At 40.9% G+C, this 130,579-nt stretch overlaps 2 protein-coding genes across 2 annotated transcripts; one reads left to right on the top strand and one right to left on the bottom strand.

Annotated features, from left to right (window-relative positions):
* Window positions 1-34,101: 34,101 nt before the first annotated feature.
* SAYSD1 (SAYSVFN motif domain containing 1) lies at window positions 34,102-34,806 on the top strand. Its single transcript, XM_054280257.1, has 2 exons — window positions 34,102-34,260; window positions 34,339-34,806. Exons 1-2 carry the CDS (start codon window positions 34,102-34,104, stop codon window positions 34,627-34,629), a joined length of 450 nt encoding a protein of 149 aa, XP_054136232.1. The 3' UTR covers window positions 34,630-34,806.
* A 2,955-nt stretch (window positions 34,807-37,761) lies between these two features.
* GLP1R (glucagon like peptide 1 receptor) lies at window positions 37,762-121,004 on the bottom strand. Its single transcript, XM_054280506.1, is given in 15 exon segments — window positions 37,762-39,443; window positions 44,464-44,505; window positions 45,351-45,489; window positions 47,990-48,078; window positions 48,781-48,850; window positions 53,008-53,068; window positions 61,456-61,615; window positions 63,052-63,205; window positions 66,594-66,700; window positions 69,240-69,349; window positions 91,089-91,199; window positions 92,438-92,534; window positions 119,451-119,778; window positions 119,780-119,890; window positions 120,823-121,004. Coding segments are annotated over 15 exon segments (1,929 nt in total). The 3' UTR covers window positions 37,762-39,275.
* Window positions 121,005-130,579: the final 9,575 nt, after the last annotated feature.

The raw sequence follows: 130,579 nt of genomic DNA on the forward strand, positions 1-130,579 counted from the left end.
TTCCCAGAGGAAAGATTTTTTAAACATAGCAACCACAAAATGACAGAAGTAGGGATTTTCTAGTCTGCATTTTAAAGAACTCTCCAGAAGTTAATGGTCACATTTAAAACTAATGTTATTGGAAATGACTAAATATTGTATGCATGAGCTTGGATGAATGTAAAGACTTGCTTGAAGAAAAATGGATGCTCTGTGGTGTGAGGTTGGGTTAATACAGGAGAATTACTTCAATGTATTTATCAAATAACAGGTTATTTGTTCATTTGTTTTTACTTTCATTGGAATTTTGTGACACTCTAGTGAGAGGTGCATGGACTGCTACAAGCTCTTCCAAAAAGCTCTGATGTTCACCTGAGGGAGGTGGGCTAGGATGCTGTGAGAATTATGCAGCATCTGCAATTAAGCTGTGATCTAAAATATTTCTCTTGCAGCCGTCTTGTCATTCCCCCATTCTGCAAAATGAAAGCAACTTTATGTAATTCCCCATTTCGTAAGGGACTTTGATTCAGGGAAATCAGGACGTAGGACTTGCCTTTCCTTAACAGCAGTTTTAGAATTGCTTTGGCCACTGTGATAAATTATGTGTCCCTGCAGAGACATAAAGGCACAGGAGTGTGGAGTGAAACAGCTTTGCAAAGTTACTACAACAAGCCTGACTTCCTTTTCTGTGTGGTAACAATTCTGCATATATCACAAACTTAAACATATTTTAAGCAACCTGTAGATCCCATAGGCTACAGGTGAAATATCTTTGGGTCAGTGGTGAATTAATTATTAAATTTTATTTTTATGGTCCTCTGGGGTTTCTCTACTTTTCAGGGAGGCTTTGGTGTTGCTGGTTGTTGCTGTTGTTCCTACTTGGGGTTTTTTTTTGTCTTTATTCCCCTCCTCCATAGTACCTCTCCTTCCTTAACAGAAAAAACAAGACTGTTTACTAAATGCACTGACTTCTCATCATGACAACTCTTGTTATTGTTTTAAATCACTTAAAACATTCTCAAACTAGATCAGACAATATATTTGACAAAACTCAGGACAGGTAGTGCTCTTGCACTTTTCCAAAAGAAAAGAACTAGATGGTATTGAGGTACTTTGTGAAGCGTGATAAAAGTGTTGTGTATACACAACAAATGCATCCCAGTAGGGTTGCAAAGTAGCAAAAAGGAGGCTGAAGGCAGCTACGTCAGAAGGGTATGCATACATTTTTAAAAGAGACAAATTGGACTTCTGTTCTGCCAGAAAAATCAGCAGCTGAAATTATTTTCGTCTCTTGTCCTGAACTTTTCAGCTGTATTTTGAGTCTTTTCACTGTTTCCTTCTTGAGCAGGCATTTTTTGTTCCTGCTTTCTTTCTATTCAAGTCCAAGCAATCTGTACTCCAGGTCACATCTGTATTAGCAACTTTCATGAAGACTCACATTTAATAACAAATGACCCAATGCAGAGTAGAAGTGGTAAAAATGTTTTAATTCCCTGATTCTTATACGGTGCTATTCCTGGAGCTCCGGCTAATGGATGGTATGGAAACACCTCGTATTTGTAGACTACTATTCTTAGCTGACTTTTGGAATATGAGTATAGTTTTTAAAATAAACTTTCGGCTAAGCACATGTGCCTATTACAACAGGACAGAGCAAGATAACCTTGCATGGAGTTGCTATGTCACCCTGCTCTTAAGCTGTAAATTCTTTTGATATGATCAGTTATTTCTCCCAGTCATCATGAGGACTTATTTATTAATGGTATTTCCTAATAGGGGTTATTTATGTGTGATACTGTGGATTGAGAATAAATAATTGCATCTTTTCCAAATCTCTCAATTTATTTCTGGTGTGAGATTAACAATTTCAAGGCACATTCAAAGGTTACAGAGCAGTTCTTGGCTTTACAAGAACAAAATGTCACGGAAATGCCACCTCTCAGCTCCCTCTCCATCAGCAATAGCAAATATTTGATCAGTGTGTACTTTCCATTCAGCTCAGCATCCTTGGGCTGGTTTGGCACATCTGCTCTTTTGGAGAAGTCTTACATTTGTGATAACATGATCACTGAAGAGTCAAGGGGACCGTCCCTTAGTATTTCAGTGAGATTGGTTTGGATAACAAAACAAGGGGAAGACATGGGTAGACTTCAATGGAACACATAAAGACAAGAGGCCATTGTTATTTAATAAAAGTTAAAATAATTATTTTTAAAGAAGTTTTTTACAGTGAGAGTGATAAAACACTGAAACAGGTTGCCCATCCCTGGAAACATCCAAGGCCAGGCCTTGAAGATGTCCCTGGTCACTGCAGGGAGGCTGGACAAGATGACCTTCAAATGTCCTGTCAAATGCTATAGTCGTCTTCACTCACTCCACCCTAAGGTGGGGCAAGTCATCCTTGCTTTCTGTGATTTCTTCTGGATTTGTATAAAAATACAAAGTGAGTTCTGATCCTCATTTCCCCCCAGGTTTTTACGTCACTTTATCTTTGGAGCAGCCAAGCCACATCTCTTGTGGCTCATGTTGGTGCTGTCCCCACGTCGGTGCTCTGGCATCTGACCAGCCAAGGGGTGCCAGAGGGCTGTAGAGCTGAGGGCTCTGCAGGTCCTCAGCTGTGAGGTATGGCTCAGCAAGAACCACTGGAGCTGAATTTGCCCATTTGCTCTTGCACACAGCTGCTCAAGACCCATCAGGAAACCCCATCACCTTCTGCCTCTGAACTACCCTGAGCTCCCTTCCACCAGCTCCCAAAGATGCAGGGCATGCATCTAATGGCTCCCCACTGAAACCTGCACAGAACAAGAGAAGAAAAAATACTTTGTGGGAGGCCTTCTGTAGGAGTTCTGCAGGCTCTTCTTGCTGGAAAGCCAAAGGAAACCAGAGCATAAGCGAAAATTAAGCCAATTGCTGTTCACCCCAAATATGGGCAAAAACAGGAGCAGCTCTATTACATGCTATTGCCTTGAAGGAAGAGAAAAAGACTTATTCTTTTAAATCTGCGCAGAGAAACTGAATTCCAGGGGGAAAGCACTGATAACGATCTGCTGCAAATCCAAGATTAGAGTCCAGACAAAGTAGACTTGTTCTCTAACAAGAAATTTATTATCTCACACGGCCCATTCAAAAGAGCTTCTGACCAGGTAATTAGAGTCCAAAATTCCACTTTCAAGGTTTTGTCATATATTACTCCCTGTTTGTTTTTTATCGTGCAAGCTCAGACACTCCAGTGATAAACTGTTTGCTCTGTGGCCTTGCTGTGGTACATGGAAAACTTTCCATGACTGTATTGCTGCGGAACAGAAATAGCTAGGCATGTCTCAAGCAGCTTTTGAAACCCAGTTTGGATCCTGATGAAAAGAGGGATTGTTCAGAGGCTCATCACTGTCCCATACAACTTATTTGTTTCTCTTTAAATGTGTTATGTAAAAGAGCATGAAATGCTGGGAAGAGATTTTATTTTGCATTCTCTCAATAGCTTTTAGAGGTGCAGAAAGCTGTGCATTTCTTGAAAAACATTTCTTTCAGAATTTTTCTTTTTTTTTTATCCCAATGCAGTACTGTACTGGACAGAGATATCTTTCCCATTTTTCAGGAATTTTATTCATATTTCTCCATTAATTTTACCCTTATGTAGTAAGAAATTGAGTGTTTACCTGATTTTCTTTCTGGAGTTTTCCATTGGCAAAATTTTCTGCTGGTCCATAGTGAGTCTGGGTGGTGGTATTTCATACCATCTCCCCAGACAGATGAGGGGAGAAATCACTATTTCTGCCTCAGTTCCTAGTGCTGTAATGATCTGACATTATTCTTCCCTTCTGTTCAAAATTTCTCACTGCTTCATGCTTCTTTTCCTTCTTTGAAGGATTCCTTCAATTTCCACCATATCCCCTTTTTTTTTCACTGGGACAAGAACTGTAGTGCTAAAAAAATTAGCAAGTGGCTGCAGCTAATGGATAGCTGACTCTATCAGACTTACTTGAGATTGTATAAGGTTATGTAAGGTTGCCTTGTTCTCCAGGCAACTAAAATTGGCACTAAAACAGTTATTCTTGTGGGTTTTATCTTTAAGAAATAATACTTTGTGTTTTATATGGGAGGGCAAGAACAATTATTACTTAAATTTTCTTCGTCCAGATCATGTTGAAATTTCTCAGGCCTTTCTTGTCATTTGAAAAGGTTTAATAATCTTTCTTATTGGGCTGATTAATCCTAGCTGGGCCACTAAGCCATACAGGAAATTCTGTTTATCTTTGGAAGATTTTCCTAAATGGTTTTGTTTGATTTATTATTAAAGTTAGCAACTTAAATTTTTTCCCCTCTACAAATGCATCTTAGTGAATTTCAAGAAAATATTAATTTTAGAAATGAAATGTAGTCACTAAAAGGGCTTGGGGGAAAAACGGAACCATTCTCTGGTTGGTGCGAAAATGTGGAAATTTGCACTTTCAAGGAGTGGTCACAAAAATCCTGCTGGATTTGGGTTTCCACATGAGCTAGATGCTAGTTTTGTAGTAAATCTACTAATAGAAATATGGTCCCCACCAGCAGCCTCAGTAGGTACAAGACTATTTAGACAACAGGTTCCAGACAGTAGAAACTTCCTTCCCTGCAGATGACTTCACACAGCAGCATTTGCAGAAATTGTCTGCATTGTGCTTCAAGATTACCATCAGATAAATTTGAAGGCTTGACATTTGAGTCTTTAGGTCTATCCAAATTACTTCAGCATTATTCTTCTACCACTTCTTTTGTCTGTAACATCATAGAGATGTAAGAACATTGAATTCCATTCCAGGAAAAAGCCGAACGTAGGATATTCCTTTATAAGGGACCTCTTCCATGCATTTGTGTGTATGGCTGTGTCCTCTGCCTTGATGGACATTTTTTTCACATAGATTGCCTTCTCTTATTCTGCTGTGCATGCACAAATAATTCCGCATCTATTCCTTTACTTAGGCCTGGATGTATTTCTCATCCAGCTTGGGCTGTTTACCTGTATTTCATACAGTTCTGAAGCTTGCAGGTGCCTCACAGCAATGTAAGCCTGCCTTCAGGGCTGGAAGCACTCTTCCTCAGCTTCTGGCTCTGTGCTTTTCCAACACAGTGCTCTCACAGTCAGAGTTTCCAGAGATACCCTATCAATAGCTCAGTACCAAATCACAAATGAACCATGGAAAGCAGAGTCCTCAGCTAATACCCTTAGGGGGAAAAATACTTGAGTTCTCCAGAGCTTTTGAATTGGAAACTTGAAGGTCTTGTTATGATGGATTCAAGGTTTCCAGCTGTGACACTGTGACCTGCTGTTTCATTTTAGTGATGTCACTTCATAGGATATAAGCAACTTAAAAAGTTTCCCAGGACATCATTACGCTGTTTAATAAACAAATGAACTCTGTCTTAAGGCTGTGGCTCTGAAGTCAGAACAGTTAAAATTATTTTAACTGTGTACATATCCTGGTTCTGTGAGCCACTCAGTCAAATCTGAGAAAACATGAGGATGCTGGTCAGGTATCTTCCTCATTAGCTCCTGTGGGCTTTACCAGATGGTTAGAGAAGACACATCTGGGTGTTCAAACAAAACACTGAAGTTTAGCAGTAGTTGAAGCAGATTTGGGGACAACAGAGGGAAAAATGTACTGGAGGATACAAAGCCTCTGCAAGGATGAGGAGAAAATCTTGCCAGACAGATTCCAACAGAACTTCTGAGTTCTGCTTTGGGCAAACACTTTCCCTGCATAGGAGTTGCAGACACAAGTCTCCCTTTGAATCTGGTCGCGCCCAATATAGATAAATGAAGTAAAGCAGGAAATGGAGTGGATTTGAGATTGAAATAAGCTTTATGTACAGCTCTTGCCCTTGTCCAGAGGACATGTCACATGTTGCTTTTTGGAAGGTGGAGGGATTCCTAGGAAACCCAGGCAGGTGTGTCTCGGACAGGGTTCAGTCAATGGCACTGGTGGTCCCTCAGGAGCTGCTGGCTGCTGTTGTGCAGGTGTTTAGAATTAATGTAAACAGTACGGGTAGATGGCAATGATACCCAAAGTCATCTGTATACCCACAAATCTTTGCTGTTAGGACAGCAGTTAGGCTTGTTTTGAGTTTGTGTCTTCCACCTGTGCCCATGGTCATGCAGCTGATAGTAACATTCCATGGTCCAGCAGAGAAGCTGTGCTGAAGGAGAGAGGAAAGTGGGGCTGGAAAGAGATAGTGGTGCAAGGATTGGATGGGAAGAAAGACCTGAAATGGGGTGAGTTTGCTTTGCTTTCTTAAGAGCAAGTTGCATTTCTAGAGCATGTTAAAGGCTGGTGGGGGAAGAGAAAGGCAAGGATGGGGAGGACAAGGCTGCATGGTGAGACCCTCTGCCTAACAACAATTGCCCCTCACTTAGTTCACCATGTTGTATAGAATATTTTTCTTTTGCTCCCTACATGCAATCAAAGGCAGTGATTTTTGAGAAGAATTCAGCTGAATATGAAAAAAATATACTAGTGAGTGAAAGGATGCTATTTTAATAACTTATTAATAACTAGCTTCCTTGAAACAAATGAAACAAACAAATAGGGCTTATTTTCAGACATGACTTCCTCTGAGGAGGACAGAGTTTTAAGCATGGTGCATCATGGAGAAATGGATTGTCTGGTTAGAAAATCCTGATCCATGTAGCCAGGACACCTGACAAACCTCAGAGACTGTGCAGCACAGAGAGTGGAAAATCACCAGCGTGTTCCAGAGCAAGATCAGGTTTGGGGTGAGGAGGGGTGAGGGATGTTAGTTAACCTTGGATGAAATTATAACTGAACGTGCTGGAGACTTTCTGCAACAGAAACTGATTGTATCTTGTGTATAGATAAAAGGGGATGGTCAGAAATGTTTCTCTTCTGCTGAAGTTTTTGCCTGGAGCTGTAATTTACTGCAAATCAGGGGAGTAGCTTTTCACACCCCCCCCCCCCCCCCCGCCGCTAAAAATGTAAGAAGAAATACAGAGACGTTTTTATTGCAGGACAAATTTCCAGGGCTAACCATGGAGTCATGTGCTCTGGTGCTGTCATGATTTAAATTTTCACTGCTGTCAGAAAGCACATTGTACTCTGGCAACGTATTTCTCCTGACACTATTCCCTCTTTTAGGGATTACTGCTTTGGTTCTCTGTCACATTCATATGCTGAAAACCAGCTGGAGCATCCTGCAGGAAAATGTTCTGTACAAGGGCTTTTTTAAGGCCTGCTGTGACCACAGCTCATTGTGGAAAGAAAAAGTGATACCAGAAGAGACATCATAAATAATATGAACAAAAGTTTGGAGAGGTAATACACTTCATACTGCAGGATTTATACCAATCCCTAGAAGCTACAGATTGGATTATGATTTAAAGTATGTGGGATAAGAGATGAAGTTCTTTCATACTTGCATACTGTCAGTTTTATTTTTGGTTTTTTAAAATTTATTAATCCATAAAATTAATTCCTAAAGGAGAAGGATTTTCTTATCCAACACTTTTAAATGCCTTTTGATTCTCTGCTGTGTTCTTAAAGATTACCTGCTGTGAGATTCAGACAATGCTTTTGTTGATCCAGTTTGAGGTTTAACTTTGTTTTTAAATTCAGTGAAACAATAGATATGACCCAGAGACAGGCCTGTCTAAATGTGAACAAAACTTGGCCCATAAACTGCAAAATCTGCTACATTTATTTTCAGCTGCCTGTATTCTGAGGTACCCTGTATGGGAGCCTGTAGATGTATCAGCAAGCGAATGTGTCTTTTCTGAGAAAGTGAATGTCTCTCAGTGAATGGCTTCACATTCTTGCTTACAAAGCTCCTTTGCTGGAGTTGCTGTGAAAGAGTTGCTGAACTGAAAAAAAACATAGTTGCCCGGACTTTTATTTACTGATTGTCAGCTGATAGAATGCAGCTCATTCAATCCCAGGCTAATCAAGTCCTGAGGAAACACTGCTATGAACAAATTCTGACCCAAGAGTTTTCTCATTTCATTTAAGCTTTTATAAAATCCTGTTCAAAGGACATTCTAATGGAAATAAAGCTTAATCCCTAGTGGAAGTTACCCAAACAAAACATTTAGTAGAAGCAGACATTTCAAACTGCTTTCACTGATGGGCCAAGATCAGAGAACTTTTCAGTATTTCAGTTTCTCTTCACCCTGGGAATAACATTTTCTGATATCTAAAACAAAATATACTATAATAAAAACACAACAACTAGAAACACTCTGAAAAGAGAAGGAAATGCTTTTTCCTCCCTAATACTATTTCAGGGTAAATTCACCTGTGTTTTCCTTCCTGGCTTTCATGTAGAGTGAAAGGGCTTCTTCCAATCATGGTGTTTTGTAATTCCTAATGAGGCAGCAATCACTGTTATGCTGGCAGAGACATGCAGGGTGGATGAGAGCCCCTTTTGGCTCTCCATGACCATTTTGTAAAACACAGTCAGTAAATCCGATTAAAAGTAGCACTGGAATTGCAGAAGCGTCCAGTTACTGAAAATATTATAACATCTCCTGACTGCAGATCAAGTTTTCTGCTTGTAAGCACATTTTACTGTGGTGATTTGTTCAGACAAACAGCTGAGTTTTTATTTCCATGTAACATTTTTGCATTTGTCGAAGGTTGTGGGGCTTCTTTTGGTATTTATGGGTTTGGAAGAGCCTGGTCTCTTCTCCTGGTACTTGGCAGTACTGCCAGGGTTTACACTCAGTCTCATTTCTTATACCTCATCCTGAGTGAGGAAGGATTATAGCTGAAGTGGGTGATGCTGATGTGTTTGTTCTTTCAGAAAATACCAGCTTGCACCATCAAAACCTCAAATTGCATTTAGGCTCTCCTTATATTGGCCATTGCCCTTTGCTATACCTTTCTGATGTAACTGCAGACTGCAAAAAGCTTTCATCTGGAGCAACCTTGGCTTAAAAGAAGATCTGTGAGTCCACAGCTGATGCATACAGCTTGATCTGGAAGGTTCCTAAGAAAGATTTTCTCTTTTTGCATTTTTTCTTTCGTGGTGTTTAGTGGTAATGAAAGTAAGAATACAAGATGCTGTGATAAGTCTAGGGTTTTAGCTGCATATTGTAGGGTTTCTTGAATAAATTTAATTTTTAAAAGTTTCTCTCTAAAATACTGGTTTGGTTTCTTTTGGTCCTGAAGCTCTCAGAACATTCTGAAGAGATATTTCTTATTTAAACTTTTACATAGAAATTGTTTATACATAAAAATTGGTCTTTTTATATTGCTGGAGTTCAAACCTAATGCTGTGTGTCCATCAGTCATTTTATTTCAAAAAATAACTGTGCTTTTCATTTGATCTGAATTTCTGGGTGACTGGGTTTTTTCTGAGGCTGACTCTCTGAGTACAGCATGCCGTCATCTCACAGTGTATTATTCCACAGAAAGCTTGGGATGGAATTAAATGTTATGTTGGTCACTGAATTAACCAAGCTTTTCCCAACAATTATTTTCTTCCCCTGGTAATCACTAGTGACTTTAAAAAAACAAACTATGTTTGGATTCAAAAGACCAGCTCTCAGAGGAGTTAATGTAATGGCTGTGTTGTAGAAGGCCAAGTGTTCTTTCCTAGTTTAGTCCTTGCTTAAATGCTTTCTTCAAAGCTGAGTATGCTTGGACGTATTCTTTGGTATTTGAATGTTAGGAAATGGAAAATTAAAAATAATAATAGAGGAAATTCCCATCTGGGAAATCTGTTGTGTACTCAAAGCACCTTTAGTTGCAAGCTTGCACTTTGTGGCCTTGACACATATTGTACCTAAAGATCAAGCTTGGATCTTTTGAGCTTTCCCAAGGTTTTTAGTGAGGGGGTGGAAGGCCTGGGAGAGGATTAATTCAGCTTTGCCTAATTCCATTGCTCTCAGCATTTCTGGTGCCTGGTGCACGGCCCTTTTCAAAAGATGTTCCCTTTTCCAAAGGAACACAGAGCTTGTCCTGGCTCTAGATTCAGGCCCAAGACCACGACTGTCCCTTTGACTCCTGTGCAGAAATTAACATAGCACCGAGCAAAGGTGCAAAAGGGATGGTCCTCTGCCTTTTCTTCAAGAGCATCAGAAATGCTCAGTGTCTGGGGCAGGGAATGTGCAGTCTGTGCAAAAAGCAGTGGTAGAAGAGTTTGGTGAAACTTTCACAACAAGCATAAGAAAGTTATTTGTTTCTCTTCTGGCACAGATAAAATAATAATCTTCGTTGTTTAAAGTGCAAGTCTTACAGAAATCTCAATGATGTTGTGAGCTGTGTAGGCAGGATTTATGAGCAGCCAAACAAAACCCAAAGATCATGATGATCTTCCTATGGAAGTGTGGGTCTGGGACAGCAGCAGCCAAGGAAAGTTTGCAGAAACATCACACAGATTTATTTGAAGCATGAAGCCAAGAGGGAGCAGGAGCTCTCAGGGCTCAGCTACTGGCTGGAAGGAGACTTGGAATCATGAGCAAAGGAAGTGCTTCCTTGAATGCTCAGTAGCGCTTTGCTTATGTATTTTGTAAATAAATGCAAATGTCAGAAAGAGAGGAAATCAGTAGTTGATATAAAATTTGTAAACTTGTATTTTCCCTGAGAGCGCTGTGAGCATGTGCATGTGTTTGAAGCTAATTAATTAAAATGTTTTACAGGAAACATGTAATTTCAATCTCATTTATATGAAACTTGAAAAACAAATGGTGCAATTGGTCTTGTTCTTACATCCATAGTGTTGATCATGGCTGTGAAATGATAGATTCACAGATTTTTTCTGGTGGCATTCAGCAGCCACAAAAGGGCAGTGCAGCTGGGAGGCCAATTTGCAATATGAGTGCTTTGCTCTTTCTTGCTCATTCACTTGTGCTGCATTTGGCACTCATAAGCATCTTTTCTGGAAAATGTTCCTAGAGCTTTGCTTTCACATTTCTGTAAATTCCTGTGACACTTGGTGTTGCGGATTCTCCTGCTTTTCAGGTGCTCCATTGCTCTGAACATCCTTGTGGCCCCCCTCTGGACTCAGTCCAGCACATCTCTGCCATGCTGAGAGCTCCAGAGCTGGACTCAGCACTCCAGGTGGAGGCTCATTTATCTATATGAAAAGTTACACCCTGTTGGCTATTCTGCATTACAAACTACATTATTTTTTCCTTCTCAGTTTATATGTAACCACAAGTATCTGTTGATGCAGGAATATTGAAAAAGTTAATTCCTTATTGCAGAGGAGAACTATATTTCTGCAATACCTAAATCTTGCAAAATAATCCATATGCCTTGTGTGCTAATCCTGCCTCTGATTTAAGAAAGTGGCCCAGAATACAACATGTATTGCACAAACCCTGTGGCAGGGCAGAAGCAGCACAGCAGCCATCTCTAAACTGTCTTCCTTGTACTTGCTGCTGGGTCTTTAAAACAAATAAAAGCATAGAAGAAAAAAAACCTAGAATATGATGCTTGATCAAATTTGTGGGTGTATATGAGCCACCAGTGTGAAGCAGAGGTAAAGAGAATAATGTACTTTTTGGGCATGCTAAGCAAGGTGGTTTTGTAGAGATACTTAAGCCATTGTAAGTGACCATGATAAAGTGTTTTGTACAGCTGAGATCGCCTAGCTTTAACAAAGCCTAATTTGAATTTAGGCAGGTAGCAGCAACAAGGATTAGTAGGTTGGTTAGAAGAATGGAAAGGATTTCCCTGTTATTCTTTACAAAGACATAAAAATATATTGATTTCTATAGCCTGGTTGGCAAATGCTTATAAGGGGATAAGACAACTATTGTAAATGGATTGAAGGGTAATCTACCAGGGAGGAAAAAAAATTTATATAAAAGGCCAATATTAATCCCAGATTGAGTGTTTATTATGTAGTTAATTTAGGCCAGAAACTGGAAGGTTCCTGAGCACTCATAGAGTGAAGCTCTCAAACAGGACTGGAAGGAAAGAGGAGTTTAAATTGTTGGGAGATTGAGCATGATAAGCCCAGTGGAAGGGATTGTGTAACTAATTTAGAGAATTCCTGATGATAAGAATCCATGTGTAACAGCTGTGTTCAAAAGGAAACCAGATCAGTGCTTGCACTGTATTTATTTTTTGGTAATCCTGTGCTAAGACTTCTGCCCCTTTCTTGTAGGGATCAGCAGAGATTTGTCCCCTTAAACTATGTAACAAACTTTGTTAAAAAGTTTTCCTGCTTATTGAAGGGATCCAGGACAGCAGCAGTGCCTTCAGTCTCTCTTTTGCTGCCTTCTGTCTAAGGCTGTTTTGTCCTCAGCTGTTTCTTAGCTCCTTATCTGGTTATCAATATTGGGTGGGTATTGTGTGGAAAGTGGGCACCTGGGCATCTGTTGTGTGATCTCCTGGGACTGCAGGAAGCCTTGCTGCAGGATCTGTATCCCAGTTCTCCATTCCTGCCAAAGAGAGAGTTGCTGATTTCTTTTTCTATCAAAAGGTGTTGGTACTCGAGCAGCATTCCCCCATCCTCTGTTTATACAGACACTTTGTGTCTTTAAAGGCTATTTATTTTTTTGTTTTGAACATTTCACAGGCACATTGCTGTTTACTCAAGCAAAGGCCTGGAGTACAACTGAGTACTTGTCATGCTGTACTGACTGAATCCAAGTTTGTTTTCTGCCTGTTATTCCTCCTCTCTGGTGCATAAAAAAATGTCATGGGAGACACACACACTTTCTGGATTCCTTGAATATTCCTTGGCCGCTGTGTTATGGCAGAACTTTGTATGCAAGAGACATGACAGCAGGAGAGATCCTCCTGCTTAGGTTGTCTAGAAGTGCTGTTTACTTTTTTCCCTGATGGCTTTGGCACAGGTAAAATAGCAATGAAATTTCAAAGGGTAGCAGTCATACGTTTATCTATCAGTTTACCTTGCTCAACAGTGCATAGCTAATTCCTTTTTTTTCCTGTAGATTGCTGTTTGAAAGCACTCACTGTGTAGCCAGCTACTGTCTGTGCTTTAAGCTGAGAAAAAAAAACATGCTGCCAGCTACAAGGTCTTGTTGCTGTACTTTTCCTTGTGACCTTTAACAAATTCAAACCATTGTTATTGTGCACAGAATCCAGCAAGGCTATAATCACCATTAAAGAGGGTGGTTGGTTTATGTTTACTTTGGGTTTCACTATTTTAGGGCAGACGGGAAAAATATTTATGGTGAGGGGTTTTTTGGATTTTTTTCTTGTTGTTGTTTTTGGTTCGGTTTTTTTTTAGGACAGAAATAATCTTTCTGTTTACATTTGTGGAGTGAGCACAGCCAGGTCCATGCAGCAACTGGGACTCCTGTGCCACAGTACATGACTATTGTGTACTTTCTCATCCCACATCCAATTGACCAGTGGATCAGTGGATAAACAGGTTCCATCTGATTGAGTGAGATGTCTAAACAGTTGGTAACTATTGCTGTAGAAAAAAAATAAAATTTTCTTCTGAACTGCAGAAAGAGTTGTAGTTCACTCACATCTTGCACCCTACATCCAAACTTTCTGCTAGTAAAAATAAATAAATAAAATAAATTTTAAAAACCTCTCCAGATTTAACACTTGCATCTTTTCTGAAGCCTCCACCAGTAGTTATTCCCCCTCCCCTTTTGCTGTTTCCTGCCTTTATTTGCCCAGCACACACTGTCATCTTCCTGCAAACTTGTGCACGGACAAAAGGCATTGTGTGGGATGCCCAGTTCTGAGCACTGTGTCCTCCAAGACCCAACTCAGCAAGAAGCTCCTGAGTCCCTGTCACAGCCTTTGCCTTCACAGGCAAATTTCCTGGTGTCTTCTATCACTATGCAAATCTTGCTCTGTAGGAATTTCAAACCCTGACCCATCTGTCAAATGTGGCCAAAACTGCTCGTTGTGTTTGGAAACCATGAGGAAATGCAAAGCTGGACAGACCTACAGCACAACTGTATAAAGTCCATTTAATTAGCAAAGTAGCCTAAGAAGACTGGATTTTCAATTGTAATGCATACAGGCAGGTATTCATACCCAGCTCATAGAACATTGGCTCTGAAGATGTGCTGTTACATGCATTCTGCAAATAGGTAATTTGAAGAGGAGAGGGAGGAAGGAGAGGGATGTTTGTACCATTTCATGGCAGGTAACCATGTCATTCATACCACACCTGGGTGTTTCTGACTTTCTCACACAAGTGCTAATGAAATACTTTGTGGTTTAAAAAAAAAAAAAGGAAAGAAAAAAAAGAGCTTGGAAACCCAGTATCCAAAGGGTTTCAAAACTTTATTGTATGTGCCAAATATTTCCAGCTGTTATTGCCTTCCACTTATTTCCCACAGCATCTTGGCCTGGGTCTGCTAGTGATCTTTCTTCGTTGATGGCATGAGATGTTAGCTGAGCCAATGTTTATGCTGCTCAGAAAGATATTCTTCAAGCCTTACTTCAATAATGATTTTAAAGCTTGTTAACCTGTTTATCTTCAAAGGATAGAAGCTTTTAATGCTAAATAAAGTGGAAGGCATTTATATAGATTTTGATAATGAGTACAATTGGATATCAGGCTCCAGTCTGTGTAATAGACTAGAAGCCATCACACATTCTTCAGTTGCTTCTCCCTGAGAGGAGATTAGATTACAAACATGGGTGTCTGAAGCACCATTACATCTGCTCACTCCAACCCATTGAGAATTTCTAATGTACAGTTCCTTCAAAAGAAAACAGTTGCTAAGATATTCAGTAGGGGAGAATTTGGTGATGGCTTGCTATGTCTTCTGTGATCCTTCATGGATTGCCTTGTGTCATAGCATAATTTTGTGAGTGGCTTAATTTAATTAAATCTAGATCAGCAAAGGATATCTTGGATATTGTGGAATCAACTGCTTTCTATAATGAGATTTTAGAAAGTCTTATAGGCAAAGCAGTTGCAAAATCTGTTTAAATTTTCTTATATATCAGCCTACTGTGCTTTCTGAAAAACTTGATGTCAAGTTATTTAGGTTACTCAAAACCACTGCCTGGTTGATTGACTGCTCTTTGTTGTTTTGGCTTTGAAACATTCATTAGAATGGAAGGAAGCTTTTTCCACCATTCACATTGGTGCTGCTTGCATTTTATATTTCTTTCTGTTTTGGTGATGAAAGCATCCTGCTGGTTAATTGTTGTAAACATTTACCTAGCACTTTGCAGTCACTAATGAATTAATATCTGTAATGCTGGGTAAGTGTTATGTGTATTTTAAAGCTCAAGAGTGTTGATGATACATACCTAAGGCCCTAAAGTGTGTCAGTAGTGTAGATGAGGATTTAATTTGAGAGCATTACTGTGACTCACTGTAGTTAATGTGCAAGCAGTGTCAGTCTGTGGGTTTGTGTATGAGCCAGGATTTGCAGTATTACAGAGATTACATCTTTCTTATTGTTCTAAAGCAGCTCTTTCAGGTTGTGCTCATTTTCCTTTGAGAAGTGGATATTTTTAAAATTCTTGCTTTTATATCACAGAAATGTTACATTTAATGGAAAGGAAGTTTGATTTGCAGCTAAAGCAAACCATTAACAGCTTCAATATCAGTCCTAGAAGTTAGACTCCAAAAGGTGAAAATTCCCCCTCCTTCTCCCACTGATGGGACACAGAGACACAACCTGTTCTCTCTCCCACTTCCCTGTCTGCAGGGCCCTCCAGAACCAGCTTGTGCTGCTGAGCTTGGAGGGGGTCCCCAGTCTCACACAGCAGAAGCTACCAGGGCTATGGGTAGCACAGCCAGGAGGAGTCCCACATCCCATCCCGTGTGTGATAAAGAGAGTGAATGGACCAGGGGCTGAGCAGCACAGGCAGATTCTGCCCTAAAGGCCTCTTTGCATTCTAACTCACAAAGGTATCACCCCACTTTTTCTGGAAAGATGAGAAAACATCCTTGTTTTATTCCATGAATCACCATGCAGAAAAAGCTGGCACTTGCTTTGTTAGCAGCAGCTCAGAGCACAAGGCACCACTAAAAGCTCTGGTGTAGCAGAAAGAGCAGCTCATGGGGTATAAAGTTCTTTTATTTCATGTTTGCATTCAACAGTGGTGTTTCTGTTATTTAAGCTTCCTGACCCAGGAATACTACTGAGTCTACACTCACAGCCTGGACTGTACCAGCTTAGTGTGCATGACTATGGCTGTGGTTTGGTTTGGGGGTTTTTCCCTCCACAGATACACTTCATATTGCTTCACTTTTTCAGAATTTAAGGTAGAACTAAACATTTGCTGAAAGAGATACAGAGAGTGGGGAAGGGGAAATAATTTTCCAATCACATATTACTTGTTCCTTCCCTTTTCCCTCACCACCATGTCCAGATGTTGCACAATGAAACTTAGAGCTCAAAAATGTAGACGTTGGGGTTTGTAGCTCAACACCTCGTTTAAAGGCTATTTATTTGAGTGAAGTAACAATGCCAACTAGTGGTCAGATCCCTCACTGAGAAGAGATTTGGTATTCTAGCAAAGAAAAAAATAGTAAAAATGTTCGTAAATCACAACAGCTTTTGTGACAATTGCACTACTCTGCTAAGGAAAAGACTGTAAGTATTGATTTTTGTTGTATAGGACATTTCAATTAGTAACATAACACGTGTATAATTAGGTTAATGACATGCTGTCCTTGGACAATGCATTAATACACTGTTATGCTTTTCTTTTTTTCAAAACTAAATTCATCCCACTCATAATTTGATCACCTGCGCAAATGACACCAAAACCAAAGAAAGGAGTATGTATTCTTTCTGTCTTGTTTCAAAATAGTATCTGGGTTCTTCTTTTCTAAAACATAAATGTGCATTTGGGCTTGAATAACCCACTCCGGGTTTGAAAGTCCATGGTTATTCTCCTAACAAGGGATAATCTTCCAACATCACTGAAGGCTTTTTTCTTTCTCTTCTTCAGTCTTAAGTTTAAGTGTATATCAACATATCAACGTTGATGAAGTGCATAAGGGCTCCTTTTGCATCAAGATAATTAGGTTTTGGGATACATATGTAAATGTTACTAGCTGTAATCTGGATGCCAATATCTAAATTATCTTTATATATTAAAGACATAAAACTGTAAAGCAGCTATTTGGAATTTTCATTTCTTTTAGGTTTTTGGGGTGGTTGTTTGCCTGTGTTTTTTTCCCCTTTTAAAATGATGTCCTTCCTGTAGTGTTCACTCAGCCCTCAATTGTTTTAGAAAACTCATGTGCTGATTGACAAAATTTCAGTAGATGATGCAGGGAAAGGCACCAATTGGGAAGACAGCACTCTGGGATCTACACAGTGGTTAAAATTACAGTACCTTTTTACTCTGCCTTAGCTAGATATTTTCAGAGTCTGCAGAATGCAGGTGCTGTGTCTTCAGAATCTTCATCCTGCACATCTCTTAATGTGCTTGATGTTGAGGTGCACTGTTCTTTCAATATGCAGTGTTCTTTTAGACATTCCCTGGAGTTTCTCCTAGAAATTGGCCTACCTACCTGACTTTTGAAAAGCTGGATTTGCATGTGTTTTCAGGTACTTATAATTATTAATTTTGCATTCACAAAATTTTTGAGCATACCTATGCCATTCATCGTGTTTCATGGTTTCTTCAGATAGTAGTTACCTTGTATGTTGAGTGAAGTCAGCCAGTTTGTGTATAGTTATTAATCTCTTTAATACAGCACCTGTATTTCATTTTAAGCACCTGTATTTCATTTTATGCAAAGGCAAGCAAGGTTCATTTCTCTGATGCTTAGTGAACTTTGGATGGATTCCTTGATCTCATGTGTTTCACTGCAATGCTGAGATTAGAAGCTCTGATTCACTTTGAGCTGCAGAAAAGTGTGGATTACGCTTAAAGGAAATATTTGGGGGGCTAGTTTTGGTTTGTGCTAGAGCTCCAAATCCTTCTTCCCCTTCTGGCAGGCTTCTGTATGCACTGTCCTCTTTCATCACGGAATAAGCCAGGCAGAAATCTCCCTTCTCCTTCCTGCAGCATCAGGAGTTGAAGCCTGCTGCCTTTGTCTGTGACATTGTCCAGTGCCTGTTTATGGCACTGCTGAGTGTCAGATTTGTACGAGCATCCTTATCCAACATGGCACTTCACCTCTGCTTTCACCCCCCTAACAGATACCTACTGACCTTGGTCTTCAGAGCACCATGTACTCCACAGCAATTCTAAGTTTCCCATTTGTTTTGGAGGAGTGTGAGGATGAATCCCATTCTCTGGCTCCTCTCTATCCCTACAGAGGTTTTGAGTTTCTCAGTCACTGTTCTGGCTCCAGACCCTGGGGTCTTGGTTTTTTCCTCCTACCTTGCTTGTTCAGTGCTGGCAAACCCAGAGGGCACACGAATATAAGCCAAAGTTTGTTCATTTATTTTTTCATCTGGGACTACTTTGAAGATCATTTACTAACAAGCTTTGCAGAAACAGCTTTCTATCACTGCTGCTGAATTTGGAAGTCCTTCATGTTACTCAGTTATCTCAGACCTGTTTTTTGGCTTTTTCTCCATTTGACTCCAAGCTCCATGGTTTGCATATTGCTTTTATTTGCCACTTCAATTTTATTTAATTTCAGCTCAGAGACATCAAACACTGGCTGCATTTCTGGATATATGTATTTCCTGCTTTCTTGCCCTTTGTAGCCTGAAGGCAGCCTAAGTTCATAATTGAACTACAGGCGAGATGGGAAAAGAGAACTGTTTGTTCCATGAACTCAGCAGCATTAACCATTAACTATGCTTCTGTTTATTTTTAATGAAGGAAGAAGTGGAAAAAGTAATAGCATCTGTCTCTCACCTGTATTGATACATGGCTTTTAAGGAGGTGGGAGGCCTGAGAAGAGAGACAGAAAGAGGCAAGCATTGCTTTATGTGATCTTTTCCACTTCTATTCCTGGAGAAAGGATTTCAAAATTTATTTTCCCCACCCCAGTTTTTGTCTCTTTCTTTCTTCCCTTTCCCATTACCTTGAATTACCAGCAAGTTTTAAAAGAAGAAGAGGGAATAGAAGGATGAAGCAGTGTTCAATCCACCATTCTGCTCCCCACTGCAGCCTTTCCTCTTCCCTTCCTGGCAGAAGAATGATGCTTTCTTGCTTTTGGGGTTTTTCAGTTGCTAGGAATTCAAAATATTTGTGGCTTTTTGAAAAATAATTTTGGAAATTGCGTCAGTGCTGAGGCCCTGGGGCTGGGAATGCCAAGTGTTACCTAAGTGGAATAGTTGGCAGCCCAGCGTGGCACTGTGTGATAGGAGATGAACCTGGGGCAAGAGGAGCCAAGCACCGAGGGCAGAAGGTCCCCAGCTGTTTCTGAGTCACAGCCAGGCAGAGGAGCAGTGCCCTGATTGCAGAGGGCAGCTGGCCAAGCATGAGAAGCAGCCCACACACACATCTTGGTGGCACAGGGAAACCAGGCACTAAATGGAGAGGTGAGCAGATGAGGCTCAGAAACTTTTGACTGCCAGGAAGCAATGGGTCTTCTGAAGAGGGACCAGAATTCAAGGAGACCCAACCAGCCTTAACCTGTCATGCTTCCTCCTTCCAAATCTGCTGCTTGCCACAGGAGTCTGAGCAAATGGAATTACTTTTATTCCCCACCCTCTACAAAACAGTCCTACCTGGTAGATTCAAAAATGAATGATGAGCAAAGTCAGGAATCTGGAGAAAAAGAGCTCCTCAGTGTGAAGTTAGTGGAAAAAACCAGAGCAGACGCCCCTCCCTCCCTCTGGCTTAACATGCAGTTCTGTGGAGTAACACACAAACCAAGGCAATCCTGCCATCTCTAGGAAAGGCTTTAAGATGTTAAAATTCCCGTTTTCCTTGGCATGTGAGAAAATTTTGTTTGTTGTTTTAAAATGAATATTTCAATAGTTCCAGCAGAAGAATTTAAAAATCTCATGTACAATAATGAGGAGGGTAATGTCTGTGCAAGTGACATCTGTGAAAAAGAATCTGGAGGGTTCAAATATGTCCAGTTTGCTGGAAAAAATTAAGTTTGATAGTGTAGTGCTCTTTACAATACATTTTAAATATCTTTATGTATTTAAATACACAAAATATATTTTATATATGTAATATATAATTTATAATATATTTCACTGGTTTTTTTCTTGTTCAAAATTTGGAAGCCGATTATCAGTAGAAATGACCCTTCTTCCTTGAAAAGGCCCTTTGTTCTCTAAGAAAATAATTTTATATTGTCAAGAAATTTTACTCAAGCAGAAGAGAAACTGGGTTTTTAAATCTTTTTTTGCTGTGCCAGGTGTCCGTGCTAACAGCTTCACTGCATTTTGTGCAATGGTCCAGCTGCTGTGCTCCTTGGCACTGCCTGACATTCTGATAAACTTTTGGTAAATCTGCACATGATTAGTCAATTCCAGGATGAAAATACGTTCAAGAGTACACTCATAAATATTGCTCAGCACCATTTTGCAACAATATACATAAAGGAATTCTCCAGTTGCCATTACAATGTCCTACAACAAGCACTAGGCTACTGCAGTGCAGTTGTTCATACTTACCTCTGGGGAAATTTTTATGGCCTGTGTTGCAAACTTTTCAAAATCCAAACCAGAAATTTCCCCTTTTGGTTCAGTTAAGTCCCCAATGGCTTGCCTCATTCTGTTTCCAATGGTTTTGGGGTCCAGGGCCCCATTTCCTTCTGTTCAGAGATGGAACTCAAATGTGATGCATACAGGACAGTTGGTCTGTGTTTTTCCAGATGCCTTGGAGAACAGAAGTGTAAGGCAGACTTGAGGGAGATGGGAGACATACTCTGACCCCCTCCTACCTTTCCAGGGATTTGCAGACCTGGCTAAAATTTTCTGCCCTATTTCTTCTTCTAGGCAAAATCCCTTCTTCACTCTCCTCCTATGATGAATGAGAGACAGATATCTGGACTGCAGAGACTTTGATGGATAAATGTGGCTGTCCATACTATGTGGCTACATACTATTCCTCTACTATATTGCTATTTTCTTTTGACAACACTTTTTTCTTGTTGACATCTGGTAAGTGCAGACTGGACTTTTGAAATCCCGGATAAAGGAGGAGCTCTGATTCTTTCCTTTTATCCTGCAAGGACAGCCAAAAATAGAAAAGACTTTGGCTGACCACCTAGCTACAGGGAAGGAATATGGCAGATGGGAATATCACCCAAAGCAGAGCAGGTGGAACTAAAAAGGCACATCAGATTTGGTGATCTGAGGCAAGGTGGGAAAGGTTTGCAGGTAGGTGGATGCTCAAAGTAGGGGTCCTGGGAGCCCTGAAAAAACACTTCATGACGCCATATTCCTAAGCTCCTGAGAAACACCTGTCTGGATCTTTTGGGATAGTGGGTAGAAGTGAAAACCTGCATCACTAAGGTAATAAATATCTCTGCTCTAGTGAGAAATGTAGATTGGGAAAAACCTTCACTTCTTTTCATATTTCTATTTTTAAGGTTTTTGTTTTTCAAAGTAACACATGAAAAAACTGAAGCTTTTGATGCCAAATTCTGTCCTGTTATGCACAAACACAACTTTCATTGACCTTTTGAGGGAGGGCTATGGACTTCACTGAGTACAGAAGAAAATTGCATAGGCTTGGACTAGGAATGACAAGTAACTATGAGGGACTTGGTAAATTTGTTACCAAGCCAGAAGTGCCTGATGAGGAAAAATGATGAGCTATCTCAAGGTTGGGGTGTGGAATAAATAAAGACACAGTAAAAATATAAATCAATAGGATCAACACAACATCCCAGAGCCAAAGTAATAGCAAAATGCTGGAAAAAAAGTCAACAAAACCAGAAACATGAGAAGGGCAACAAAAGGTGTGAGAACAAAGGGCTGAATATTGTGAAGTCAAAGTAGGACATTTATAATTATGTCAGGGACAAAAGGTCTGTCAGAGACTGCTTTAGCCAAGGGGAAGTTGTCATGGATGCCCTAGATAGTGCTGGGAAACACTGCAGTTTCTTCACCTCAGCATGCACCAGGAAGAAAGGAAGAGACCTGCCAGAGCCAAAAGTGACTGTTTTGTAGCCCAAAAAATGGAAAATTCCTGAACACTGTGTCTACTCAGAGCAGCTGACAGAAAAGTATAATGGCTTACCAGGGCAGTGCCAGGGCAGCTGGAATCCTCCTTTACTCTCCCAAAAAGGCAAAGATGGGAAGCAACAAGAGGCGGACTGGCAAGAGCCAACTGCAATATCATTATTGTCCCAGCACAGCTTGCATAGTGTGCATGAGTTCTGGAGTTTTGGTTTCATATCTTTTTAATGTTAGTGAATTTAAGAAATTTTAGTTTCGCGTGTGTGTGTGTGTGTGTGTGTGTGTGTCTAAAACCTTTAGATTTGAGTTCTGCTTCTGCTTGCTCTCCTTATGGTCTCTCCAATGTTTACTCTTATGCTCTTATGCCTTACTAAGGCAGCACAGAGTGCTCAGAAAATGCTGAACTTTATGCTCAGCCCCAGCATCCCCATTTGTTCAGGCTCTGTGTTTACCCAAAATCTCTGGGGCTCAAATAAACAAGGTGATATTATATTTATAAATAAAACTGTGCATGACTAACTCATGCGTCTGATGGCAGAAAATAAGGTGACATTTGAGGTTGCAAAGCTCATAAGCACAAAATGAGAAAGGTTAATGAAATTGCACAGGGCAAGAGGGTTCATTACTACTGCCTCTCCTGGACCATCATCCGTGAAGAACATGATAAAAGAATACTCTGTTTAACCATGGGATAGGTATGGTTCAGGCATGCAAAAAAGAAATCTGTGGTTTTTTTGCTCGTACACAAGCCCTGGTTTGGGAAAGCACTGGTAGCACCAAACAGACATTAGGTGTGCTGGGGATGCTGCTGTCTCCAGAGCCTTCTTTATGGTGGAGGTAAAGCAAAGGCATTAAAGCTTCCATTAGCCATTACCATGGCAAGTACAGCACGAGTTTCTGCTCACTGGATACCCTCTCTCTGACCCTGAAGTCTGCTAAATCTGTAAGATACTTAATTGCATGACTTACTGAGAATGTTCACTTTATTTCATAACTGAGCTGGTCTAACTTTAGTTTCTGATTATTAACTCTTCAGTGAGCAAGGCCAGTCTCAGAAGAAAGGGACTTCTGTGCTTTCTGAACATCTTTTCCCTGGAAATGACATCAAGATTCTTCAAGTCTTGCAATCTAAATTGCTGCTCTTTGACACTTGTTTGGCAATTGAGAAGGGCAGGATTCAAAACAGCATCTTAGAGGTGAAAGGCTACATATCCTGTTAGTGGGAAAAATCATCTACAAAAGCAATGGTATTTGTCAAGAGCCTAGAGAAGATCTGACATCAGGAAAAGCCTTTGTGAAGTCCACCACAGTAACAGAAATGTATTCACCTTGATTTAAATCATTCTTTTTACGGTGAAATCTAAAAATGGAGCAAGACAGGGTTATAACTTAAATGCAGGAACTGTGACAAATAACAATTTATATGAGGAAATGGAAATGCTACAGGGATTGGGTTCCAGGGCAAGCTTGTCTTGTGAAGAGGATATGAAGTTAAGTAATGGTCAAATAAACCAGGGCTTTTGTTTTCTTTTGTTTTGTTTTGAATATTGCTTAAAAAAAAAGATACTGAAAAAATGAGAGCAGTAGTAAAGGTCTAACATTCAAGGAAGGCTTGCTTGTTGTTAATATACCACAGAAATTGCTGAACAGTTTATCCCTGTGAAATTATTTCCTCTGGCATGTTGTTAACATGATGAAAATATGCAAAATATTGATTACTTTGCCTCTGAATCAAATCTGCAGGAATGCAGGAATGAAAAGCTAATATAAATAATCCTGTTTGATGGGGAACATTTTCTGAATTTTTGCTCTTGAATCATTTCACTTTTAATAGTTACTGGCTTTGTTCTGTTTGTTTGTTTGTTTTTCTTTCCTTGCTCTGCTTTTCTCATAGAGAACAATAAGAACTCAATGCAATAAGAACTCCACTAAATTGCACTCTGGTGAGGATTTCTCCAAAGAAATCTGAACTGTTGCAGCTTAAACTCTGAGGAGTTGGGGAAGAGAAGCAAACTGCATCTTTCCCCAGTGGTACTTGGTTGGTACCAAATGACTCCACAGTCATTCTGCCACTCTTTTTACTAGGCTTCAGCAGCTGGGAAGTTGTATGTGCACGAGAGGTCAGGCTGTTTGCTGAGCTTGCTGGTTTTACTCTGAAATCATGGCCCTCCTGCTCCATGAACAAAGATGGTCAGGAGCTCCTGGAGCAATTTTCCAAATAAAAGATGCTTTTTTTGTTAGCCAAATATATTGCAACAATGTTTCAGCAGAAGATGTTTCCTGTAGTGTGGTAATTTAGATTAACATGCTGAGAGAGACCTGCAAAGAGGCAGAGGCTGGGTAGGCACAGACTGCATCACTGTGTCCCATGAACTAATGTAGAGACCCCAGTCTCTGGTAAAGCTGCCCTTTGAAATCAAGGCTTGCCTTGAATCAAGCAGAGCTATGATTTGAATGAGAGATTTTTCTTTGTTTATTTTCTTTTCTTCCACATGTAAATGCTCCAATTATTTTAAGTCATTTATTTTTTTCTTTTTTTTCCTTCACCAAAAATAATCTCATCTTCCATTCAAAAAATACTGAGTTAGTCCCCATATAGAAAAGGAAAACTATGAAATTAGAATAATATTTTTTAGAATTTTTTTACTAAGTTTTAGTGCTAGTTATGTTACAGATGTGGACCAGAAGGAGACCCATGTTTGGATCTTCAAGCTTCTACCTGAATTTTCATCCCAACAGACAGCTCAGTTAATTTATTAAATGTAGGTATTTTTAAATAAAGGAATAATGTCACCAGCATGACACGAACTGCTTTTACCTTGCTGCCCTCTTTGACCTCTAGCACTTTCCCTAGAGATAGAGATGCCTTTGCTATATGTAGCATATCCTGAGGGAATGAGCTGAACGTGGAAACCTCCACAGATTTGACAACGAGTGTGGGGGACAGCAATGCACGGGAACATTCCTTTGCAGGTTTTGGAAGTGCTTTCGAGGAGAAAATCCCCAAGAACTTTACTACCCGTTTTGTGGTTTTGACAAAGCAACTTGCCTTCCGTACACCTTCTCGAATTCGAGAAGGATTTACTCTTTATACATCCGAAGGTCTTCAGGGTTTTCCCCACCTGCCCAGCAGCAGCAGCAGCAGCAGGTCTGACTCCGGCTGTGCCCTGCAGATTCCCGGGATAAGGATGGAGGAGCCCTGCGAACCCCTCCGCTCGGACAGCGCCTTTCTGCTTCCACCTAGTGGGCACGGGGAGCTGTGAGAACACGGGCTCGTACAGAGGGGATGGCACCAACAGGGAAAGAACGGGGAGCGCTGCGGACAGTCAGACAGACAGACAGACAGACAGACAGACATTCCCCCTGATGTCGAGTTCCAGGGCCCTGAGCCCGCATGAAGAGACACAGTTATAATGAAGTTATAATGAAGCACTAAGCACTGTCAGGTGCAGGCGGCCTCGGAAGCCTTCTGGCCCTGCTGAATGCTGAGGAGGGGACGGGAGGAGCGAGGCTGTGGCCAGGGAACGTGGATTTCATTTTTCTTCAATCAGCCAAGACTGGAGAACAAGAAAACACAGGACAACAGGAAAAGGAATCCACTCACTTGTGAGGTGAGGCTGAGATGGCAACTAAAAACAGACCCAGATTGTGATATGTCTGGAGACAGGGCACGGGTTCATTTGGCTGTAAATCCTACAGGTAGCGATGCACAGTACATACAACTTTAGTGCAGAGGACATCCTGTTCAATCTCGTGGGAATTTTTCCTAGAAATAGACACAGACACTGAACTGAGCCAACCATATGAGACTTAGCATTGAGCCTGCACCTTCCCTGAGGAATCCTGGGCCACATCCTTGCTAATGTATGCACATGCAGCACTAGTGATTTTCATGTGCCAGCTGATGCCTACTGAGAACCTGATCAGTTCTGTCCTGCTGAATCCCCATTGGTTTTGCTGGTTTACCGCATGCTAAAAAAACTGGGAAATTACATGAAGCAAAAGTAATGCTGGGATAATAATCTCTTTGGTCTCCCCAACAAAATCCTAGCATTTCATGTACATTATCCATATTTACATCGCATTTCTCTCCTGAAAATCACTTTTATTCAAGAACATGAATGAATACTAATACCCAATATTTTAAAACCCCAGCCAGCAGATCAGTTTCTTTTAATTAATACAGAAGAATCTTTCCTAGCACTTCCATTTAAAATGTTGATACTAAGCATTAAAAAAAAGGAAGAAGGAAAGAAAGAGGACAGAATACTTACTAAACTTCGTCTGTAAAGAAAAAGCAGTAGCTGGAAAACCAGAAACTGAATTCTGAAGTCCATTTAATGAAACAGAGCTTACATATAAAGGAAGACTTAATCCCTTTTTGTCTTAATACCTCACATGAAGTTTTAAAGTAAAGAATTTTCTTGGAATTGATCCAGAGCTCCATTTTCAGTATCCCATAGGCTGGAAACACACATGCTTTTGTGTAAATCACAGTATTATAGATACAATATATTTCACTCTCTTCATGCATGTGAAGGAATTAAAAACAGCTATCAGATCAGGTCTATAGCAAATAAGTCAACTGCCATAAGTACATAAATAAAGTTCCTGAGATTTTACACTTATTTTAGAATTTGTTTAGCTCAGAACCAAAACCATATGTCCATCACAGAAGGGAAGTGGGAATTAGAGAGAGAGGGAGTATGTATTCATTTCATAGAATTCAATTTTACCTCAGTCCCTAATCAAAGAAATAAATCCCTTTAGGTCTCTGTATTCAATCCATTGCTACATTCTTGGAGCTCAGAATCACCCGTGTCTGCAGCAGGGAAAAGGGAGATGTAATCCTAATTGTGCAGCTCCCCAGTGCCAGCTGTATGAAGTGGAGATTAAACCTGTTGGGCACTTTGGCTCATCAATCAGAGACTGGGTTTTAGAAGACATATATTGAAATGCAGTGTAGATGTTATAAAAACCATGTTTATTGAAAGACAGGCTGTATTTTGAAAGGTGAATCTTATCTCACATAAGCAGAAGTCATAGATTTAAAATTTCAGCTCCTTTTAGATCCCAAAGGACAAATTAGTCTGAACTGCAGAATATAACATTTGCAAAGCAAAAAAAATAGAATTAAAGCACAAGGCAGTCACAGTCCTCCTAAAATGAAATAAAAATTATGAACCAAAGATTCTGTCAGCTTTTTCCCAGGAAAGATAAAACCAGTGAGATTAAAAGAGAAAAATCTATCAGGTAATAATCTAAAATGACAGCAGAGGGTGCTGTCATTTCTGCTTTGGTTCGTGATGTCAAGTGAATCCACAGCTTTCTTGCCCCTCCGAGTTGCTACTCTAAAGAATCTTTAAAAAAAAAACCAAACAAACAAAAAAAAAACCAACCAAACAACCTCGTTAATTTTGAAATTCAGTGGAATTTTTCTGCAAGGGAATTAAAGATCATGAATAGAGGAAGAAAATATACACTGGTACAGATTTAAGGCCAGAATTAAACTTTAAAATGTGAAGGCTGTCCTGCAAGTACTTTGTACAAAACTGTGGAAATGTTTTGCTGCTGTCTGCTTATATTTAATTTAGAAACACAAATTTTAGACCTTTTAATCTTTAAATATTTCTCTCTCACAAATTCATGCCTTGTCTGCTGCATATTATTGTCATCACTGGACTGCTAAAACAGAAATGATGAAATTATAGGATAGTATTGTTAAATGTTTGCAATATCCTGCCTATGAAAGCCACTTAGTCATCCTTTGGAAGAGCTGACAAAAGAATGTACTGCATCCTTTCCTCCCCCCCGAGATAAATAAATGATCCAGAAATGCTCCTCAGTCTTTGCTGCCATCTGAAATTTCTACTAAGCCACTACATACAAAGCATGCTTTTCTTGGTTTTTTCCCCTTCCTTTCATAGCTTGGTTGCTCAAATCATGGACTGTGAGGCCACAGTCAAGACAAAAACTGAAACTCTGGTCAAGTTTGACTGCAGAGAGAACCCAGGCAGGAGGTTTGATGCTGAACTCGCTGCAATGCTGAGAGTCCCTCAGGGTCAGCACAAAAATGGTGAAACACGGTTTAAGGTTTCTAAACCTACCAGAGGCAGGATGAACACTCCACTTTTCTTACTGCGCTGGAACAGCCAGAACCAGTTCTGAGCTTTACTTGCCATAAATTCAGAGACAGCCCCACTCCAGGTTGTCTTTACAATCTAATATATAAGAAGCTTATCTTGCTTAAGTATTAATTGTCCTCCTCATGCAATTTATATTATTTTAGAAAGCATAAGGTACAAGATTTAAGAGGCATGCGTGCAGCATAATAAATAGAATAAATTGGCTAGGTTTGTCATGGTTTAAAAAAAAAGTGGCAAAGTTTTTGTTGCTGTGCCAGTTTATTTTTAAGGGAAATAACATGGAGATCTTTTATATGAGGCCCACAGGTTTCATCAAGCAGATAGCAAGGTATGAGCTCAATTTGATCCATCAGGAATGCAGTACCAACCCCAGTATAACCCTGGCAGAGTCCTCACTGACTTCAGTGGGGTCAGGTTTGAGCCCTACAGGGTCACATCATTTCAGGAAAACTGAGGATCTGGTTCGGTGTCTCTGTTTCTTTCAGACACACCAAATTGTCTCCAGCCTCATCTCTGCTATTCTCACATGAGTTCTCTTGTTCTTATCTCCTCTCTGTATTCCTCCAGTCCCACCCACTGGGCTTCACACTCCTGATATTGTATCTTGGTCTCTAAGGACAGGAGGCTGCTGCTGACTCTCTGCTTGTTGTGGTGCTTGACATGTTTTTTCAGGTCTCACAGTCAGACCCAAGCCAGGAAAGTAAGTTCAAGACAAAGTGGTAACTAGTGGAAGACTAGGGATTTTCCACTTTTTGAGGATGTCAGAGGAAGGCAATATGTATTGGATTTTGGAGTATTGAACTTGTGATTTTTTTTGCAAGTCAGGGCTGGCAGTGTGTTTAAATCAAAGATTTATTAATCTGTTCCAAAAGGCCAAGTTACCATTTAATAGCTTTCAGCAGTTAGCAAAGGCTGTATTTCTGCAAGTCCTTTGTGGATTCAAGACTTTCTTACATCTTTCTTCTCTTTGCATTTTGTTTTACACAGGTTTTTCTTCCAGATCTTTATTCCATTTATTAGAAAAAATACTGGCCTGAAAAATACCCTCTCTGTGAATTACAGCCTATTAAATTTAACTTAAAAAGCATGGAACTCTGAACTACCAGCATGGAGATCTGAACTACTATTGCACTTTTTACACTGTTGTTATCCATTTGGATTCCTGTGTTTTCTTTACAATCATGAAGATGAATATGTTGGTATTTTCTTAATAAATTAAAAGTTATCATTTGAGGATAAGATCCAAAATAGCAGGTAATCACCTAGAGCAGAGCTGAAATTTAATTAGACCCTTACACACAGATCAGTTGCAGTCTGGAGTCTGACCCAATTCAAAATTACAGCTATTGGATGTGACATAAATAGAGCAGGTGCAATCACCTAAACAGGGGACTGGGACAGAATTTAGGTTGCAAGATTGCAATCCAAGACAGGCACACACAAAATCTTTGCTCCAGGGATTAGACAGTCTTTGTTCGTGGGTGCTTCTCTGTGTTACAGAAGTGCTGTCATACTAACTGAGCAGAGCATCCTCATGTCCTATTTTCTATGAAAGGCATTAGGGATTTGCAAACCACTCATCCCTAGGGGTGCTAGATTACTCTGGTACATGGCTGAGATATCTGATAACTCTGGATTTAGCACAGAGCATTAAAGAATAATGACCACTTCCATTAGAAAATGAAAGGGTGCTTGGGGAACTTTGTACTTGTGGTGATGCCCACGCTGTGTGATGCATCACCACAGGTGCACCTCCTCTGTGAACACCAGGATTTTCACAGGTGATTCTGGTAATGCCCCAGCCTTATTACATGAGTGTGATATAAAGCTTGCTGCTCCTGTCTGTCTCGCATGATTCTCAAACCCATAAAAATTCTTTCCATTACCGGAAGATGAATTTAGGGATTAAGTTAATTACCAGTGCACCCACTTTTATTTATGTGTGCCATCCACTAATTTTCAGGGGAGAGCCCCAGCACAACCTTTGTGTATTGCTGAAGGGAGCTTGGAGCTCAAAACCTCTGTTACAAATGACAATCAGTTATTTTTACTATTCTGTATGAGTTTGGAAAGAAACACTTGGTATATCATATGTTCAAATATCAATATTGGAAAAGCATTTTTCCCAGTCATGCTGAACAGCTCATTCTCCTGGTGGACTGGCCAGTTTACTCCTATTGTTGAAAGCATTAGGGAAGCCCTTATCCCTAAAGCTTGTCACCTATCACTCCTAAATAACATCATAAATATTCCAAAATCTAGTGTAGGTGTTAAGATAAAAAGGAGATAATGAAGAGGAGAAATTGCCAAAAAGAGCAAACTGATAATATTTCTACAGCTTGCCAGAAGTAATAGTTTGGACTTCTGTTTTGTAGATTATATGGAGATATACATAATCAAGTATTTTATTCTAGATAAGTTCATTTCTTTGATTTAGAGCCCAGGAGGAAGAGGAATGCCATGATATCTCCTTCCTTCATCTTGTAGTCTGCTGAATAATTTGTGGTAATTCAGAAACAGCTCCAAGCCCTTACACCTGGTATACCTATTGGAGGGGCACAGTTGAAGTCTACTTGTCTGAGAACTCTTTAGCATGCACTGCTGAATATACAAATGCACACGTTTCAAAACCACACAGACATGAAAATTTGCAATTAAGAAGCTAAACGAGTTCAATAAAAAGACAAAAAAATTCTTTATGTCTAATGGCAAAGTACCCTGATGCTGCTATTTTAGGAAGGAAAATTAATGACTATTTTTTACAAAGGAAGCACTTCTTCTCTGTAGTTTAGAACTGATTAGTAAATGGATATGCAGAAAGCTCTCTATGGAGTTAGAGAAATATGAATCTGTGCACTTCAATCTATTTTATACATGTTCTGCACGACCTCAACAACTAGATCTAATGCTCCCTCAGCTCCATTGAACTAATTACGCTAGGTCATTATATTAATAATGGGTTGCCCTTCTGTCTGCATTTGTGGCACTTAGAAAGTCAGTGTGAGCGTGAACACTTATCTCACAAAGGAGAGAGCTCCTGACAATGAATTAGATTAATCCATCAACAGAATTAATGTGACTTGATTACTGTTGATATCTGAAGAAGCTGGCATACACAAACAAGTATCTGCAGCTGTAGGAAGCAAGCAACCACTCTGCACACAACTGGGCAAGGCCCTGAGCCTGTACTATTGAGCAAGGAGGTGGCTGACACCAGGACTGATGTGGCACATGCAAAGGGTGCCACAGGACCTAAATGTTGCTATCAATGCTTTGGTTAACTCAGCTGGGTTGGTATTTTGCCACAAATAGTTCTAATGCCGTTTGTCATGTAAAAATACCTAATCTAATTAGTTTTCACTTCTCTTCCTTTCTTAAGGGGCATGAAACATATCTGAAAATTAATTAGGAAAAACTCTGCAGTCACCACCTCAAAAGTATAAACTCAACATGGCTTTGCCAGCTTTCTTGTTCTGTCAATTCTTTCACCTTTTTCAGTTCACTTGCTGATAGAGTGCCATAGACAAAGTTCCTAATGGCTTGGAACCTTAGCTCCTTAAGCTGATGATACTTGGCTGAGAACAGAATGCAATGATTCTTCTTTGTCATAAATATTAAAATATAACAAAAAGTTGATTGCTGGGATAGAGGAAAAGGTTTCAAAATCGCTGAAGTGGAAATTTATAAAGAAAAAAGGTTCTTTTCTTGGCAGAGGGAAATACGCATGTGAACTGCTTTATATTATGATTTAGTATGAAACAAGTTTAAAAAACAATTAAGTTTTTAAAGTGATCTTAATGCTGCCTCCTAGAAGTTGATGGGCAGTTCCAGAACTTCCTTCATAATGAATGCAGCTTTAGAGATCTATCAATAGCACCCAACATTTTTGATTCATCCTTGGCTGTGGCACAAGTGAAGAAAAATACTCAACTCGTAGTCTCACGCCTACAAACCCACTATATTCAATCTGCTTTTCTCATAAATAAGGGAAGGCATGAAGTGATTTAAGTCCCACAGAAGTGTTCTTCAGCCTTTCCATGTCCCCTCTGCCCTCCTAACCACAGGCTGAGGATCCAAAGATTAAGCTTGGTGAACTGCCAAGATCTGCAGGCACTAGAGGAGGGAACAAATTGTTTGTATGGTTTGTCAAACAAACAAACAAAATGAAATGTCTATACAAAATGAAATGAAATTAAGCTGTTTGTTTCAAACAGGATATATTGAATTAATTCAAGACTTTATGGATACAAATTTGTTTAGGTATTTATCCACAGTGTAACACTCATTTAGAGATGAAGTTACTGGAGTGCTCTTGGGCTTCAAAGGCATAATTCATGGCACTCTTCTGTTTCCTAACAACACATGGCAATATAGGCAGCCCTATAAAATAGCCATAAAATAGCTACTTGGATGCATAATAGCAAATACATACTAAGCCTGGTAAATCTTGAGTAAAATCTGACAACATAGGAATCACTGGATGCAGCTTGCAAAGGTGATATTTTATATATTACTCACATAAAACTATTACTTTGACTAATGAGGTCTATAGAACAAGGAGCTGTTTCCATGAAGAAGAGGAAGGAAAAAAAAAGTAGAGTAAAATAAAATAAAATAAAATAAAATAAAATAAAATAAAATAAAATAATGTCCTGTGCAGGATGCCTTAAAATATTTTTTACTGTTATTTCAAAATCAAATTTCCACAAATAAAGAGAAAAATTTTATTCATTGCGGCACTCTCTGCAAAGTCGGAAGGTTAAATGAAAGTCATTTTGTAACCAAGCATAAAATAGGCATTTGAAAAATTATTTAGCTGGGAAAAACACAATTTTTTCCACATTAAGATAACTTAAGAACACCCAAATTGATTTTTATTAGACTTCTCATATTCACTTCTGAGCTGACACATGCATGAGACATTCAGCCCCAAAGGTCACTTCTGAGAAGGCTATAAGTAACTGGAAACAGCACTGCAGGATGAAATGATGGCTCATTGCTGACTATTACTGCTGGAGAGTGATAGATATTTTACTCCTGAGGGTAAGAGACAGATTCTGTAAATAAATTTTTATTTCTTGGCAGCGCCGATAGCTGGAACATGATGTGATAGAGCTGGTTTTCCCAATATTATTTGACTTAAAGAGACTGCAGGATGGATGCTGGCAAGGCCCATGGGCCTGTGTTGGAGGGAGCCCACCACAGGGTTTTCTCCAGGGCCAGCAGAGAGGGGCACAGGGTGAGCCCTGGCTCCTGGCACCACATGGTGAGGGGCACAGCCCAGTGCGGTGCTCTCCTCCTCCTGCTCGCTGCCCTGCCCCAGCTGCTCCGCGCTCTGCTAAAACCTCTGCTCCAACACCCAACGCAAATGGCGCTGGACAGCCTGGCTGTGAACAGCTCCTTCCTCCTCCCCAGGCTTTGGTCACTCCATGCTTTATTCTCTCCACCCCCTCTTCTTTTTGGTGCCAGCATTAGTCACTGAGGTTGTTCAGCCCAGAGAAGAGCTGGCTTGCAGCAGGCTGTAGCCAAGATCAGCCTCTTCTCCCAGGCAACCAGCGACAGGGCAGGAGGCCACAGCCTCAGGCCGCATCAGAGGAGGTTTAGGCTGGCTGGGAGGAGGAATTTCTTCACAAACGGTCTGATTAGACGCTGGAATGGCCTGCCAGGGAGGTGGTGAAGTCACCATCTCTAGAGGTGTTCAAGAAATGGCTGGACGCGGCATTTAATGCCATCATCTATTTGATTTGGTGTTTGGACAAGGGTGGACTCTAATTCAGACGCCTTTTCCAAAATAATAATTGTGTGAAAACAAAACACGAGAGGTCTCTGGTGAATTACAGCTTTTCTCCAGAGAGACTCGCCCGCTCTGCAATCCATGCCGGACACCGACGAAGCGCTGACCGGCTGCCTGCAGCCCCCCACGCTGGGGCCGACCCCAGCCCCTTTCGCAGCGCCCCGTTCCGCGGCCCCGCCTCTGCCGGGCCGTCGCGGGCCTGGCGCAGGCGCGCCTCGGCCATGGCGGCCACCGTGGAGCGGCGTCTCGCCGAGTTCCGTGCCGCCCGCCGCAGCGCTGCCGCCGCTCCGCGCCCAGCCGAGCCGCCGGGAAAGGCCGCGGCTCCGGAGGCCCCCGAGGGACCACGGGCAGCCGCGGAGGGCCCGGGCGGCGGCGCCCAGGTGAGCGCCGAGGCGGGCGGGGCGGGGGATGCGGCGGCCGGCCGGTGCCTGACGCCGCTCTCCCCGCCGCCTCCGCAGGTCCGGCCCGGCGCGGCGGCCGCTCCGGTGTGGGCGCGCCCGCTGCTGCTGAAGGTGCTGCTGTGGGCCGTGCTGCTGGCGCTGTTCGTGGAGCTGGAGCTCGGGCTGCCCTACTTCGTCCTCTCCCTGCTCTACTGGATGTACGCCGGCACCCGCGGCCCCGCCGAGCGGCGGCCCGGCGAGCTCAGCGCCTACTCCGTCTTCAACCCCGACTGCGCCGCCATCGCCGGGACGCTGACGGCCGAGCAGCTGGAGCGGGAGCTGCACTACCGGCCCGCCGCGGGCAGCTAGCGCCGGGCCCGGCCGGGACTGCGCTCTGCTGGGCCGGGACTGCCGCCGCCGCCGCGCCGAGGAAGGGCCGGGGCTTGGGGGAATGAAATGGGGTTTGTTCCTATGCAGAAAAGCACTTGAGCCTTACTGCTGGCCCCGTGTCCCGCGGCGCCGGCCGGCCCCGAATAAAGCCGTAGCAAAGCCGTAGCAAAGCCTGCGCTCTAGTCTCGTTTCCTGGGGCCGGGCAGCTGTTCCGGGGCCCCGAGAGGCACGGCCTTGTCACAGCTGCGGCTGCCAGCGTGCCACCTGCAGGGCTTCAGCTCCCGAGAGCTTTGCCGCAGGTGACAGGCACAAAGGCTGGCGTTTGACGACACCTGCAGTAGAAGGGCCTGATGCTGCTCTCCCCTGCACCGGCTGGAAACCTCATGGTGAAGGAACGACGAGAAGCAATAGCCATATACCTAAAATAGGCTGCTGCTTTGGTTTGTAGTGGTGTCTTTCACCTGACACAACCATCAGATTATAATTCCCTTTTTGCTTTATATTACAGTTTTAGTAACTGTAAGCTGAAAAATACTTATTCTTGGCAGGTGTATTTGTATGATCCACTGCTGTTTTTAATATGTAGATCATTGCATCGAGCCAGACCTGCTCAGCAAAGTGGTAGTCACCTCTGCTTAAAGCACGGGAAAAAAACCATGGCATTTGAGAACATGTTTTAGTGGTCTAAAATGTGTTCTGTGGTGGTGATGCTACATTGCCAGTTGGACCTGATTATCTTTAAGGTCTTTACCAATCATAACAATTTTATGATTCATTAAGTCATCATTTTGAAGAGCAGCTGCTAGAACTTGTGTCTCTGAGGACAGAGTTAAGAAGAAAACTCACCAGTTGGTCTTTCAAGTCCTGTTCCACTATGTCTTTTCTAATTTAACAGTTAAAAACATTGTTAAGGCTTGATTCAACACAAGTTTCATCACTGGTTGTAGAAACAAAACAAAGTGGTGCTTTGAATTTAGCTGGACTAATAAGAGAGTAATAAAGCACATGTAATATGTTAACACTGATAAACATCTCTCAGTATCTCTCCACAGCACTCTCATAGTTTTTATCTTGGGCCGTTGTATAAATTTCAAGTCCTGCTATTTCAAGGCAAAACAATTTGTCATTTGCACTTATTCTGTCATTCTCCAGTAACTCCCCCCTTCCCCCGAGAGTTTTCATTATTCTTACTGATTCCTTTTGACTCTATAACATGCTGCATTTTGTATTTGATTAACATATGCTCAGCAGGATCAAACACCGCTAGGTAGTGGACACACAGTTGCACACATAAAGCACTGTTTCCCTGAAAGAACCACAGAATCTTTCCATTCTTAAAAAGTATTCTAGTAACAGGGTAAAAAGTAGTTAGATGATACTCAAAACACCTGTAAGCAATAGAATTTTGTGAGTTGAAACTTTATTCACAACAATAAAAATAAACATCAGCATAGTGTTTATGGGGAGTTGATAATCTGACAGTTCAGTTCTGTGGGTATTTTTTAAAACAAGAAAATACATGCAAATAAATATTAAATATAAGGTAAGATCAATGAAATTATAAAAATTCATAGCAGCAATGCTGGAAATAAAGTTTTCACTTGCTATACATTCTAGCTGCATTATGTCCAGGTGGATTTATAGACTCTTGTATTTAATGCTTCATGAAACAAATTACCACAATAAGTGAGCATGAAGCCAAAAGGCACAAGAAATAAAAACTGACACAGTTCATCTCTTCCAGTGCTTTGTGTTGGTTTGCTTATTTCATGCTACTCAAATAAATGTACCTTACACATTGTGAAATGGAGATGGCATGAATAACAAAGGCTTGTGAAAGGTTTTACTAAAGTAGATAAAGTATGATGGAGAAATTGGCACTGTGGCCTTGCTCGGTCTTTAAATACACAAATACTGTAATTCTGCTTGGTGTTAATTACTTCCACTGAGTTGTTTTGAGAGGGGATTTAAAAAGGTTTGAACTAATGAGAGCTTAATTGGAGGGGGGGAAAATTTCCTCTGCAGCCTTCTGCTTGGCTAAGACCCCACTTTGTTACCTTACTTTTCTCTTATATTCTAACAAAGCAGAAGCCACCAAGTTAACTCGAGTTATTCCTGTGGGCCCAAAGCCCTCAGTTCACAAATGAGTAGGAGGGACAAGAACAGCTTACTAACTCTAAAGCACATCAAGCTGTTGAATCTTGCTCGTGACAGCAACTAAGTACAGGTTTGTTACCACACATGGAAATGCTCCCTATTCCTATGTCTGTCCTCTTTCATTTGTTACACACCCTTGTTTGTCTAGCACTTCAGTGAGTTAGAACACTTCTGTAACTTCCTGTTGTCACAGCAAAACTATCATCTTGCCAACAGCTGTGCAAGCAGCAGGAACTTTTTTCCCAGGTTTGCACACAACTAAGCAGGACCAGCATCCACTCTTGAATATTAATGAGTGAAATTATTCCCACCAGTGTGCCTTAAACCACAGCTGTAAAGTGCATCTGTCACCATGCTGCCCTTCCACCTGCCAGTGACAATCTTTAGTACATTTTTCCTATTCTTAGCACTTCAGGATAGACATCAGATAGAAACATCAAGCATACTCTGTAGATACAGGAAGCTAATTAATTAACTTGCAGGACAGCAGTTAACACCTGCACGTAGTAGACAAGTATTGTACTGATGGTCACACAGCACAGAAGCTAGTTATTAAATATACAGAAGAACCTGAAGTGCTTCATTCCAAAGTCAGCTTTGCAACCAACGTTAGGAGAGGGAAGGCCTGGAAGCAGCCTGCAGAGAAGCCAGCATGCTGGAGACACATAAACCAGCCTGAGAACTGTGGTGGATTTCTGCAAACGTGTGTTTCTCCCTGGAGCTCAATTACTAGCATTAGAGCAGAAGGTGGCAACACATCCTCTTTAATTCAATTCTAACCTCATGATTGCAGAACTAATCCATGCTGTTGGCAATTAGGATTCTAATACAATGATTAAATAATCCCATGCAAAGCAATCTAGCTTCAGGCAGGAAAGATGCTGAGTTACATCCCAGAATATCCAGTCCACTTCCCTGGTAATAGGGACAAGTCCAAAAAGACTTGAGAATAGGGAGGGTTATTTCTGCTGAGTCGTTGTAACTGCTTTGTCATGGAAGTTACTTATTTATTACAAAAAATCTGTGAGCAGGGAGGTTCTCAGAGCTTGTCTTTGGCACTTCGCCTCTTTGTTGTAAAGGGAGCCCAAGTACGAGTAAAGATGTGCAAAGCTTTTTATTAAAGCTTTTATTATCACATCGGGCTTGTAGAGGTACTTCTGCCCGTCCCCAGCAACTCTTGTCAAGGTCAGGGAGCAAACGCACTACACAGTGCAGATGCAGTCACTGCACGAGCCCTTGTTGCTTTAAACAGACAGAAAAAAGCTCATGGAGTTCAGGATTTTTTGTTTGGAGCTGTTGGTTTTGTTTGGGTTTTTTTTTTTTCCTTTTTGGAATGCCGCTGATGGGAAGCTGGCAGGCGCTGGAGGATGGCAGCCCACCCCGGGAAGGGGGATGGGAGCTCTCCTTGGTCCTGAACCCGCGCCCTGCGCCAGGGCCACCTCCCGCTCTGCGCGAGGGTGCCGTGTGTCACAGGAGAGAAGGACCGAGGCCGGAGGGGAAACAAAAGTGAGCACACACTGCCAACTACCGAATCTCTGCAATGAGGAGAGGTCTGCTGAGACCAGCAGTGGCCGCAAGCTGACTTCTTTCTGTGTGCTTGCACCCCCAAGGAGCAGCGTAAAGCCCAGACAAGGAAAGGTTCTCTTGAAACACAAGCCATCACCCCCCATCCCTGTGAACACCTGTGTACCCACCAGGTGGGCAGCCTAGCACTGACAAAGCACACAGGGTACATTTCCATCCATGTCAACAGAAATAATGTGCACCTATTCCCAGCAGGGAAGGTACCTCACAGATACTGCATTTTTGTTTTGTTTGGGTTTTTATACTTTTTGAAGCGAAGCTTGAAGACAGCATTCAGAAGTGTTCACTACATTACCTGCTGTATATTGACAGACCTTCAGGATGCTGTTCTTCACGTACCCAGAAAACAGATTAGCATATTTTCAACTTTAACGTTGGGAAACCCCTGCTACAAAACTGATTCTTCCCTGAAACACAAGTTGTGTCCCACTAAATTATTTTTTTCTAAAAATGGCGATGGCACCGTACCCTATCGCCAGAAAAGTCTAAATGTATTTTCTGGCAATAATCATATTCTATATCCCTGTAATTTAATCAGTCGATCACTCAGCTCACCCACTCAACAGTAATAAGCCATTGACCCTGTGGTTTCAGACTGGATCAATGCAACACTTAAGTTTTGGACCCCCGGAGGCCTTGTGTGCAAATAGGAAAAAACTCTTTTAACTTACTTTAGACATGACCAATTTTTCCTCTGATGTGTTCATTACATTAGTAGATTGCTTTCCCTAGAAACCTTTGTCCAACAGCCTGCAGGCGATGAGCAGCACATGCTTAAGTTTCTTGCTGGAGATGCCAAACTTAAGCCACTTGCTTGGGTATTTAAGGGTTTTCAGGTAGATTATGCAGTTCATTGTTCTCCATCTGATTCACCTGCAGAAATCTCAGCTGAATGTGGCCTGACAAGTGGCAGCATAGACACTGCTGCCTACTGTGCCCCCACTGCTGATGCTGTTGGCTGGACACTTCAGAGGTTTCATACTGCTGTCTCTCTGGACATACAAGTGTTCCAACCTCCAGCGCTCCCAGCTTTTCCGAAACTCCATCTGAACCTAACAGAAACAAAGAAGGAAACAAAAGGAATGAATGTAGAACTAATCAGCTCTTTAAATTACTCCATCAGAAAACAGCAAGGATACCACACTACCGAGAAAAACTGAAAGTGCTTTAAACCTGCAATATTATTGATTCCAATTATCCAATTATCTCATTAATCCATTATAGACCATTCCACATTTAAAATAATGATGACATTCATTTTTACTTGTAGAAAAAAAAGCTCTTCTATGCACCAGAAAATCTTACCTTCATTATTTTGCTCTAAATGTATTCACCTGCAATACTGATTGGACTCAATGCCCTACCAGGAATAACAATTAAACTGAATTTGCTTATCAGCAATGAAACAGCTGAAAAGACTGACTTTCTGCTCAATATTGCACCACAGGTATTCTTAGGAGTTCTAACTTTTGGTTTGATTTAAACATTATTATGTCCTGGATTATTTTTGTTCTTTGAATGTTTATGTGGGTTCTTTTTATTTCATACAAAAACCGTATGCCTATTCAGAATTGAAAACAAGAATTAAGCAAGTTAGAGACTGAATTTGTTCCCCTTTTAAACAGCAATTACAGTTTCTCATTCCAGACACTAGCTTTTCTTGAAGCTACGAAGTATGCTCATGTAGTCACAGGTTCTGGGTGAAACTGTGTAACCTCTGCACAGGTTTGGAAGTTTATCCAGGATTGTGTAACTGCTAAACAAGAACAGAATTAGATCTTCCTGTTCCACAGGCAAAGTTCTTGCCACTTGGCTGAAGTAAGAACCTCCATTAGCTTTTAACACATAAGGCAGAGGACATAAAATTTCACGCTTGTTACTCTAGATAAAGGCAGGAGTGCAACCACAGTAATAAGTTCATTATGGTGTGTACTTCAGCCCGGAAATAAGTTCACTCTAGGTGGGTCACTTAAGGGAGCATTCTCTGGAAAGATGCTTTTTCTTTTATTTTAGGGTCTCATACTGAGTACCAAGAGACTAAGTAGGTTGATGGCAGTTTCAGCACAGGTTTGTCATCATGCCCAGGCTGTTGAAACCTTCATATTCTGAGGGAAACCTCCTAGGGAACCAGCTGCTGTATGTCCGCTTTCCTTGCTTGAGAAAGACTGAATTTGAGAGGAACTCCTAAAAAAGGAGCAAAGCCTTACAAAACTAATTGTCTTCCCCTGGTGGGTGCCTCTATCAGGGCTTGTCAGCTCTGGCCTACAGCCCTTGTACTGAGTGTCCCGGTGGAACCAGCTGCATCTCTGTGTTTCTGACAATCTGTCAGAATTCAGAATCTAACCTCCACTGTCACAACCAGATGGGTCAGAAGGAAAGATGCTGAGACAGATGCTTGTATTCTACCATGGTAAGGGGGGTTTGTTGTGTCAAAAGGTGCACAAAGACACAAAGAAAGACAGTGTGTCTGGGAGAGCTTGATGAGGGAAAATGGTCAGATGAAGGCAGAAATGCAGGAACCACAGTGTCTGCAGGAAAATAATTGACCATACTACTGTTCCAGTACTTGGCATCTTTTGTGGGCATGGAAGCATAAGGCAGCACTGGAAAAAGCTGTTGTAGGCATTTACTGGCAAATCCTGAATGAAAGCACGACTGTAGTGACTGGCTGAGTAAGTAAATGAGCAATAGGTACCTTTAGGTCAGTCAAAGGGAGGAAATGAGTCTTTACTCCAGCTGGACATGACAGGCTTGAGCTATGATACAAACAGCCTGCAAAACTGAGATAAAGTGAATGGAAGACCTGAACAAAAGACTGTAGGAATGGGTCTGTCTTAGGAACAGATATGACTGGCATAATACCAGTTATCAGGAGTTTTCTCTCCAGGGGTTAGGAAGAGGGTAGGGAGCAGGTCTGCTGCCTGTGTGGAATTGAGTTTTTGCCTAAATGGCTTTGAATGTATAAGCAAGGGAATTAATTAAGACTGATTTTGCAGAGGCAGTTTCTGAGCACAGGAGTAGATCTACAGATCTTTCAGCAAAATGCTTATCCTACTAACTTTCCTGTGTTGATAAGATTCCCCAGAAATAAGCTATACAGGAAAATGATACCAAGAACAAAGCCCCCATGATGTGCTGACATTGGCTGGGGTAGAGTTAATTTTCTTCACAGCAGCCAGTATGGGGCTGTGTTTTGTATTCGTGCTGGAAACAGTGTTGGCAATTATAGAGATGCTTTTGTTATTGCTGAGCAGGACTTGCCCAGTGCCAAGGCCTTTTCAGCATCTCATCCCACCCTGACAGCAGGCAGGCTGGAGGTGTGCAGGAATTTGGGAGGACATCTGCTTGCCAGTGGGAAGTAGTAAATGAATTCCACATTTTGCTTTGCTTTACCTATTAAATTGTCTTTATCTCGACCCAAGAGTTTTCTCACTTTTATTCCTTCAATTCTCTTCCCCATCCCACCAAACTGGAACGAGCAAGTGGCTGCACAGTGCGTAGCTGCTGGAGGTTAAACCATGACATGTGAGACAGGGGAATAAAAATTTTTACGTAGGGTATTTTAAAAGAAAAAGGAAAGAGGGGGGCAACTTGAAAAAGATGGTCATGGAGGTTAAGGCTGGAGAAGATCTCTCACAGAGAGCTCTTGATTGAGCTTTATGTAGCTAATGGGGAAGGAAGTTCACAGTGTAGCAATGAATCTGGAATCTAATTATAAAAAAATCCCTAAATTTTGGCAAAAAAAAATCTCAGAAAGTGATAGTGAAAGGAAAGCAGATCTAAAATGGGATGGAACTAAGCTGATGGAAGAGTTTAATTAATAGTCTGTATAGAGAATGAAAAGAAATTAAAAGCAAAAGGAAGGACTGGCCAGTATTTAAAGAGCCCAGAAGTCCTGGCACCAGGACAGATTCTTTAAAGTAGAAGAGACTGAATTGTACTTCCACCGCGACAAGAAGGCAAAAAGGAGAACCAAGGCTACAGAGAATGAAATCTGAACCATCTTCAACTAAGTGGCGGAAAAAGGCAACACCTCTGTGGTTTAAAGTATTTCTTATAGAAAGCAGCACTAGCAGCAGAAAAACTGGTCATATTAAGCCTAGCTCATTTTGCAAAGAACATTGGTGGCAACAGGCAATCTCATGAGACCCTACTGTTGGCTTCAGAGCAAGTTCAGGGAAAATCCAGAATCTTTCAGGCAAAATAAGACTGAAATATGAGCAAATTCTATTTTTTTTCCTGAGGTAGATATTAGAAAAGGACATTATTATCACTTCTATCTTCATTTCTACTATTGATCTGTGCATTAAGACTTGCAAGAAACTTTCATTCTGTATGGTTAAAGAAAAAGGAGTCAATGAGTCACAAAAAAATAAAATGCAGACCACATTGCAAACAAGGATTGTCTTTGGACAAATACAGTGTGTCAGAAAACTGCTTCTCATTTAGCCGAGGAAAAGAATTCTCATCTAATTTAGAACAGACTTTACTTAATCAAATTCCTTTACAAAAATTTTTTTTTTTATGGACACTGATGACCAGGCTTCACAAAATCCTACTCCCACTCTTTGAACAAGAGTTGAAACAAGCAAAATAATTTGTACTGGATTGTCAGTGAAGCTGAACTCATTGTGTTTAGGCTTTATGAACTACATTACAAAGGCAAGAGAATTATAGTAACAAGAGATTTGGAGCATTTCTTAGAAGCACAGGTAAGCTATTACACAGTAAGCTCCCTCAAATGAAACAAGGGTGCCTGTTTGAGAGCTTGTAATAAAGTCTGGATTATGATGTAACTTTGCTGTTATTTCATGTGAAGGAAGTTACTGAGCATTACACATGAGAGGCTTGGCTGCAGCTGCACAAGGGATGTGTGAGCAAACACCAAGGTGAATCACAAGAAATACACGATCCACCAGCAGACAGTGCTGCATCTCAAGATTGAAGCATGCCTGTAAAGCCATACAAGGAATCTGAAACAAATATTCTCTAATTCATGACACACAGCAAATGACATTCATTCCCAACACCAAAGCCTGCTGCTACTCACCTCTGATTTTGGTAAGCAGTACAATTTATAGATTATTCACTTCGATAAAATCTTCCTCACAACTTAGAAAACTGAGCAGACTCCTGAAAGGCTTAATTCAGAATGCCTGTTGCTTTCCTGTTGACTCCAGCCTGGCCATAATGATAGAAATAGCACATTCTTCTACTGATTCCAATTCCCTGATGAGGCCTGTCTCTCAGTAAGTGATCTTGAATAGCCATGTCATAGTTAAAAGTAGATTTATTGTGAGTGTAAAACATATTGATGTGCATTTAATTTAGTAATGTAGTGACTAAATGAGTAGTGTTTACTTCCCTTACAAACCTGGCTGCTAAATGAATGAATAATAATCACTTAAAAGGTAACACGAGACTCCTGCAATACTGAAACAGAACAATACCCTTTCCCACTACAGGGGTGGGATTCAGCAGAAACCACAGAAGATGGTACTTGCAATCAATTAACTCAAAGCTAAAGGTTCACTTCTTCTGGCTCTGTGAGTTTACCACTCTGTGAGGTTCAGTTTTAAAGAGAGAGTGATGATGCATTCAAGCAGCCGGGCCACAGGGAAACCAAATGAAACCAAACTGTACAGCAATAGCCACGAGGATTCTCCAACTTCGCCAGCAAGCTGAGCTGAGTTCATAGAATAAAATGGGCTCCACTCCCCCATTCACAAAAACAAGCAAATAAAAAGCAAGTAAAAGCAAAACAAGCAATTAAAATAAGACAGATTAAGAGCAGTTGTAATTCTTAATTAAAGAATGCACCAGTGCAAACTACACAACTATAAGAAAGACTGTGAGATTCCAAATCTACAAATAGTGACTGTAAATTATACTGCCTGAATTCCTTCCAAACACATTTGTCTGATGAGTTATCCCACAGAGCTGTGCAGGGAAGTTCTGTAAAACAAAAAGTCCTGAACAAGGACAATTTAGCAGTTCAAGACCATTTTCAATTTCCTTTACCTATACTGTATGCTGATAAGGCAAATTGGAACAAAATAGTATCTCTCTTACCTCATTATTGATGAAACAGTAAAGAATTGCAACCATCAGCCCCTGAAATCAACAAAAACCAGAACAGTGAGCAGAGCAGTTTCCTCACTTTGCCAAACTCAGTGGCAAAGGGCTAGAGGCTCCAAACTGACATGTCTAGGGTAAGACTGAAAGGTGGAGAACCCTTGGTCCCTGTCAACTCTGATGGCAGAGCAGAGGTTTGACCAAACTATGTCTCAAAGCACATGATCTTAGGAGAAAGGAGTTGTTGTTTTCTTCAATCTGTTATTTTTGCCTAGTGATTTCTTTCCCCTTCTTCCTTACAAAGCAAAGGTTTAAGTCTTAAACACTTCATAAGTGAGTAATTCACAGTGGCCTTAAATATAGCTCTGTGCTTGATAAACAGGGAATGAGTGAGTGCGCAGGAAAACAGAATAATGATTTCCTTACACAGGATACTCATTTGAAATGGCTTTACCTGAGGGAACAGTTAAATAAAGATCACAATAAGCCTATGCCCTCCTCACACGCAGTTACAGCTGGAGACAGCTACCTCTCCCGGCACAGATTTTCCAAGGAGCATCAGAAACACTGGAGAAAGCACAAAATGTGCTTTCAGCAACACCAGTGTACAATTACAGGAAATCACAGACAATTTTGTTATTGCCCTGAGGTGAACCATAGGAAATAAATATTCATATGTGGACAGGAATACCAGCTTACTGTAGTAAAATTGGCTGTTAAAAATTAGTCCTTACACTTTCCCTTCCACTGTCACAATCCTATAACATCCAGTGCTAAACTGAGAAATATAAGGAACATAAGCATGCAATGAATGAAAGAGAAAGCAGCTTCTCAAATAGCAGTTAAAAAAGATCTTATGCCCATGGGCACACGGTGAGTGCTACCTGGAAGGAAGCAAAGGAGAGCTCAGTAAAAAGCTTCACGAAGCGCAGCATCCCTCTGGCATGCTCGTCAGTAATGAAGGCAAAGATGACCTCATGGGTCCCCAGCAGTGGGATCAGAGTCAGCGTAGACTTGGCCAACCTAAGATCACAAGGAAATTAAAGATTCATCAGTGCCACTGAATTGCTGATCCAAATAATCCCTGGGAGTCACCCCTTCTGCATTGTTTCTGACAGAGTTTCAACCTTCTTAAGTCACTGCACCACTTTGTGATGCAGGGTCCTCTACCAGAGGCTGCAGGATAAAAACCTCCTCAAAATAACCTTAGTAAGTTCCTACAAGTTTTAACCTCCCCTACCACTTCACTGCAGACCATTTATTGGTGACAGCAAAGCTCTGTATCCAGTTACTGGCTGTATTTCGCCTGAAAAATCTTTCAAACTGAGTAAGAAGCTGTGTGCTTTCTTGTACCTGTGATGTCTTTCTTTTGTATTCTTTTCTCCACCTTTAATTGGGAAAGACGACCAAAACCTACTTTCTTGATGACATGAAAGACATAATCTATCAATAACTGGAATCTTTTAAAAATATCTTGGCAAAGGGAGGAGTACTTGGTATTCCTTCCCACCTCTGTGGGTGTGTTAAATCTTCTAAACATTGTAACTATCTGTAACTGCAGAACACTTTGTCAAAGCAATCAAACTGTCTTAAAATGAGTGATGGCAAGTTCAAAGACACAGCTAGCAAAGGATGAAAGACAAACCAATCTGAAAAAAATGATTCTTCACTTGTGAGAGAGTTCAAGATACACAACCACAGGAAAAAATACACAAGAATGATCCTTAACTCTCTTTTGACGGACATACATGTCAGCCACCCAAAAGGATAGTGAAAGATGCCTGGGGATCACGTGGGAGTTTCCTGGGCCACAAAACTCACCAACATCTCACAACAACCTGTCTTGAGACAAGTCAGTACATACAAAATCACTCAATCAGCAGGGCTGTCAGACCTTTGTATCTCTTGTGTGCCTGAGGGCCACTGGCTGCTATTCTGAATTATGTCAGCATTCAGGTTGGAAGGCACCTCTGGAAGACTCTAGCCCAACTCCAGTTCACAGCAGGTTACTCAAAGCTGTGTCCAGCCAAGTTTTGAGTATCTCCAAGGTCCTCCAAAGCCCCTCTGGACCTCTCTTTCAGCATCAGACCACTCTGACTGTGAATTTATTTTCACCTGACATGCAAGGGGAATTTATCTTTCTATAACTTGTGACCTTGCCCTTGTCCTTTCACTGTGACCCTCTGAAAATACTCCATTTTCTGTACAAGTGGGCTTGGAATCAAAGCCTCCAGCTCAAACAAGTCCTCATCTTTGATTTGAATTCTCAAGACACATTAAGATTTCCAAAATTTCATGTGAGGTAAAGGAGGTAGGTAACACACACATCAACTCTACACTGATAAGAAATCACCAAAATATATGCTGTGTCTTGTCTAGAAGACTGCAGCATTGAAATACTCAATGTAACAGCAGCAGTCCAGATACCCCAGCATGTAGCTCCGCACTTCAAAAGCTAACTTTTTATTCTTACATTGTTTTCCAGACTGCAATACAAATGTCAAGAGGGACAAATGAAGGATGCAACCATGAATCTTAGCAAGGGGATTAAATAACAGGGAGAATACAGACAGGGATAGACTGACTACAAACCAAAAATTGAATTTATATGTGATAGCCCTGACATTTCTCTTGAAATATCTCATGCATTCAAGATTGAAAGTTTTCCCAATAACAACTGGCAAGGAGCAAAACTCAAAATGATCCCATCTTATCTTACTGGAAGTGAAAGCTTTTATTTCTATCAGCTCATATTTTTATGTTCAAATTAGAATAAAATAGGATATTTCAGCTGGGAGGAACCTATGACAACCACCTGTTCAGAACTTAAAGCGAGTTCTTAAGGGCACTGTCCAAATGCCTCTTAAGCACTGACAGGTTTGGGGCATTGATCACCTCTCTAGGAAGCCTGTTCCAGGTTTTGAGCATCCTCTCAGTAAAAAAATGCTTCCTGATGCCAATCTGAACCTCCCTTGGTGCAGCTGTGAACCATTCCCACATGTCCTATCACTGGATATCCTGGAGAAGAGCTCAGCACCTCCCTCTCTACTTCGACTTCTCAAAGCGCTGTAGAAGGGAACAAGGTCATCCCTCAGAGCCCTTTCCTCCAAACCAGGCAAGTCAGAAGTCCTCAGCCACTCCTCACAGGACACTCCTTCCAGCCCTTAGACCAGCTTTGCTGCCCTCCTCTGGGTGATTTCAAGGACTCTAACATTCAGCACTTGCATGTGCTGCAGGTATTTTAAAAATAACTGCTTACTTAATATTCCTTCAGTTTAATGGAAGACTGTAGAGTGACAGTCATCTAGCCTTCTGTTTATAGCACAGGTGAAATTCCTGCCCTGGTTTCCCTGAGACTTTTCTGTGGGCTGACTGTCCAAGCAGTTACACTAATGCATGACAACGTACCTGTGCATTACTCAAGGGTCTTTAACTACCTTGGTCAACCCACTCCTTTCACATTTGTCCTTGTCTGCTTCTATTCTGATGAGCACGAAAAGCATCAGACCACCTTAAGACATACCTGCATTTTATGTCAGTTTTGCACATCAAATTAGCCTGAAGTTTAGAGATGATGATGCATATAACTCTGATGAAGATGAGGAAATTCACCTGGAAAAATGGAAGAAGAATTTATATCACCATCAATAAACCCATGTGCATAAGTACTCAAAAAGGCTGGTTTGTGTATACATGTGTAGCTCTCTGTGCATCCTGCTATGAAGCAGCTGCAGAATTTGCCACAGAACTCAACTCCTTGCCAAGGAATTGTGGTCTAAATGTGAATGCACAAGCCACCCTTAAAAACACAGGTACTTCATTACACAAAGCAGGGAACCCCAGTTACTCTCTGGGGAGTGAGACACAGTAAAGGTGTGGCCCATTTGCCTTGGCTGGAGTTGTGAGCCTGACACAGTATTGTGCCTGCAGAACATTTCTACACAATGCCACACATTTTGCAGCTCTTTTGTAGCTCACTATTTGAAATAGTATCTTTGGTCTCCCTGAACTACCTTCCACACCTCCTGCTCACAGGGGAGTTAATGGGGCTGCCGCAGCATGCTGTTGTGTTATCATGTCCTGCCACTACACCACGGCAGCTTGTGGCCAAATTAAAGAAACAAAATGCTAGTCTGAAATTTCAGTGACAGAAACCAACTTGGCTTCATAAAATCACATTTCCGAATGAAAATGTCAACAGCCTCAAAGGTTATTAGCCTTTGGAGATGCACACTGGCCACATGAGCATCTTTGTACCATATTGTGCTGTTCTCAGGAAAAGGCACCATCTCACAGCACACGTCTCAGACTCACCCCAATGGCGATGAGAATGGGCAGTCTGATGATCAGCCAGTAATTCATGTTATAGTTTCTAGTCCAGCAACTAAGAGGACAGAAAAAAAAAGGAGATGAAGGAAAAGTTTCAGTACATTACTAAAGTATCTTTATTTTCACTCTGTTCCAGCAATGCAGATGGAAAACAATATTAAGGACTAGATACCAGGAAAGCACATCATGCTGACATGGAAACAGATGCAGCTGCTTCTCAGAAACACTGAATGCTCTGTACTATTGCAGCTATCATAATCCAGCTGGATACTACTCACTGGCCTTTCTTACCCACTAATGGCTAGCTCTCCTCCACAATTTGCTATGAATTATCATCCATTAATTGTGAAGATTTACTCCATTAAAACCAAGGTCAAATTTGTCATTTGGCTGAAAGAAGAGGTGGGGGGAATCTGTTTGAGTCTGAGCTTTCCACTGTCATTCTTAGCTTCCTCGTCCTGCACTATTTTTTATTATTCTTCAGTCTCCAATGTCAGATCATCTTATTTAATTGCTTGTTAGTTTTTATCCCATTACTTACCATCATTATTGTCATAACAATATTGAGATCAGTCATCTATTTTATCTGTCCTTATTTTCAAAAAGGAGTTACTAATTTCAACCATGGGAAAGCAATTGCAGCTGCAAACTCCAGCTCTTTTGGTGCATATGCACAAGGTTTCAGGCCCACCAGGAGCCTTAAAAATTATAAACAAGTAAAATCAAAAATGGGAGCAACAGTTCCTAACTTTTGCTGACCTGAGCCCTCTGCCAAGTAAGTAGCATGCTGCAGCAATATAATACTTCATTTACTGCATGAGTCTCATTTAAGCTTTCAAAATTCCTGTCTCCCTAAGCAACATGGGAGAAAAATGACAAGAAGAGTCACGGCAGCCACAGTTTGGGATCACTGGTCTGAAGTGAACCTTAAACTGAGGGTTTGTACATCTAGTTCCTTTCCTCTGCCCTCAGCCAGCCACCCCCACTGCTTGGTGGGCCATGTCTGTGTAGGACGGCCCAGGTGTTAGGGCAGTGCCCATGTCTCATTTGGCTTGCTCCTGCAGTGACAGCATTCTTAATATTTCTGTGAAATTACTTTGCTAGCCCCTTGCTCAGCATTACCCAGAAGCAACAGACACCAGTAAAGACAGCAGTTTACTGAGCTACCTAGACTGGGAAACAGACCAGGAAACAGCACTACATAAAACATAGATTCCTTCCCAGAAAAAGTTTCTCTTCAGCTCCAAATCTGTTCTGCCAAGACATACATCTACACAATTTTCCCTAAGGCTTCTTAAAAGACCTGTGAACGTTCACCTTGAGTGATGCTGGTGGAGCTGAAACCCTCCCCAGCCTTGTAGTGGGACAGTCTAAGAGCAAAGAGCAAACCATGCGGCACTGGGAGGGATCCATGCTACAAGCATGCACCCACACGTGCTCACTTACTAGAGAGGAAAGCACAACAGCTCGGCTGTGGCAAGTCCACATTCCCTTGCAGGGACTGCAAGTCCAAGAAGGGCTTGAGATATTATTTTTCCTTCAATTTCAGTTTAACGTGTACAAAAAGCATATTATTGCCACCAGCAGCTCTACAGCCTCCAATTCAATTGCATTTTAGGTATTGGGCAAAAAAGGTGCGCAGACTGTGTGCAGTGTACCTGAGCCAGAATCTCAGCTACAGAACTTCTTAATTGGTACACGAGTGGGAGTCAGCTTCATGGAGCCTTTGAAATTAATTTTATCTGAACACCTCAAGACTGATGGGATAATAGGCATAGCTGGAAGTTGAGCTCCAATTTTCTCACTAGCTGCAGTAGATGCCGAGGTAATTAAAAAAATTCTTTATAATAACAGAGGCTGAGAACAATTCTTTACATTAACTCTGCTACGTTTCTGTGTTAATTTGCTTCCTGTGGCACACATCAATTTTAGCTACCTTTAAATTTATACAAACATGTGCAATAAAAAAATCATTACAGGTCAATTAAGGTGTCATGGCTATTAAAGCATCCACAAAATAAAACTGGTAGATCTCTACATGACTTCTGGCCCATCTGTGCTTTGTGTGATTGCCACACTGATAAATACACCAATATCTATTGTGCTTGGGATCTATCCCTACAGTTTGCTCAGCACCTCTCAGAAGATGCTTGGCAACTAATAGCCTCAGACTCATGAATGGAGAATTTGTCCAATGAAAAAAATGCTGGTGAGATGTTTCTGCCTTTGCTTACCAATCCAGTATTCTCCTTCTAGAAGTGAAAACACTGAATTTTAACCTTGAATTGCAACAGGTGAATGGGAAAAAAAAAAGATTGAAGGCTGACTGTTTTGCTCCCATACTTAATTTCAGACAGAAGCAAAAATGTGTAAGTATCAGCTTTTTAGGCACAGTCTAATAACTAAGAACAACAGCTTGCTTTTAATTGTATTTGTAATCTAGACAAAATATTTTTAATAGTTCACTTTTTAAAACACTAATTGTGTTCTAAAGGAGTTTATACTTGCACATGTAAGGAAAGAAGGCAGTGTGCAACCAACCAAGTCTTGCAGGCTTCAGTCCTTTACTCAAAGGCTACATTCACAGGACTGCCTCAGATTCCTAGCCCTGACCACATTTATTTCCTGTTATTCTTCATAGCCAGGGAAGTAGTTAAATCACAAATGAAATTTACAGCCCACTGCATGGTGACAGAGCTATGGCAAACAGCATGAAAGATATCCCTGGCTAATCCAGCAAATGCCTGCCTAAGGCACAGAACGCTTGCCTTTCAGAGCAGCTGCTGCACGTAGTTATTTATTGCTGTATTTTACAAATATTTAGACAACATTTAGAAAATTCAATAATGTGCAAAATTGCCCCTTTTAAGGTCTGCTGAAGGCAGTGAGTGACAGTTTTCCTTAATAGAAAAAATAAATCAGCTCTGAGCACCACATAATGTGGGAGGCTCAGCATGAGCACTTTGAATACATTTTCTACATCAATGGGAAGATATGCCCGTGGAATACTGCCTGTTCAGAGGCTGCATGGTCTCTACACCTATTCTGATAATTTCAACAAAACTTAAAGTACATCAGTGCAGCCACAATTCTTGCTAAGACTATCATCACGTCAACACTGAAAAGGAAAGTCAAAAAATCCTAGCATTGCTTAAACCAGAAAAGGCAGATTTGACTGAACTGGTGCAGTACTATGAGGAACACACACACAAAAAAATGTTGATTCTTAATAATCAGAAACACCAGAAAACAGTTTGGGGGTGGCTCTGACTAAACTGAATTTTCACATTGCAGCAACTCTTCAATAATAATTGTGTCTGGGAATTAAAAAAAAAAAAAAGAAAAAAAATAAAAGGATCCTCTACAAAAGTCTTGGCTGAGTAGTGTGGAAACTAAGTAAGAGGAAAACCCATTAAATTAAAAAAATTAAAATAAAAATGAAAGAACACAAATTTATTTCTTTTCACAAAGAAAACCACCCAAATATTTCTAGGCAGCCACTATCTCTAAAAAGAAGCCACTTTCCTCACTTAAAAAAACAAACTAACAAACAAACAAAAAATCCAACAAATAACAGTGTTATTTATAAAACAGCTATTTATAAAGCATATACAAAGGTAATTTTTTCCAGAACAGCCATCATGGTAAAAAAGCACAAAAAGTATTTTGTGTTTTACAGCAGTCTTGTGCATGACATAGTTGACTTCAGCAAGACTAATGTAAGCAGACAGAGAATGTATCTTTATTTTAGGAAAACCTAAATAATGGGAGCTTAAACAAGAAAAGGCAATCACTTCTCTGCTGCTAGGCATAGGCTAATCACTACAAATTGCAGGCAGAATCCTGTGGGAGGTTGCTGTCTTCTTCTGAAACAACTGTAAAGGCTACTGCCAAAGGCACAGTATCAGGAGTGGTCTTGGTTAGGTAGGATGACTGCTACTGTTGATACTATAAGTACAGAAAAACAAAACATACCTTTCCTTGACCTGAAAAAGAATAGATTCATTCAGACATACACAAAATTCTGATCAGAAAAAAACATATTCTCCTTTCTGAAATGTTATGCAAGACCTTCAGACAAAACAGAAGCAATTATGTGAGTTTTCAGCACATTGCCAAAGCAAACCACGCTGAACAGAAAGCAAACAGTGACCTGCTGGTGCACACATACAGCACAAATGAGATAGCTATAAAAATCAGAACTAAACCAACCCCTCATCTTCATAAAGGTACTTGACAGTTCCCCAGAGGATAACAAACAGCATTGGCACACCTGAAAAGAGAGGAGACAAGGCCGACATTGACATTGAGACTGGGAAAAAAGTGAGAGAAGGACAACTCCCTCTGCCTCCCCCCAGCATGATTAACTGGTGTCAGGATTGCAGCTCCCATCCAATACAGATTGCCATGAACAGCGGGCTCCCACCTAGCTCTCAACAGGCATGAAAAATGAACAACGTAAGTGCCCCATAACAGGCATTCACCACTTTTTCTGTGGATATTTTCACAGACACGTCAAGGGAATTAAATTTTTGGAAGCTCTACTAGCCTCTGCACTCATGGTAGAGAAGGGTGCAGTGTGCTATAACCAAAACCTTTGCGTCTAAATTTCTGCTTGTGGGTCACGGTACTCAAGCAGGACCAAGTTCAGGCTGTGTACTGGTGTCGAGGCTGGAGCACACCCAGCCCCAGATGCTCCCCATGGCAGAGGGAGGGTGGGCACCCCCAGCAAGTGTCCTGCCCCACAGAGAAGTGCCAGTTCTGGCTGTGCACTGGTGTGCACTCGAGTGGCTGCAGCAAAGCCAGCAGAGGAAGCTGGCAGGGAGGAGAGGCTTGGCCCTGCCCTCACCTGACAGCGCATCTGGGCTGGAAAGGGCAGAGACAAGCCAGGTGGGCTGGCACTCATTACCTGCTTTACAGCATCAAAGGCTCTCTAATTAACTTCTCTCATTTATGAAGAGCCTAGGTCATTAAAAATAATTTTAAAGTGCACCTACCAACCAATACTCAGTACAGAGAATGATAAAAATGCACACAAGGAAGGAAAGCAGGTTGTGACTGAAAAGGCAGAATGAGAAATTTCTGCTTAAGGATAGATCAAGATTGTCTAATTCCTCCTTGGACAGTGTCTGATGCTGCATGTGCATTGTATAGAAAGAGCAGCATTTCGCATACTTTGTTACTTTATTCTTAAGAACCAGTAAAGTCAGGGATGGTAAGAAGACCAGGCTGTAGCATTAAGTTCTGCACAGGGCAAATCCACAGTTCGTGGCAGCAGAAGTCATAGGGAAATTGGTCATCCCCCACAGTTTGAGCACCTCAAGCAGTAACTTTATTGGGTATTTTCAGTAAAAAGCCCTCACTTTTGTTGTACTGTAGAATTTCTCTGCTATCAGAACAGCTAAACACTACAGACACAGAATAATAATATTCTCCTTAATCAGTTACTTAAAAAAAAAGAAAAGAGGGAGAACAAAGAGCAGCATGGAAAAAATACCAATAATTAGAATAATAGCAAAGATAATGAACTGAGTAGAGATTATTTGGGCAAATAGCTATCATGTTCCATGGATTTACTTGATATTGAGAATACACAGTATTTTGGGAGCAAAGTTACCAAAAACTGTATGCTGCCTTGATAGTCACATAGAGAGATTAAGAACAGGCTCACTGCACATCACTTCAAAATCAAATGAGACTTTGATTCACTGAAATGAATTATAGTTTGAATTATTTTTCTTGACTTTGCTGAGCATTAAGACATCTTAATATGAAACTTACAGGATAAGACACAAACACCGACAGCACAAAGGCTGTATGTCAGTGGATATATCATTTGATAGATCAAGAGATAACAATAATGATTTATGGGTATCTCAGTCTCCTAGATACATCAGAAATCTCTCCATGTTTAATCAAATCACTTGACATTTAAATTGAGAACCTATTATTAATACTATATTTCAAAAGAGCCTAACTAGAGTGAGGCTGATATAAGAGAATTGCATCAGCTATGCAAATATTATACAAATTAATAGGCAGCAAGTACAAAGCAACTTGTTCAACATTCTCTGCCCACTCCCACTTGTGATGCACACCACTGGTGTCTTGGTATTGCAGCACCATCAGTCACTATTTTCCATGCTGGCAATGCACATTTTAGTCTGAGACACCAAGACTTGACAGTGCACACATGAATTTGCACTAATGTCCAAACCTTACTGCATGGATACTACCTGACATCTGCCAAATTCACAAAGCCTTGTCCTGAGAAATTGACTGCTCTGGAAACTGGGACACAGCCTCAGCAGATGGGAACACATGCAGTTTTCCAAAGCCCTAGTGAAGATCTAAAGAGGAGACTGCCCCAAGAACATTCCCTGTAGAAGTTATTCCAACACAGCAAAAGAGCAAATCTGAAGCATCTCTGCAGTAGCTGCCGTTTGCAAGGATCACTGAGACTCTCCGAAGACTAATTAACAGTCTTGATATTCAGTTAGCCTGCATTAAGTGGCAAAAACCCATATATTATTCTGGTCACAGTCAAGAGAACTCTATCTGGTTTGAGCAGAGAGTGGAAGTAAACTGAATACAACTCACTGAATAAACATCACAGACACTACATTGCATTAACAGCATCAGTGGTGTATTCCACTCCTGGGCTTCCAACATAACACTTGATGCATTTGAGTTTCAGTCTCACACTTCTTCCTCTTGTTGCTGCTATTCAAAGTATATCAGATACCCAAGAAAAAAACTGCACTCATTTATTTAAGGTGTTGGCTGAACTCTTTCTGGTTTTGCTTTTTTTTTGTCATACAGAAAGTTCTGAGATGGATCTTTTCTGAGATAACTGGCCAGAGAAAAGTTTCTGAATTCTGGAAATGGCAATGTCTACTTTTTCTTCTGTACTGCATCACTGCTGAAGACGCCAGAAACTGCAACAGCCTGATCATGATAAACTGTGACCTTAATTCTTGCAGGTTGATAGCTGACCCAAAATCTTTGAACACTACATGGTAATTATGAAATCTGTCAAGTGTATTAGAAAATAAGCCTGCTGACAGCTCAGCTAATAATGTTCAACTTCAAATGACTGGGCATCTGAATTACAGGCTGCAATAATAATATATATTATGGATGATGAGAACGTAATGCAATTGCCAAATCATCATCTTAACATCCCACTGCATAAATAAGCAGCACAATCTACTTAGTTTCACTCTAGCTTAAATATTCTACACCTGGCCAGGTGCCTGCATAGTAAGAAAAGCAAAAAAAAAATTGGAAAAACAGTCATTTTTCAGAATGGCAAAAGGATGGGGTAGGTAAGAGCAAATAATGTTGAGAAACCCTGTACAGGTTGGCATCTTCAGAATGCTCCGCTATCCCTAATGAGAGAGGCAAGAAATTCCTGCAGCTGCTAATGAAGTTACCATGTCGTGACAGCAGCATTCAAAAATCAGTCTCTTCATTTAACAGGTCTGAGATATTTTGGTAAGAGAACAGAAAAGCCCAGGTTTGTTCTGGAACCCAGAACATTCGCAAGAGAGGTGTCAGCAGGTGGTGCTATTCCATGCCATCATCCTTCCCTTACCTCCACGTGCAAGGAGGTTTCCATTCTTACACCGTATTTGTAGCTTTGTATTGTACCTCACTTTACACAGAGGAAATTTCAGGAAAGACATACGAGGAGCAATGAGGCTCCCCTCATCTTCACATGCTGATTAGAGATTCTTCCTGAAGTAGATTTTTCTCTGAAGGACCAGAGCACTGCTATCCTGCTGAAACCCTTACAGAAGGACACATGCTGAATACAGCATTTTAGGGCTGTTTTCAGTATTTTAGTTGTAACCTGACATCCCACGTGTGATAAGTTCAGCCTCTGAGAAAATCAGGCACATAAATCAGAAGGACACTACTGCTGTCAGAACAAGTCCATTCTTCTTTCTCTCAGAAAGCATCCAAGATGCTCTGACTTGATCAACTGATAGGTGAAGGAATTCAACAATGATGCCACGAGGAACTGAAAGAAATTATAAACAAATATGACTACATGTAAAAAGAGTAAAAGCACTGATGATGTGAGAAGACTAATTTTTTTTCTTCCTAAAAAAGGAAAAACATAAAAAAGTTTAATTTGGAAACAGAGAGTGCAGAGGATTAAGAGGAATTCCTGAAATGCATTTCTTACCAAGATCAGTCTGGACACAAAATCTACTTTTACATCCTTGTCTGAAGCAGAGTTTTCATTTGAAAATAGAAAAAAAGTGGTCAGTGCTATGAATGCCTCCTGTTGCTACAGTGAGTTCATACTGGGCTTCTGAAGGAAGGTTTCTTACTGGTTCTGTTCCAGTCATATATTCCTTGCAATCAGGATGTAGATTTTGATGCCCCAGCCAGGCTTCTTGCTTTTAATAGCTTCATTCCTCATAGTGCTCTTCCTTAGAGTAAGTTTGGATTGCCAAGGCTTGGAAGGAAGCAGATTATTTATTTTTTATGGTGATTTTCCTGCTGCAAGTGCAACTGGGTGTAAAATTACCACAGAAGCTCAGAGAATATTTAGCTGTTTAGTAACATTTTCTTCTTAGCCTTTAGTGCTGAAAATGGTCTCCTGTCTGGTCGTTGCTCGGAGTCACAGTGGGGTGCTTCTGTTGTTTCCCCATTCTTCCCTGCTCTCTACTCTTAGATGTGAACAGGTCTCTTTGCCGCTAAAATCTGCTGATACAGCAGCTTTACAAGTATAAACTGCCCTTCTCCAGAGACTACTCAGTACAGTACTGATAGCTGAAACTCAATGTCAGGCTCAGCAGCTCCTGCCTTGGGCTCAGACATGATGAACACTGGGTTGGTGTCCTGGACAATGATTCAGACCAGTCTGCACATACTGAGAAAAAAACAAAACAAATAAGTAATGATCTTGATCTCTGTAGTTAGGTTGGGGTTTTTTTTTTCACCCCATTCTTATGTTTTTTTCTTCTCTCTAGAAAGTGAGATCCATGGGCAAGGATTTCTCCAGGAAGCACCAGGTACCAGCAGTGCATAGCAACAGATTTTCTTCTCTGCAAGTGCAAATGACTGTGTGAATCAACAGCTGTTTTGGCTGCTGTTGTGCTGACCTCCAGAGGGAAGGAAACCTCTCACCTACCTGCTCTTACATTGGCCTATTAAAATTTTGGAGTTTTGATGCTACAAAGTGTTTCTGCCTTCTTTTTCTCCATCGGCATTGAAAATAGAATGTACAATTGTTTTTGCAGTAAGGTATGTGGAACTTAAGGCTGACATAAATGTATGGAATTCTGCTTTGACAAAGAAATAGAAGACATAAGCAAGACGTATTCCACATTAAATGAAATAGGAAAAATTTAACACTGCCATCTCAAAGCCTAGTATGACATGAAATCTCAGCAGTGAAGTTGCCATTAGGAATACAGTTACCTCAAAAATAATAGGGAAGGTTTATAGAATCCTATCAATACACATGATGTTAGCATAAATTACTCCCAATTTATGAAACTACATTAATTTTCATAGGTCTATCAAGATTTTATGACTTTTCTAGTTTTTTTTTAAGTACAATAATGCAAGACAGACTTTCCCCTTTATAAATAATTCAACAGCAAAGGATAATTTGTCATTTGAACTGATAATAAATGGACTACTGTCTAATAACTGACTTTAGAACTGACCTGATGTTATTATATAACAAAAACTGGAATATCTTGGAACAACTGGTCTACTATGGGCTGAATCTGACAGAGAAGGGAAAGAAAATCTTTGGTCAAAGGCTTGCCAAGCCTGAGAAGAGGGCTTTAAACTGAAGTTACTGGGGAACAGGATCCTTAATCCATCCACTCCTACCAGCAGGATGCCAGTGGCAGTACCTGCAGGGCTATGATCTCACTGGCATCACAGAGACATGGTGGGATGGCTCCTCACTGGAGTGCTGGAGCAGAATGCCACAGGCTCTTCAGGAAGGCCAGGCAGGAGAGCAGGAGGGGGTGTCACCACATCAGTGACACTGGAGTGCATGGAGTTCCACCTGGGGATGGGTGAGGAGCTGACTGGGAGCTTGTAGGTCAGGTTCAAGGGAGGACAGGGATAAGTGACATTACTTGAGTCTGCTGTAGGCTGCCTGGCCAGGAAGCCCTTCTGCAAACAGGAGCAGCCTCACAGTCACAAACCCTGGTCCTCCTGGGGGCTTCAACCACTCCCATATCTGCTGGAGGGAACAGCAGAGCAGAGCATAAGCGATGCAGGAGCTTCCTGGATCACACTGATAAATTCCTGCTCCAAGTGACAGAGGAGCCAATGAGGAGAGGTGCCATGCTGGACATTGCTCTCACCAACAAGGAGAAGCTGATGGGGAATGTGAAGCTCAAGGGCAGCCTTGGCTGCAGTGCCCATGAAATGGGGGAATTCAAGGACCTTAGGGCAGTGAGGAGGGTGCGCATCAAGCTCAGTACCCTGGGCTCCAGGACAGCAGACTCCAGCACATCTGAGAGTGATCACAATCTTCAGTTACAATTGTAAGAAATAACAACTTGAAGTGACTATGTTCTTGAGGAACAGAAACATGAAATTTTCATTCATAAATATAAATCAAATGATAAGAAATGAAAAAGTTAAAAAGATATCCTGTAAGAGGACAATTCATTAATGGAACAAATGGTCAGAGAATCAAACTAGCGCTGGCAATCAAATAAATATTTAATTTTTTGTTCCAGCTTTATTTTTACAGCTGATTGACTACTTCAAAGAGCAGGACAACAGTTCAAACAGGAACCTACTGTCTCTCTCTCTGAAGCCTCAGCATTACACTGAGGCTATCAGGCAGCTCAAAAATCAAATTAAATAAAAATCTCCTGAATGCTGCATACAGCAGAAAGTCACCTGGCGAGGGACTTGAGCACCCAAAAAATGCAATCACCAATGAAGAAGCAGAAAGATCAGGAAAAATTATTATGTCTTTCCACTGGTTAGAGATGAAACTGCTATCTGGTATAACTAATCTGGGAGCATTGAAACAGCAGATGTTTCTTATTTGAAGGTGGAGAATCATTGGCAAGGTTTGCACATGCAGACATATATGGAAGAGCAAGAAATTGTACAGATAACAATTGAATGGCACAGACAGAGCTTTTCTAGAAAGCTTGGATGAAACCCATGTATCTAGTGCCAAATTCTTGCATTGCTGCTCATTTCCAAAAACTCATCTAGAAATTCAACATACAATGGCAAAACCATCCTTGTAAAAAAAGAGCAAAACCAAAATAACATCATCTATTTCTGCCTTCTGCCTTTGCAGGAGACAAACTCTAAATAGAAGTGATTCAGACCAAAAGCAGCCTAACTCTTTCTTATAAGTAAACACAGTCCCCTTAGGATTTGACTAGATATAATTTTGTTCTAATTTCTTTTCCATTTCCTTTCATGACCTCAGTCATTGCTTCAGGATAGCTCCCTCTCCCCCCTTTTTTTTTTAATTAAATTGAGTGTCTAATTAAAACATATAGTTCAAATGTTAAACAAAAATGTGCTGCTTTTGCTGCATGCCTGACATGAAAGAATACGGAAGACAGAGAACTTTAAATAAAACCCTCCTGCAGGAAACTGCTATTATTTGCATTAATTTATTCCTATCAATATAACTTTTCTCATTATATATCAAGTTTTTGTAGAATTAGGTAATTCACAATAATATGCTATTTATATGCATTTTCCCAGAGAACTAATTTGCTAAAATATTCACAGTTGTAGTCCAAAGAGAGAGGAGGAAAGTCAAAGCAATTTAAATGTTCAAAGTAGCATCTGTGAAAGCACTTGTAGTATTTATTTGTATTTACTTTCATCTTTCCAAAAGTGGCGTGATTCCACCAAAAGGGGAGGGTAGAGAAGAGGGAAGGAGAGAATGCAATAGAGGTGGGAAACATGCAAAGATCACTCTAAAAACAGGATTGATCCCAAACTGTAATGTATTTTCAGGTGAACTATACAGTGAAAGAATCAAAGCTTTACCCTTTCTGCAGAAGGTGACCCTTAGTCAACCAGTTGATTTCAAGGCATCAAAACCCCTGATTTCAGGCACACACATGCCCACGGCACATGCACCCCTGACCCTTTTTTTCCAGACAATCCCCATCTGACCTGCTCTGCCCACTTGGCCAACCCGACACCCCCTGCCCCTTTGCATCATCCCCTCCCATGCTGTCACCATTTCTCTACTGTTGTCCTCACCCAGATGCAAAGCAGCTTTGCTATTTTACACCACAAGCAGCTCACATGTCTTTAAATACAATGGGAACCTTTCAGGAGGATGAAGCAGGGCAGTCTAGAAAAGCCCATATCCAGCTGGAACCACCCACAAGCTGGAACCACCCACAAGCTGGAACCACCCACACACAATCTGTCCTGGGAGCTAATGTCCTGCAGTTTGCCACTGGTTTGGTGAGTTTCTGCAGTGTCCCACAGCCTCTGTGCCATGAGCATCCAGGGGCTGTGACCACACCTTCCAGCCCAAACAAGGTAAGGGATCAGGAACAAAAAGAGAATGCAGAGTGCAGGACTTGAACTGGGCAGCACTAGAACAGACACACAAGTTCTCCTGTCATCCCCTCTGCCAGTGCAGCCACAGGACGACAAATGGAAAATCCAACTCACCCCAGCCAATGCAGAGATAGAGGCGGAAAATCCTCTGCTCAGAGAAGACAGAGAGCACCAGCAGTGTGTACAGGTACATGCCTTCTACCAGGAGCCAGTAGTAGTTTGCAGCCACACAATACTGCATCATCACAAAGACCAAACGGCAGCTGAGTGATTCCTGCGATGGAAAAAAGCACAGCCCAAAGTAACCCAACAGGGACTGAGAATAAAAGCATATTAACTCAAAAGACCGGTTCTCTTTACTACTCTTGCTCCTCAAAAAGGGAGCTTGCTACACTAACCACATGTTTTATTGCTGAATGGACAGAAGCCAGGAATAGGTTCTATGCACAGCAGACAGATGCTTTCAACAACACCACTCCTTAAAAAACTCCTCCTATTCTGTATTTTTCCCTCAATAAGCAATTGATTTTATTTTGAAAAGCCTGAATAAAGATGAAAAGAACAAGTGAAAGGTACTATATCAACCACAGTCAGTGAATCTTTCACTTTCCTGGATACTCTATTTTGCAGTTGAGAACTTCTCTATTAAAAAGAAAAGAGTGGATGGCATAAGGTTGACTATTTGCCAAAGCAAAGAATATTTTCATACAAAAGCAATGTTGCCCAGTGCATCCCATTTAAGTGCAAATTCTCTCATAGTTGGTAAAATACAGAGCTGATCAGAAAGGTTTTAGATAAGTATGATTACCTAATTAATATATCCATCAGACTTGATGAAACCACTATTGAGTAAATTGTGTGTAAAATCAAAGTCAAGGCTTTTTGGAAAGTGAAAATGACTGACAATCCAATATGAACTTTTCCAAACCATTTAAGACGCGATGTTATTTTCTGGTAACTGATAAATTGCAGATGAGAAAAAAAATCAACGATCACATGAGATTCACTAAGTTGTTGTAGCACTTCTGCCTTAGGCAATGTCAGAAAAGGATGGGCACTAAGGATGCATCAGGAGAGTTTCCCCTTACCACTCCAACCCTGTACTGCAGCAGCAAATGCTGTACCCATGTTTTAGAGTCACAAGAGCTATACAGATCATAAAGCTACTTCTCTTTGAGGTTTCAAGTACATTTTGCATTCCAAATCCAAATGGGGAAGGGCACACTTTCATCATTATTTACAAAAGAGTTGTCATCCTCTCTCATCAGTTAGAAGTATTTAATCAGCCTATTCTTCCAAAGCTTTTCTAAATGCTTTCAAATTTGCGTTTTAATCAGATGCTTCCTTTTTTTCCTGCTATCAAGAGATTATATAGAGATGACCAAGAACAACAAACTTATCTGGTAGACAACCAACTGACCAGATGGCCAGTTCTATCACAAAAAGTGCTGGCTTAGGAGAATAAATGCCCTCTTGTCACTGTTAGAAAGAAATGAAACTGCAGCATAGAAAGAAGATAAGGGCATTGGTGTATGCATTCATATACATGTATGCAAAAAGATCTGCTTCTTGTTCCTCTGTCTTGTGGGGGCAAACTTCCCCCAGGTAGAGAAATATGCAATGCCACCAACTAAAAAATTAAACTACGTGCTGTGATGCAGACACACCACAGTGATGACTCCAATATCCTAGGAATGACCACAGCCTTACCTGGAAGGCTATAAGTCCTTCCCACTGGTACTCCTGTGTGGCTGTGCTGTACATCCACTTCACCACTGAGTCTTTAATGAAAACAGATATAGCCCGGAGGATAAAAGAGGTGAAGAGGTTCAGGTGAATGTAATTCCTCGTGCAATGCAGATGTCTGTAAAAAGAAAAATCCAGTCATGATCCACTACCCACATAAAAGATGCAACATCAGACACAGGACTGAGAAAGGGAACAACGAGCCCCGTAAGAAATCAGGAGGCACCAGACGAAACCCCATAACTTGGGAATGGCTGTAGGGATTTCAAACTGTCTTTGGGAAGAAAATACTATCAAGGAAAACACACAATTCAAAACTTTAGCCCTTAGAGACAATATTTGGGGAAAGGAAGAAGATAGGTGTGTTTAGGAAAAAAACATTTCTAAAGCTTAAAAAGTGTAAAAATAAAGTCATTTTCAGAAGCCTTATCTGAAAGGACGGAAAAAGTCAAGTTCGACATAATGCTGAAGCTAATTGCTTTGAATTGACCCCAATGTCACTGCGCAAGTTTACCTTGGCAAAGCTCAGGACTGGTGTGCAGTGCAGCTCAAACCCACCATGAAAAATAATCCACCTGCAAATCACCCTTTGACAGCAAGAAAAAAAATCTATATTCAAATTGCCTTCTGGGAGAATTGTAAATACTTTCTGTAGAAGTAAAAGGAACAGATTTTTCATCTCTGCATTCAGAATTGAAAACAAAAAAAACAAAGGAAAAATCCTCTTGAGTTTCAGCAGCCTTCTGCAAAGACAATAAAATTGCTACTTGTCAAAAAAAAAGGCACATTAAGGGAGAGCAAAGAAACTGCAGTCACGGAAACGGCATCCAATTGCAGACTACTGCCAGTATTTTACCAGCCTTATTCACATTTTTCTCCCAGCTCTGCAAGGGTACACCCTTTACCAAAAGGAAGTTACACTGGGTATGATTTGTAAGATGCTAAAAGACAGATGTAACATATGGTAATCAGCAATTATTCCAGCAAAACTTCCAGTGAACTTATGCTTCATATGTCTGGGTTTTACAGCTCTGTAAATTTTGGTAGAAAAACTGACTTGGTCTGAAAGTTAGAGGTTTGCACTGAAGAACAACTTGTTTGTCATAGGTCAGGTAGAATTTTTGTATCACTTTTAAGTCACAATTTATTTCAAAACTTACCTATTATTAATATTTATGTTCCTTAAACTCAAAATTCATTTGTTGCTACCCTTCAGAACTGCTACACATTTCAATCCGATTGAAAAAGTTATGTAAATTAGGCAATTGAAGAAAATAGGTTGCAAGTAGTTACTGAGTATTTTTGCTACAGGCAAAAAGTTATTCAAATTGTTTCAGTCATGAAGTCATGGGCCTAATTCAGCTTCCACCACTGAAATTACAGACTTTCCTTCCATTTTTTTCGGGATCCAAAATAGGACTCAAGAGAGATATTGTTTCCTCTGCTGTATCACCTTTAAAGACAAATATAAAGGTTATTTTGTAGTCTAAGAACTCTAAGAGGCCCATCAGTATTTGCATGTCATTGAATTAGCTTTTGATCCCCATTTGTTGAGGCTGAGCAGCTTCAGGGAAACGGGCAGAGATTCCTGTCAGAACACAGAAACTGCAATTCGCATACGGTAGATCTCACATTTCATGAGGTCCAGGACCAAGTTGTCTCCTGGTAAAAAAACTTAAGATAGGAGAACACAAAGTGGATTGATTGCACAGTTTTAACAAGGCTCTTGGTATCTCTGATGTCCCTAGAATCTCACTTTCAAAATGAGAAGCACACACTTGTGTACAGTTCTCCAGTCCCTGCTTTTTCCCTAGTTGAAGAAAAAAACGCTAAAGCATCACTCCACAAACGTCAGGACATCAAAATTCCCTCTCTCCTACCAGTCCTTGGTGACAAACTTGCTCTTTGTTGCCTGCCAGAAAACATCCTTTCTCCCTTCCTTCAAAAAGTACGTGGTTGTGCTCTGCGACCTTTACATTTGGGCTGCTAAGAATACTCAAGGAGTGCCACTGATAGGTGAAATGAGGAGAAAACAGTTATCCTGGGAGAGATTCGGAGACTGCAAGACCATCTGGTGCTTTATCAGAAAGGTCCCAAAGTTGCACAGGTACAACACATACAAATCATAATTATCACATGGCATTCGCACAGGGTGAGCATGTCTCTGGATTTCAGCAGTCATTTTAAAACTTCCTTGATATTGCCCACCTATGCTTCTCCACTGGGAGGAGAAGGGATAATATATTGCTAAAAAAGTATGGTTCAATGTGAGAAGGCTTGCATCATTTTAGTTTTGGAAATTAGAAGTTAAAAGATATGACTGACCTTGTTAAATACATAAGAGAAGAAAGGAAAGGGACTGCCTTGCTAAAAGTGTAGTGCAGGCACCAGAGGAAATGACCAATAACTGGCAATGGTAATTCTTCAGTCAGGGAAGGAGGCTTCTTAAGGATCAGAGGATCACTGAAGGTTCCTGACTTGACTTCAAATAAGAGAACCAGGACACGGAACATTATACTTGTTTGGGAGGCAGCCTCATCAGGACATAAGAGGGATGGGACCTGGCTGTAGGGATCAGCTTCACAGCAGAGAGATTTCCTTCCCACAACAGAACAGGATCTCATCTCTGTATCAGTCTCCTGTGCTCAGCATCCCCAAACTGAAGGAAAGTCCGGCTGGAATCAAAACATCTCTTGCATTTACAGAAGGGAGAAAAAGAAAAAGGATCCCTATTAGAATCCAAAGCTGTGTTTTGGTTTGGTGGGGGTTTTTGGCTTTTATTTATTTTCTAACCAAACACACAGAGTGTATGTTTGGCATGGACAACCAAGACAGTCTAAATTTTTATATGGTCTGTTGAATTTGCAGGTGCAAATCTGGATGAACTCAGTATACCACTGTGGCCAGATGTCTGCAATTTATTTCAAAAACTTTTCAAGTTTCCAATTAGACTCTCTTCCATATTGTGAAAGAAACAAGAATTTCTGAAAGTTCTCCAAAATTATAAATTTTGTCAAAAAATTCATTTCTGCACATCTTGCATGTGAAGACTGGGATATAGGCCAGACTGAGATTTGTGCTCTGGGTAACTCCAAGCAAAGCAAGACAAAAATTTTTCTCCTAAATGTCCTTGCCTATCTCAGACTTGTGCCTCATCTGCAAGGTGAGACCATGAAGGAATGCTTGCATCTCTCTCTTTTGCCACCTCTTCCAATGGAAATTTCATTGAAATAAAAACTTACCTAACAAAATATTCCAACTGATAAAAAGTACCTGTTCTACATGTTCATAGGGGTAACTGCAAAAATTTGGCAATTTTACTTGCATTTTGAGAAGAAATTATTTTAGGAAGGAACGCAGAAGTAACAAAAGATAGAGAAATAATGAGGTGATGGAAGGAAGGAAGGAAGTAAAAAAATAATCAAATGTTTCTGTCAAAGTCTGATATTGTCATATAGAAAAACATAAAACCTTTAGCGTACTCTCTTCAAAGCTTCGCCAGTTACCTGAATCCAAGAAGAATGGCAGTCGCTATTACAAGGGCAGAGAAGGAAAGAGCATATCCAATGGTGTATATGATGGACAAATTCAGGAGCTGTTCTTCTGGTGCATCCTGAGAGCATATAAAGAAGAAAAGAAAAACAAAAAAGTGGAGGCGGAAAAGAGAGAGCTCATGGCCTTCAGTTCTTTTCTCCCAGCTACTTTCTAGCTTTCTTAATGATAAACAAAAATCATTCTCCTACTTTCAAGTTTAAATGCACATGTCATATCAGTCTTCCTCTTTCCATATGTTCTAAAGAAATAAAAATTTAATCTTAATTCCTCAGCTGCTCCCAGGTATTCGCTCAAATAGTTGGGTTTTGCAGCCTGGCTAGAAAAATAAATAATGTGATATTATTTCATAATAAAGTTGGAGAGACATGAATTACCACACAAGCAAGTCTTAAAACTGATGGCAGGAAGCACAGACACAACTCAGACCTGCAGTAAAAATGGAAGATCTCACCTTTTCAGACTTGAGCACTTCAAGCAAGTTTCCTTTCTGTGATAATGAGGGGGATCCTCATCTACACTTCAGAGTCCAACAAGCCACATCCTATTTGATGACTTGGAGGCAAATCACGCCTTGAATTCACATAGCTAAACCCTTTTTGCTCCCAAATAATCTGTGTTCTGCCTCAACTATGCAACCTCCTGGTAACAAACCAGAGCCCAACAGCATCTCATGACCTGGATGTTACCACACAGATTGAGAGGGAGCAACCTGCTGCAGACCAGAGCACTGGGGGCTCTCTTCAGATTCAATGAAAACATGATTATTGAGACCCTTGCTTGAAAATTCTGGCCAAAATCCTTATATAGGACAGAATTATTTGAAAAGGTACAGGCAGCTCTGAATTTTAACACAGTCTTATTGCTCAGCCTCCAAGGCACATTCATATTCACAGTTCTAGTTCATCTCTAAGCACTTATCTTTGTCTAAATAGAGTCAGGGATTTTATTTCCCTTCTTCAAGCTGCTAACTCTGCAATTGACTTCTGAGACCTGTGCTCTACAAAGGAATACATTCCTTGTACTTCATAAATTAGGTACAGTTATTCAGATATATTTTGCACAGCCAGGAGGATTTAAGGCTGTACCTCAGACTTGCTAGCTTAATGCTTTAAAGTAAATGCTATGAAAGCTGCCTTTTGAAAAGAAAAACCTCTTCAGTATCACAGCTTAAGCAAGCAACTGAAACCTAACAATTTAAAACACGTATATAGATGAAAATTACATCATACACCAAAATTTATAAAGATTCACTAACACTTGGGAATTTGTTTTAGCTACATTTGTAATATAACATATGACAAACTCATAAAAACAACTTGTTCCCACAAGATACATAAACCAAAGATACATAAACCTAAGTTACTATGGGGCTCTATATAAATTAGCTGGAAAACCAAACATGGCTGTTCGCATTTCAGGGAGTGACACCACCTACAAAGGGTTTCAGAATCCAGATCAGTTCATGAAAAATTGGAGGCAGGTGCCAAATGAACAAGTGTTACCATTAGGTATCTCAGTCATTGGCATGTCCCAACACAGCTCTGGAAGAAATCATAATGGCCAACAAGGAAAAGTGAAACAACCAGGCTTATACATAGCATTAAGACAAATCTGTTCTGCTGGTACAGCACAGAACACAAAAGGGACAAGGAGTAAGGCTGCAAGTCAAAGGAAAAGGTTAAAATTCACATATTTGGAGAAGAGAAACTCTCTCTTTTCCAATCTCCTCCTAGTCTGTAGCCATTTATTCATTCTGAAGAATGAGGCACTGAGCAATGGAAACCACAGAAGGTATAGATCCTGCAGCTCTTGGGACTTTCATAAACTCAAACTGTTTTGACTAGGTAATGCACTGGCTCCCAGTACTCCAGGCTAGAGAGAGTGCACTCAATTTCTGTGAGGAAAAGCATCACCCTGGGAGGTTCACAGTAGTAGTGGTATCACGTGTCATGGGAACGCACACAGCACACTGGCTGACGCCAATGGCTGTCAAAAATCCTCTGAAAATCCCTGTGCTCTCCTTCATTTAGTGCCAGGCATCTCAGCTCCCTGCAGAGTAAAAAGCATGAGGGCAAGAAAATAACACTGACAAGCCTAATTCCATCGCCCACAGAAAATGAAGGTATAAAGACAAAAAAAACCTTTAACAAAAAAAGGCAGGTATTGCCCCATGCCCAAAGGTGAAAACGCAAATATCCTTCAGTTCAGTTCGTCTTAATCACCTTAATAGCTGCTAACAAGACAGACAGAACAAATGGTCACTATTACAATGACGTGACAATGGAAAAAAGGCAAAGGAATAACAGGTCACTCCTGCAGTTGAGCTCCTTGCTCAACTTGCACCACAGCTGGGATGACCTGAGTCACTTCTCTTGGCTCTCACACACATTTGAAAGTGCTCTCATCTGCCCTTCATGTTCCCTTTGTTAAAGGGGAGAGACCTGATGTCCCTCAGCATTAGGCTCACTGAGGTGAGTCAGTCAAGATTACTCTGACAGGAGAAAAACCAGCGGGCATCAACAACTATTTTTTTCCTCTCTCCTGCTTTGGTCCTAAACAACAGCAGCAAGAGGGGGGGGAAAAGGAAAAACTCTTACCTGGTCAGAGGGCTCACACTCAGACAGGTTCCTCCAGGGCAGGGTCGAATTCTCCTTGAGCAGCCAGGTCCCCTCCGAGGTGCAGAAGCGGTACACCTGCCCGTGCAGCACTGCAGGAGCAAAGCCAGCCACAGGGTCAGTGGGGACAGAGCCCACTGGACTGAGGGGCAAGGCTCACAGAGCATCTCCATGCAGCCCTCCTTGCCCACCCACCGCTCTCCTGGCCGGAGGGGGAAGCTGTAGCATGGCAAGGGAAGTGCTGCATCCACACCCTGCCTGCCCCCAACACACTGCTGCTTGTCCTCAGGGCCCCAGAGCAGCTGCCAAGGTATCAGGTGGCACCAGGACACGTTCTAGGACCATTCCACAGTAACAAGAAACTGAAATAATTGCTGCCATCATTGTGTGGATTTTACAATATGCATGAATTCCAGCTCACTAAAATATTAGATTCTGAAACATACAAATTCTAGGAATCTTAAGCTTCAGCTACAGATTCTACATGGAAAAGGTGGTGCAAAAAGACTAAATGTGCTTTTTCTTTTCTGAAAGCATGCACACCCAGAGAAATCTCAGAACAGGTACACTAACACAAGCTTCCCAAAACGTAAATGCTTATACAAACATCTGTGCTACAATAAATCTTTTCCTAAACTACCTGCGTACTCTTTCTATTCCCTCCATCTACCTCTCTGAATAACAAAATTAGCAATAAATTAAACACCTTTCTCAAGCAGTAAGCTGCTTGATCTTGTAAAACCAAGTAAATTGCAATGGCTCCTAATAAAATTTTGTCAGATGGAAGCACCAAAAGTGCAAAGGGAAAGCAGCATTCAGACATAGTGTATGAAATGAAACTCCCTCTCTAGTATCTGGAGTACTGGGGAAATCTAACAACTTAGCCCTACACATAAGCAACTGGAAGTGCCCTTGTATGAGCTGCTTTGCAAATAAAGTTTCTCACTAATCACATTTTTGACCCAGTAAACCAACCTATTCTGTATAACAAAGCTACTCCTCAAAAGGAATGCTGGGTCAATTCCTCAGTCACGGTTAGCCTCTACCCAGACAATGTTTGGAAAAATGCACTTACAATACTCTGGGGGCATAAGAAGATGAGTTAGGAGGGTTCAGTTCTACATTTGATGTAATAATTCCAATTACAATTTTTGCTCAAATCCAGCATTGCCTGCTGCAACCTCATTCTGTTGTCAGCTCCCTCATTACTGCAAACTAGAATCATTAGAATTTGGCATTTCTGTTCAATGGGTAAATTTTAAAACCTATTTAAAATTATAACAACCCAGTAGGTTGTTTGCATGTAGGCTGACAACTGGTAATCTGTTTGATAATTGTCAGCAGCAGACAACTAGCAGGTACTATATGTATTAAATGTTTAAAAAAATATAGACATTAATATTCTAATAAGCCATTTTAAATTAGTATTCTAAATTGTAGCTGATAATGGTTGTGGTAGGCATAGTCTATTTGGTTTTGTAATTGCTATACTGAATATACCAATAAGAGGTAATATAAAGGTGATATAAAAATTAAGCTATGTTTGTGGAGGTTTTTTCTTACTATTAAGGGTATCTGTTCTTGTGAAAACAGGAGAGATTAGGTACAGCTTCTGCAACACATTCAGAGCCACTAACTGCACCTGCTCTCATTATCTACTGCCAGTGCCAACCACGTCTTTAGGTCAGCACGTGGCTGTGATGTTGCTCAAGGGTAATAAAAATGCTCATTTAGGAGCATCAGGAATAGAAGAAAGACTAGGGAAAACATGGGTCCTCTCAGGAAGGACGGGAGACCTGGCTGCAAAGGACATGCAGAGGGCTGTGTGGTACTCAATGCCTTTTTTGCTTCAGCCTGGAGAAGAAAAGGCTCCAGGGAAACCTTACAGCAGCCTTCCACTTCCTGAAGGGGGCTACAGGAAAGCTCAAGATTTTATCTAAATCTAGATTATCTAAATTTAGATTAGATATTAGGAAGAAATTCTTTACCAAAAAGGTGGTGAGTCCCTCCAACAGGTTACGCTGAGAGGCCGAGGATGCCACATCCCTGGAAGAGTTCAAGACCAGGCTGGATGGGACTTGGAGCAACCTGGCCTAGTGGAAGACATCCCAGTCCAGGGCATGGTGGTTGGAACTAGATGATCTTTCAGGTCTCTCCCAACCCAACCATTCTATGAATATATTAAGGAACTCACACATGATTCCCCCTCTCACCCAACCCCCTTAGGATTAGCAGTCAGCAACTTGAAGGAAGCCATTCAAAACACCTGTGCAAAAGCAGCCCTAGGAATCAGTAAATATTGTATATTTGGAGCAAATGTTTGTGAAATCCAGGACGTTTAAGTCCAGAGGACCATAGGACTAGGAAATTTTGTCTGACTACCATTAGATGAGCTATAATCAAGCATTACAAGACAAAATTATTATGAGGAATAATCCCAGAAAACAAGAAATTTTACTATATTCCTGGGAAAAAACCCCACAAGGATAAAAAAAACCCCCACCCTGTTAAAGGAGAATTAATTAAAAACAAGCAAGCAAAAAAAACCCAAACCCCAACATTATTTCACATTTTCTAAAACTCTTTGTGAATGCCCCCCCTCTGCCAGTATTTCTTAGTGAAAAGGTCTTCTAATTGGAATGGATTCTTAGCTTCAATATATTTATTTTCTCTCCCAATCATCATGACACACTTTAATTTTCTTTTTATTGATAACACTTTTTAAATAATGAAGAGGAAAATCTGGTGTATCCTGAAGGCTGGCAAATATTAGCAAATTGAAAGGTTTACTGTAAATGAAACATGCAATTTGCTATCAGACAGAAAGACAAGGCAATTCATTTAGATATGAAGAAAAAATAATGTAAAGCTATTACACTGGACAGAAACATTCCTGCCACACCTAGGGGTCACAAACTCTCAAAGTGGATGGCTCTCACAAACTTTTAGGCAGTGACATGCCAGCTGTGTCAGGTTGCCATAGACTCACTGATTGCCAAAACAGGGGTGACCAGTGCAGGACTCAGAGGCAACTGAAGACCAGCTGGGCTATCTGTACCCAGGAAAAGCCTTAAAATGTAAAAGAATAAATCAAACAAATCCCAAATAGATGAGACTGCACATCACAAAGTGAGAGCCTAAACACCTGGTCTACAGAATAATTTATTAACCAAAATGCTTATGAGATAGCAAAATGTTGCAAAAAAGAATGTTTTAATGTTTGCTTTAATGTTTTAAAGAGCATTTTTAATGTCATAAAAATTTCCACTTTGAGGCACCATTGAGATGCTAGTCGATAGACGGGACAATGCTCACAAAAGAGCTGGGGGAGTGCAGAATGCAGGACATGAGAATAACACGGGGCTGATGCACTGCAGGCAGGCAGTGACTCTCAGAAATGTGCAAACAAGTCTCACTGTTGTGGAAATGGAATGCTCTCGGTAATGTGTCAGACTCCCCATTACCCACACAGCACCACTCCGTGGAGCTGAGAAGGGCTCAGAAATTAATAAACACAACACACACATGAGGCCTTGCACGCCTTGCAGCTTGGCCCATCCAGCACCAGCACCATGCAGGGTCTCCAGGCAAACCCAGCCCAGGGTGCGGCCACCTTCGAGCGCCTGTGATGGGTCAGGGAAGCTGCCCAGAGCCCAGACTTCCCTCAGCATGCCCACAGAAAGGTGTGCCTCTGAAACAGAACCCTCCCAAATTGCATCAGCCCACAGTCATTCCCACCTCCTCCATTTCCCAGAAGCAGAAGGCAAACAGCTTCCATCCACTCCTCCTGTGGGCAACAGGCTCACAGGCAGCCACCTGCTACTGCCCAAACACAATAAATGCTGTTTGTTAATGACCAACAGCTCAGAAGAGATTCACCTGAGCTGAATGCTCTTCCCCAATCTTGTCTCAGTGACACGAGGGACAGTAAAACACCAGCAACTCTGCTCTGTGTTTCTCCAAAATAACCAATAAAACTCTGGAGACTTTAAATCTCCTCGTATACAAAATTCCCATCTTTGTTGCAGGTCCAACAAAATTCAAGGAATCCACAAGCTTTTAATCAGGAATGTTTTGACTCGAGAATTGCAAGTGTCTTACCATTCTTTCTGCTCAGAGGAAAGCATGTGGCTTGCAATAAAACTACCTAAAAATGTTTTGAAACAATTTTTTCACATGTACTTTTTATTACTCTCTCTGCACAGGTGGTCATGGCTTAAGATGGCAGAGATCTTCAACCTTCTAAAACAGATACAGGGACAGTATGTGTACACATTCTGTCCTTGCTGAGGGCCTGCTCCAAAGCTTACTAGGAACCTCATTTCCTGCAAATTTCATGTGATGCCCTTGCTGAAAAGAAAATCAGTTATTAATAGACACTGAGACAAACTAACAGTGACATGCTGGGAGGTGGCCTGTATGCCATGACAGAAAGAAGGCACCCACACAGCTTCCCCCACAGCTGCTGAGCAATTCCAGCTTCTTGCTCACAGGTGGCTTACTCAGAGGCAATTCACATTTGTCCATGCCTGAATTCTGCAGTGACTCAGGCTCTCTTACCTTTAATGCAGTCAAAACACCAAGTATACAAAGACCAGCAGCAGTTCTAACAGACCAGAATGACAAACAATATTTTTTTTAAAGGTTCAAGGTGGTTCTTACCTCCTTGCTATCCTGCAATACCTTTTTCCTGTCCTGTTATGTTTTCTCTTACCATACAGTCAATGTTGCAAATTATTCCACTATATTCTAGAACTGGCTTATCATCCTCTGCAAATAAACAAATCCACACCCAGTGCATAGGGAATCTGATTTTATTGACTTTTTAAGTTAAGTGCAAAAAATTGCAAAACCTTTGGAACAGCAGCCTAATGGCACGAGTTTATTTGAACAGTGTCAATCACACCTCATTAGAATTACATGTTAAAACAATGGACTGATGCCCAAAACTCAGTCTCTGTAAGCTGATAAAAGGTAGAGAGCTAGCATTGAAGCTAATAATATCTACCTACTGAACCTGTTAATCAAATCAAATCCCAGAAGTAGCTGGATACTTTTATATATGGAGAGCATGGTGCAAAAGGCTCACCAACTTTTCCTTATTAGCCCCACTTTTACTAGAAATAAAACCAAATTGAGTATCCTCTCTATTTGAAACAGCAAACCTCATCTGCATTTTACAACATCAGGGTGTCAAGGTCAGTGTGACATTACTCACCCAACTGTCCCTCAGGATAAACTGGAACATTATTCACTGTAAAAATAAATTACAGCATGTCCTAGCCAATCAATTCTATTCAGGCAGAGAGATGAGAGAACGAGAAGAACAAGAGACTGCAGTTTTGTCTGTCTGCTCTGTGTCAAGTATTATAGACTTGTCCTCTGCTAACATCTATTCTCTACTTCCAGCAGGGAAATTGTTTTGGAAAAGGTAACAATTTTCTCCATAAAGCAGGGACTTTGCAGTATGAGAGAATCACAACAGCCTTCAAGACAGACTCCTTGTTTCTGAAATGAGCAAACTTTCCTTTGATGGGGACAACAACTTCCCATAATTCAGGAGGCTCTGCCCCCATCAGCAGCTCTGTTCAGCTATCACTTGCTGTGACTTGGGCAATGCTCTCCTGAAAGGAATCACTCTTGGCTGTAAAAGCTGCTGCTAAATGTCACTCAGCCCCAGCCCCCGTGCTGCTTTCTGCAAAGACATCCTAATCCCAGGACACATGCCTAGGAGCATGCAGCTAAAAACATGACATAAGGGAACAGCCTGATCCTGAAGCCTCCAGGGAGCTGGAAGAGCCCCAGCCTGCAGCACTGTCCAAGAATCACATTTATCAAAGCGCTCATTTGTGCTGGGCTTACCACCACATCATCTGAAATTATATTACCTCAACAGGCAGTTTAACTACAGGTACTTTATTTAGTATTCTTTCTCACAATTTCTCCTCCCTTATAATGGATTAGTCATCTCAACTCCTTTGCTTTTGTAACAACAAAAAGAAAAAAACCAAGCCTGTGCTTGCTTACTTGCATGTTCCCTTGCACCATGGGGTGGCTGTTAGGTGGGTGCAAGCTCACGTCTGTCTCTTGGTAGGAGTGTGAATGCATTTACTTCTCTTTTCCCTCTTGTTACTCTTCTTCCTTGCAGTGTTTTGGCTTTTTTTTTTTTTTTTAATTGGAAAAGGCTGGAGGGATTCTTGGATCCTTCAAGCTAGGAACATTGACAATAGGGATTTTTGAGTCTGTTTTGCCACCTCTCACCCAAGACATCTGAAAATTATTCTCTTCCTGCAGCAAGAACATGAAGTGACCACCTGACATGACCTCTTGCAGACCTAACAGAACCTCTACATGGTGCAAGGGAAGAGCCAACCCAGTATAGGCCACACTGCAGGCTGCACAGACACCCCTGCATGTCCTGGAAATTCTCAGTGCCAGAACACTCTGCTGTGCCAGCAAAAGCACAAAGTCACAGGACTGTAGATGGACATGATGTTTGGCATCACACAAGGAATATTGCCTGCATATAAATTCTTATTTAAAAACATTCCTTTTGAAATTACATTAACACAACAGCACTAAAGATTCAAGAATTAGGAAGTGTTAAACTAAAGCTACTTAGATGAGTTCTAGCGCCACTCAATAACATTGTTTCTACATACACAGTCATACATTTTTTCCCCCAACAGAATCCATGGTTTTATTCAGGACAAAGAACAGAGGGAGATAATTTAAGGTGAAATTACTCATTCTTACTGCTGTGAGATGCAAGCCATATTTAAGCAGACTGAACCAAGTCTATACCAAATACTGCATTTTCTTATTTGTGTGGTCCATTCAAAGACCACCAACAATTCAGCTCCCCAATGAACACTAAAGGCTATTAGCTCATAGGCATAAAGAGATGATAAAAAATATTTTGGTAACATAATAAAGTCACATTTATAAAAAAAGAAAATTATGCGGCCACAAAATTTGTTCTGCATGGGCACGTTCTGTTCTTAGTGCAGAGATCATCCTTGCCAGATCTGCAATATCTTGCCTCACTCAACACAACTTTCTCAGTTAATGAGGCAATGATCCTGCAGATAAGAGCCCCCTTTACTGCATCTCACATGCAAATCCATTCTTCATACTGAAGGCATAAGATCTGTGAAAAAGAAAACAATCACAGAACATAGTTTCATAATTAAAAACTACTTGCATAATGGTGGCCAATAAAGGTTATGGAAGCAAAGAAGACCATACCAAATCACAAAGTATTCCTTAAGTCACAAATGTATACATCACTGGATACGAGTGAGTATCTCAAAAATTAAACTAGCTTTCTGGAAAAGAATATTGTTTTTAACAGAGCATTACCCTAAAAGGTTCTGTACCCTCCAAGCATTTAATTTGAGGAACTTGTATCAAGAAAAGACTGCCATTAACTATGCTAGACAACACTGACACCTAACATAACTTTTTGAAATAAACTTTAAATAAAATCATAAAAGTGCACACATGCATGTGGGCATCAGGTTTAATAAAGAATGTTTATGAACTATAAAAGATATGTGAATTAATGCAATAAAAGAAGGCAGCTTATGAAAAACAAGTATTTATGATAATGGAACAGCTTTGTCAACATTTGGTAAGATACCAAAAAATACCATTAGAAGTTTTGTTCAGAATAAATAAAAGTGCATTGCAACAACAAATGTGATTGGAAGTTTAATGCAAAACAAACTTGTAAAAATGCTGTTAAGAGGTTTTGTGTTTTTAAGTTATTGGATCAGTTAATGTAATTAATAGAAGCCATCCTATTAGAGGATATTAAAATGATGCAAAAAAAAAAATTCTGCAGTGAAAAGTCCTCTTAAAAGGCTGCAAATCACACAACTAAAGTTGTTTCCAGGGCAGAGAAAGGGATCTATTTTACTACACCCATATTCCAAGGCCTTATAAAAACAGGCAAAATAACCCCCAAGCTAAAAAGAAAGGAAAAAACTAGACAAATCATTAGCACAATACTTGCTGAGCTAAAAACAACTTTGAGAAAATACAGCAGGTAACTAGTATGTTAAATATGCACAGCCAGAAGGGAGAGGGATGCACACATCCAAATAAACACTGATTCGTTGATACAGCTTCTGCACAAAACAAAAAGCTCCAGAACATGGAGGCTAAAACAAATGCCAGATGCTGCAAGCAAACTGCCAGTCCTTGGCAATATGAAAATTAGTGGTATTTGGTTATCCACAAAAACAATGGTATAAAGAACCACTGATTAAATAATCCTAAATTTATCATCTCTCGCAAGACAGGTAAAAAGATCATCCAAAAAAAAAATCCTAAACAATAGGAAGCTTTCAGAAAATAGATAATAAAATTTATCTCAAACTATCAAACTTCATTTAGGGTTAACTATAATTCCACAAGAATTAGCCACAATCCACACAATACAAAGAATGTGGACACTTCAAAGCAGAACAAATAAAATGGAGTATCTCATCCATTTTAAAGACTGAAGACACACCATTCCTCTCTCCCCTAACTGCATTCCTCACCTTGGTTCTCCTCTTCAGGTTAATTCCTTCAACCCTCCATGCTGCTGCAATATTTAGTCCTATGCTGCTGCTCTACCTTTGCCCTCCTGCCCCCTTTCCCTTTCCTCCCACACTATTCTACTTCTCTCTCAGTTCCTACCATTTGCCATTTTCCAAAGCCACCATAATTAAAACTGCAACCTAACTCCAGCCTCTCACATCTCCTTTCTCACCAGTCTATTCCTCATACTCCAAGCTCCTCCTGCTCCAGCCAAGCACTGAACAGGGGCAAAATCAACAAGCAACATCTGCTCTCAGATCTGGACCTACTGCAGCCAACAAGGCCACAAGAAGCCTATACACCAAAAGCACATCTGACCTCAACAGTCACACATTTCAAGAGGAAGGAACACTACTCCACACGGATATTGCCTCTGGAGACTGTAGTTGCAAACACTCACACAAGGAATTCACCCCCACAAGCAGCAAGAGACATATCACCAGTATCACAGGAGCCACACTCCTCTTTCTCATCCACATGCTGAAATACAGAGTAAGATTTTGACAAAATGTTCTTGGAAAATATCCGCCTTAAAACAGAGTTCTGATTTGTTGAATCTCATCATGCCAAGTGCTACAAATCTGTAAGATACTAAATACAAGCTCTTACAAGTAATGGAAAAAGAAAAAGAAAGGACCAAGCAATTTTATTACGGAAACCACCATATTTTCTGTCAATAGTGTCTGGAGGCCACCAAAGCTGCAGGTATATCTGGATTTACCTTTCCTTCACAAAGTCAATCTTTACACCAATCTCAATTATTCCTACCCTTCAACCCAAAGCTGGGACCTATCCCTGATCTAAGAATCAGGATCTCTTACACTCTTACATGGGCAATTTTCCCCAAGTTCTCAATTCCAATTTAATTTCCGTTCAATTTTCATAGCTTGAGAGGTATTTGGATGGACATAAAATCCCTTTGACTTAAACTTTTCTTTTAATGCCAAGGAGCAATCCCTTCCCTTGAATATTCACTGCCAATGATATCTGACATTTATAAAAAGTTAGGCCCACTGTCATTCATCAGTCACACCAACACAATGTTTTCCACATTTTACCCCTGCTTTCATTCTGTTTAAAGGAATTGTTGGTGCCCTGCTTCATTAAGTTCCAGCACCATTACCAGGCAGTTTTTGCGTGTGTAAGTCAGTTTTTTGCCTTCAGAGGAAATAGGCCATTAAGGACTAAATCCTTTTCTTACCTAATTCATTTCTGCTCATTCCAATTGTCAAAAAGTAAATTAGAACCAGAAAATCATATGAGTCTGACCAGGCATCAACCAGCATTATTTTTGTCATCAAACCAGTCATGTACCCAAGTTCTCTCATAAACATTGCCCAGAAAAGCTTTATTCTTATACAAATAAAAATTAAAGTGATGTATGGGAATCCTAACAGTTAACATTTGGAGCATGTTTGAGGAGGATTAGACTTTAAAAATTCATAGCAGGAACCCAGGTCTCAGGGAAGATCTAGTCTATGACAGAAAACTCTCAAGGGGAAAGTCACCAATGAAACATGCAAGTAGAAAAGAAAAATACTGCTAAACAAGTAAAACTGTGTGCATGATTAAGAAGTGCAATCCTTGTAAAGATTAGTGTATTCTCAAGTTAAAGCTGCATATGCAAAATGGCATGAAAGGGGAGGATGTTCTATAATTAGACTTGCATTCAGACACCTTTTAAGTCAGTCCACATTTTTTGCAACACTACCCTGTCAAATGAAAATATTATAAAAATTTCAATCACAGAGCTACTAACTTAAAGGGGCAAAGACTCAGCTGCCTTTACATAAAGCATTTACTGATATACATACATATATATATATATACACACACACATTGCATGTACGTAGATTGAGCTGTATCTTCACCAAAATCTAACTACGGATATTGGGAAAAGAAATAACCTTTAAGACCACTACCACATCAGAAGCACATCTGTTCTGTGAGAGGATACACATAGGCTGGATGTGAGAGGAGTCTTTCCCACCACCCAAGGTGAAGTGCCAGGAATTCCTGAAAAGGGGAGGAAAAAGTGAGCCATGTGGGCAAGTTCCTCTCCACCTATGCAGTTTTAAAATCAAGTATTCATATCTTAACACATCTTCTGGGACTTGGGGGGAAAAAAAACCAAAACAAATCAGTATTTTACTAATTAGCACTTTAAGTAAGCTTTAAGTAAGCTGAAAGTCAACAATCTGTTTTCAGCAAGGCATTTAATTATGTAGCACACACAAACACTATTGCTTATTCAGACCCTTAATTAGTTCACTTTGCTCATCCACAGCAATTAAAAACTGCAAATTCTTAGGCATAAGTAACCTGAAGAAAGGTTTGAGGTCCCTCTGTTTAAGAGCGCACAGAAAACAAATAAAAGCAAGTAGATAAAAATCTCAGTTATGCAAGTATGTAATGAGAGCACAGATGAAGTCTAAGATATCAAACATATCAAGTATATTTAACTACCTGCTAGACTAGCATGGTCAAGGCACAGAGGCAGTCCAGCTCTTCCTTGCAGCTGGGTCTAATGGTGTTCACTTCTCACTGAAAGGCACTATTCATGGCCGGATCAGCTGTAGGCAATGTCTCAAGCACTCACAAAATTAAGCTCAGCTATGTGTTTTCTGAGGTGTGCCTTGACATCCTCGACAGTGCATTTCAAGGAAAAACGTGATACAGTTATAACTAAAAAATTTCTGGAAAACATACAGTCCTGCCAACTGCTTCAACTCCCAGAGACACAGCAAGCTGATATCCTACAGCAGGCTCCTCCAGGAGTGCAAAAAACCGTAATTCTTCCTAGAAGGTCTCAGGTGACCAGATCTATACCTGACATACAAACATCATCTTTCCATCACACATATGTGCATTTCAATGTGTGCCTATGTGCAAAGTTTCCTGTTCTATAACACATTTGATGTATTTTGGTTGAAGCAGAAGGGGAATGAGAGTAGATTCCCCTCCTGCTGAGGAGGGGAATCTACATCTACAGAAAGATGTGACTTTCTGTCCCTACAGAAAGTCACATCTCAGCCCAGCTGGAAGGTCATATGTCACTGCTCTATTATATGTACCTTAATCTGAAGTTAACCAGCAGTTTCTATAAAAAGCTGTTTCTTTTACTTAAGCAAAATTGATAAAACAGAGAATGACATTGCCTCGTGGCCCAAAATAAATGGATGTTAATACCATCTATCTGTTAATGATTTTAAAAATTATTTCTGCAAACAGCCCCTATATCTACCCTTGAGATGAGCAACATATGTTTGAGAGTTCTCTGGTATACTACCAGATGGAGACTGACAAACAGAGGCAGAGGTGAACTTGGAAGACTAAGGGTTTTTTTTATCATTACTTTAAGCAAACTGAAATTGCCAATTAGCTTGAGACAGCTTCTGGTGCAAGGAAATATAAATTTTGAAGTGCTTACGGGTTAGCAAATGCAAAGAAACATTTTTCACTGAAAAAAGGTCACACCTTTTTCAGCATTATGGGAACTTTCTGGAAGCTTGGTTTTATTAAAGCAAGGAAAGGAAGAAATTTAATAAATGTGTAATCATCTTCAGAGTATCCAATATTTGAAGTGAAATTTATTTTCTTGCATGCAAAAAGACAAGCAGGTACTTAAACTATACACCCACGAAGACATCTGCTGTCTCGGATTTAAAAGACCATCTCAAACTGCGAAGCTGGGGGATTAAACAAAAAGTGAGAGAGATGAAACCAGACAAGGCTTAACTTAGTCCCTTGAACCAAATGTTCCTGCCATGCACATAACTTCAAAAACTGTCTGAAGGAAAACTCTCACATAAATGCCTGCTTCCTCAGCTGTAGGGTTTTCCACAGAGCCCTCTAGAAAACAGCAGAATTTCTTTGGTTTGCTTTGCACAGGTAACACCAGAGCTTCACCGCCACCGCTCTGCTATCCATAGGAGGTTTCACAAACAAAATCAAACATATTTCTTTTATGTTTTTGCTTCTTTCTGGCACTATGGCACTCCCAAACTCCCTCCCCACTCTGAGTTAGAAAAGCGTGCAAATGGAACTCGAGGAAAGGGAAGAGGACCAGGACATTGGATTTAATCCTGCAGCGCAGCAGATGTCTCAGGAGTGCAGATGGTTGAACACCAGCCCTGAATGACCATGTTTGATAGCAAGGGGCTGAGAAGGGCACTAAATCACATTTAAGAAAAGATTAGCTGCAGAAGCTTCTCCAATGGTCCAGGCACCCCAGGAGCAATGACACAAAATCCTGCTGAGGCAGAAGGTGTGATTCTCACCTGTGTCACGGTACAGCATGCCACAGACACAAAACACTTGTGGCAACACCTTGACAAACATAACAAGGTTCTGTTCCCTTTTTCAGTCCCTCTTCTCCCAATCACAGATAGATTTAGTTTGGGATCAGATGAATTCATTTCACCACTTTTGGTTTTCCTGCTTGTGTAGTAGGGAATGGAATCTTCAATATTGCTGTGTGTGATACCATTACAATTGTGTAATTGTGGAAGTTCAATTACAGTCTTGGGAAAAGAAAGGCACCACACAAGAAGGAAGGTAGTAATTCATGATTTAAGCAACAGCCAGGACTAACTTAGACACTAATGCTGGGTGGGGACTGTGCAGACAATTTCCATGATCTCTGCTGCAACAGAATGAGGTTAGTCTACATCTCATGACCCTAGGGAAATTTCTTTAAACAATCATAAAATCCTCATGGTTAAACTGCTAACCTCTGATACCTCAGAGTTCCAAGGTAACACCCCACTTCCACCCAAAGCCTCCTGCAGAGCCCCTACCTAAAGACACATCAGGAAAAGAAGTTCTGCCACCAGAGAGAAAATGGGGAGTGCTGGAAGAGGGTCTGAAACACAGGTTACAGCAGGGGAAAATGAGAAAGATCTGACCACAATGTATTCTTGTAACTGATGGTACTCTGGAGCAGCAACCCAGTCTGATCTCTGCATTTCCACACCCCCACGTGAAGCTCAGCTCATACAATCTCTGTGACTGGGCAAAATTATTGTGTGAAGTACAGCTGTGGTGCCAGTTATCTCCACGATTTAATCAGACTGACTCTATCTCCAGCAGCCAGAGGCAGCCACAAGGTTACCATCAGAGGTCATCTGGTATTACTGCTGGGTTAGTCTGCCACCAGAGAGACTTTCAGGTCTCTCACATCACAGGCTGGAAACCAATGTTGTTTCCAAGGGTCCCCAGGCTGTACTTTACCTGATGATCTGGGAGAACAAAGGAGCAGGTGTCACCACTGCAACACATAATGTAGTAAAGAGAGGATAATACAGAAAATAAAGTGAATTACAGGAGACAAGTGATTCAAGCAAAGGTGAATGACAATGGAAGTTGTTTGATAAACAAAGAAAAGCATTTCAAACTAGGAGAAAGATAGATTTAGACAGCATAGGGAACTACAAAGCACTGAGGCCTCATGGACAACATCAATTAAGGCATACAAGCCACCTGGCCCTTTACCCGGCACAAGAAACACTACAATTTAATGAGATCTTGGTAGTGCAGAAGTCCTCCAAAGGCCCATGTATGGCTGTAATGGAAGACTACATAGTAGTACAGCTAAATTGTTAGGTCTTATGCCTCCCTCCAGGACTGAAAAGAATCCAGTACACTCCTGGGGCACAGCTTCTGGCTTAGTTTCCTCCAAAGAAACAGACACCAAAGCTGCTCAAACGAAATCAGTCTCAGCAAGCAGCACAATCAGGGGCTGCTTCAAAATTCACTACTGTGCCATCGCAAGACAGCAACACAGACACAGACTGGCATTAATCTAATTCAAGTATCAGACTCCTCAAAAATAGAGACAGGTTCTAAGCTGGAACAAAAGCATTCAAAGATAACACATTTTGCATGGAGATCTGAGCAACAGCCACATCTGTGTTGATGCAAGTCTGCAGCCAGCCTTGGTGCAGTCCAGTGCATATAGGAACAACTTTTGTGGCTACTGTTCACATAATTCTTGCCTGAAACTAGTACCTCTGGAAGGTTTTTTAATTAAAAAGGATTTAGTGCTATTAAACAATAAAATATCAGAACCCCAGAGGAGGCATAATTGCAAGATGAATTGTGCAGCTCGACAGTTTCCAAATCCACATGGTGTTACTGGCAGCTGGCCTTCAATTATGAGAAGGTAACAAGAAAAAGCACAGAGCCAGTGACAGTGAGGCGAGGTGCCCATTGTCCCTTAAAGGAGCCCCTACTGCTCCCCTCAGAGCTTCTGCACTGATTGGCTTTGAGACAGCTACAGCCCCAGAACCTGTCATAATCTCTTCAACTGCAATGTGGATAGCAAGGTATGCAAAGTTTACCTGGTGCAACTTCAATGTTATCATACCCTGAGTGAGCTTCACATACAGGAGGCAAAAGCTTCAACTCTGTCAGCCACAAGTATAGAAAACTTGCCTTCAACAAGCTCTGGCTGTGGGCCGACATCTGCACTGGCAACTTTGCAGAACAAATTCATTTAACAATAACCTCCCTCCTGCTACTTCAGCATCTCCCCACAAAGACCTGCCCTCAGTGGGAGTTGCATAAGAACAAATAAAAGCCAAACAGAGCTAGAGTGAAATAGCTTTCACAGATTTGAGAAACTTCTGTAGTTTGCTCTTTCAAAGATGTATAAGCAGACCAAAAACAAAGCTTTGCTTTGGGTTTTTTTGGGGGTACAGCGAAGCAAGTCATGCAAAAGTTAAGCATGTGCTTGTTTTGATAGTCTATACATTTCTCTTCATATTTTGAAAACATTTGAAAATAACACTTGAAAAACCAAGAAGTCTTCCAAAGAGAAAATGTAAGAATTTCCCTACAGAGCCCTGAACAGAATACTTTGACCAAAATTAGATTCCCTTCCATGTCCCCTTTGCCTCAATGATCTTGCTTCTTGCTGTCAAGAAGCAAGAAAGAGCTCCCTCATAACATGCACAAAGCTATTTTATATGGCTCTCAAGGGACATGGATGACTTTATGAACTCCTGCCATGTAGCTGCAGCCCAGCAGTGTCTGGGCTCCTCACTTGCTAGGAAACCAAACCCTGTGCTGTGAGACTTATCAGCCACCTATTTCTCTTTCCAGTGACAATGATTTAACCTCAGCAGCAGAGGCTACTCTAAACCTCAGCTACTTTGGCTTTAGTGGAATACTGATTACCCAGAAAACCATAATATTCTTATTTCACAATTTTATTTTAAGAAAATAATATAATGACCAATATACTTGAAGTAGATGAATGCTAATATAGCTGCAATCACACTTATCAGGAAACTGATCTACATGAGAGAATACATGAGAGAAGAAAAAACAACACCAAAACTCCAAGGAATGAGGAGAAATCCCCACATCTCAGTTGAGTGAAATTTCCAATCTAGTCTGCTGCATAACTACAGATGAAAAAATTACAGCAGTGCTACTGAAGAAAGAGAAAATAACCCAGCATTCAGAACATATCTCAAAAGTGCACCCACAAATGAATACCCACTATTTCAGTGCAACCTATAATATGAAAACTTCCTGTAAAAATTCAGGTTTGATTTACTTGTCTGTCACAAAAAAAAAAAAAGTCTGCAGCAGTACAGGCATACATGGTTTCAACCATAAAATCTTGGTCTAATGTTGTGATTTTTCTTCTATTCAATTATCGTGAACACATTCCCAGCCCTCAGAGTCCATCCTTGCAGACAGCATGCCAATAGTAACTTTTTCAGGGATGCTGACACACCTGCTAGGTAACACAACAAAAAGAAGTCTCAGTCTCAGCATTTCCAAAGAGATCTGACACGAGTGGGGCAGTATTGATTGTCTCTGCTGTACTTTATAGGCTGCCTTTGCAAGCAGCATTTTCAGAAAGGGTTGAAGACAAACATTGCAATCACAAGGGAAGTGATCTTATAAGGAAAAATCTTGCAAATGCACACATTCCTTAGCAGAAAACACTTGTAATCCCATCCTGCATGGATTTGTCTGGCATAAGGCTGAAAAAGTCTCTGTATACACACAAGTCTGAACAGGCACACAGCACTGGACACCAGAATAACTCTCAAGTTTCTCAATGAACAGATTCCCATCTCCCTGCAGTTGCTCTTGAGATAAATGCTCAATCCAAAGAACTGGAGAAAGCACTTCTGCTGAACCATGCCCACAATGCAGACAAGGATTCAGAAGCTGCCAAATTAAAGCAACAAGCAGGATGTCACACCTTAGGGAGCAGCTCTGTGGCATCACATAGGGACAAGAACTGCCATCATGTGCAGTTGGACTACTCACATACCTGCTGAGCACATAAAAAGTTCCTCATACCATTTTCAGCTTGCCGCTCTGCTAGGCAACCTGCTGGGCCACATCTGCTGCTGAGATTTGCAGAAGGGCAGGCTCAAGACTGACAGCTACTAGGATAAGGGTGGTACACAAACAGCAAAAGCTATTAAAGCATAGTTTGCAAAACCCAGATTCCCAAGGAATGCTCCAGCTTTCCAAACATTTACCATGCAAATTCTTCTCTTGTATTCTGGCTGACACCAACAGAAGTTTGTAGCATCTGACAATCACTGGTTACCAAAACTTACCTTATAAAAAACAAACAAACAGAAACAGAAGCAGAGAATCACAAATCAGTCAACACTGGAATGAGACTCTGGATATTTCCTAATAGAGCGAGGAACTAGAGCAAGTTGTTCAGGCACATGTCTGGCCAGGGTATGATCATCTTCTTCAAGGAGAGAGACTCCACAACCTCTCTGGGTCACTTGTACTAGGTATTTGATAAACCTTACCATAAAATAATTACATTTAAAGGAAATTTTCTGTATTTCAGTATGTGAGCATACACATTGATAAGATTTGCCCTGAGGCTTCTCTTCTCCAGGCAGAAGAACACCAGCTTTCTCAGTCTCACCTCATAAGAGAGGCACTCCCATTCCTCAATAAATTTCACAGTCATTTGCTGGACCTGCTGAAGTAATTCCATGTCTCTCTCTCATACTGGGGAGCCCAGAAATGGGCAATGCACTCCAAATGTGTCACCCTCCAGAGTAGAGGATCATTCTTTTGAACTGCCACTAATGCTTTCCTAATACAACCCAGGAAGCCACTGGTGCCCTTTGCCTCAAGGGCACACTGCTGCTCATCCTGAGCTTGGTGTCCACCAGTACCTCCAAGGCCTTTCCTGCAAAGTTGCTTTCCAGGCAGTCAGCACTGATACACTCAACTATTCCTCCTCAGAGGCAGAAACTCACAGGATTCCTGTCAGTCCATTTTTTCAGCCTTTTGTCTAATTCGCACTTCATCAGTTTGTCAAGGAGGATGTTATGGGAGCCTGCGACAAAAGTCTTACTAAAGTCAAGATAAACACCTCCATTGCTCTTCCCTTAGCCACCAGGCTAGTCCTCTTATCAGGTTCATCATGCATGATTTCACCCTCATAAAACCATGTTGACTACTCCTAATCACCTTCTTGTCCTCTAAGTGCTAGAAAACCATTCCTAGGATTATTTGTTCCGTTACTTGCCTGGGACTGATAGAAGGCAAATCACCTGTAATTCCCCAGATTTGCCCCCTTGCACTTCTTGAAGATAGTGGTGACAACTGCAGGAACCTCTCTCAATTGCCATGACCTTTCAAAGATACCCAAAAGTTACCTCACTATTAATCAGCTTATTCACCGCTTGTCAGTACATCCTGCCAACTGCTGTGGACTTGGGTATACCACATGAAAGTGTTCCATATTCCAATCCTCATCCAGTTAGAGTAAGTTTTCATTGCTTCCAACTTTATCACTGATCACAGTGGCCTCAGATTGCTGAAAGTGAGTTTTACCAGTAAAGGCCACGAAGAAGGCAGTGAATACTTCAGTCATTTCCCCATCCTTTGCCAAGATTCTCCTCTTGCACTCAGCAGTGGATCCATATTTTTTTTTCTCAGATCTGTTTAGAAGCCCTTTTTGTTACTCTTCATCTCACTTGACAAGATTCTGTGTGGGCTATGGCTGTCCTAATGCTATCCTTTAAGGACCAGTGTATGCTTTCTGGATCACCTTTCCCTGCTTCCAGCTCTTCTACATTTTTATACTGAAGTGGTTAACTCATGAAGAGACTCAGACTCAATGCTTCCTCCATTTCAGTACCCCATGATAAGCAACATTTGGTTTCAAGTGACTCAATTCAATTCCCAGGGGATTTCTGGGGGTATACCCCAGCAAGCTTTCTACAAACTTGAAAACCTGACTCCTAGTCAAGGGAGCAGCAGTCTTAAATATTTGAGTATGCTTAGCTGAAGCACTTCATACTTGATGACTTTCCCTGAACATGTTTTGAAGGTACTTCCCAAACAACATCTCACCTTTTCCTCCTCTCCATTTCCAGGAGATGGGATGGAAGTCCTGCACTGCTAGAACCTATTTCAAGTTCCAAGTAGGGGGCTAAGCAAGAACAAGTAATAAACATCCTTTAGTGACCACTCTACATCAGAGGTTGTTCAATTTTTTATTGCTCTAGATCTTATATTACTAAGACATTACCTCTTCATCACAGCAGCTCATTAGCATTCACTTTGTACATGACTCCACAAGATGTCATGGAATCTCGTCAGGTGATGGTAATTCAGGCTCCTAAATTGCATGCCTGGCAGAGATACAAACTTCTTGTTTTATATTGGACACTGAAAGGCCTCCTTGTTCCATTTTTATTCCTTGCTGATAAAACAGAGGTTGAGGTATATGCACAATTTGCTCAACAAAGGAACAAATCCAAGGGTTTAATGATTTTCTGAAGTGTTTTGCAATTCTCCCAAGCAAGGAGTTTACAAAATGCTGCTCTTCTCACTGAAACAAACACCGTTTTCAGGATAATTAATTTTAAAAAAAACTTATTTCCAAAAGTATGAAAGACATTGTACATTCAAGTAATTTATTAATCTGCAGTATTGCAATAAACCGTGGCTTTTTCCAGCAGTGGCAGTTGAAAGTCCAGGGTGTTAGAGACTGAAAATAAACAGGTTTAGAGGAAAGAAGTTAAAGTCTGCAAAGAGTTTTAGGTATGCAGACAGGAAAACATTATTAGAAAAAATTCTGCCATATCCAGTGATTTTATGTAAATTATGAGGTAAATATTAATTTCATACACCTGAAAAAGCCTGTTTATCCATTCCTAATCCTGAGGAGGATTAGCAAACAGCATCTTAACTTCTGAAGTCGCTTAGGAAAGCGGGCAAGGCTGGAGATGTAACCAAGGGTGGCCTCTGCAAGGAGAGGCTGAAGCTGTCCCATGCTGGACACAACTGGTTCCAAAGATCCACTGCAGGGCACAGCTGAGCCCCTCAGCCGAGATCACAGAATCAACAAGGTTGGAAGAGACCTTTGAGATCACTGCGTCCAACCTGTGAACTAACACCACCTTATCAACAAGGCCATGGCACCTCAGGGAAACAACCGTATGTAAGAAAGAACCAAACACTGCCTGGCAGTGAGGAGTGAGGGAAAAAGTGTGAGAAACAGCCCTGTGCAGAGCACTCAGCTCAGAGAAGATGGAGGTGAGGAGATGCTGCAGGCACCAGGACAGAGACTTCTTCACAGCCCCTGGGCTTCCTTGGCGGATGAGGTGGTGGGCTCGTGGGCTGCCAAACACTCCCCTGGCTGCTTTCCCTCCTCAACAGGATGGGGGAGAAAAACTAAGATGCAATATCTTGCTGGTCAAGGTAAATAAGTAACCAGGAGAAGTAATGGGAAAAACTGGGACTGGATGTTACCACAGAGGGGAACAACTACAGGGAATCCTTTGGGGTTGTAAAGCAGTGAAGGGCCCGGGGGGTCTAGTAGCATTGTATGCATAAATTTTTAACCTTTGTCAGTGCTGTGGTGACATTTTGATTTAAGTGTGGGGATTTACACACACACCACCAACCCTTCAAGATAATGACAGTTTAATAAGTAAAGCAAAAGCTGCACATGCAAGTAAATCAAAATAAGGAATTTATTTATTGCCTCCCATTTGCAGGCAGACATTCAGTCACTTCTTGGAAAGCAGGGCCTCAGCATGGATAACCATTATGTGGGAAGACACCATCATGAATGCCTCTACTCACTTCTCCCTCTTCTTGCCCCTTTCCCTGAGCTTTACTGCCAACCACATCACAGAGCAGGAACATCCCTTTAATCAGGGATCACTGTCCCACTGATGTCCCCTTCCAGCCTCAAGCAGACCCCAGGCTCGCTGGCCTCAGGCAGGGCTTGAAGCGAGTGCTTTGATGCTGAGCAAGGGCTACGGTGAAGAAAATCATCTCCAACTCAGCCAGACCCAAGATCATCTCCAGCCCTTATTTCATAATTTCATAATATTTGTATTATGCCCAGGTCCCACATTGCACAATATGTTTAAGTAATCTCTGACTATCCCATCTCTTCTCTTCATCATTCCTGATATCCTTCCATACCAACACAACATGTCCTCCATACTTACACCATACACTTTGCATCTATCAATCAGAACTATATATCCTCATTAACTAATATCCTCTGTCCTTTAACAGAGGCCAAAGCCAATTCTCCACACCACCGGAGCTGGCTAATAAACTGTTTCATTTAGACTTCAAAGCATAGAAAGGTCTTCACAAAGTACAAGCTGTACAAGTCACTGGTTTGAAAGACAGAATGCTAGACTAAATGATCTAATACACCTTGCCTTCAAGTGTACATGCACATAAAGCTGTAAAATCTAAAGGTGCCATTCAGTCCTTCATAGAAGAAGTCTGTGAGATGAAGGCATTTTCAGTGGTTGCAAAGAGTTCTGAGAAATAAGTTTATCTCAGGAAGCAGCACAAAACACTTTCACTTTAGACTTTTCCATCTCTATTTTCTACAGGATGATGTGCCAGTTACCTTTGTTACTTTTATCTCAGTTTTCCAACTAAGCTATTATCATTGTTAGACAGCTCTGTGTGCTTGCTGAAGGCTAAGTTACTAACAGTCACCACTATCCAAGCAGCAAAACCAGATGAGATCAAAAACTATCCAAACTAAACACAACCTTTAAGAAGTCTGTTCTCTCATTTTCATCTTCTCCTGCTAAACAGAGATCAAGAATGTATCATATTAGTATCAGTCCCTACTTTTATGTTAGAGAATTAACTGCACTCACAGATACTTAAGCCAATCTTGTCCTTGCTAAGACTGGGCAAGGAAAACAGGATTGGTTTAAAGCTGTGCCTATAAAGAAAGGCTCTTACCTGCATTAGCCCAGGGAAGATACCAGGGGCAGCTGACATTCACGTAGGTGCCAGGCAGTCCATCTGGCCAGCAGGCATAATCATCAAATGTTCTGTTGCAGAACTTGCCTTCTGCAGAGAGAGAGAAGGGAGGCTCATGCCACTGCCTTGTACTAATACAGCAAGAAGGAAAAGATTAAAGAGCAGAATATAATAGGAAATATAGACACGTGCATTTAAGCTCTGATGTGGAATTATAGAACACTTTTTTATCCAAGAGAGTGAGTTTACCTTCATACAGGAAACCATTGTTACAGGGAGGAACTAAGGAAAAGATCAGGGTCTTACACTGACTCAACAGACAAGGAAGTAATGGATTAATGTTAATTTATCTATCTTTTTTCACAGCCTTACTTGTCACAGTTTAATTTAAAATCATTTTTGCTATGAACACTAAAGATAATTCCTCAGAATGGTTCAAATTCATGCAGTTGGAAAGTCTACCCTAATATATAGGTCCACCAATGAAATACCCACGCACAACCATAACTTTGCATTACAGCTTAATCAACATGAGAATACTTCTACTTCAGATTCATTAAACTGTCATTCTTAGAGGGCAGCACTCAACTGCTCAACAGAATAATGCAGCAGAGGGAGATGAATGTGTCCCTGCCATTGTCATCAGCTACTGCTCTCACTCTGACATAATAATGTAGTTGAGACAAGGAATATTAACAGTTTAGAAATAATTCCTCACAAGCACACCTTCAGACACATCTTCAGCGTGTCACAAAAGCACTGAAGCAGAGGAGAGGCTGCATGGTGTCCAACTGTGAGCATTATTGACACGTCGCCACTTGTCCTCTAAACACCACGATGCTGGCACATCACAGATGCTCTCAGCATATTACAGCAGCTCAAACACTAAGACAAGCTACATTCTCCTTAAGTCACTTGCTGCTTTTTCCAAAGCCATTTCAGCATTTTACAAGGCTCAGAATAGCTTATACCAACTTTACAACCCACAAACTCCTAGTTCAATGTGAACAGCATGGTCCCAGATTTCCTAACACCTTGACACCTAAAGAAGTTTCAGGTCTATTACATTAGTGGCTGTTTGATATGGTAGAGCTACCACTTGCCACTGCATAACACTCTGGACCTAAGGACAAACATCTTTACAATGAAATTGCTCCATAAAATGCTTCCCCCAGCAGAGGGAAGAGCCCCACAGAGAGCAGGCAGGAGCAAATGGGATAAAGAAGCAATGAACCAGAAAAGTATTTTCAAGTTCATAATCGGTCTCTTGCTACTGTTATCATGCATTTTAAAAATTAATACATCCTATCCCTACCAAATTAGCTTACCTGCCACAATGGGGGGTGTCTCATACAAGTATTTCTGGCACTGGAGCTGATACTCCTTCCATTTCTGCACAACCTCTGAGAGGGACCCATCTGAACTCTGAAAGAGAAATCACGAGTCTCAGACACTGCAGGGATTTAAACTGTAGGGTTCTTCATGCAAAATGAGTGAGTGTGAAAATGACTACAAAAAGCCAGAACAGCACTGCTTATCACAAAGGGCAGAAGATGATGCTATGTATTTGCCTAATTTCAACCAAAAAAAAAAATAAAATCGCCTTTTATTTGCACCACAAGGAAACAAAAACTCCACAAACTATACCATGTCCTCACTGAAACCCACACTGAGATAGCCCTGCTCTCCTGAACATGCCCCAGGTGCGTGATTTATTACCTCATGAAAAGACAGGGACAGCAGTAAGTCCTTTATTAGTAGAGGGTTTTTTCCAACAGCAATATTTCTGCTTTCCCATAAATGAAAACAAGCTTATTCACTGTATGTAGCAGATGTTCCTCAAGTATTCTACCAAAATGTGGATGAAAGCTTTTCCAGCCTTTTTTTTTTTTTTCCTTTGATGAACAGGTTTTCCCTGCATCTTTTTCCTGCAAATGCAGAAAGATGTGGAGCCTCCTTTTTGCAGATTTTGACAGGCTGCAGGTTCCACCATCAGCTACCCCAGGTAGCGACAGGGCAGGGGAAAAGCATGTACAAACTTGGTCTGAGGACAAAGGAAATTAGCTGTTATTAGAGTGAGCAGCTAACTCAGAGCTGGCTGCTCACTGAACCCTAGCAGATGTCCTACCTGGCTCACAGAGATCCAGCTTTACTCACTGCATTTGAGTAGAGACATGACTCCTTCTCCCCCTTCTTTGTGTTTGTATAAGTTTAAATATCCGGATTAGGAGGCTGTAAGTGATTAACAATGCAAGTAACTCATCCTTCTTTTTCCAGAAAAAGCCCCGTGGATGTCTCAGACATACAATCAAAAGCATGAACCTAATGGTACAACACACTAATACTGCTGAGTGGAAGGAAGTTCATTTAATCCCAGATGCCAATCAGTTTATTTAGTAAAGCATGAGGGTAAATAATCCTTGCAGTTTTACCCTCCCAGCTTCAATTGCTAATTTTTATTTTCCACTTGTGCTTCTAAACCTTTTCCAGATGGTTAGAATAAAACCAGAGTATGGGAAGAATAATTTTAAAATGTAGAAGTAATTTTAAAACTCTACTGCATTTCAGGAAAGTCAAATTGAATTCTGTCCACTGCACCTGATACAACTAAAATTTAGACATCAGGGCAATCACCTTGGTATAAAAGAACAGAAAAGACCTCTCAAGTCCTCTTCTTTTAAATCCTTCCAATTAAAAACCCATTTGAAATGAAATAAAACAAGCACCATATGCACAATGCTTCTGCCTGGATTAACCCAGTACATGCAATTATAAATATGGTCTTGCATATGTAATGAAAAATACAGCATTTAGTAAATATCTGTATTGTGTTTCAAAAGTAAGTACCCATAACTTGTAGCTAGGGCCTCATGGCCATAATTTTAGAAGAATTTAGTCAGCTCCCCCTGAAGTCAAAACAAGCACAAGCCTGTGGATCTTGGAAACTCTGACCCTGTTTGCCTGATTTAAATCACCTTATCTATGCCAATAAATGCTGCAAAGTCTGTCTATTGTAAAACAAATGGATTCTACTGATTGGAAAAACAAACCTGTAGCATAGTGATCTATGCTCAACATACCTGAAGGGGAAAGAAAACATCACCTAAATTAGATCTACAGGTGTGTGTAGGGAAACAGATAATCAGTAACTAAACCACCATTTACACATCCATGTAGGCTGAGTAACAACAGATGACCTGAACAGAGGGAGACAATCAGTTTTCAAATTTAAGTTTCTCTCAGGCATCTTTACAAAGTGTCTTTTAGGTTATATATCTTTTAGAATCAGAGAATCATTTAAAGGTCTTCATTGTACAAGGCTGGTTAATTGAAGTTACACAAGACTGTTTCACTATCCTCTTATCACCAGGTTAACACACTAATAAAGGAATTAAATGGAACATTTTAAGGATGAATACTTAAATTAAAATTCAGAACAATTTAAGAAGGTACTAAACAACACACATCTTCCCAAAAAAGTAACTATTGATCAAGCATGTTGATGACTACATCAAGTTAATCCAAACTTAGCTTTTAAAATCATTACAAGATACAGATGCATATAGAGTTTCATTTAGAAACAAGACTCTACCTTTTAAAATATCCTGACAATATCTTAAAAGCTGCTTCCACTAAGAAATGTAGCTCTTTTGGAGTCAGGGAGCTTTAAAGGAATTTTTCAAAATTGAGTTTTCATCTCTTGCCTTCATGAATGCAGGAACAGCCAGCTTTGACTACAGCTTAAAAGCAAGCTCTATTCCTCTATTCCATAACTTCATGAAAATGTAAAAGCACTCAACTTATACTGGTTTTTCATAATGTGAGAAGAAAACTCTTATAGTTTGCTAGTCTCTTTCTTAAAGTGAAATATTTAATGTTTTTCTGTGGAGATAACTTATTTGTAGACAGTTTTCTATTATCTATAGTTAGTTGCAATAAGACAATCTAAGACAATAAATTCTAAGACCACTTAATTGGTTCTCCCTGTGCAACAGTTCACTGTCATTCAGCTAAATACTGTGGTTTGTTATCTGACAAATTGGCTTCAACTTGATTTTAACATATGCTACTTTCTATTTCTCAGAGCTTATGGCCCACATGACCAAGAATCACAAGTTACACAGTGCCACAGATTCACCATATCAGTAATTATGGAAATATGAGATACTGTATTTTCCTAAAAAGTTATTTAGAGCCTTCTGCAACAAAGCACTAAATGAAAGTATACAAGGCCATGGTTCCTGGGTCAGTACTTAAAATTTGGAGCAAATGAAAAAGGCATAGCTTTGTTAAACTCAGAACTGTTTTCATGGTTGAGAGCATGTAGTTGTGGGTTTACTTGGGGTTATTTTTTCCTGTTATATTTAACCATGTGTGGAAAAACAGCAGTAGTTTTGCTGTGATGAAAATATATCACAGAAGGATATCAGAGGAGAAGATGGAAGCACAGCTGACTGGTTAAGGTGGAGAAGCTAAAAGGCATGAATGGATGAAAGACATCAAGGAGGTGAGTGATGGTACAGCCTAAGGAGCATGAAACAAAGGGAGAAAAAATAGGACAGTCAAGAGGACAGACTGGAGCCTCTCAGTGTATGCATACAATTAGTGCAATTAATCTCTCGTGAGCACACTCCAAATTAGCACATTTAACAGTCTGAAGTCAGAATTCTTTACAAATCCTTATCACCTTCATAGGAAAGCCCCTTTCTGTAGCCATCATTTGTCTTCACAGGTCATACTGTAAAAGTACCCATTCTAATCACTTTTCAACATCTTTGAAACTATTCCTGCTGAAACAAAAAGCAGCACCCACACAGATCCAAGGTGATCAATGCCACAAAAGCAATATTCTAATACAGTGAAATCTGAGCACACAGGGTATAAAACCCCCAGACAAAATGTAGCATGAAATGGAATTAAAGTGGAGAGTTCTCAGTGCTTCAGAAGCAACTGGTGATCCCCTGGGTTTATCTTCTCTCTTCTCCCACCACTGCATATAAGGTCTCACATGCAACAGAATGAGAAATTCCTCCTTACATTGATTTTTTTTTTGTCTTTGCTTGTCTGTTTTTAAACTGGACCACTTACGCTACAACTTTTTCATGTTTTTAATACTGCTGTATAACAACCAAGACTTTAACTTGCTGCTGAAGGCTCACACGTAACATTACAACCACTGCAATTTCCAAATTGCTAATCTTAATCTTCAAAAGCAAACAATAAGGAACCTAGCATTGAACAACAATTTGGCACAGCCTTGGGATTCTTCCCTTGGATAGTAATGCTGGGATATCGACCTCAGGAGAGGAGGATTCAGATTATATGTACTGCCTTTTAGCTCAGAAAGGCACTGGTGAGTTACTTTTAAACTTCACAGCCCTTTTTTGAAAAGCCCAAAGGAAGACATTATTTCAAGGCTACTCTGCTCAGGATCAGCACAGCAACAAAGCCCGAGATAAGTGAAGACTACACATTACAAGCCTTATTCTTGTTCTGACTCATGACATTTTTTCTGCTGTTAACAAATCATCACTTAGGTCACATAAGCTATAGGTTTGCATCAGTACACCAGAGCAGAGTTGGACAATCCCCACCCTGGTCTGGCCAGCAATGCTGTGCCTGATGCTCCCAGGACATGCTTGGCCCTCCTGGCTGCCAGGACACTCCTGACTCCACTTCAACTTGCTATCAACCAGGAGCCCCAGGTTCCTCTCTGTGCCACTGCTTTCCAGCATCTCATTCCCCAGTCTGTCCCAAATCCAGGGTTTCCCCATTCCAGGTGCAGAATCCGGCACTTTCCCTTGTTGAACTGCACATGGTTGGTGATTGCCCAGCCCTCTGGTGTGTCGAGGTCTCTCTGCAGGGCCTCTCTGACTTCAAGTGAGTCAACAGCTCCTCCCAGTTTTGTACTGTCTGCAAACTTGCTTAGTATCCCTTCCAGTCCCGCGTCCAAGTTGTTTTTGAAGTTGTTGAAGAGTCTAAGGTAAAACCCTGCAGAACCTACTAGTGCCAGGTCTCCAGCTGGATGCCAGCCCATTCCCTGTAACCCTTTGTGCCTGACCCATGAACCAGTTGCTCACCCATTATATGATGTGTTTATCCAATTGTGTGCTGGACATTTTGTCCAGAAGGATCCCATGAGAGACAGTATCCAAAGCTTTACTGAAATGTACTGTACGGAACTTGCTATTAACAGAGCCCTTTGACTCACTGTTCACCCCATGATAAAACAATCCCGCTGAGGATCAGTCCTTCAAGTACAATGTGTTTGCATCTTCAAGAAGCATTCTGGAAGTGTATTAGTGTGGGAGAAGGCTTTATTGCTCAACCCTCACTCTCCCAAAGAGATGACACTCAACCCAATTTTGTAACTACTTAGTTCAACTTCTGCATAAGAAGTTAATCTAAATCCATTATGTGCAACATCTCACAGTCCAGTTACTCTCCTTTAAGAATTGAAGCTATGTCAAAGGAGGAAAAGGTATATCAAAAATGATGTCTCTACTAAAGATAATTCAAAAGAAGTATCATTAAAGGTACCCTTTCAAAGAGATGATAAATTAGATCATACTTCAGGACTGACATTCCCTAAATTTCTGTATTTATCACATTCTCTTCCCACATTACGTTGCCCAGTATCGAGTTTAATGTAGTCATTTGACATTATGCAACACTAAGTGACCCTCTGAGATAAAGTCATTACTCTCAGTCCCTTCTGTAGGGCTGCTTGACTGATCAGATGATATAATATTAATTATGCTTCCCAACTCATATTTTACAAAATATTTCATCAGTGGCTGGATCACTCTGTACAAATTCCTCATCCTTCAGAAAAAACAAACAGGATCAAAACAACTTATCTTTGAGAGGGAAGCCAGCTTCTAGGAGCTTTTCCTGTAAATGCTTCTGATTCCTTAGTTACTAATGTACCAATTATTTCAGAAGCTCAGGACCGTCAGAAAAAGAAATCGTTCAGCACCCTCCTTGCTACTGAAAAGCAAAAAAATTAGTTCCCTCAAAAGGAGCTACTGCATTCAGGGAGAAACTCCCTGGTGACACCTGCCAGCTGTTCTTGCCCTTAGGCTGCAGCAGCTTGGTACTTTTAAGTCCTTGAAGAAAAACAAAAAGTCTCAGGACTTCGATAAAGGCAAATCTTGAGAACAGTGTTTCACCATCTGTCCAAGCATGGAAAGCCCTCTGTTCTGTCACTGACTTCTAGTTCCATGACATCAAGCTTTTGAACTCACAGCTGCAAGAGGAAGCACTCATTAGATACATATGATCAACACACAGAAAAGACATTCCTCTGTCTGCCTCTTCAGATCTGCTTAGCCCAGATTTCTTTCTCTTTTGGTGGTGTTTGTTGCTGTTGTTCTTTTTGCTTGTTTTAAACCAGTGGCTGAATCTCAGCATTCCTCTCTCTCAGCTGAAGAAGACCACCACACCACACAGTGCCTCATCCTGGCCTTCCCTCCTTTTTCTTTTCCCGTTTATATACCTGCACCAGCTAAGGAAGGAAGGAAGGTTTGGCTGGCCTCAATCATACAGCAGCCCATAATAGCACCTATAAGGACACTTATCACCACCATCCCATCCCCCATCTCCTCCATTCTTAAGATCTGTTCTTACTAGATTCAGGAAAAAAGAATAAGCACAGGCATCTCCTAAAGGTCTAGAAATGCAGAATGCTTCTGCACAGAATCACAGATAAGCCATTTTAAAGAACAAAATCAAAACTGATTTGAGGCAAACTCCTATTTCTTGGTACTTCTGCACAAACTCCTATTTCTTGAGCTTCTCCCAGTTCAGCTGATTGTTCCACCAATCATTCCAAACACATGAACTGTCTGAGCAGGCAGGCAGTTCAGCCCTAACCACAAGGGCTTCCATTCCAGGACCAAACACTCCAGGTCCATCCTGGGATCTTTCATTCGTGCTTTGAAAAAAAAGTTTTCCCAACCCTGAAAATTTTGTTTTGACAAGGTGCATCTCAATGAGAAAAATATCTCTTGGCCCTGTAATTTTCTGGCTCAAGAGAAAGTATTTGGCATTCAGAGACATAGACGTCAAAGCAAACTTTTAAAGACCTAAATCAACTTGCATAGTATACAGTTTCAAAACAAAAGGAATAAAGTAAAGCCTAATATTTCAGCATGCAACAAAATTTAGCATCACCTTCTAGAGAAATAAAATCAAACTCCGGTAGGTCAAGTAAGATAGTCCGAAAATGTGGTGCCAACCTGTTCAAGTTTCTATTGTTTGTGTCTTCAGTGATGGACAGACCTGGGACAAGAACAGTTACCTGCAGAACTCTTTTGTCCCATGAAGAACTTCCCAAAGCTGGAAAGATTTTTGTCTTGGGTGACTGTAGGACCCATGAATCCATATGCTCACTGCTGAGGGAGTAACACATTCAGGATGGCAGCAGCTGTTACCAGAAAATGTTATTTTCATTACAATGTCTTTCATCTGTCCTGGTAAGTGTTCCTGTCAAGGATGTATTACATGAGCCACTCAAAAATGCCAGAAGAAAATTACTGAGAAACTATGCAGAGGGACACAAGAAAAATGCAAAATTCAAAAGCAACTATAACTCAAAAACTCTTGGAGAGAAGAAAGCAATCCAACAATTTTAGTGGGAGACAGTGTACAGCACTCATGAGAATTACATTATTATACAAGGAGATTTTACTGTGCATTGCAAATCTAGAAGTGCTCTTTAGCAGAGGACTTTTATTGATGCAGTCATACAACAGGGCAAGCAAAACATAATAGTTTAGCATGTATTTTTAGAAAGATACACAAGATTATGGCTCTAAAACATCAAGAAATGAACAAAGTCAGAGCTGAAGACCACTACAGGAGGACCAGAAGCTATAAAGCTGAAAATATGAGCCGAACTTCATGTATATTCTCACGGATTTAGAAACCAAATTCAGCCTAGGCTACTGGAAGAGCAACTCAGCATTTCATTCATTAGTAACACAGAATCATAGAATGATTTGGGTTGAAAGACATTTAAAGATCATCTAGTTCTAATATCCCTGCAGTGGTCAGGGACACCTTTCACACAGATCAGGTTGCTCAGAGCTCAATCTAACTTGGCCTTGAACGCTTCCTGGGATGGGACACCCACAATTTCTTTGAGCAACCTGTTCCAGTGGTTCACCATACTAATTCTCATACAAAGTAATTTCTTCTTTCTATCTAAAAATCATTCTACCCTGCTTTAGTTTAAAACCTTGTCCTATGACACCACAAGCCCTGGTAAAAAGTCTCTGTCCACCTTTCTTATAAGTCCCATTTAAGTACTGAAAGGCCAACATAAGGTCCCCTCAGAACCTTCTCTCCTCTAGGCTGAACTATCTATCTGAGCGCTCTCAGCCTTTCCTTGCAGAAGTCTCAGATCACTTCCAGAGCCCTCTTCCAGACCCAGTCTAACAGATCCATTTCTTTCATTTTTGGGGGACCCCAGAGCTAGATGCAGTACTCCAGGCGGGATCTCACAAGAACAGCAGGGAGAAAATCCCTTCCCTCACCCTGGTGGTCACTCTGCTTTGGAAGCAGCCCAGGATACAACTGGGTTTCTGGGCTTTGAGTGCATACTGCCAGCTCATGTCCAGCCTCTCATCCACCAGCACCTCCAAGTCCTTATCTGCAAGGCTGCTCTCAATCCATTTTTCCCAAGCCTGTATGGATACTGATGATTTTCTTGATCAGGTGCAGGACCTCACACTTGGCCTTGCTGAACATGGGCCCACTTCTCAAGCCTGTCAAGGTCCCTCTGGATGGTCCCCCTTCCCTCCGGTGCAACAACAGTTCCACTCAGCTTAGTGTCACCTGCAAACTTGCCAAGGGTTTTGGGCACTCAATCCCACTACATCCACTAATAAAGATATTTAAATTATTGGTCCCATTATAGATCCCTGAAGGACATCACAATCATGTGCTATCAAATGGAATGGAAGAAAAATGAGGGATATATACAACTGGGAAAAGCCAAGGAAGTTTAGGATGGAATTCAGATGTCTGATCATAGGTACCTATAGTTCCCTTTAACACTGATGTATCCCTCATGTCGTCTCCTGCCACACCTATAGAGAGGAACAGGATTCCCCTATATCCTACATCATATCAATTAGCCCCCACACAGGGTCTTGAATACTGTAAAATTTTTGAGCAGCTTTGGATGCCTACATTTGGGCAACTGAGTCATCTCTAAGCTGCTCAAGCAAAAAAAAGTAAAGATCATCTGCCAAAGCTGGACTTCTGACTCCTCTTGCTGAGGTTTACAATGCAATTAGTTAAGCTGGTTCTTTAGGACATACTGAACCAAGTGCATTTAAAAAGATCTTTATGTTTATAACTGATTGGTTTCTCTGTACCAGCCAGCAACTGGACATTCCCAGTGCTGGCTGAGCAGAGGGACAGACTGAGCTGGCAGTTCCACAAAGCCATGGAATTGCAACATTTGAGTTTCCAAGCTAAAAAAAGTTACCACAGAAAAACATATGAACATCACTTCATTGTAAATAATCTGTATTTTCACCAGGAAGGAAAAACTCTAAATCTTTCCACTTTCCATACCAAAATATCCCAACAGAGTTAAGCTCCCCCAGCTTTTCAAATGACTATTTAACAGTCACCCTTCTCAAAGAGCTGTGGTGCAAAGTGTAGCTAGTTTTTCCAAGATCACAAATCCTCTAACACTGGTAAGACTGGTCACCCATTTGTCATCTCATCACCACAATCAGTTCAACAACAACAACAAAAAAAACCCAACCAAATAAATCAGACACACTAATCTTCACAACCCTTTTTCTCACTGAAAGCATTCCCACCTACACTTTATTTGTAAACAAACAGAGTTCTCCAGTTAAAAAAATTACTCAATAGAAAAACAATCATCACAAAGCTATTTAAATAACACCACCACACACAAACCCAAAAACTTCAGTTTACAATTTCATGGGTTCTGCATCTACTATCGTTTAGAGATTGCCAGAGTAGAATGCAATCAAATCTGTATTGCTTTTACCAGTCCTAGTTGAGGGCAGCAGTTTATTTGGGTTTTAACAAATGCAAATTAACTCCCTCAGTAGCTCATTGTCACAGTGGCTCAAGGTTCACTGTCCAAATTATCTGCTGTATAGCCTGTCCCTGCCAAGGCAGTTATATGCAGCACCTTTACAAATGGCCAGTGCTTTCATCCACAGTTAGGACACATTTGAGAGCAGAGCATACAGGAGAAGTTCCGCCAGCGAAGCTCATTCTCCAGACGTCATCTGTTTGCCTTCCAAATCCTAAAAAAGTAAAAGCACTTGACAAATTCATCCAGAAGAGATTTACTTCTCTTTCCTGCAATCCCTCTGAGCCCGGGAGCTGACTACAGAAGTACAGACAGGTCAAGCTGAATCACAGACTTTCCTTGCTCTAGGACTGCAAAGCAACTTATGAACCACCCTATTGCTACAGGAGTCAGCTCAGGTTATTCCTCCAATCTGCTGAATTAACCATGCATACCAAACACTCAAATACTAATATGCAGTCCCTCTTGTGCAGTCAGTGCCAGGATTTCTGGCTGAAGCTGCATCAGTAGCAAAGGATCCATGCATTACCTCCGCAAGACAATCCCACAAGCTACAATGATTCTGTCCCCAGACAGCAGCAGAAGAGAGGAACTCGGAGGCAAGACCTAACTTCAATTTTTTCAAAAGTTTATCCCTACCCCATCTTCAGGCCACTTCTAGCACACTTAGTTTTTCATCAATTGGGGTCTCATTAGACCATTTTCTCAATGCATGGGAAATCAGTGTATCCTCTTCGTGCACAATCCTCACCAGCCCTGGGGCTGGATCTTACTTCTTTACTTCAGCCAGACAGCACAGCCTTCAGTCCAGCAGGTCTGCTGTGGGCAGCAACCAGCCTGAAAGACAGTCATAACTCCCCACAGATATCAGCCTGCCTCCACCTCACTCCTCCTTTCCTTCCCCTACTCTCCCCAAGGTGTCTGCAGCTAAAGAGGATTGTGGTTTGAGCTACAAAAGTGAACTACAATTGTGTTGATGTTAAAGCTGACAGGACTTCCATTTCTTGTCACTTTTCCTTGGGGACACCTTCAAAATCAAGGGGAAAGTGAGCAGCAGAGGAAGATTGCTGTTAAAGCAGTAAGCACACCAGTTTTTAGAAAGCAAGAGACAGGATAAATCCCAAGGGAGAAGCAGTTTGGTAAGGCAAGCAAAGAAAAACATGCAGCCAGCTTCAAGTAAGCTGGATAAATGCAAATACAGAAGAGAGAGCCACCCCTCCAGTCAAGTCTCCAAATTACTCATTTTGAGGAAGGTGAAGTTGTGCACAAAGCTTCCCCTCCATCCAGCTCCAATTTTAACAGCACTGAGGGAAGCAGTGACCATGCAGTAATAAAGCTGAAAATGGATAGGTCACTTAAAGGAATTAAACTCATTCCATGTTAGTAGTTTCACAGCTACACGTTTCCCCCCCTGACACCAACCTTAAATCAAACAACACTTGTAGGAACAGAATACATTCACAGAGAAGATGCTAGAGAGAAAACTTAGAAATTCAAATAGCAGAGGCTTGGTTTGACATGTATTTTCAGAGGAAAAGTTTTCCCTCTGAGTGAACCTGCTCTGCAAGACTTATGTTTTCATCTCAGTCCACCCTTAAAATGTACTTTTGAAGTACTGGGTCATCTTATAGCATAACTATCAGCATTTAAAGCAGCACTGTTGTTGAAAACAGTGGTTTCTCTCTGCCCAAAGAAAGGTGGTGATTTTCTTCCACACACCTTACTCCCCTTGTCTCCTTGGGCCTTATGATTCATTCATATCACCAGCACTGCAAGCCAAACAGCCTTACTCTCAGAGGCAAAATTAAACAGGAAGAATATTTGATGGGCTAAGTGTTGCTGTGAAGCAGAAACAAATGCAGCACAGCTCCCAATCTTAATTATCCACCATCTTAGAAGTGAATAGTAAGTAAAAACCTATATAGCACATAAAATGAATTACCAGAACCAAAATGTTAAGCTAGGAGTCAAATGTGTTATTCAAAAGAAGCAAAGACTTGAGGACTTCAACAATTGGACAAACAGCCCCTAAATGTTCCTCAATTACACTCCCTGCCATACAGCTTGTGATTTTTCACCTTTTGCAACCACAGTGACCTTGAGGCCAAAGGACTCACATGATAAACTCATCAATTTCCCACATAGCACCCTCTAGAGCCTCTCGCCAACTGCTGCATCCACCTCATACATGCCAGCTTGACCAGAAATACCCTTCAGAAACAGATCTAATCTTGACTTGAAGACTCCAAGCAACCAAGAATTCACTGCATTCATAGGCTAGCTGCCACTGTGGTTTGTCACCTGCAGTACCAAATTCTTCACTTCTTTCTGGTCTGAGTTAAATTTACCATTCAAATTACTTTGCTTAAAAGTAACTACCTTGCAAAACATGAAGTGTGTCACAATAGTTTTAATTAATAAGATGGGCCTGAAGTAATAAAAATTCTATCTGACTCAATTTTCCCAAGATAACAGGTTGGTTAATATTTATGAGGTTCAATAACTTCTCAGTCTTTTCACAAAACAGGTGGATGCATATCAGATTAAACAGTTAAGAGTTACTACTGAAAACAAATAGAAATTGAATTTTTCATAGACTGCTACCATTATGTACCACCACACTGTTGTGGAGCCCAGCAAAGTGAAGTCCAGGCTCCTCCATCCCATGGCCAGCAAGTTGGTTTCTGATAAAGGAGCCAGTTGTCCTTTAGCCTCAGATTATGCAGACTTGTTAGACAGTTTCATCTTCATTAGCATTTTTGAAACTGTTCGTTTGTACTTGTTGCCATCAGCTTCCTCACCTTTTCCTTATACTCAACTACTGCAGTTATTTTAGCCACCACTTCCATTTCTTACCAGAACAGTTTAAGTTCTGAGAAGACATCTGCAGAGCTGGAGGAATTGGGGACACTATCAGCATCACTACCTCTTCAAAGTTAAAAATACTTGTGCTTTTTATATGATAATGTTTTCCTTTCACGCAATTTTTACTCTTTCAGCTTTGCAGCTGCAGATGGTACCTTACATTCTTTTTTCTACTTTTCCAGTTTGAAGGAATTAATTGGGTAAACAAGTCAAAATCCGTAGATGGAAGTGCTGCAGTATCAGGGCTGTAGATCACATCTGGTTTTAGAGATTGGTAAAAGCTTTCATGCCTGAACACCTTGCCCAACAAAAACAAATCTGTTCCCTGCAGCTACCAAAGTAGCACACTGCTGTACTGCAGACAACAGGTCCTTTTTCACCCTAGGCATCTTTTTTGCTTCAGCATTGTAGATTATGACAGCAGAAAGTTCACTGAAACACTTAGATTTAAAACAGGTAAATAAGCCTCAGTATGTGAAACTTCTGCTCAAACATCTCTATACAAGTAAAAACACTTATCACCCAGGTAGAATTAAAAGTATTAAGTAGAAAAGAAAGGAAAGGTCAGCTCCAAAAACAGGCTCAAAATGGCAGAAACATAGAAAACCTTGTGTTCTAACAGCCTGCAGGAACAGCTTCTGTTCCGGTCACTAAGATGCATCTTCCTCCTTTTTGGCAACCAGAATTTATTCAGATGCAGTAAGTCCTTGTCCATGAAAACCTCCTGCAACATCATTTATACAACAGTCTCCAATTATTGACATGAGCAACAGTGAGGTTAAATCCTTTACAATTCCTGTCTCCAAAATGATAGATCATTCAGATATATAGAGTGTTTAAAAAAGGAGCGGCGAAATAGACAAAAGTGCATTTTTGTTGGCTTTTTAAAAACAAAAGAAACAAATGCTCATCACTACAACACAGAGAGGCTCCAGGAGCTCTGCAGGCTCCTATATAATCACTATATAAAAAACTGGGGTGGGGGGGGGGGGTGGCAGGAACTTTCCAAAAGTCTCCATCCTAAGTTGTTCAGAAGTATCCATTTCATGGAATTCAAGGGAGGAAACAACACAGCCAAAAAAGGCAGTAACTCACCACATGGAGGACAGGAAGACAACATTGGCCAGAGCTGGGACACGCTCCCTAGAGGGGCCCGCTGGATGAGCAGCTTGGGCAAGCGGACAAACACACAGCAGACAGGCCAGCTTGTCTGCTTTGTTTCTACCAGAACTTTTAATGGAAAGGACACTAACCCACAGAACATTTCTCTTGTCAGATTCCTTGGACCAGAAATGGTCAAAAACTTAAGAAGGCGCCAGGGTGGAGGAAAAGACAGATGAGAGGGAAAAGGCAGCTAAAGAGAAAATGATTTAGTCAAGACCAAAGTAGGCTGACACTCTCTCGACTGTTCAAATAGTTTATTTTCAAATTTGGACCATAAAACTAAATAAAAGATAAGCATTGCAAAATAAGCACAAAGCATTTAGATCTCAATGGGAGTGAAAAGTGAGTATTTCCATGTCGGCTGATTGTCATCCCACACTTGACAGAGCTCCAAGCTTGGTACAAAATTTGCTATAAAATTATCTTCTCATTTCTCAGTGACATAGTCTGCTGCCCATGCTGTCTTTCACATAACACTTTTCTTCTGTGCTGATCCCAGCTGTCCATTGAGCAGAATACAGATACTTTGGACAATATAATAAATCTGTTTTTTCCACAACTTGGTTTTGCTCCAAATATTTCCAGCATGACCAAAAAGAAAAAAGAGGGAAGAATAAGAAGAGCTATAAATTAAAAACAAACCAAAAAACTCCAGAGGCCATAAAGTATCATCAACATAAAGATCGCCATATCAGATGTAGCTTGGGGATAAAATATTTGGAATTCAATATTTTTATCCAAGTTTTTTCCAGCATGCTAACTGGAAATTTAGTTTCTCCTTGATCTGTCAGTACAAAGCTCTCTCTCCTTCCTCATACAGTACAGGCATATTAATGAATTACTCAAAAATGTGAATTTTCTTTAAGGCTTTAGTTAAGCACTATGCTAAGCAGCTCAGCCAAAATGGCAAAGTCACAATTAAAGAGAACTGCAAGTCCTTCTGTTAAAGAAAAACTATAGAGTATTTTCAAAGACAACAGAGGAAAAGACACAACTTGCAAAGCATAAAGCAAAGTTGTGAACCACGCTGCTGAACCTCAGAACTCCACACACAACAGGCAATACAAAACACAGACATGAAAGAAACTAATCATTGAAAGCTCGAGCAAGTAGAAAGTTAACCTCATGAACTATAAACGATGTTTACATTAGCTTTGTTCTCCCAGTATTACAGCCTTCAAGCTCCCCAGTACCATGTGTAGCACCCAGTGACAGCTTGGTTTGTTATTAAGTGTCTGGCTCTGAAGAGTGTACTGTTTAATACTACAAACAGTCTCATTGATGAAGTTCTCTTCTGTGCAGCTGTAACCCCTTCTCCACCAGTAATCAATTACACAGGAACTGAGAATATTTTCAGACAAACACAGTCCTTCAACCTCGACTCAATATAAAAAGCAATTTGTCCTCTACTGCTTTCTGTAGCTCTTACAGATCCTTCCAAGGCGCCCATCATATTAGTATTCAAACACAGACTTGGTGAATTAAATGCATGTAGAAGAAAACACTACTCCTTCCCTCTAAGAGGTATTTGGAAGGGGTCATCTTACCAAATGGATTATCTCCACACACACACATTTCTAATAGCAAGAGTGACAACAGCTCCTACTTCCTATGCAAAATGTAAGGCAACACTACAATCCATTTCCCTAATCAATAATAATATGTAAAACCACAGGAACATTACTCACCTGACTCAATCTCCCTAAAATGAAGAGAGCAAGATAACAGGAGTCTGAAACTGTAAATCTTTCCATGCAAGATAGTTAAAGAAAAAAGGAAACACTTTCCCAAGGCCCAAATCTGGACATTTCTCATCATCAGTACACGATGTTCCACCAGACAATGAGGGACTACAAAAATCTTGAGACACCTCTGCTTCTTTTCTCACCTGACTATACCATTCTCTAGTTCTGGAAGAAAGCCTTTATTTGAGAGCACAAACACTGCATCAGCCAAAAACAAAACTTATGAGTGAGCCCCAAGTTACAGTCAGGCAGATTCCTTGTCACCAATAACCACTGCCTTGGATGGCATCTCTCCCTCGACTGCTCTGACTAACCAGGACTGCTGCAGCAACAAGATGGACAGCTTGCTCTCCACATTCTCCTCTCCTTGTATAAAGAAATTTGAGTCCTATCCCCAAAGGGAAGCCCAACTACTTCCTGCAGCTGGAAGTACATACCTCCCACCCATCCTGACACAGGAATTAATTTTCTGTTAAAAAACATTTTATTCTGACTGGGTTTTCAAACAGTTTCCCTACAATAGACCACACACACCCCTCAAGCCAAAACAAACAAAAAAACCCCACTCCAAAATCCCTCTCTATCATCCTTCTAGAAGGAGGGAGAGCATCCTGGAAGATCACAGTAAAGGTCCAAATATAGACTGCTGTTTACATTTGAAAAGTCTGTGGCACCCTTTTGCAAAAACCAAGCAGAAGTCAAAGCTCCACTAACACAAGGCTTCTTTTACAGAAAATTAACAGTCTACTAATATAAGAGCTTCCTTTAGAATTAATATGTAGGGGAAGAGATTAATCCGTGTACTCATTTGCCTATTTTCTTACCCAATGTCTAATTGTTGATGTGTAAAGGTCTATTTGAGTCCAATCCAAGGTGATTTTAAGTCTACTGGATAGAGACTTATTAGAGCTTTCACCTCAAATAAAAAGCCTGGATTGGTGAAATACCACAGTAAATTCAGGTTATAGCTAATTAAGATGGATGAATGGTGGCAGAGTGCAAAAGAAGGCAGGAGCAAGGAACAAGACAAAAGCTTCATTCAACCATTATAGGATGACCCACCAATCATTCAGCATAAGCAAAAAGTAGGAAAACAGATCAGGAAATCCAGAGCTCTGACAGCTCAGTGACCCACTGGCATTGACGTTACCTTACACAAATAAATAACTAAGTGGCCCTGCTTGAGCAAGAAGGTTGAACCTCCTTCCAACCTCAGCCATTCTGTGGTTCCAATGACATTTAGGTAGCAAAACAAGTAAGAAATCAAGAAATGCAGTTTCCAACTCCAGCTTTGTTTCCTGCAATTTAAAACCATCTCTGCTATTGCAAGGCCATTAAGTTAAAGAGTTCAAACTATTAAGCTAACATTCCTTTATCATTACATCTTATTAGTAATAAAATCAGTTTTATTTTACAAAGCTTTAATAGTCTCATTCATTACCACCAGGTGTCTTAATCCCCGAAGAGCAATGAACAAATACAGAGCACACTGAATAGTTATAGAATTATTATTCTACAGTTTTCTTCTAGTACAAGTTTCTCCTCTAAATGTAGTTAATTAAAAGATAAAATTGCTGCCCGTTGAAAGTCCATAGGGAACAAAGCTGAGTGCAACTGAATGCAGGTTTTTTAACTTTCTGTGTCAACTTTTACTCAATTCAACTAATAAACAGGATTGCCAAAATCTAGGCTCAAAGGACATCTATCACAACAATAAATGTGTTGGAATTTCACTTTCTGAAATATTGTTTGAACAGGATGTTTCTGACTACCTTTATATCTGAAAGCCATCCACGCCATCTGTGATGCTCTGTATTTCATTTAGAGAGGTCATACATATTAAGGATTTAGGGCTTTTTGAAAGAAGTCCACTGCAAACACATCTTAATTTATTTGCTGTGCAATTTATAACAGTGTCACTGTAAACAGCACATAATAGCATCCTATATTCTCTTTTTTTATTTTCTCCAGAGTGTACTCTGCCTGCAGTGCCATTGAGTTTAAAAGGAATGGGATCTTTTTGTTATTCTTAGACTGATGCATTTCAAATGGTACTTGATGAATTTGTCTTGATTAAGAAATGGTAATGAAAAGGGCAGTACATTAGAGAGCATCACAGCCTCTGACAAAAGGAAAAACCAACTGCTATTTCAAATAATTTAGACTAAATACTACACCTTTAATTTTCCCATCCCAAGGGATAAAACCTAAAAGCTTAATTCATTCTGCATAACATGCTTTGTACAGTAGAACAATTTTATTTGGGAGGAATAGGACTGGAGGAAGATAGAGACTGACCCAAGTGATTATCACTGATCTAGTGATACATAGCTGTATATCTTATTTGCAACCCATCCACAGCTCTACCAATATCCTTTCAGAGGTGACTTAGGAAGAAGTGTAAGTGCTTTACAGGGTCTGGCTCCCTCCACAACAGCAGTAGCACCTCTGATGATTTTGGGGCATAGGAGACAGGCTCTTACACTCCTAGATATTGATGCTTCCCTCACTTCATGCTTGCCATTCAATTTCACATACTGAAGCAGAGTGAAAAATTCAAGCATTGACACTTATGTTCTCACTCTCTCTGAAAGGCACAAAAAGTGGATTTCTATGTACAGACCTCTTCAGCACAATGATCAGTCTGTAGAGAAGTCATAGCCAGCCACAAAGACAACATGTTTCTGGACTTTGCAAACATGACAGGTACTTCGCCACCCTATTCCAGCTCTCAAGGAGCTACTCTGAGCCTGATTAAAGATGACATTAGGTTGAGTAAATTAATAATTTCATAAAGTAGTTGTTGAATAGAACATTATGTAATCTATAAACCAAGCCTTTTAATTTTCCCGGTTTTCCCCCTCCAACTGGACAAAGTAATACACCTGATACTTCTCAATACTTCTGTACACGCAACCCTTTCTACATAGCAAAACAACTTACAGCAACTCTTAGAACAACTCTTCAGTACAACACTCTAGACACGTCAGAGGAGAAACAAAGTCATCAATTTCCATCCTGAAGAAGATCTATGAAGAGGCTACTGCATTTCCAGGAGCCTGTGCATGTCAGGAAATGGATCTTGTGAAAGAGGGCTGCAGATACCAGGCACATCAGTCTCTCCCAGAAGATTTGAAAGGTAACAAGAAGTACTTTTTCACACCACAGCTTAGTAGTTACATTAAGTCCATGCTTCAGAATTTTTACCAGGCCCCTGCAGAAGCAGAAAACAACCAAAGGGAGAAAGTCCTCTGCCATTACTTTATGTGCAATGTTACAGAAGGGAGCAAAAACACCTGCTGGGGTGCTGACAACACCCATGGCACTCTGCACCTAGGATTTATCATGTGCTCACTGAAAAGCCAGGAAAGAGACAAACATCACAGGAGCATACTAGGCAGAAGTCAAGGGAAAGTTATTCTAATGTCTCCAAACCTTCCCCAGTGTTGGGGCTTTAGAGATGAACTGCAGCACAGAGCAAAGTATTAAGCCACATCCACCAGGGCTCCTCCTAATATGAACATCATATGTTTTCCTGTATGCTTTGTGCATACATGACCTCAAATGTAACAAGTGAGTTAAAAACAGTCTCCCCATCTAACTGAGTACAAACCCTTGGTCCTTTCTACTCCCCAGAAAAAGCTGACTATGTCATCTTGAAAAACACTAAAGACTTGGTGATAAGATTTTTGCAATTGCAGGGACATACCCCACCCCCTCACCTACTATCCTCCTAATGACTTATAGAGTCACAGCAGACTTCAAATTAAAAAAGAGATATTCTAGAATCCCTTAGAAGTTCAGCTCTGTTTTAGAGTGATTTTCAAGTTCACTTTGATTTGTTTGTGTTTTGTTGAAGGTGGTCACAGATTTTGACACCCATCAGAGGTAACGAAGTAATCCTCTGATTTATTTGCGCTGTAAGGTTCTTAGAGAACTGTGGCCTCATTGCTGCAGTTGAGAAGTCACCTACTTGTGATCTGCCCTTTATGTCCCCCAGTCCCACCCTATATTGTTATAAAGTCCAATTACACTCATTCTATAAGAGTTTCTTTCAGATGTCACAAAAGACTGAATTGCTAAAAGAGATAAGCATATGCAAAATTTGACTCAGTCTAGTTACATAAGAAATAAACTCTCTGAAACTCAGTTGTAAAGGAGTCGAGCTGCAATTGAACAACTGGAATATGCTTTAAGCAAAAAAAAAAAAAAAGAAAAAAACAGTTTTCACAACGAAAGAATACATGAGGATGAACATGGTCACAACATGAGCAGGGCTGATTCCTATGGAGCAGAATGGGAGTAGGAATACTAGCAAAAGAAACAATACAGTTGTTTCCTATAATATATAAAAGTTTACTGTTAGCAGAACTCAGAGGAAAAGGAAGATAATTGCTACATATCATGAAATAACCTAGTTTTAAGAGGTACAATCCATCCATTTCATTGGAATGACTTCTCTATATCTCTTGAGTGCTTGGTAGACATCAGGCTAAAGCTTGACATCCATTTCTCAGCTTGCTTCAGCACATACATGGTGCTCACAGGTAGCAGGACGGCCTTTGAAAGCACCAGAGAAATACCCACACTAAGCAGAGCCAGAGCAGCTCTTCTGGCAGCTGAACTTCTCGTCTGCTTTTGGTTTGTCCACACATAACAGCAAGTCTCACATAACAGCTGCCAAAACCCCATGCTGTGCTGTAAAAGGAGAGTTCCATACATTTCTGCCCTGCACCAGAGACACACTCAATGCAAAAGTCTCAGTGGTCACCATTCTTCCCATTTAGAGAAGGATTTATAGACAGCACTGCTCTCCCTCAGGCTGCTCACACAAGTGTTTTGGTTTACCTGATTTGGTTTGCCTTTCAGTGTGATTGAGCTTCCAGACTGAGCAGCACCAGAACTGCAGACGTCAGAGGAGTTACCAAAGCATCCTAGTCAGAAATGAAAGTCTTAAAAAGAGCAAGACTTCAGAAACTGTCCTGTGCATATGTGTCCATATACACACCCCACACCCCCCTTCCTGTTTGCCCTAAACTCATTAAATCTAACCAAGAAACTGCTTCACAGGGAGAAGGGGCAGCTGGGGAGATGGGGGAGAAGGAGAGAAGCAGCGCAGTTTTACAGAAGGGAGAGGGAAAAATGAGCCTGAACAACAGTAAGATGTGAGCAGATATGCCCCAATTACAACAAAATTTAAATGACAAGCTAACTCATGCTCACTTGTTCTCTAAAAATCCAGAAGGGAGTAGAAAAAGGCAGGACACCACAAGAGCCACAAGCTTCTAAGTTGTGCTAAAAGGATTCATAGTTTCATACATGCAAAATGGTTCTTCTACAAAGGTCCCAACTCTTTAGCTGCTTCCAAGGCACAACTAGAAAGCAAGTTCCTTTTCCTGAACTTGTTGTACAGCGCAGCAGAGAGCACATGGGTAAAACAGTACCTATCAATAATAGAATGCAAGTTTCAAAAATTGTCCTGAAATTACAGAGAAGGCACTGGGAGAACAGCAGGACATGTGCACAAGTGGGACAAGGCAAGAACAGAACAGTTGAACGCAGATGAGCTCAGTGACCAGAGGAGCACAAGACAAAAATACGGTCATTCTAAAAACCAGCATAAAACAACTGAGGAAAAAGATGGCGAGAAGGCGAACTAACAACGAAATGCAATCAATTGCAAGAAAAATAGCAGTCAATACCAGACTACATTAATACAGCAATCTATTAGCAATCAGTTACGGTGAAATAGCAATAAAACATAATCAGTAAAATGACCAGCTGAAGGAAATATTCTTTTTCACATGTCTAAACTACAATTTCCTCTACACAGTTACCATATTTTTGATAGTTCATTCAATTAAATTAAGCCCCTGTTTTCTCTATACAATAACTGCGGTATTTACAAGACTATTAAGAAGCTGTATTTGACCTTGGGGCAGGGGCTGCTCACAAGGTTTCATGTAAACATTTGGGAAAGAGCTGTTTATGTTATCATGGCCCCACTTCAGCAACCTGAATCAATTCATTCATGTACATCAGAGGCAGTGGCAGTTGTTCATCTCTTTGGGAAGACAAGACCATGAAGATCAAGGGGAGGACAGCTGGTAGAAATCTAATCAGGTTCCCCTCCACAAAGATGTGCCACACTATATCCCTGGGACACTGCCTCTAAGGCTTACTGAAGACCCCATCAAGTGCAGGGAGTTTCCTTTTGTATGGGTCCATATCCCTATCAGTAAGAGTAGACTCATCTACATTCCTTCAGCAGTGGAAGCAGTGGGCTTTTCCCGTTTATGCTCACAAACAGATCATGATGCTGCTGCAACATTTTTGGCAGTTTCTTGTCCTTCGGCACATATTTCCTAAGCTCCCCCACATCCACACCAAGGCAAGGGATCACTGGAATGCAGCAATCATAGCCCAGCATGTTGAAATTCACAAATACCAGTTTCCAACACCGAACAAAACAAGGCATCAAAGAACAGTATTCCGCCACCACCACCAAACTTTTTTGCACCCTTCAGAAGTTCAAATTTGCTGCATATGAAACTATGACATTTGAAGGGGTTATCTTCTATTTGGCAAGCAAGAGATCCCTAGATACTGCTTACCTTATCCCTCTTCTAATGGGAAGTATTGGATGCAAGCAAACTCGGTCTTTTTTCAGTAGCGAGGTTAGGAAGTTTTATTTAATGAAATGAGTTCCTGCCTGATGTTTTAATTTGGGCTCACAAGAAAACAACATTGTAGAGCTTAAATAAAAGGTCTCTTATCTACTTTGCAGACAATTTTTTTTTCAAAACTGAGACATACCTGCTATTGTGTACGCTCACTTTTGTTAAGACACAAACTAATAGAACTGATGTAGTGTACAAGGAAACTTGAGCAGGCAGCCTTGGTGGCAGTACATACGCTGGTTTATCACAGAAACGGAAAAGCTGCTCATGAAAGAAGATGGTAACAGCTTTCATTCCCCTACAGCACTGCAGAAGGAAACAATCAGTTTTGAAAAGGACTATTTCCAAGTTAAAAGCTAGTGAAGGCCCTGTGATTTCAGAGATAACAGCTCCTGGTGTGTCCTCTCAAATAACTGGCAATCAACCAATGCGGCAAATTAAAGCCCTATTTACACAGGCTCGCAGAAACAGGATATGATCCAGTACCTTTAGGAATCTGACAGAAGGCAGACAACTGTTTATGTTCTGTATATCAGGCCCAGTTTCACTGAACTTTACCTCAGCTATAGAGCCACATTTTTCAGAGAGCAGGAGGTTTAGTTTTGCAAAGCTCCATCACTTCCATCTCACTTTGAGAATACAAGTTCTTCTCACAAAGGAGAGCTACGTGAGGGCTTGCGCAGCCATAACATCTGCCCTTCCATGCCCAGCCATATCTGTCTGTGCTTTTCCTCAAATACTTTTGTCCAAACTCTCAGATTGTCTCCCAGGTTGGGGATGGGGAAGTGATGGTGGTGTGGTCACAGCTACACAAGTAGGGGGAAGGATTTAAGAGCTGTTTCACTAACTTAAACTTTCCTGGAACAGACATCAGAGCTTTCGAACAATGCCAAGGGGGCCAAGTCACTGTTCTGTTGTGTGAAATACAGTCCTTTCCTTTGGCCCTTGGAGATCACAGAACCATGAGTTGGAAGAGATTTTAAAGACCACCTAGTTCCAATCCTTCTGGCATGGGCAGGGACACCTTCTACTAGACCAGGCTGCTCAAAGCTCCATCCAGCTTGGCCTTGAGCACTGACAGGGATGGGGCATCCACAACTTCTCAGGCCCTGTTCCAGTGCCTCCGTATCCTCACAGTAAAGAATTTCTTCCAACCATCTAATGTAAAACTAGTTTCTTTTAGCCTGAAGCCATTCCCCCTTGCTCTGTCACCATGTGCCCTTGTCCTAGGCTCCTTAAGCCTAAAATGCCATGTGTCATCCCCACACCCCCTTCCAATATAGTTATGTTTGGGATATTGTAACAAGTATCTTATTAATTTGTATCATGAAATTTGCTGTGTTAGGCCATCTGGCTTTATAGCACACACACTGTATTTTATATAGAGTTTCCAAAAAATTAGAGTTTTCTATACAAAACAAACAAGAAAACCCCCACATTATTTTATGAACACTTAAAGGTTTTAGACACTCAGGATAGCAATTTAATTTGCATTGAATTATATAATACAATCATCTAATTTAAGTTTACACCATAATAACATAGTAATGAACTTAAACAGCCTACAAATACTAAGTTTTTAAGAACCTGGCCATATTCCTGGGAAAGCAGCCCATTACATAAAGGCTAGCCAAGTATCCTTGAATAATAACTACAGCAAGATGGCCCAGTGTCAGACCTTGTCCACCCTTTCCTCCACTGCTTTCTACACCTCTGCCAGTATGTGCTGCTGGTCTAGCATATATTGATTTTAAGAGTGCAGGCAACAAAAAAAGACCAAAAAACAGTTCTGTGAAGCTTTTGGGAGCAGAAAAGGAGTAAGTCAGAATCTCCAGGCAACCTACTAGTGGAGGGATTTCCACCCAGTTGGTGTAAAAATAACCCCTTGGTTATCCAGCTAACCAACATGCAGTCCAATTCACCATCCTCACTTCTGCAAGGAGTCACCAATTTATAGGTTCACTTCTCTTTCTGTTTCTCAGACAAGCTCTATCTACAGTCATTTTCCCACCCTAATGACTTCTAAAGAACACAGATCTACTGGACAGTAGTAGTCAGGAACCATAGTTCAGTTTTCTCAGCATTAGGGCATGTAAAAGAAGACAAGAAGTCAAAATGGGCATGGTCCTGCAAGCCTGGGCTGGGAATGCAAACACTTTGGGGACCTCCATGCCCTCAAGGGCAGAGTACAGCACACTAACAAGGCATTTGAAACTTCCCCCCTCACACTGCATCTTCTCCTCTAAGCTTATCAGGATTCAAAAGAAGCCCTCCTGGAGACAAACATCCAATCCTACACACCCACGGTAAAGAGGCAGATGCTGCATGCAGAACTAGAAAGCAGCCACAGCAGGCTTCAGAAGGGTGAGCAATGAGCAGTAACCAACTAAACGTGCCCCTAACACCTGCAACCTACCAAAGTCCTGCTGCTGATCGGGAGAACAGCTGGCTGCTGTAGCTAAATAAGCCTCAGTAACAAAATAGTAACTGAGAGCACCAGTAGCATACGTACACACACCCCCCCACACTCAAGGTTGATACTTACCTATTGCTTCATATGTTGATCTTAACCTATGTGCTTTTCTATTCCCATACCAGAGCACTTCAGAAACAAGAGGTGAGGAGAACACAGTATCTGTGCCTTCCTACTGAATTCGTCTGTTTCTACTCAGACTCTCTCTATTATTTCCATTTATCCTCAAAAACAAAAGCAGGGGTAGTTTGAAGAACAGGAGCTCCCAAGTCACAGCTGTGGCACAGATCTTTCGTGCTCTTCACTGACATTTAAACAACTTCTTTGAGATTATCTTATCAAACCTTTGAGCAAAAGTACTACACAAAAAAGCAGGATCTGAAATCCAAATCCAAGAGAGGCTGGATGGCAGTGAACCAGTGGCCAGCTGCCGGTCAGCTCTCTCAGCAGCAGGGCACCACTGCTCAAGGCCAAACAGAGAAAGGACACAAGCCTGTCATCAGTAATGAGATTCTGCAATGCAGCCGTGTGCTACCAGCTCTTGGTCACTTTACTACCCTCAATGCTGTAGGGAAGATCCAGACCTAGGAATTACCCATCACTCTGCATTTAAGAGGACGGCATGTAAGCGGCACTACCTCAGATAAAAACTCCAGACCAAAATTCTTCTTCCTTCTACGTACATTCTTAGCTTTCTCTTCTTCCCTTCCTCACTTGTTTGAGGGGGTGAAGGGAGAGAAAGTCTAAGTAAAACATTACAGCACAATAAATTCTTCTTCCCTCAACTCTGTATCACATCGTTCTGCCTTCCTCTCACACCTGTCTTTCACAGGTTTTACTACCTGCTATTGATTGTTTTTCAGTTTCCTTTAAATACCACCTTTAACACTATTCTAAACTGAACCCGAGAAAATAATTCAGCTGAAGTCTCATACTTCTGTATGCTTATGACCAAGTAGAGCACTTCATTCAGTTTTTCAGCACACAACAGGCACAATCACTGCTCTAGAGAAGTTGTCAGATAAGACCCTCTAGTGTCAGAAAAGGCTATAAAAGTACTTGTTTTACTGCAAGACTGAAGTTATAGTGTTGAGGCCATGGAAGCCTCTTTCTTCTCACCTGCTCCCAGTTCTTCATCCAGGTAAAGAAGGCCCCGTGGCCCAGAAATATACTTCACTTAGATTCTCTAATGTTGGCAGCTCCACTATTAGTTTGCTCTGTGGTTGAAGCCCAAGTAGCTCAGGGATTTAGACTGTCAAATACCAAATACCTCCACAAATGGAAGCTCCCCAACCTCTCAGGGCCCCTGTTTCAGTCTTTGGTCATCTTAACAATGAATTGGAATTTTTCCTACGGCAAATTGCGCCTGTTGCACCTTTAAGGGCCTGAAGTAGATAGCAAGTAAAACAAACCCACCAAGAAAAGCCAATTCGCTAGACAACCCTACAGGCTTATACACAGTTTGGTATTAAACAGATCCTCTTAGTCCTGTACTGTAGAAATCTGTAACCTCAAAAGGTTTTAGCAACTGGAAAGAAACTGGACAGTGTATTTGATCCATCATCAGTTACACTGTCCTTTCCTTGACCTCTGCAGCCCACAATGCCAGCTTTGAGCCCATCCTTGTTCTTCCTATAGCAAGAGCCTCCTGCTGCCACCCCAACGCTGTAACCTCCATCCCTCCCCATCAGTCTCTCTTGCCTCGCTGTCCCAGTTCACCAAACCACAGCCAACCTTCTCCGTCCACCATCCCTTCCCTGGTCCTCTCCCTTTTCCCCATTGCCTGCTCTTGCCTTTCACACGGTTTATATTTTGCTTTCTCACCCTCAACGCTGTGTCACAGCCGACCCTGCCATCCGCCGCCAGGACCCCGCTCCGGTTTTCCCACGGCAATGCGTTTGTTTGCCATTACAGACACGCGTGTTATTTCCTGTGGGTTGATGCCGGGGGGAGCATTACCTCCAGGGCAATACCCTCGCAGCAGCAGCAGCGTCTCCGCTTCCTTCCTCCGCTCCGCTCGCCCCAAGCCCCCGCCCGCCCGCCGAGCCCCCGGCGGTGCCGCCCGTGCGGCTCCTGCGCGGGACCCCCGCACGGACAATTCCACGCACGGAGAATTCCCCGCGCTCCAGCCCTGCCGCGGCCGCCTGTGCTGCAAGTGTCGGCGGGGGCGCCCGAAAAGTGACGGGTTTGAAACTTGTGACTTCTCTTCGAGGCGCTCCCGGAGCCGCGGGCACGGCGGCCCCGCAGCCCCCGCGGGATCCCTGAGGGCGCCCGGCCGGGCCGGGCCGGGGCGGCGCCGCGGGGCAGGGGCCGGCACTCACTCACCCGCCTCACCGGGAGCGACCTTCCCGCGGCCGCCAGCAGCAGCAGAGCGAAGCCGAGCGGCGAGGAGGGCATGTCCGGGGGCGGCCCCCATGCGCGGGGACCCGGCGAGGCTCCGGCTCCCGAGGCTCCGCGCCGGGCACAGCGAGCGGCGGCGGCCGCGCCGGGCGCTCCGAGGCCGCTTTTGTAGCGGCGGCGGAGGCGGGGAGGGGCCGGCCCAGGTACAGCCCGGCCCGGCCCGGCCCGGCCCCGCCCGACGGAGATGCGAGCCGCCGAGGGTGGACGGGCCGGTGCTGGGAGGCGGGAGCGCCGGGGATTGGGTCGGGGAGGGGAAAGAAAAAAGTGGAGGCAGCGCCGCTGCGATCCCGTCCCCCACCTTCTCAACTTCATATTTTATTTTACTCTGAATCTCTTCAGGCTTGAGCGTTTTGGTGACCTTCATGCTGTTGGTGACGTCCAAGTTTTATTGGGTTTAATAATAGTGAATGCAATTATCCATTTATAACCTGAATTTGCAGAGCTGCATGCGGATCAGATCAGAGCTTGGTTTCTAAGTTGAAGACGGGGCACAGGTCAGTCCTGGCAGAAGTATGATGTGTAAATCTTGAGGATTTATAATACTTATTTTCCTAGCAAAAGAAGGCTCTGAATCCGCTTTGTGCTAGATTCACGTTACTGTTCTTATTTATTCACTTTGCACTGACTGCTAGAACTAAACCGGCACTAAAGCACCTACAATTGGTGACATTCTACAGCAGAATCTGGAAGAAAGCCATCAGAGCTAGAAGGAAAGCTGAAAATTGAACCAGGAAGTGGGGGAAATATTTCACATTGGTCAGTTAGATGCCGCTAGAATATAAACAAGTTAATAGCTTAAATATTAATGATGTGTATTAATTTCAAATGCAACACAGTATCCGTCTGATGCTTTGGAAATGTAACTAGTTGAAGCATCGATGCTGTGCGATCATGAAATCATGAAATTCCTCAGAGTGTGAATTGCCAGGGCAGTGCTTACATCTCAACAGCTGACTCCAGACAGAAAGTATCTGCCATGGTGGTTTGGTTGACTGAAGGCAGAATATATATTTCCTTCAACTTTTCTAAAATGAAATAAAATAATGATTAAAAAAAATTAAAAATCACTACCTTCAAGCCAGGCAACAGAAACCTTTAAATAAAGAGAAAGAAACCTCTTCCACCTGGATAGCACCACCAGCCTTAGCATGGTGCACCTATTTCACTTGCCAATCTTTACTGCTCTCTATCGTTTCTGCACCAGGCTTAATTAATTCAGTTTTCCAGTTAAGACTTCTGCTCCAGAGATGATTCCCAGCGCCTGTGTGCAGAGGAGGGCCAGCTGCTTTTGCCAGACCTTAGTAGACTCATGCCTCCATTGAGAAGCCTCACCAGGGCTGCCACGGCGATATATATCCTGTCGGAAGCAGGAATGTTACTTTGAAGATGAACTCTGCTATCCAGAAATGATCCCAGGTAGCTCTTCAGGCATGATGACACCATACCAGGGGATGATGACCAAGCAGCCAGGCAGACCATGGCTTAACTATCACAGCCTGGGGTACACTGTGTACCCTCTGCGTTATCCTTGTGGATGGAGCTGGGCGTGGCTGATACCAAGAAAGGATGAGTTGGCTGAAGGAGGATGTGCTGTGTGGATTGGATGGTTCTGTTTAGGCTCCAAAGAATGCATAGAATAGAGAAAAGTTATATAACAAGAACTCTGAAAGACACCATGGCCAAAACCCCCACTCTTGCCTTAACTAAGGGACATTTAAATATTAACAGGCAAACTCTGCATTTGCTAATAAGCTCAGTGAAGTACATGCTGCTGCATACATGACTACATTTCTCAATTCCCCCCTTAGATCTGGATATACAGAAGGAGGGAAAGGGGTGCAATCTTATACCAATCTTATGACTGGGCTGTGTACAAGCAGGGTAGAAATGTCATCTGGTTAGGGAGAAGACCGACAAGGACCTTGGAGACCACTGATGGGCTCCTCTCTTCTCCTCTCTTCTCCTCTCTTCTCCTCTCTTCTCCTCTCTTCTCCTCTCTTCTCCCTCCTCCCAAACAAGGATATCTTTATTGATAAACTTCTGCCCACAGTTATTATTATTGCTACTATTAATAGCTCTATTGCATCAAGTGAATTTATCAACCTCAATTCGAATTTGGATTTCTATTCCTTCACTAAACCACACTATTCGTGGATCTGTGATTGCACAAGTTCCTATTCACCACAACGAGACTTAGAGGGTTGAAACTTCAGTATTTGTGAACCTGTACTCATGGAAGTTCCTACTGAACATGACCAGACTTGGGGCCAAGTTTGTTATAATCAGAAATCAAACCCTCTGATCTCTGAGGACCTGCTGGAACACAAGGGAATTTATTTTCTTACCAAATTTCTATACTCTTAACAAAACACATACACTAGTGTTATCTATGTGACTAGAAGAAAAAGCTAAGTACATCAGATTAAACTCTGGACAGGTGCATTTTCACTGTAGCCATTAAGAAGCTATTATCACAAGACTAAACAAATCCTGTTGACTGTATTAAAAGACAAATGGAGAGATGGAAAAGTATTTATTCAATAAATTAAAATATTTTTTGTGGGGAAATACTGTTGAAAGTTGTCTCTCAAATCTGGGTCTGTTGGATTTTTGTTACATTTATTCATGTTTTTAATAATATTAAATTTTAACTTGGTCTTGTGTCAGTGATTATGCAAGAAAAGAACAGTTTGAAAGTAAGTGAATCATTAAAATGACACTATCCAAGTTTGAAAGGAGCTGGGATCCTTTCAGTTTGAAAAATACAATGCAATGAGTTGATGAAGCTTTGTTCAACTTCAGAATTTTGTTTGTTGAGGCAAGCACTTCTTTTCCTGTAGCTGAAGGAATTCAGATGCTGCTTAATATGCAGGACTTGGTAACAGCTCTCTTGTTCCTTTACCTTCCATCTGGACCAGACCTCTCATGCATTAAGCAGGAGCTGCCGTGCAGTTACACTGCAACATAGGGATTAGCGTCCTTCTATGACCATTAAAGCAATCCTAATGTAACTGACTATGTTTTGAGGGCAAAACTGCATTTTGAAAAAGTTCAGTGTCTCTTTCAGTAATCTCCCTTGATAATCCCTTTCTGTGGAGATGGCATAAATGTTACTGCAGGCAGTACATAAAGCCTTCTCAAGGGTTTGGGTTCTCTGCTATCTGAAATTTACCACCACTGGACTTGTATGTTGCAGAAAGTAACAACCCTGTCCCACAAGACTGAATGGTTTGTCTCTGAAACCTTCTGAAAGGAAAAGTCTGTGTCACAGAGAAATTGTGTGTTTCTACTGTGACATGTGCTGAGTAGCAGACATTTTCCTAAGCTGCCATGGGCTGTATCCTGAGGAATATTATCAGCTTTAACTGCAAGTTATGCACGTCATGCTTCTCCATGACCAGTAACTACTAGCTTTTATAAACACCATCTTTCATAATAACTTTGTTTGGGACTCTTGGATCTCAGTGCAAATAGATCTGAACTCTTAGTGGAATTTTATTCCTTTCTACCTTATACACACGTATTTGAAGTTGCTGACATCTGCAGAATTGTTTTCTGAGACTCAGGCTTTAAATGAAAACTGGAGGGAGCGGCTGCCCTGTACAGTGGCTGTACAAGTGTACAGCCTACTTGCCTCTGAAAGGCAAGAGCCATTTGCTGTTGTGTTTTATACCTGTAGTGTGCTGCAGCAGTGAATGTGCTTTGGCTCGATTTTTCTCTACAAAGCTAAGAGGAGTTTCAGTAAAGATCTTTCCAAGCTCAATAAAAGTTAAAGTGTCTGAGCTGAGAACAAGCACCTATGAAGCAACTCAAATAAATCACTTAAAAATTTGAAATATGTGCTTAGGAAAGGAAGAAGAATTTCAGCATTGAATCATTGAATTTGAATGATGTTTGTGGAGCTGTAACTCATATCAATACCTTAACCAAAATAAAAGTTTATCTAAGTGGAATCCTTCTGTGGGTCTCCTGGGAAAAGAAAGAAGGTATCCGTGAGCTGGATTATGTAAATGGGAGTTACAAACATATATGCCACAACTGCAATTACAGCACATTGGTGTTTAGAAAGCACATTTAGTCTTGGAGCTATAAATACCTCAGTATCTTTGGAGACAGTAAATTACATTAATTGCACCTTGAAACCTGAACTCTGGGTTAATTTATACTTCATAGTAAAACTCAAAATTATCTTATTTTGAATCAGAACATGACTATTCAAAATACTTATGTGACAGATCGCTGTAAAAAAGTTCTAAATGTTTTTCAAGGGCATGAGGAAGCAGGAGAATTTCTTCTGGTTGCTGACCATCATACACATTTTGCATTAAATCTCAGTAATTTTAATTTATTTCTTTTAAGTACTAATTGTTCTGTTACTTAAGTTACCTGCCCACATGTAGGAGAGTGTGCTCAGTTCATGAAACGTCTCATGGCAGCTCTGCAGAGCTGGAATGCAGGGGTTGAAATCAACCAGCTTTCTATAATTCTAGATGCAAGCTCAGAATGAATGAACATAATCTGTTGCTCACTTGCTTTTCCAGACATAAGGCTGTGGTTGTAAGTAACAGACAACTCCATTTTCAGCTGTCAGACAGTATGGCTTCTGCACTTTGGGCTATAAGTTTCTTGATGACAACAAAGAAATGAGTGCAAATATGTATATTTTTTAACTTAAGTTTTGTAAACTACATAATGAACTGAAATAGTTGTATCTACTTTTGGAGTCTAGCTGCCTTGGGGAATTTATTCTGTGTAATGATTGTATGGAGGGAATTATTTAGATGGGTATTTAATCTCAATACGATACAGTTCTCTGTCTTATAAAGAAGAAATTGATTTAAATAGTCTCCTTAAAATGTTGTTGAAGAATTCATATGACTGTGCCAATTTTTGAATATGATCCAGTTATTCCTATATTTAAAAATCTTAGAACTATAGAATTAGAAATGTCAAAGCTAGTTGCAGTCTTGTAATATAATAGAAAATAATTTTTATTACAGTTTGAATTTCTTATCAAAATTCCTGACTCTTATTTAAAACTTCCATATTAAAAACCTTGTTCAAAAAACTGTGTTAAGAATAGTGTTTTGGACTACAGAGGGCTGCTAGGATGAAGTAATAATGGTAAGAAATTATCAGCAAAGAATTCAATTTCTCTCCTCGTTTTTTACAAGAAAATAAGAAGCTATGACCCACAGAACAAAGGAAGAAACGATAAGTCTTCTTATTTTTATTAAGTAAAATTAACTGAAATATTTCTCTCCCATCTCCCTCTTTTGTTGTAGTAGCTTTTTTTCTGTGAGGAAATTATTTGGCAATGCCTCCATTCAATATTTTCCCACCAAGGGAAACCTCAGTACAGAAGAGGAAGACTGCCTTGTACATATTTTGCAATGATCTAATAGTGGTCTTTCCCAAAAAGATGGAGAGAACTTCTGTCTACTCTGCTGCTTGGTGCCTCGTGGGCAGGACCTGTGTCCCCTCAGTAAAATGCTTCCCAAATGCTAAGACAAGCATTTAGTTGCTTGTCTGCAGTATCTAATATATTTTATTATAAAAATGTCTTTTGAAGAGGGACAGGATGTGTCTCTTGAGAAATAAAACTTCATGGTCTGGCATTTCTTATCAAAATAGTCCCTGCATGAATGAATGAAATTGGCAACCTGCTTCTTGCATTTCCCACGTGTTACCATGGCTGTGACTAAAGAGAGAGAGAAGGGTACTCTTTGGATTAAATTCTCTAGATTGTAATTATACTAATTTAATAGCTTTCATTTCCATTTACATGCCAATTTACGTTCCACTATTTTGACTTTTTGTGCTCAGTGAGAAGGAGATCACAAACTGCTCATCACAATGTCTTTGAGGCTGTTGCTTATCACATCATAAACATTCCCCTAAAAAGAGAAGGTAACCCTAACCATCCTTCATTTCCATTGCTATCCAGCAGCCTGCTCACAGGTCACCTGAAGGTGCAGGGACAAAGGGCAGTTCCCTGTTGAATGCAGTTCTCTGAATTACTGTGTCTGTAAAAATGATCATTCTGTCTCTGAGTGGCTGTTCACAGAAACCCCACTTTGGGATTAGCCAGCATACTTTGAGAAATTAATATTTGGGATTTTAATCAGCTAACCTCTTGATCAGCCACTCAACTAACCTGAATATCAAGCATAAGCATATAAACACCAGTAGGAGGAACTACTGAGGAGTGAACATATGCAGGAAGCTGCAGTTTACCTGTTAAGGCATCCTGCCACAATTACTTGGGAAAATGAAGCATAAGGTGAATTGAAGGAGTCAGCCTGTTGATATTGAAAGACATTTGAAGTTGTAGATCCATGAGGAAAGTCCAGGAGTTGGGACAGGGGTGAGGGAAAAGGCAAGGAGTCCAAGAGGAAATTCTTTAAGTGTGTCATTTTGTCCTGGAAATAATTAAAGAGAGTGTTTTCCTAATGTTCAGAAGGTGGAATGACATCTCCCTGGAGCTGAATGAGAGTTAGGTGGGAAATACTGATAACTGTCTGTTAATTAAGGTAAATGTTGGCACTGAGATTAAGGATGAATTTTGGATGAGATCTCAGTATTCAGGAAAAATGATAAAATAATTTTGATAGGACTAAATCTCAAAGGAATAGTGTGAAGAGTATCTTGCTTCATTATAAAGGATACAAGAATCTAAGGCAAATTTTTAGATCAAACAGCAAGGTAAGAATTAAAGTCCTAAAAATTAACTTTTTAACTGGTGGAATGCAATCACTAATCCTTTTTGACACCTGGGAATGTGAAGATAGCAGAAATTGGATAAGCTGGATCTTGTATTCCTGGATATTCCTAATTACTAGTCATCTAACTAACTAAAACCTTGGTTGAGTAATTCCTTTATTAAATAGTCAATGCAGTAAGTCAGAGACTATTCTGATGTCCCCAGTGATATTATCAGCATAGAGTTATATCAAATAAATTAGAAATTGTAATGGAAATAGAGAGGCATAGAAGTGAGTCAGATGTGTTCGCAGTGCCTTACTTACCCTTGCTAATATCTGCTATATAAAAACCACCAGGTATTTGTCACAGCACGCATTACAGTTGAGACAGCCACAATACACAGGGTATCACCATACAATTTCAGAAAGCTTCAACCCATACAGAGTAACATCACAGCACCTTAGAAAGCCCTTCTTGTTCTTTAGCCCAGCCTTTTATACCCCTCATGTTCCTGCACTGCACCCGTGCGCCCTCTGCTCCCTTTGTGGTTGGTCAATGCCCCTGGGCACTCCGTGGCTCATTGCCTCCAATGCTGCTCACCTGCTGCTCACAGCTGTGCCCTTTGGGGATGAGGCTGGGCTGCAGCCCCACTCCCAATTACCACAAACTCTGTGCCTACATATTTCTAGTTGCAAAGTTTTTCTCTGGATTTGACCTTTATCATGGACCATTGCTAAGTTAACAGTTTTCCTGAATTTCTAAAAGTTAATGTATGCATGGCTCTTGGTGCTCTGAAGGCAGTGCTGATCACTGGAAAAGACATGGGGTTTTGGCATTTATGAAATTAGACTCACCTCAGGAATATCCTGCTTGCGTGATGCAGATACAGGCACCAACTCCTACAAAAATATCAATATACTTAAAACAGCACCTTGCACATTCCATACATTTGATTTTCAGTATTTGTGTCAACAGAAACACACTTATATACTGCTGCCAGATGTTCTTCAATACTTTCAAAAAATATGTATTAGTTTAAATATTAAAAATAGATATGGTCAGTGAATGAGGTGACTGAATAAGAAACGATGGGTTGTGGCATAAACTATGACTATTCTGACCAAATTTTGATTACAGCTGACCCAAATCTAGAGGCAGAAACAGAGGGTGTAGATGAAGAAAATGATTCTATGGAATTAACAAATCTTTCAAGTTAAAACTTAGCTGAAATGTTACCTTCTTGAAACAAGCTCATTCCAGTCAGTGGTTTTGTGAGATTTAGGAACCTGGACAGAAAATAAATCCTCCCCTTCCTGCCACCCACAAGCTCTTTTCCATAGTTTTTGTTACTTCTTAGCCACTGTCACATAAAATCTCATCACACTGCCAAGCTCCAGCCTTCTCATGAATCTTCACCTAAGAAGAAAAGGTTCTATGAAAAGTGAGTATCTTGAGGTACTAGCAGATCAATGGCTCCCAATTAAGGTGTCCATTCTAAAGCAGCAGGAAAGAATAGAAGTGCCTTCCCTCATCTCACTGGCTTGGATTACCTCTGAAAATCAGAGTAAAAGGGCAGGAAAATTCTTCTGGGTGACACCAAGGGAGGAAAGAAAAATGCACACAGTGAATGCACTCTCTAAGCCAATTCTGGACATGTTCTTCTTTACATTCTCAAACACAGACCTTTGTGAGTTAGGTCTTCTCTCATAGAGACTAATTAAATGTCATATTTCAAGTACTTGTATTCTCTTGATCATCTGTTAAATATTTGTGTTTTGCTGACATGGTGTTCCTTTCTTTGTCAGTTTAGGCACCACAACACTGTCTCACAACTTAAACAGCAGTAACTTGAATAGAAAATCAACATTAAAACATTCAGAGAGTAACTTTGTTTAGTTACTTTTAAAAACACAAAAACTGTGTTAATTTAGGAATTTGACTGCTTATTACAATATTCTGGAGGTATAGAGGATTCCTGGGAGTGAAAAGTCTTGAATTGAGATCTTGAATTCCTATAGATTATGACAGCTGGGAGGAATGACTTGTAGTTCAAGTAATTAAGTGCACTTCTTTAGATGTTTGAAGAGCTGGCTGTAAACAAATAAAGTGTAAGAATACTATCTCACGTATGGCTAGGACATGAAAATACTTGATAAATATTCTTGAAGCATACAGAGACAAAAAAAAGTCTTCTGAATACATAGTAGATTGTTGTTGTCACAAAACATAGATTATTTCCATAAATTAACTGAAAAGCTCTATGAAAATTAACATTCACTGTAACCTGAAAGTAGCAAGCTAATGCATGATATTGAGGAAAGAGAATGGAACAAACCCCTAGACAGCCTCAGAGAAGATGGGAAATGGCGACTGGACTCTTGACAAACAAGCAAGAGATGATCTCAAGAATCTGATGCAATGATACAGCTGAGATAACAATATACTATTCATCTCTATTTTTGCTATTATACTGGATGGAGAATAAAATCATCTGCAGTGTAAGTTATGTAACTCAGCGCATTAATTTGTACTTTCCCTGCTATTTCTCACTTAGGCTTTCACTTGTAATGTGTCAGTGCACATCTTCTACCTGTGGAGGCATTCAAGGTTACACACTGTTTCTCCATTGTAATTAAGCTAAAAGGCTAGACCAGAAAAAAAACATCTAGGAATGAATACATGTAGTTCTTGTGTTGGTTTTTGGATATAAACTGTTTTCCCCTCTGCCCCTGCAGTGAGTATACTGGACACGTGCAGGAACATGGGAGGGAAAAAATCCAGGGCAACTGACCCAAACTGTCCAAAGGGATATTGCCTAAACATGGTGTCATGTTCAGCACCAAAGACTTCAAGAAAGAATTAGGATAAGGGACATTTGTTCTCATTTAATCTGTTTTACCAAGTAACCATTATGTGTGCTAAGGCTCTTCTCAGAAAACATCTAAACATCTGCCTACCAGTGGGAAGCAGAAAATAAATTCCTTAATTCAATTTTCTTGTGTGTGCAGCTTTGCTTCACTTATTAAACTGTCTTCATCTTGGCCCCCTTCTTTTCAGCTTCTGATCTTGCAATTCTTTGCCCCATTCTGTTTGGGCAGGGCAGGGTGGGGCAAGCCAATGTGTACTTAGCTGATGGTCAACCCACCACAAGTTGTCACATCAGTATTGTAATTACTTGGGGAAAAATCTTTTGCAATTGGAAAGTCAGATTTTTTTCTTCCTTTTGTGCAGATGTAGGCACAACTTCTAAAAATACATAAAAGCCATAAAAGTTATCCAACACCAGCAGGTTTCTTGTATTTGAATCTAAGTAAATCTATAGAGGGGAGAGAAGAAATGTTTTACTTAATGGCATTTGGAGATCTCACTTTTTTGTTACTCTGCTCATAATGTTGTGTCTGTGTATTGTTATTTCCTTTATGCCATGGACTTTCTGTAAGAGGATATCCCGGGACGGTGACCTCCAATAGAAAACCAAAGGACTCCAGCAGGAGGAAGGGCCTTTTATCATCTCAACAGATGCCCACGACTTTGTCAAGGAGTAGCTGCACTTTTCCACAGCAGATGCATTTGAACACTCTTGAATGGCAAAAGGAAAAACAGTCCAGTCATGGGGTGTAAGTGAAAAACTGTGTTGTCAAATAAAGGTTTCTGAAGGAAGAAGCTTTTTGGATATTATTAAAGAGATAGTGTAGACTGCATATCTTGTTTAGTATTACATAAATAGAATTAGTTTAATACTAATTGTATCTGGAAAACTCATGGTTAGGATATTCCTGAGTATCATCACAGAATAATGCTGTGAGGGTCATTTCATGGATTGCAACCCACACTTTAGAGCTACAAGGAAATGCAGACAAAATAATTATACTTGCAAAATAATCTGATTCTCTAATTAAAAAAAAAATAAAAATCCATATTTAGTAGTTGGAACTGTTCTACTTCTGTTCCCACACAGCTAAACTGGACAAAAAACATGCTGCCTCTGTCAGATATTCCAGACACAAACATTCCTGGTGTAGTTTTACTTAATCTAGATAGTTTAGCTAGAACAAGTGAGATCTGGGAAAGCCCAAGCTTTCCCAGAAAGCTTTCCATCCAAAAATTATGGATCAAATATATTTTTTGTCATATAGTTTCCTGCAGACTCACAGAATATATTGTGTGTATCATGCAGAATCTAGATTTTAAATTTTGTTGTCCTCAAACATCACTGAAGCACCAGCTATATGTTCTACATGTGAAAGAATAAAAAAAGCAAAGTTTTTATTTTTGTAAGTTTTAATAACATTTTATTTGACATTCTTAAAGCAAATATCCATTTAAAGTAATATAATGCATACTTCAAA

The sequence above is a fragment of the Melozone crissalis genome, unplaced genomic scaffold (assembly GCF_028551555.1).
Source record: "Melozone crissalis strain CALT ecotype California unplaced genomic scaffold, PUWL_Pcris_2 ptg000027l_1, whole genome shotgun sequence".
Lineage (NCBI taxonomy): Eukaryota > Metazoa > Chordata > Aves > Passeriformes > Passerellidae > Melozone > Melozone crissalis.

What these genes read in the sequence shown, in the direction of transcription:
- SAYSD1 (XM_054280257.1), top strand. Translation starts at nt 34,102, where the DNA reads ATGGCGGCCACCGTGGAGCGGCGTCTCGCCGAGTTCCGTGCCGCCCGC. An exon ending in GCCCGGGCGGCGGCGCCCAG is followed by an intron (nt 34,261 to 34,338) that starts GTGAGCGCCGAG and finishes CCGCCTCCGCAG; the next exon opens with GTCCGGCCCGGCGCGGCGGC.